Raw genomic sequence first — 144,179 nt, forward strand, 5'->3', positions numbered from 1 at the left:
TGATCACTTTCACTTAAATTCATTTGGAAATCTTGTTCCTGATTTTAAAATATATTTAGAAGAAGAAAATTTCTTCCACTTGCACTTCTGTTGCTACTTTCCTAATCCAAGCAAAACCCATCTGTCTTCTGGATTGCTGTAATAACCTCCTATCCCTTTTCCCTACTCCCACCCTTGATGATTTATTTATTTATTTTCACCAGAGCAGATCAGGTAATCTTGTTAAATGTAAGCCAGGCGGTGTTTAATTCTGCTCAAACCCTCTGATAGCTACTTGTTCCACTCAAACAAAAAGGCAAAGTCTTTACCATAATCACATGATTCCATAAGATCCACCGTGTACACACACGCACAGGTGCAACCGTCTACCTTGCTCACTTCACACCAGCCACACTGGTCTCTTGCAGCTTTTTGGTCAGATTAGGCTTGCTCTTGCCTTCCAGTCTTCGTACTGATTATACTCAATGTCTGAATTGTTATTCCCCCAAACCATATGATTAAATCTCTCACTTCCTGCAAGTCTGTGCTCAAATATCACTTTCTTAAGTTTCCACTACCCTATTTGAAACCCCATCTGATCCCTCAATGTGGACTTCCTAGTCCACATATCCTGCTCTTTCTTTCCTCCATGACACATAGCACTTTCCAACTTGTATATATGGAAAAATGTGAGGCCATGTTCAAACCAGAAAGACACAAGCGTATTTATTATAGCTATTGCTAGCCTTTTGTCTCCCCTCCCCTCCTAGAACATAAACTCTGAGGGGGCACTTTTATATTTTATTTACACATTTGTAGCACATTTTGTGACACATTTGTTTCATGCACCATGTTTGGGATATGTTAATATTATCATAAATATTTGTTGAATGAATGAATGAATTTAAAATTCTCACCATTAATTAAATTTTTCTCAAAAAACAAAACTCCAGAGTACATTGATGTCTGGTTTTGTCATTTAACAAGGTCAGGGCCCTATGTCTCTGAAGTTTCCTTGGTCTTTCCCTCATCTTGATTGTCTCATAGTTGTCATATGGCCGTTGCTATTCCGGGCATCTTATCTGTGGTCAAGGCATGAAGAATGAGACAGTAAAAAAGAGTATTTCTCCTCTAGAGAACAAAAACTTTCTTTCCCTTATCTCCCCTGTGGACTTTTTTTTTTTTTTTTAAGATTTTATCTATTCATTCATGAGAGACACAGAGAGAGAGAGAGAGGCAGAGAGAGAAGCAGACTCCATGCAGGGAGCCTGACATGGGACTCGATCCTGGGTCTCCAAGATCACGCCCTAGGCCAAAGGCGGCACTAAACTGCTGAGCCACCAGGGCTGCCCTCCCCTGTGGACTTCTACTAGCTTATATCTCACTGATCAGAACTAGGTCATAAGCTCAAGTACAGCAGTAGAGAACCTGAGAAAGGAGAACAGGGTTTCCATAATTGTTTTAGACCAATCATGAATCTCCAGCTTCTGATAAGAACCACATGATCCATTCAGTTGTGTCTAAGGGGAAGGGATACTAGAGAGGCAACTAAGAATTTGCCACAGTCAAGCTCACATGAAATCTGCAATCTATTTGCTAAGTCTAGAGTTAGCACAGAGAAGGAATGACACCATAAAAAAGAAGACACAAAATGTTTATTTCATTGATGTTCAGGGGAATCAAACAATTTACCTGAGTTGGTAAATCAATAAAGATATCATAGAGAGGGAATTCTTGGGAGTTTGTCCTTGGATAGGAGAAGCCATGTCAGAAAGACATGAATTTGATAGTGGGAATAAAGTTGGGGCAAGAAAGTCAAAACATCAACTCCATCATAAACAGTGACAAAATTCAAACTATCAGTTATATATATTTACGTGTGTGTGTGTGTGTGTGTGTTAAAGTAAAATTATGGCAAAGTTTTATGCCAGTTTTTATAGAAACGTGTGGCAAAAAAAAAAAAAAAACACAGAGAAAACAAACCATATGGTGCTTAACATCTCCTGAAAGACTTTGGGGCTTTTAGTAATATGGTTGAACACCAATGATCTAATTCAATGATTTCATTATAATCACAAAGAAACTGAGGCCCAGAGATGTTCACTGATTTCTCTAAGGTCACATGGTAGCTTTAATGACCAAGACAGGACTGCAACAAGATCTTCCATTACATCATTACATTTCCCAAATTTCATTTTAGCATGAATATCCTCCCTTGAAAAACATCACCAAATAGCAATTTATCATCAACAAATAACAAGATCCTATTATTCTCATCCTAGTCTGACTGTGGCCAGCTCTGGCTGAGTTGCTAGTAAATAACAAAAATTTGTTCAAGATTTGGATAGGCCATTGTAAAGAAGAGTGCTGAGACATGTATCAACAAACTCAGGGGGAAAATTGGATAAGAAAAGGTCAGTGTTTACACAACTGAGTGTAGCTTTCACTGTTGACTGGACATCTGTTAAATCTAAAGCTTTGTATCCCAGAAAAATATTCAATTATCAAAAGGGCATTCACTCACCAGCTACACATTGTTAAGATTTTCTAATATTCAAAAATCATAAAGGTTACCATACTTAAAAAGATATTTTTGAATGTTACTGTTCCTTCACAGAAATTGATCCTCTTACTATTTATTCAACTACTCGTTCAGTTGAACTCACTGAGGAGAACTGTACTGCAAATATTTAAATGGCTTTTGTTAGAGACAGAGTGTATCAATCCCAATAGGCTGGGGAGATCCACTGGCACAGACTGAAAACAAATATTCAGAATACAGAGCCCAGTTTTACATACAGGACATCAGCCTCAAGCAGTTCCATTATCAACAAGTCTAAGTGCTCATTGTTTGTGAATTCAAAACATGGAAAAGTCTCATTTTAAACTTAACAACTACAAGAAAAAGTGCAAAGAAGCTGGTGGGGGGTGGCGGTGGGCAGGGGAAAACCTTAAATCTGAAGTATTAGGAACAACCCAGTTTTCCTTCCTGACCTCAGACACATGGTTGACTTTGGAAGCGACAATGACCTGCTTCTAGTTATTTAGAGTGTCAAGTGCCACCTGGTTTCGTGTCACTGAACACCTAACAAAGCACAGGAAAAGAAAGGCTAATGTATTGGGGGAAAGGCACATATCCAATTACATTCTGAAATCTCAATCTTTCTCAAACAAATGTAAATATTTAGATGCATTTGAATCATTCATTTTGAAAACTCAACAGAGCCTTTCTTGTACAAGTGGGACGTATTAGGGCAACAATAACTCCTGCTTTGCTCAACTGATCTTTAAGATTGAACTGACCAAACTGCTCTTGCAGAAACCTCCCTTGCTTCCTTTCACCTAAGAGAATTAAAATGTCCCTGTTGGTTTCAGGGCAAGAGAAATCCTAGTAGAGGGGAAGAACCCAGAGAGGCAAGGCCTGACGTAGTACCACATACTGACTGGTCTTATTTAAGTATGATGATAACCAGTAAAGTAGGTCACTGTCCAAACTGCTTCTCTGCTTAGTGGTTTCTCAGTCCAACGTAAAATGGCTCACCCCTACCACACCTCTGACACTGTTGGCCAAGGTCATCAATGACCATCTAATGACTGAACACGTGTAATTTTCAGGTCTCATTTTTCTTATCATCTAGGCCAGTAATTGGGCAGTGAGAATAGAGATCATCTTGGGTATAGGCAATAAGCAGAAATAGTAAAAACTTAAAAGTTTGTCATTTTTGATTATCACAATGCACCAGCAATTCCAAACAATGTTTTGTAGGATACTCCTTCCAAAGCTCTTTTGTTGATCTAAGTTCTATGCAACTGCTGTGGTTGCTGGTTCATTTTAATAATATATATTATTATCATACATGGATATTATAATATAGTACATGTAGACTATAAATGTGTATATGTGCAAAATTAAAATAAGCACACTTTGATTAATTATCCTTTAACAAATATCATATTCAGGAGTCTGCAGCAGTTATACAGTTCACCTCAGACACATATGGACTCGGCTACATATATTTATTTCAAGAGTAAATCCATAATGATCCAGAATCGTCCAGGCTTGCTTCGGGCATGGTTTGTGTCTCTAGCCATACGGTATACATATTCCCATGTTTAATCAGTAGCTTCAAAATAAGCCATGACAACACAGGAATTGTAAAGACAGAGAAAAAGAAATTGAGTTATTTTAATTCTGTCATTTTATGTTACCACATGTTAGGAGTTTATTTGTATTTAAAATTGGAGGGCACTTAAAAAAAAAAAAAAAAAAAATTGGAGGGCACTTGGCTGGCTCAGTTGGTACAATAAGCAACTCTGGATCTCAGTCTTATGACTTTGAGGCCCACATTGGGTATAGAGATTACTTTTAAAAAAATAAAATCTTTAAATAAATAAATAAAATTGAAAACATCAAAATAGTGTGTGAGCTTTGAAGTGTTACTTGCTTGATAAATACAAATTTTAATCCATATATGAAATAGTTACCTGAAGGTTTTTTTTTTAGCTTTTAATTTTATTTATTCATTTATTATTTTAATTTTACTTTTACTTTTGTTTCTCAGTTTGAGTACCTTTAAAGTTAAAATTTATTCTTCTAAAATTGTGCCCATTTTAAACTTAAAGCACAAATCAAGAAAATAAAGATGATTATGATCTTACATAATGATGACTAAAAATAATTTCACCATAGGAAACAGGGACTCTGCTAGTATTAAATACACTGTGTACTGATCAAAGCAACATTCAGCATGTGTGACCGTGGTATGCTTCTTTAAAGAGTTTTTAGGGATCCCTGGGTGGCGCAGCGGTTTGGTGCCTGCCTTTGGCCCAGGGCGCGATCCTGGAGACCCGGGATCGAATCCCACGTCGGGCTCCCGGTGCATGGAGCCTGCTTGTGTCTCTGCCTCTCTCTCTCTCTCTGTGTGACTATCATAAATAAATAATAAAAAAAAAATTAAAGAGTTTTTATTTGGCCTCCATGATACTTTCCCAGTTCTTCTCCTACCTAATAGTTTCTTTTGTAGGATTTCATCTTCTCATCCCTTAAAACATATTTCTCAGGTTCTGCCCCAGGTGTTCATCACTTCTTAACCTACAAGGTTCCTTGGCACTCATTGGCACCAGTAGTTTCAGTTACCTGCTGCATGCTAACAACTCCGAAATCCATACCTTTGGCCAGAATCTCTCTCCTGAAATAATTCGTTTATCCAACTCTCTGCTGAACATCTTTCCTTGAATATAGCCTAGAAATCTCCAAAACATTCGTCTGAAACTGAGCCCATTAACTTCACCTGCTGCTTGATGAAGTCTGGAAAACTGGGAATTGTCCTTGATTTAGCCTTCTCCTGTTTCACCTCATGCCTATTCAATCACCGAGGTTGACAAATATCTCTCTCAAGTATCTCTTGATCATCCACGTATCTGTTTCCTCACCTAGGGCACCATCACTTCTCCCTGAAATAGCTCTGGCAGCCATCTTATCTTGTACATTGTAGACACAGGGCTTTTACTTACGGGTAAATTGGATCACGTCAGTAACCTGGTTAACATACTTTAATAACCTCCACTGTCTTTATTTACAGGGTCCCTGTGGGGTCTCATTGCCCCTTCAGAGCTTCATCTCCCAGCTGCTGTGATCCTATTTAAGTATTTTAAAACATTTCAAGTTATCTCCTATGTCCAAGCCACTGCTCATGGTATTTCCATCCTCTAAGTTCCATGGAAAATACTATTTCCTCTGCAAAGCCTTAGGACCAGTCAAGTAAGAGTTAGATGTGTTCCTTCTGTTCCCTATCAGGGATCCAAGTGGTGACTGCAGTTTGTCTCTCCTGTTAGTTTTTGAAATAATTAGACTTTAAATTCCTTAAGAGCAGACACAAGATCAATCTTATTCCTCATTGTGTTTCTAGAGCTTACACAATGATGTTAGAATGGGCACTAATAAATGTTTTGTTAAATGAATAAATTTATGTATGAACCATTTTTCCCCTAACAAGAATTTCTCTATATCATGGATCATGGCTGCTTTGTCTACGGCTTACAGCACCAATTGTTCCATTTTGACTTATTTCATTCCTAGAAAACTTTTCCTATGCTTTATTATTTATAATCACATTAATGATTTATTTCAGAATATATTGTAGTATAAAAAATGATACATGCTAAATGAATTCTGGCAAGTTTTTTTTTCACCCTCAGGAAGGAAATGTGGATGATAAATACATTTAAAATCCACCATGTGGGGATGGAATACAAGGCTCCTGGCCAATTTTAGAATTGTCCTTTCAATTTTAAATTCACGTACCAACAGAGATGATCATATTAAGCCTCTCTTGGTTGCTAGCTTCAAGGGAGAATGTGTAGAGAGAATCTTTTCTGACTTCAAATGAAGAGATATACAAAAAACTACCAAAGTCAAGGCACTTCATAAAGAAAAAAGATGATGCTTTCATCACCGTGGAGGCTCAACTGAAGTCTAATGCCAAGGAAGAAGAGAGGGGCCTCATCCTATTCCCTAGCCAGCACAACCTTCCCTTCACGTTTATATCAACAGCAGTGGCTGCCTCCTGGTCTGGTGTTTACATAAAGATGAGAGGCCCCTGGATACTCTGGCTCCATGCTGGCCCAAGGCTGAGCTGGCAGCAGCAGGTACCAGGCACCTGGACAGGGCTCCCCACGGGCCATCAGGGGTTCTAATCAGCTTCTCTTAGCCGGCAGATTTTGAACAGTGGGTATGTTCCAAATGTGTCAGGGCATATTTTTCAAACATCACTGCGGATTCATTTGTTATGTCTTGCCTTTTTTTAGACCTTGACAATAAAGGGACATTTTTAACCAAGGAAGGGAAAGAGAAGCTAGTGCACATTGATGTTTTATGACATGCTAGGATCCACAGTGAGATTAACCTATTTCTTTGAGATCTTTGGGGTCCTATTATCTGTGACTCCTTGTTATTTTCCTTTCCACGACTGCAATTATATCTCCAAAGGGGGAGGATTCAAACTACACTTTCATGTTTATGTGCTCTGAATTCTGACATATTTCAAAGTGTGTACCTCAAGGTGGACTTTGAGAAAACACAGGGCTCTGTACTCTGCTCCAGGTGTGTGTGTGTGTGTGTGTGTGTGTGTGTGTGTGATTTAGAATATAAATACCTCAAGCACGAGAATCTTATCTTTGCTTTATTACTCTCCACAGGACAGTAAACACTTGATACTTAACAAATTTTCACACACACACACATAAAAAAGACAAAGATCTCTAATGTAGTTTGTGCATGTTTGCTGGAACCTGGGAAGATATTTGCGGTACATGAAACTGGATTCCTTTGTATTTCATTCATTTCTTATGCAGGGGTGGGTGATATCTAAATTTCCCAGGGCTGCTGTGAAAGATCCCCACAGACGTGGTGACTCCAAACAACTGTAACTTATTCCCTCACTGTTCTGGAGACTGGAAGTTCGAAATCAGCTTCACTCACTGAGCCAAAATTAAAGTGTTAGTGGGGCCACAATCCCTTCAGAGGTTCTAGTGAACAATCTGTTCCTCGCTTCTTCCAGCTCCCGGCGGCTGCTGGCATGCCTTGGTTTGTGGCTACGTCACGCGTTTCTGACTCCATGGTTCATACTGCCTTCTTTTCTTCTGTTTGTGTCAAATGTCTCCTCTGCTTCTCACCCGTAAGAACTCTTATGATTGTATTCCATACCCGTCTGGATAATCTGCAATAATCTTCTCATTTCTAAATCCTTAACTTAATCACAAGGAGTTTCTGTAAGGAAGAAGAGAAACTTCTGGGGATGGACAGGTAAAGGAGTACCCAGTTCCAGGAGCTTTCATAACTAAAGGATTTTCATAAAGTGGGTGCTGGTAAGTCCAAAATTGTCAGCAAATCCTGAAAGCAAACAAAAAAGGTATCTATTTCACTTAGGGATTCAAGAGCAATCACATGAACTTGCAATGACCTAAACCAAAACTTTTTTTGAGTTGAAATTTACTTCCAGATGTGTTTAGGTTCAAAAGAAATATTCCATTTTGGAAAGAGAAAAAAGCTCTCATCATACAAACAAATTGAAAAGTAAAATTAAAAATTTTTAAAAAGGGGCACCTACGTGGCTATTAGAGTTGTGAGTTCACACCTTGCATTGGGCTCCACACTGGGCATGGAGCCTACTTAAAAAAATAAATAAAAAAATCATATAAACTGAAATAATAAGATATATCAATGTATATGAGTAGACAGTTATGTGATACCACAAGTGAACAGCTCTCTATTGCTACACTAAGCCTAGGTGAACAGAACTCATCCTCATTCATGTTGAGTCCCAGCATGTGGGCAGTGCCAACTCTATCAGTCATGCTCAGGCTCCTGCTGCCTTCCTTACAGTTAGCCTATAGAATTTTGTGTTACAAAGTGAGTGCTTTTCTTTGGATTAATAAATATTATTTGAGCCCTTAAGGCTAGTTAATTTTAGCTTCTAGCCTATTGCCTATAGTCTGGAGAGGGAAAGTAAACATTTTTCTTTTTTTTCTTTAAGATTTTATTTACTTATTCATGAGAGAGAGAGAGAGAGAGAGAGTGTGTGTGTGTGTGTGACACAGGCAGAGGGAGAAGCAGGCTCCATGCAGGGAGCCTGATGTGAGACTCAATTCTAGATCCCGGGATCATGTCCTGGGCTGAAAGCAGACGCTCAACTGCTGAGCCACCCAGGCGTCCTGGAAAGTAAATATTAAAATAAAATCGAATTAAATTTAGTGATCAGAAGATTTTTTTTTTTTTGTGATCAGAAGATTATTGTGCTATGCTCACACAAATTAAAAAATAAAAGTTGATATTGTTGAATGCTCATCAATATTTCTGATTCTTCTTCTAGGTTCAGGATGCAACTATATTTCCTACACTGCTAAAGTTAAGCTGACCAAAGCTTTGTTTCATATAACGTGAGGTGTCAGTGCTCAGTTCACCATGTTCTTTACCCTCTGCCATGGCAACCAGTGACCTTTCCAGATAGTGGAGACTCCACCACCTTGGGCCCCAGAGTAAGCATCACCACAAACAAAGCCTTGTGCCAACTCAAGTCAGACATGTATCAAGAATATGAAATAAACTTCTGTGGGTTTTAGTCACTGAGAGTTTAAGTTGTATGATACTACAGCAAGACTCAGCCTGTCCAATTGATACATCCAATGAAACTGATGGGATTGGCATTGATGGTTAAGCACTTTTAGAGCACAGGAATGGTGGGAAATTTGAATTATCAGAAGATGAGCTCTACCTCTGAAAACACATACCAAAAACAAAAGAGAGAACTTACACGCACACAAAACCTATGCATTGATTATAGTAGCTTTATTCATAATTGTTAAGACTTTGGAGGCACTCAAGATGCTCTTCGGTAGGTGACTGGATAAACAACTGGTGATACATACATATAACAGAATATCATTCAGTGATAAAAAGAAATGAGCTATCAAGTTGCAAAAAACATAACAGAAACTTAAATGCATATGGCTAAGTGAAAGAAGCCAATCCAAAAAGGCTATATATTGGATAATTTCAATTTACAACATTCTGGAAAAGGCAAAACTATGAAGACAGAAAGTAATCAGTGGTTTCTAGGGGCTGGGGAGGAGATGGGATAGAAGCAAAGGTGGATGAGAGGGGTGAATAGGTGGAGCATAGTGAATTTTTAAGACAGTGAAACTATTCTGTATGTTACTATTATATTGGGTACATGTCATTATACATTTATCAAAATCCATAGAAGGTGTAATAAAAAGAGTGAACACCAATGCAAACTATAAACTGTAATTAATAATATATCAATATTAGTTCATCAGTTATAAAAATATACCACACTAATGCATACTAATAATAAAGGAAACTGAGTGAGGGAGTGGTAGTATGTTAGTAAGGGGAAAATTTGTACTTTCTGCTCAGTTCTGTAAACCTGCAACTATTAAAAAAAATTAAGTTAAAAAAAAGAAAGAACAATTAAGAATACATTTACTGAGCTAAATTTCAAAGAGCCATTTAAATTATTTTAAGTTGTAATGTAAATGTAAGTGTTGGCAGATTGTTGCATTGAGGTTGGTCTGGTGGACTTGACTGTGGAACATTTGATGGGCAAGAAAAGTTATGAATCTGAATATTGTCCTGTCAAGATAAAAAAATTCTTGGAGAAAAGAGAATAGATTTGGGTAAATTATGGTTAATGAGAATGAAGAAAAGGTTCTTTCCAAACAGCATGTGACAGAAATGTGCCATCTTATGGATAGAAATAATGCTGTAGCAGAATGTTGCTTAAGCAGGTGACTCTGGAGGAATGCAGTTTTGAATAATTTTGTGATTAGAAATAAGATAGGTAGAAATAAGACAATTCCCTTTGAAAATGGAAGCACAAAGAGCTCTACAAACCAACTCCCCAGCAAAATAACATAACTGATGAATTTTGTGTGTTTTTTTTTTAAACACTCCAAAAATTTTCCCAAAGGCAGTGAGCAAATGAAGAAGATATGTATGCAAGAAAATGTCTGTTAAATCTTGGTAAGAACGATGAGAGTCTATGGCATTTGAGCCTTGACCTTCTCCTTTTCCTCTGCCACAGTCTAATGTCTCAGAAACTCCACTCAAGTTTGGTGTGGCTGAGAAGAGGAAGATCCTCTCCCCAGCTCCTAGTTAAAAGTGTATCTCCTTGGAAGGGCCAAGTCACCTACATTTCTCATCTCCTGCAATGCTCTGTGTTTCAGAGGCAAAATTTCAGGCAAGTGCCAAAAGTCAAGGGCTGTCTTCTCCCTCACTGCTTCCACTGTAAGGGCGGACAGTCTACCCTCAGTGTGTCAGATTTGGAATGGTTGGCTTTGGTTGCCCTAACCCCAGCTCACTCATAGAGTAGAGGTTTCCCACCAGAAATGGTGACCTGACAACACCAGGGGCTATCCTCTCCACTTACCACCCTGCTTCTAAAGCAGGGTGTTAACTGAGAGAAGCAGGCCACTATCTCCGCCCCAGCAATGAAGTGGCAAGCCATAAGGACAGAGGCTTCTGAAAGTCTCCTTTCATTTAGAACAGAGTTGAGAAAGTTCAAGCCTAATGAGAATCTTGGTGGTAAGCAATTGATTGGAGGCTGGTAGCTCCATGAGAACAAGAAGCTAAGCCATAGGCCAGCTGTTTACCAGACAGAACCAGGGAAAGAGACTGCTATGAAGCCCGCCTGGGAACAGAACAAATCTCAAAGACTGGCCTCAAAAACCACTCTTGCAAAAGGACCCAAATTTAATTAGATCAGACAATGGAGCTATTAAGGCCCCAGGGCATTGTCAAAAACAATAGAGCAAGGATCAGGCAATTAGAGGAGCCTAACAGCTGGGTGTGACACCAAAAGAAGCAGACAGCTTACCAGATCAGGGAAAGAGACAGTCAAAGAGAGTCCAGCTCAAGCTATCATCCTAGGGTGCCAGTGTTAAAAGATATTAAAGACCACAATACATGAAAACACAGCCCATGTTCAGTGGACTAAATGAATTAATCTTGTTAAGATCACAATATTCCCCAAACTAATCTATAAATTCACTATCATTCAAATCCCACCTATCATTTTTGCAGAAATTGGCAATCTTATCCTAAAATTCAGATATGTAAATTTACAAAACCAACAATAGCCAGAACGATCTTGAAAAAGAAGAACAAATTTGGAGAGCTCACATTTCCTGGTTTGAAAAATGACTACAAAGCTACAGTAATCAAGAAAGTGTGGTACTGCATAACATAATCATATACATCAATAGAAACAGAATTGAGAGTCCAGAAATAAACCCTCACATTGGCAGTTGACTAACTCTGTACTGTCCTAGTGCATACATGGCAATATCCAAACCAAATTTTAGTTGGTTGTCCATTTTCTTTTTGAAATAATAACAAAGATCATAGCACAATTATTCATTATAAATATATTATTTTTTTAAATTTTTATTTATTTATGATAGTCACAGAGAGAGAGAGAGAGAGAAAGAGAGAGAGAGAGAGGCAGAGACACAGGCAGAGGGAGAAGCAGGCTCCATGCACCGGGAGCCCGATGTGGGATTCGATCCCGGGTCTCCAGGATCGCGCCCTGGGCCAAAGGCAGGCGCCAAACCGCTGCGCCATCCAGGGATCCCCAATTATTCATTATAGACAAACACGAAAACAACCCAAATGTCCATTAACTGATAAATGGGTAAGTAAAATGTGGCATACATAAAATGGGAAATGATTAATCAATAAAAAATATTGATGTACTGATACATGCAACAACATGAATAAACCTTGAAAACATTAAGCTAAGTGAAAGAAGCCATCCACAAAAGATCATATATAATTCCATTTATATGAAATGTTCAGGATATATAAACTTACAGAGACAGCAACTGGATTTAGTAGTTATCTAAGACAATAGAAAGAAATGGAGTTTCTTTTGGGAGTGAGGAAAATGTTTCTAGAGATTATAATAACTCTATGAATATACTAAAAACCATTGAATTATATACTTTATTATTTATTTATTTTTTCTTGAATTATATACTTTAAATGGGTGAATTATACTGTATGCGAATTATACCTCTATAAATCTATCATATATTTAGAAAGAAAAGGAGAGAAAGAAAGAGAGAGGGGGGAAAGAGAGAGATTGAGAAAGCAATCTGATAAATATAAATAGGATGCTCTGGCCTATATTACTGCTTGAGTGAGTTCACTTGGTGATCAGAAACAGCCTTTAGGGATTCCTGGGTGGCTCAGTGGTTGAGCATCTGCCTGGCTCAGGTTGTCATTCTGGGGTCCTGGGATCAAGTCCCACATCAAGCTCCCTACAGGGAGCCTACTTCTCCCTCATTCTCTGCCTCTCTCTCTGTGTCTCTAATGAAGAAATAGATAAAATCATGAAGAAGAAGAAGAAGAAGAAGAAGAAGAAGAAGAAGAAGAAGAAGGAGGAGGAGGAGGAGGAGGAGGAGGAGGAGGAGGAGGAGGAGGAGGAGGAGGAGGAGGAGGAGGAGGAGGAGGAGGAGGAGGAGGAGAAAAAGAAGCCTCTAAATCCTATATGATGCCATTCACCTACTGGCATCAATGTCGTCATTATTTTAGAAAGTTGTACTTTGACTATTCTAAGACCCTTGGCTTCTTAGAACCTTCCTCCCATTACAAACAGCTTCAATTTGGAGCAAAAGAAAGTCCTGGAGTATAACTTTCTTGTGATCACTTTATCTTTAATACTATTTTGCTAATCCTTAAGGCCATTTAGGCATATAACGAGCATGATTTCCACAAAGGCCTTATTTCTTCTCTTGGGGCTGGGAACAGGAAATGCAGTTTTTCTGAATAGAATGCAATAATTAAAAATGAACATGTTTATTACTTTAACTTTATATCAGAATAAAAGGAAATGACATCTGTCTGTCCAGTTCCACACATGAGATGTTTCTGCTTTCACATCAATTTAACACACTTTTATTCCACACCTAACAAATCACTGTACCTATTACTTTTCTAATACTCTTAAAACCTGGTGATTTGGTTTTATAGCTATGTTACTGTCATCAAAGTCCTCTGATGAAGGAATATTCATTTTAGGGGACTAGTTCATATGTGGCACTAGTTTCTTGCATATTCTCACCTCAGGGGCCCAGATTCCCTTGAGAATCTGAAATAGCTTATTCTATTCTAATAATTCTAGCTCCTACCCTGGTGAGGGTCTCACCATCAAGGAGTTAGTCGTACCAAACTCATCAAGACAGCATGTCCTGCCTGGATAGTTCGGACAAATGTAACCCTCTGGAACATAAACACATTCATGATTGGTGGCGGGAGAAGCCACGAATGCTTGCCTCGGGCCTATCTCAGCACAGAGGTGGTGTTTGGAAGGGTCGAGAGCTTCTTTGCTAAAAGGCACAACTTCTAAGATGCTCACTGTTATTTGTAGGAAGATGGGGTACAGCAAGCAGGTGATTAGCCTTTTACTGGCAAAACCGCAGTTTCCATTCTGCTTTCAAGAACCAGCTCCTCTAAGTATCAGGAATTTCCTAGTAGACTGCATTTCCATAGACTAGAGAAAGCAGAAGGGAGGATGCGTGGGCTGGACCACAAACACGGTCTAGGGCCAGAGGTGGCTGAGGAGGCTGGCCATTGCTTCAGGGGAATGGATGTGTCCCTACCACATAAATTACTTTGTTCATGTCCCAGACTGGCGAGGGGAGGCAGCCTTTCATTTTTTGTGTAAGAAGAGATTGCCTTTCATTCATTTCCTGACGAGGCATCCGTGTTACTGAGTTAACTGCTATGCATCAGGATTGGGACTTGCATGTAAGATTTAGGACATACACTTCTTGCCTTCAGAAGGAATACAAGGTATGTTGTTAGCTAATGATTGCCTCGAGGGAGTCCACATAAAGCATTATGGGATTACACAGGCCCGAACAGCACACTTTGCCCCAGAGGAATCACAGAGGGAGGGCTTCTTTGAGGAGGTAATACTTGTGAAGTTTTAAAGCGAAGTATAAGTTTACAAATCTGGGAATGGGGACAAGAGGGCAAAGGTGGGAGGTATTTTAGGCAGACAGTGTCATATGACTGCCGGCACTGAGGCCAAGAAGGCAGATGTGCTCAGTAAATAGAGAATTCTTCTTGGGAAGGTATGAACATTGGAATGTTCTGTGATGATGGGCAGAAAGGTGTTAGGATGATGAGAGAATGAGCTAAAAATGTGAAAATGCAGGCCGGGCCAGAAGTCAGAAGGCACACCAGGGGATGTAGCAAGGCTAGCTGGCACACCCAATGGGGTGCTAACAGTCTTACAAGGATTTGCCCGGTGCTTATCAAATGATTACCTGTAATGGCTGCCACAGGCAACCTTTCCAGTCTTTAGGGAAAGCTGTGGGTTTTGGAGAAAATCATCTAACTACTATATCCTTAAATTATCATTTCTTATTCATTAGCTAAGGGAAAAGATAACCTCAGACAATGTATTCGCACTCCGGCTCTCCTCTGTGATCCTGTTGATGGTTTTTGAAAAACACAGGCTACAACATCCAGACGTGGTAGGCCACTTCCTTTTCCAGAAGTGATTTCACAGGTGAATGTTGTATCAGCAAAAATGAGTAAAACAGTCCAAAATGGTCACAGACTTTTGTCAAAGTTTAGAGCATCTACCAATGAAACTTAGTAAAAGCAAAGGCTGGAAAATAGAATTTGTCTAGGTATTTGTGAAAATGAAAAGGCTGTAAAAAGACTGCTTGGAATGGCTCAAAAATCCTCTTGCTGCGCCGGACTGCGGAAGTACACTATTTTAAAATTCGAGTTTACATATTGCTTGTTAGACACTCAGAGAGGACCTCTCAAGTGCGGCAGCACTTCCTCAGGACTGACATTTATAAGACTTGAATTTTATTTCCAATTATTCTGGTAAAAACAAGGAGACATTAATTTTGGTTTTTCAGAGCAGGAGTCTTTAACTTATCGATGAACATCTTTAAGATGTTGTAAATATTACTGTACTGTAATAGATCCCTCCACCAACCCTTACCAGGTCCTCTAAGTTTCATGGAATAAACAAAAAGTGACATGCTTAGTAACAAACATTTAAAACCTACTTTTTTTTTTTTTTTTTTAAATAACCAAATAGGTCACAGTTTACTGATACCAGTGGTAGAAAAAATTCTGATTAGTAAAGACTCTCCATGTTTAAGTCATTGGCCCTATCTTGTAGTGAAGTGAACAACTAAGTTGTTGTTCTCTTCTTAAAAATCCCTTGGGGGGTGCCTGGCCGGCTCAGTTGGAAGAGCATGCAGACTCTCGAACGTGGGGGTGACGAGTTCAAGCCCCATGCTGGATGTAGAGTAATGTAGAGATTACTTAAATAAACAACCAAACTAAAACAATAAAAATAAAAATAAACTAAAATAAAAGAAACCCTTACTAGGCAATTACTCAATGGTCTTGTTATGTATTTTCACAGTATAAATCAATAAATAAAACAAAACATGGTTGTGCATCCATCTTTTGATGCTAACGATGGTATCCATATATTATCACAAAGTGTAACTTCAATATTTTAATAACAGAATAGCTGAATGCATTCTGCTCCTCAGTTATTTTTTTAGACAATACTTATAAACGTTGGGATAGTAGCTGCAGAATTTTCATTACAGACTTATTTTAGTGCCAGAAAATAGACCTTCATTTTGGGAAAATGCCTTCCTCCTAAATTATCATTAATAATATATATGTAAAAATACAAGTTCCCAGGCCATTGGTTACAAGAATTCCTTTTTTCCTAAATAAATTGGTCTCCATTACTTATTACATATTTTGCTTAGCATGGTTAACTACTAATTACTATATACATATATATTTACATATAGATGTGTGGGTACACACACATATATGTTCATTTTGGGGAGATGACTGAAGACCTTTATTTTCTGTTTTTAAAATACTTATGTATTTTTAAAGAGAGAGAAAGAGCGAGTGAGATCAAGCAGGTGGGGGGGAGGAGTGGGGGGAGAGGCAGAGGGCAAGGGAGAGAATCTTGAGCAAAGTCCCTGCTGAGCACAGAGTCCAACCTGGGGCTGGCTAGATCCCATGACCCCGAGATGATGACCTGAGCCGAAATCAAGAGTCAGACACTTAACAGACTGAGCCACCCAGGTGCCCTTTTTTAAAATTTAAAATGAACATAACACTCAGTGAAAACTGGATGAAAACCTAATAAAATTTATCAAATCTTTATTTCTGAACACTCACAAATTCTTCCCACTTTGAAAATCTCCAGTGATCATTCAGTTACACACCAAATAACAGAAGTGAGGCTAGGTAGGCTGGTTGTCTTTTTGAGCTATGCTTCAATTGCCCTGCCTCTAGATACATTAACTCATGGCCACCTTCTTTTTCTTCTCTTTTCATTTTCCTTCTTTTCCTGAGAAGGGTAAAGCAGTCTTGAAGACTTGCTATTTCCATGACCAGAGAGTTTTATATTTATGGAAGACCTAAAAACCAGAGAAAACCCACAAAATAACAGTCATTTGAAACCATAGACAATGCATTTTTTCTCATTTATTCAAATTCACTGCAGGAAGTAAACACTAAAAGATTAAAAAACAAAACAAAAAAAATTCACACCGCAGTATGTACAGTTTCATGATATCACATGAAGAAATTAAATTTCTAATAAAAATGACAAATTATATTACTAAGCCGATAGCATTAAAATTGGTTGTGTAAACCCCAAAATTCATATGAACGGTAATGTCCCTGTATTCCAGCAGACTGGAATACTCCTGGTATAATATTACATTTTCAATGGGATTAAAAAATTCATGAAAGTAGTTGTGTGAACTCTTAATGTTGAAAAGTGGTTGACTTGATTTTAAAAAGTTTTAAGACCCTTGGATTCAAAGCACATTCTTTCACAAAGCTTAAACCACAGAAGTCATATCCAGAAATGGAATACTGTCATGTTGGGATGAACATCTGATCTGACTTGTTAAGACATTTTGCCAAATGCACAGATGCACAGGGTCCCCCATGCACTTTTCATGCAGCAGGTAATCACAACTTAAATAAAAGGTTTATTCTATACATTTGTCCAGACTTGCAACTGTATACATCATGCACAATTTTTAAACCTGTCTGATTATATTTACACTTATACATGGAATATACAGAAACTGAAGAGGTTAAAAGGCTTTTCTGTTGCATTAGAACAATACAAAATATGTATTTTTTCATTAAGGAAATCACTATTTACATCACCTTTAAAAACTGATTTTAACATCTTCATGTAACAAGTCAATATATATATATATACATATTATATATATATATATATATATATAAAATATATACTCTCACCAGTTTACTCTTCTGTAACACGTACCAGAGAATAAACAGGTAATGCTACCTTACTGATGTCAATGAGAGCTGTAGTACCCTTTCACAAACGACTTCATCGGGAAGAAATTGTCTAGATATCTAAAATAGTCCTTGAAAACGTGTGTATGCGCGTCTTGTAACTACATATGCATAAACAAAGTGAAGTTATGGATGTATGCCCTTTCTGACTGTTCTTTAAAATCACCCTAAAGTCAAACTGGGGACATTCTCTAGTAAATCAGAACATCATTCTTCTGGTCATGTTTATCTACGTATTACATATCCTCATTCCTTTAACTGTTAACAATGACAACAACAAAAACAACCAACCAATCAAAGAAACAAACAAAAAGATAGCAATGCTGGCCCTTGATACTCTTTTCCCTGACCTAAATTTCACTCCCTTGTGAAAGCCCATTTTCCCCCGACCAAAGGGGAATACCAACAATTTTTCTAGCATACCTCTAAGGCTGCAGACCTTTCACAATGGCAGGAAAAAAAAAAAAAATGACTTGCTTAAAAACTTATTTATATGGTGGAGACAATAAGATTGTCACAGAGTCAATATGGGATGGAATAGAATATATTCACTGGCCAGTGGGATTTTCACTTCAGAATAAGCATACACCTTCATCTCTCCATGATGTAGCATAATATTCACTCCTGACTATTGTTTTATAATATATCCAGTAACTATTTACAAATCATTTTGAGAAAAAAATAATCATTTAGGGTTTTAGATCATATAGGAAATAACGCCCATTTTTAATATAAAAAATCTTAGAAACAACTTCAAGTAGAACAACTTCAAATAGATTTCCTTCTAATTAATAGTTGATTATATAACAATTTTTTGATAGGTCAGTTGCAAACCTGGTTCACTTTTAAAAACAAAAGTATTATCTGGTGAACAAACTGTGGACTGTGAAAGCTGAACTTAAAACATAGGGACTTGTTTCAAGATCAAAACCCCATGTGGCTCGATAAGAAGTTCTTCCAAGAGAACATCAATGTTTATGTCTTAATTGCAATTTTAAAAGAGTAGGACCAATGGAGGGACTGTGTGCAACTTTGTCATGTATATGTGCCCTCTGTACTTTTCTCTTTAGTCAATCTGAGTTGAGTGCCTTTCTTGGGTTTGAGAGAAATATTTTTGTCTTGGTCAGCAATGTTCTTAGGACAATGATTTTAATAGAAACTAAGGATGTATTCAGGAGAAGTTTCCAAACCATCCTGGAATCACCTGAGTTTGGTAAGTGGCCCTGTTATTCCATCCCTAAGGCTAATTAAGTAGATGTTACTCATTAGAACACACAAATAATCACAGATTTTCCTGAGATGTTGAGCCAGATATGAAAGTTGTCCCCTCCACCCAATTTTTTTTTTTTGTCATAAAAAGTATTCTGAACCCGATTTCCAAAGACATAACGGTTATATATGAACTACAATATTGCAAATTTTGAGTTGATGTATAACTGTATTGGGGAAAATATAGGCATCAAGTAGTTTGGTTTTTTGTTTGTTTGTTTTTTACAGTCCTGTGTTCTGAGAAAAGTCATAAGCAATGGTTCTCAAACTTGAGTGTGCAGAAGAAACATCTAGGAAGTGTGTTAAGATGCAGCTGGGAGATTCCCAGGTCCACTTAGCAGAGATTCTTGATCTGTAGATCTGAGATGCTGCCTAGGAATCTGCATTTTAAAACAAGTGCTCCAGATGATTCTAATGCAGGTGGTCTGAGTCCAGCTTTTAAGAAACCCTGGTCGTAAGACTCACAGGTACCACAGAAATGGTGAGAAGTAACTTTTACAAGAGATGGTGAAAATTGTCCAAAGAAAAGCCATTTTGCTTCTGTTAAAAACAACTTCTTAAATAGTCAACTATTCAGGAAACCACCTGAAGGTAAATGGTTAACTTTCCTAATTCTGTAAAAGGAGGAATATTAATTTAGTAAAGTAGCTAAAATACAAAAATGGAAATCCGCCTTTTTTTAAGGATCTATCAAACTTCCATCAATTGTAATCAATTTTTACTAAGTAGTACAAGGTTTAAAGAAATACATATTGAAAAGGACTGGGGTGGGGCAGACACATTGGGAACCACAAAACCCCTTCCAAGAGTTAAAAATAAATACGTCTTCTTCTTCTTTTTTTTTTTTTAGCAAAAGTGAAAAATGTAAGCATATTTTTTCTAATTTATTTCTGAATCGGATAATGAGAAGTGAATTAGGTTCTTTTTTTTAATTCAACGATTAATATTTAAAGAGTCATTGAACAATTTGGATTTAAAAACAAATGTGTTATGTAGGCCGACGTCTGAAAAGCAAAATAAAGTACCCTAATAAAGGCAGCAAAATGCATTAATCCACTATGGATGGAGATTTACATTTTAATTTACGCCTATTACTGGATTATAAAAGATTTTCATTCATAGGCTACTCACAGTTGTTGTTTGGTGCATACAGAGTGTTAAACAACCAATTTGCTAGTTCAGTAGTTTCCTCATGACATCTAACGTAAAGCAAAAAAGTAGTGTGCATATTTAGACATCACCAGCAACCAATACTTCTCGAAATGAAAAAAGTTTCAGTTATACCATGCTTTTCTCAAATCATGCTCTTATTTATACAGGTCGCAAGTTCATACTAAGCAGTTTGCAAAAAAAAAAAAAAAAAAAAAAAAGAAAAGAAAAGACAAGGAAAGAGAAGATCGGGAGCTGGATGGCGGGTACATTTCACTCGGCTTCTTTCTTTATGGCCAGCACGTTTCCCAGCAGTCGGTACCCCTCCCCGTTCGCGCTGTGCGGGCGAGGGGCGCTCCTCCCCGGGGGGCTGCTGTAGGGGCCTCTCAGGCTGAAGCCGGCCGCCCTGGTTTCCGCCGCGGGGAGGAACTCTTCCTTGACCGTGACCTGCGCGACGCTCTCCGCGGACGAGGGCTCCCCCCACGCGTCCTTGTCCTGCGTGTCCCGGCCGGCGACGGGGCCGCCCCCTTTCTGCAGCATGTAGTAGAGGATGGGGTTGGTTTTGGTCAGCCGCGGGCAGTCCCTCTCGTACCCGTTCCTGTCCGCGTCGGCGATGACCCACTTAATGGGGCCCTTGTCGCCGGCGCCGCCCGCACAGCCGTTCGCTGGCCCCGGCTCCGGCCTGGAGCCCGCGCAGCCCCCGGGCTCGGGGAAGGGGGGGCTGGGCGGGGCGCGCGCCGGGCAGGGGCAGGGGCGGGGGCGGGGGCCGGGGCCGGGGCCGGGGCGGGGGCCGGGGCCCGTCCTGCTGTCCCCGCAGCCGCCGGGCTGCGCGGGGCCGTACAGCAGCCCGTCGAGGGCCGGAATGCTCAGCTCGGGCTTGCCGCCGCCCGCCGCGCCTCGGTGTCCCTTCCTCCTGCCCTCCCCGGCGGAGCCGCTCCTGTGCTGGGACAGATCCCGGACGCAGTTTTCCGACAGGAGCAGCTGCTTGAGGACGTTGAAGCTCTTGCTCTCTCGGGCCCACGCGCGGTGCTCGGCGTCGCCCGCGGGGCCCTGGCTGCCGGGGAATTTGAACTCAAGATCACTTCTGCTGCATTTCAGCTCCTGCTGGCTCAGCGGGGGCCCGTACAGCCCCTCCGGGGCGCCGTGGCTGTCGGCGGCGTCAGCTACGCTGTTCCTCATCCTTTTAAACGGGTTTTCCAAGGGCTCGCTATAAAGCTTCCTCTTCTTGGGGACCACGCAGAGGGTCCTGGCCTCCAGGAGCGCCAGCTCCCCGCTCCTGCGGCTGCCGTCCCCCTCCTCCGCCAGGTAACTCTCCTGGTTCTGTCTCAGCAGCCGACTCAACAGGCCGTTCTTGGAGAAGGAGAAATCCTGCGGTGAAACGGGCTCCGCCTTGAGACCGTCGGGCGCGCTCCTCTGCGCGGGAGGCGCCGCCCCTGGGAACGGGGCGCCCCTGGCGTCGGGGCTCAGGCGCACGCTCGGACTGGGGCTGCGCGGGTCATCGCAGGGCTCGGATTTTATTTTCACCGTCAGTATCTGTTCGCTTAAAGCCCTGTCCGCGTGTTCCTGAGCACTTTCATCTCTCAGAGGAGTCTTGTCTTTCTTGTCGCCCTTCCCTTTGTTGGGGTTCCCCAGGAGCAGCTGGAGGACAGTGCGCCTCTCCAGCAGATTCTCGATCTCGGAGCCAGAAAGTCCCGCCTCGGGGCCTGCCGCTGGACTGCCGAACGCCCTGTTGTCTTCCGCCGCGTTGGTTTTGTTTGAGAGCAGAGGGCTACTCAGCCTCTCCACCATGCCCAGGGGCCGGTCCGCGTTCACGCTCAGCAGCTGCTTGCTAGGCCGCTGCTCCTCTCCCGGGGCGGACGCCTGCACTCCGCACTGAGCCAGGTTCTGCAGCAGCTTGCTGGCACTGAAGGTCGCGGAGTTCTGTGCGCCCTCGCTGTGGGCCGGCTTCTCTCCCAGCGGGTCTTTGCTCTTTGTAAGGTCCATCAGGGGGTTCGACGCGGAGGTCGCTGGCTTTTCAGCCTGGGAGCCGCAGGCGAACGGTGGGGGATTCCACTTGATGACCAGAGAGTGTTGGGAAAGATTGATGGGAGACTCTGCTTTTGTGGAGGAAAGTAAAGGAGGAGTGCTCACGGGGGTAGTCCTGCTCGTACTGGGGCTCTCTATTACGGAAGTCCTCGCGAAGTTCTGGCTACCGAACTTGGTCACATCGCCGTGTACTTCCTGGGGGCTGCTGTTTCTTTCTACACTTTCTTCATTCTTATGGCCAAGTAGCAACTGAAGAAGAGTCACTTTCTGGTGCGAATTGAGCCTAGAATTCTTTGAGGTATCTTGATCTTCTTTGACGTCTACAGTGGGGACTTTGGGATCCCAAGTGTTTAGCAAGGACTGGGTTAAATTATCAAGAGAAACAGGCTGGTCAGGTTCTGGTTTCTCAATTCGATGTTTGCAAGACAAGTCTATGGGAACACAGTTGGAATAGGAACTTTCGTCACCACTGCTATCATCTGTAAAACTAGGGTTGTTATCCGAGTACTCATCGATGGTTGTAGGGGTACTACTATCCTCAAAGATGCTTCCTCTCTCACTGTGATTATGTCCATTCATCGGCTTTGGTATGGTCTGGCTCTTCAGAAGATGTAAAAGCAAACTATTATTAGCAGCTTGTTTTAGATGGTTTCTTTCCAGTGAGTTCTTATAGCCTGCATTTTTGGGGGAAGAAGGAACAACACCCATCGGGTTCTGAAACGCTGTATTTTTGCTCGCCATTAGCTTGCTCGATGATGTTCTCGCCTGACCATTGAGATGGCTTGACATTCCTTTTGAGAGCTGGAAACTGCCAACCTCCTTCTGGCCATTTTCTTGTAATCTGGCCATGGCGGCAAGTCTTTCACTTGCTGCCTGATTCGCATTTTGCGTTTTTAAAGCGTGTTCTCGAGAATACTGCTGCAAATGGGCTTCACTTGAAAGGAGTAACGCTAACTGGCTACAAGCAACACTAGGTTTGGGTGAAGTGGCTGGACTAGCCCTCTTTTCCACCATGCTTGCAACAGCCTGTAACCTGGCAGCACATGACAAGGGTTCGCTCATGACTTTTGTTCCACTTTGTCCAACATGATGTGGTGACTCTACGAACCTGTCTCTGATGAGGTTTTTACTTACGTCAGGAAGATTGGTATCAGGCTTTTGATCTTTAGCTTTACTTTTCTTCAACAAAGTTTTTAAGTGACTTGATGCAACACCATAGCACCTTAAATCTTTCTCCACTTTTAAAGAATCATGACCGAGTGCATATCCTTGCTCCTTGAGGCTCTGCCTAATTTGTTGCGACAGAGCAACGGTCTGCAGCCTGGAGCTGAATGACTGAAGCAAAGAGGCCAGTAATGTGCTATCTTGTTTGCCTTTAGGCACATTGTCAACCATGCCAGCCAGCAAAGCTTCCTTCTTCACGTTTAAATTTACGATGGAATCAGACAGCCTCTTCCGCTTCGCGGCATTCCAGTCCTCAGAAGACTGCAAGAGCCTGGCTTTTTTGAGGTGCAGCATGCCAGATCCCTGATATGAATGTGTATTGAGAACTGGACCATTACTTTGACAGGCGGGAAATGCATTACCAGAAATGTTAAAGTTCTGATCTTCTTCATTATGCCCAGCAGACTTTTTGTCAACGGCAGTACCTGAGCCCTCTGCTGCCTGATGCATTAGTAATCCTTCTAGGTAAGTTAAAACAATAGAATCCTGGTGCACATCAGAGCCAAGCTCTTCTCCATGAGTCATGTTCAATAGAAGTGTTCACAAGGGCTTGGTTTCTATTCACGTTAAAGAATGGTTTTCTGTGGGTGAGTGAGATGTAATTTTAATAAGTGAGTGTCAGTTTATCACCTTCCATAGTCATCAGACAGAGATGCACGGTTACATTCCAACCAGGGTTCCCTGTGACAAGAGGAAAGGCAGGCAGATTCCAAAGTAGTTTGACCAAAGAGCTGATCAACTCCACAAGAAGCAGCAGCAGAATTCCTTAATACACAGGTCTGCGGCAGCGGGCGGATAGAATCCTTAGTGAATACACTGCTTCTCCTTCTTCATCTTTTGTTTCCAATTAAATGCCAACAGCGGTGTTCTGAAAATAAAAATAAAAAAGTTAAGAAGAGGCATAACTAATATTATGTTACGATACCAAGAAGCAAAAGAATCTAGTATTTGTAAGTCTATATATGTGTGTGCGTATATGTATGTAAAACATAACGTACATACGTATATATGCATTATAGCCACTTCTTTAGTAACATAGTTTGCCATTCCTATTAAATTGGAAATCGCTACCGGAAGTCCTATAAATTAACCCATATTGTTAAAGTGATCAAATCAATTAAAGAAAATACTTTGGTGTTATATAACTGTCTTCCAAAGCACACCGAGTTTCTGAATTTTCTTTCTCTTTCTTTCCTTCCTTTCTTTTCTTTTCTTTTCTTTCTTCTTTCTTTCTTTCTTTCTTTTCTTTCTTTCTTTCTTTCTTTCTTTCTTTCTTTCTTTCTTTCTTCTTTCTTTCTTTCTTTCTTTCCTTTCTTTCCTTTCCCTCCCTCCCTTCTCTCTCTCTCTCTTTTTCTTTCTTTCTTCTTCTTTCTTTCTTTCTTTCTTTCTTTCTTTCTTTCTTTCTTTCTTCTTTCTTTCTTTCTTTCTTTCTTTCTTTCTTTCTTTCTTTCTTTCTTTCTTTCTTTTTCTTTCCTTCCTTCCTTCCTTCCTTCCTTCCTTCCTTCCTTCCCTCCCTCCCTTTCTTTTCTTTTCTTTTCTTTCTTTCTCTTTCTTTCTTTCTTTCTTTCTTTCTTTCTTTCTTTCTTTCTTTCTTTCTTCTCTTTCTTCTCTTTCTTCTCTTTCTTTTCTCTTTTTTTTTTTTGAGTTTCTGAATTTTCATGAGCACTTTCCACATAGTAACAATAAGGATGCTAAGTCTCTTTTATAGGGACATAGCTCTATATGGGAGCTAGAATTAGCTTTCTTACATTACTGGGAGCTTATGAAGGAAAAAGTAAAAGTGCAGAACAAAAAAGAGAGATGCACAGACATGGACTCATGTGATGAGCTAGATGCAGGGTTGAATACTACAGATTAGGTTCACTTCTGACATCGTTCTTGAAACATTACATATTCCATAAGTAATCCGTGGGATTTCTGTTTTTAAAGAAATGGAAGCACTGACAAGTATCTTGTAGGCCTATGCAAAGTGTGACAGTCTTAGTCATATTCATAAATACTGAAGTATAATCACAGGCTTCATTTTTATCATGACCTATTGGAAACAGAAGAGAGTGATTCTCTAGATGCTCATCAAGTCTATCAGAGGCTTAATGTATCCATTTTTAAATCTTCACTCATTTGCTGTATGTAGAACTTTTAATGTGTGGTCCATTCCTAACAGAAGCAGAAGACAGGTTACAGGTGAACCCGTAACTCTGTTTCTAAGGTGTTCCTCACAGAAAATACTCCTTTTCCCCACCCATGCTATTTCTTTTTGTGTGACTTCGCTATTATAAGTATAAATAAATTCAAATATTATACATGATTTGAAAAAGTTTTGTAAGGTTTTAAAATAAAAATCATTAATTTAGAAAAATGTGTCAAGGTACTTGTACCAATTTCTTAGTTCAGAAAATGTGGTTTCTGGGACACTTGGGTGGCTCAGTAGGTTAAGTGCCTGTCTTTGGCTCAGGTCAGGATCCCAGCGTCCTGGGATCGAGCCCTGCATTGGGCTCCCTGCTCAGCGGGGAGCGTGCTTCTCCATCTCCCTTGCTTGTGCTCTCTTGCTTTCTGTCAAATAAATAAATAAAATCTTAAAAAAAAAATGTAGTTACTATAATATGTGTAAATGTAACTGTGTACACAATAGGTAATCACATCATCCTGTAGAAAAGTGGGCAGGAAATAAATTTAGGATAGATTTGAAGGGAAGATGAATAATTGCTTTCAGAAAATTCTAAGTCAATGTGGTTATTTTTCATTAATTTTTTTAAAATTGTATAAACATCACCATTATGAAACAGGGAGGAAGACCTTCTAATAGAAACCTATTTTTTAATAAGATGAATCTGTAAATCAAAGAGTATTTCCTGAGATGCTGCTTCCAGAAGCACTCAGTTGTAATACCTTCCATCGTTCTAGCAAAAAATGAAATGCTGAAGAAAGAAGGAATTCTGAGACTATCTAAAGCCTGAATTTACTCAGATCCTACTATTAAAACTCTTCAGGGAACTAAGTGAGCCGAATTTCTTCAGATAACTTCCTTTTCTTTCCTTTAAATAACTGAAGCAGGAGAAATCATTAACAATCCTTCCTACCTTTCCCAAATCATGCCTTTTCATATTTCTATAATAAAGAACAGAATTTAATTGAGAAATTTCTTAGAAAAGAAACAAAAGGAGGCAAGGTGCTTGGATACAGTACAGCTCACTAAGACTATAGATATTAGGGTATAATATAAAATATTACTGCCACCTAATAAATAGACTTCTTAAAGTTAAAATCATTTAAAGTTAGTATTAGCCTGATTCATTTTCTTTTAGCAAAAAGACAACCACATTATTTTTGAATCACCAACTTATAGTTTGTTTGCTTTTTAAATTTTATATATGTATTACTTAGGAATGTTGCCAGATGTTTAACACTACTTGAGTATATTTGGTTAAAAATATCTAAATGTCAACACACTATTAAGAATCAGACTTCTTGAGAGATTGGCAAGCAATATATTTTAAAACTGGAGTATTTTACAAAATACTGTGATGCAATGGCTTATTAGTGTACCTACTTGCATGTCCATAACTTCAAGAATGATTTTATTAGAGCCCGTGTCTATTTAAAGATACTCAATGGTCTCTTCATAAATATAATAAGGAAGAGACTTTGCTTATATGACATATACTGCTAAGTGATTTCATTGCAAAGGTAACAGAATCATCCACAACATTTGGTTTATGGGCCCGGGGGTGTGTGTGTAAAAGACAACAAAAGAGAGTAAAAGTAAGGAGGAGGCAGGAAAAAAAATTATAAATGAACAAATGTAGGCCTCATAAGTTTTGTAACTCTCATGAGATTTTACAAGAAAAAATTTATTTAAGAAACTAAAATAGGTTATATTAATATCCTATCTTTAAACTTTACGTTGGCAGATATGACAGGCAAACCCAAGAAAGATTTTTTTAATGAACACTAAAAATACATGTATATGAAGGAGAAAAAATAAAACCTACCCAGTGATAAAAGCTGATTGAACAATGTTTGTTTCAACTTACTTGTCATTTTTATAAGGTGGTTCCATAAAATTTTTAGAAAAACTGACTTTGACAAAAAGCTTAGTGTAACCTTTAATCATATATGGAGGGGTGACTTAATCTCAATTTTAGATTTACCATCCTAAATCAAAATCAGCTCTTTGTAATTTTAATGGATTCGTTTAACCCTCAATATACCAAGAAAAATACCATCACCATTACCGTCTGGGTCCAACAAACATTTTATTAATATTTAAGTCAATTTATGAATAATTAACAGAGTAAGAAGGAAGAGATACTATGAAACAACATCAGAATTTTAAATAAAAATGTACACACACTAAATCCATTAACCTCCTGGTTTTGAAAGACAACATATCCATAATGGGCAACTGACAGCTCATCAACTGTCATGCATGAACCTGGAAACATTTTCTAAGTACCAATTCCAGATTGGTAAATCTAAGAGGTAAGCTTTATCACCACTTCTGGGTCTTCTCTTTGTACTTGTATAATTCAAAATGTGTTACTTTGGAAATCTTCAACAGCTCATAATTATGCTGAAGAGAGGATAGAAATCTTCCTTGTTCCATAATTGCCAAATATATTTATCTTTTAGTTTTAGTTTTACTAAAACCAATTACAATGATCAACACAATGGATTATCTCATTTTCAAGTCATCTATTTTCTTCCAGTCTCTTTTATTACACCCCAGTTTTCAATATTTGCCCACTTATGAAGCATTTCAAATAAATCTGGATGTGTCAACGTCATAAAAGAAAGAATACTGTTATTATTCCTTTGAGCTAAACAGGACCATTGAGGTTCTTGTCACAAAATAGTGATGAAACAAACCCTTCTTACTGATCAATTGACTATATAAAATACTGTATTTCCTTTTTATCTTTAGAAATATATTGTTAATGAGAACAATATGAGGTGATGGATGCATTAACTAACTTTATTATGATAATCATTTTGCTATGTATATGCATATCAAATAATCACACCGGACACCTTAAACTTTCACAATGTTATTACACGTCAATTATACCTCAATAAGCCTGGGAAAAAAACGAACTATATTGTTGAACTATATTGTTCACTCATTGATGCCTGAGTTTGAAAAATCCATTTAGGATGTTGTCATCTGAAGACAACAGTCAACGATGTTGCTTATACAGTCAATGTCACCATCATCATTCATGCCTAGAGTACTACCATCATTCTCTTTGCAGTCATCCTCTGATTCATCTAATTGAAGCATCTTCCTATGCCAACTTTCTTTTCTTTGATGCTATAGATGGAAAATGAAAAATACTGAGTTCTCCATTGTGTTTACTAAAAACTTAGAATAGGAAGACTACAAAGACGATTGTCTCTAGACTTTTTAAACATTCATGAAAATGTTATAGAATAATGGGCTATGCAATAAGAAAACTGAAGGTGATATAATGATGACTTATTTCACTATTGCATCATCCTTCTAGGCACTTCCATTTTTCTCTTGACTTATTATTTTAGTCCTTACTTGGCATATTTGGAAAAAAAAATGAATTAATTCTCAAGTTCAGAAAATAGCAAAATACTTAAAGACATAGGAAAATTAAGATCACTAAGGTTCCATAATGTATCATTGATTTACAAAAGGTTCCAACAGACACATATAGTAATGGCAAAATAACTGTTTTTTTCTATTAAAAACACATTTATTAAAACTTTAAAAAATAAAAGTCATGTAATATAATCATTCCTAATAGTTAGAAAAAAAAAGTTTCAAAAACTAACACCAGGGCCAAAGAACCCTACTTGACAGCATATCCAGGGTTAATGCATTTCATGACAATTTAATAAAGTTCATGTACAACTACTAATGTTAAAATTATAAATTGAATCTTTTATTAATTTAAAATTGTTTATAAGCATGAAAATCTTTTGAATTTTATAAAATTGACATTTTATTGCTCTAGCTAGCAGACTGTAAAAAATTATTATTGTTAAATTTAAAAAAATAGTAAAATCAAACTAAATCATTAAAGAATTCTTGACCATATGCATAGATTTGGAGAAAGATCCAAGTTTCAACACAGGCTAGTTTAAATATCTAGTAAAATGTATGAATTCAGAGTGTATTTTTTTTTTTAAGTTGCATGTTCTTTTTTTAAGTATCTGAAAAATATGTAATTATTTTGAACTTTTTTTCGAATGTTAATCAATAAGATAGTTGTAAATAATTTGCACGTTAACAGTTCCCAAATGAGTGTTAATATTGATTCTTTGAAGTAGTTAAACTATTTTCATTGCAATGCACTTTGCACTTTCTATTTGGAAATGGCTTATTAAGCAAAGGGAAAATCTGAATTTTTAAACACTTTTAAAAATGGTAAAATAAAATTTTACTTGGATAAATGAAGGATAAATCTAATAGAATTCTTATATATGGGACTACTTTTGTTTGACAATAAATAAATAATGAATTGGTTTTCCTCCAGCTTTTTTTTTTTTTTAAGATTTTTATTTATTTGACAGAGAGAGAGCAAAAGAGAGAGAGCATCAGCATGGGGAGGGGCAGAGGGAGAAGCAGACTCTCTGCTGAGCTCCATCCCAGGATCCTGGGATCATAACTGAGCCAAAGGCAGCTGCTTAACCAACTGAGCCACCTAGGTGCCCCAGCATCCAGCTGTTTTTAAGGAAAAGATTCAGTATCTTACTTCCAAACAAATTCTCCACTGAAACACATTTAAGTGATTAAACATCTACAAAGTCACTTGTATGGTATTTAAATTATATCTAGTGAATACCTCATGACTTCCAATTGTTTCCATGAAATCTCTTCCACTTGCTTATCCATTATTAAGTAATACCTGTTTGAGTACTGAATTTAAAGGTATTTCTCCAATGCCACTTTAATGAGCATTTTAATTTTTGGCTCTGGTTCTTCAAAATGCAAAAGTAACTAAATTGTAACATTCAAGAATAACTCCCATTGGACAATATTACTTAATTTCCACCTTCGATTATTTTAGGGATGCTTTTTACAAAAAAAAAAAAAAAAAAGACTAAGAAAAATATAAAGATGTTCCCTTAAGGATTAAAAGAAAAATATCTAAGTACTAGGAAGATTCCAAAGTCCTAAATATTGAACCTTTTATTAAAGCAATACAAATTGAGGTAAATAATTTAGAATACTCTTGGTGTTCTCTAGGGTGAGACTGTGAAAGAAAGTTTTAAAAGGTGAAAAGGAAACAAAAATCCATGAAAAATTTATCAAGAGGACATGACACCAAACATTCTATACAAATGTGTGAGATTAAGCTTTTCAAACCAAGGGCCAACGACTCAACACTAAATTTCACAAAACAAGAAATAAAATGTAACATTTCAGATCAAGGGTTTTGGGACTTCATTAAAAAGTAAAGACAATAGCAAACCCTCTATTATAAATTAAAATTTATTTTTTACCCAAGTCAACAAAAACTATAAATAAAAAGGGAGACATTACCATCACTGATGCCCCAGAAATGAAAAGGATTGTACAGGTTACCACAAACAATTATACTCCAACAAACAGACAATCTATAAGAAATGGAAAAATTTCTAGAAACATACCACTAACCAAGGCTGAATCAGGGAAGAAAAAAAAAGGAAATCGAAAATCTGAATAGACCAATTACTAGTAAAAAGATTGAATTAGTACTCAAAGATCTCCCAACAAAAAAAAAGCCCAGGCCCAGATGGCCTCACTGGTGAATTTCATTTAATTCTGAAGAATCAACACCAATCCTTTTCAAGCTCTTCAAAAAATCAAACAGGAGTGAGCACTCCCAAACTCATTTTATGAGGCCAGCATTATCTGGACACCAAAACCAGAAAAAGGACACTACTAGAAAACAAAATAAAGCAAAAGCAACCCCCCCCCCCAAAACTATAGGTCACTATCCTTCATGAATATAGATGCAAAAATTCTCAATAAAATACTAGTAAACCAAATTTAGCAGCATATTAAAAGAAACATTTACCATGATCAAGTGGGACTAATCCCTGAGATGCACAAATGATTCAACACCAGCAAATCAATCAATGTGATACATCACATTAATGGAATAAAAAAAAAAAAAGAATGATGGTATCTCACTAGATGCAGAAAAAGCATTTGACAAAATTCAGTATCTTTTTGTGATAAAAACTCTTAACAAATTAGGCATAAAAGAAATATCTCAACATAATAAAGGCCTTACATGACAAACCCACAGCTAATGTCCCATTCAGTGACGAAAAGTTGAAAGTTTTTGCTCTTAAATCAGAAACAAGACAATGGTGTCCAATCTCGCCACTCCTATTTTTTTTTTTTCGCCACTATTAGACATGGTACTAGAAGTCCTAACAATCAGGCAAGAAAAAGAAATAAAGGTATCAGAATTAGAAAGGAAGTAAAAATTGTCCCTATTTGCAGTTGAAATGGTTTTATATAGAGAAAATCCTAAAGACTCAACCAACCAAAAAACTGTTAGATGTAATCAATAAATTAAGTAAGGTCACAAGATGCAAAATGAACATACAAATATCAGTAGCATTTCTATATACTTAGCGACAGATTTTCTGAAAAAGAAATTGATCCTATTTACAATAGGATCAAAACCAAAATACTTAGAAATAAATGTAAGCAAGTGACTCATCTCCACTCTGAAAACTACAAGACACTGATGAAAGAAAAGGAAGAAGACAAATAAATGAAAAAGTATCCTGTATTCATGCACTGGAACAATTAATACTGTTAAACTGTCAATTCTACCAAAAGCCATCTATAGATTGAATGCAATCCCTGTCAAGATTCCAATAGCATTTTTTTCTTTTACAGAAGTATAAAAACCACTCTTAAAATGTATATGGGACCACAAAAGACACCGAATAGCGCCCCCTTCCCAAATCCTAGGAAAAAAAAGATTAAAGCAGGAGGTATCACTTTCTGATTTCAAGCTATACTATAAAGCTATAGTCATCAAAATAGCACATATTTGCATAAAAAGAAATAGACCAATGGAACAGAATCAAGAGCCCAGAAATAAACCCAAGCACACACAGTCCACTAATATTTGACAAAAGATTCAAGAATACTGAATGGAGAAAAGCCAGCCTTTTCAATTACTGGTGTTGATACAATCGGATATTCATATGTGAAAGAATAAAACTGGACCCACGTCTTCTACCATTCACAAAAATTAACTCAAAATGGATTAAAGACTTAAAAAATGTATGACCTGAAATCATGAAATTCCTAGAAGAAAACAGGAATAAAGCTCCTTGACATGGGTCTTGGTAACAATTTTTGGGATATGACACCTAGCAACAGAAGCACAAGCAATGAAATAAAAAATAAACAAGTTGACTAATAAAACTAAAAAGCTTCCACACAGCAAAAGAAATCATCATCAGAGTGGAAAGACAACCTATGGAATGGGAAAAGATATTTGCAAGCCACATATATGATAAGTATTAATATCCTAAAAATATAAAGAACTCATATAACTTAATAGCAAAAAACCCCAAGTAACCCATTTTAAAAAAGGGCAAAGAACCTGAAGAGACATTTCTCCAAAGAAGATACATGAAAAGCTAACAGGTACATGAAAATATGTTCACCATCACTAGGCATTAGGGAGATGCAAATTAAAAAAACAATGAGATATCACCTTATGCTTGTCAGAATGACCACCATCAAAAGATAAGAGATAACAAATGCTGATATGAATGTGAAGAAAAAAAGCCCTTGTACACTCTTGGTGTGACTGTAAACTGGTACAGCCACTATGGAAAACAGTATGGAAGATCCTCAAAAAATGAAAAATAAACTTACCATATGATCTGGTGATTCTACTTCTGGGAATATGTCCAAAGCAAACAAAGATACTAACTTGAAAATATATCTGCGCTCCCCATGTTCACAGCAGCATTATTAACAACAGCCAAGACATGGAAATAACCTAAGTGTCTATGGATGGATGGATGGATAAAGAAGCTATACACACACAGGAATATTATTCAGCCATAAAAAGAGGTAGAAATCCTACCATTTGTGACAACATGGATGGCCACTGAAACATTATGCTAAGTGAAATAGTAAGTCAGACAGAGAAAGGCAAATATGTTATGATCTCGCTTATACATTGAAACTAAGGAAAAACAAAAACTCAAAGAGATCAGACTTATGGTTACTAGAGGCAGAGAGCTGTGGAAGGGCAAACTGGAAGGAGGTAATTAAAAGGTACAAACTTCCAGTTATAAGATACATAAGTCCCAGGGATGTAACATGCAGCTAACACTGCTGTGTGATACATAGGAAAGTCGTTAAGAGAATAAATCCTAAGAGTTTTTATCATGAGAATAATTGAATAATTTTTTTTTCTTCTTTTTAAAAAATTGCATTTATATGAGAAGATGGAAGTTAGCTAAATCTATTGTGGTAATCATTTCGCAATATATGTTTTGTCAAGCCACTATGCTGTACACCATCAACCTGTAGTGATGTATGTCAATTGTTCCTCAAACTGGAAAAACAAAAGAATCCTAAGTATTTGTAAACTTTTGAAAAACTGAGTTATTTTGTCTGAAAAACTGTAAGTATCAATTGTTATTCTCTTAATTATTGCAACTACTGTTTTATTCCACTTTAAAATGGTCTTATCTATAAATGGATGTGGCTTTATTAAAATAAAATCTAACAGACCACCACGACATAATAGAAGCGTAATAAATCAGTGACAGAAATGGGAAAAACAAAAGTTTTTGAAAAAAAATTAAGGAAAAAATAGAAGGAACATGCAATTGCTGCCATTTCAAGCAGGGAATAACGAGGGCATGGTAAAAGAGGAAGCCTGAAATTTCATTTATTGGAACATATTTCTAATTTATTTTAAAAAAGGAATAAATACTCATTGATGTCCTTTGATATAATTTGAATTTCAAGACAGTCACTTTCTTTGTAGTATTATCTCTATCAAAAGATGGATGTGTGATTGTACAATTTGACAGGTGCCAAGAAAATAAATTTATCTAAAAACATTTTGCTCAAATAGTTGAGGGCCTCAACATTAAATTGGAACAAAAGAGCTATTTGCCCTCTCCCAGGGGTTTTCATTTTAGATGAAAATAGTCTTCAAAGACTGGTAAGAGAAGCCACTGACACTGTAGTGAGTAAAACAGCTGCCCAGATTGCCCTCCATTGCCACTTGAGGGACTTACATATTTTTGCCCAAGGCCAAATTTGCTCCTAACTTCCAGGTCCATCAGCTTTAACTTGCTGTCAGCTGCTTCCATAGGAGTAAAAGAGTGTCACTCACATTCCCTATTAAGAGAGAGTCACTAGGACACACTAGTGCTTGACTGACTCAAATGTTCAATAGAAGGACATACGTATCTGAGGACCTCTTCAACTCTAAAATGCTTTGATTCTAAAATGCTATGATTCCAAGTAATTTATCAAATTGTAGTTGATAAAAATGACAAGCATTTTATTTATTTATTTATTTATTTATTTATTTATTTATTTATTTATTTATTTATTTATTTATTTTAATGGCAAGCATTTTAATCAGAAAGATGACAATGCTATCAGAAAGTTGTGTCCTGATCAATATGTGTTGTAGTCTTTCTAGAGAAGTCTGAGGGAAGGAAATGATTTTGAAACAGCCATATCCCCTACCCATCCAATCTCCCCAGATTATTTATCTTCACTGCTTTCTTTTTTCTTTTCTTTTCTTTTCTTTTCTTTTATTTATTTATGATAGTCACACACACACACACACAGAGAGAGAGAGAGAGAGAGAGGCAGAGACACAGGCAGAGGGAGAAGCAGGCTCCATGCACCGGGAGCCCGACGTGGGACTCGATCCCGGGACTCCAGGATCGCACCCTGGGCCAAAAGCAGGCGCCAAACTGCTGCGCCACCCAGGGATCCCTCTTCACTGCTTTCTTTAAGGGGATAGGGTATCACAGAATTTCAAATAAATGTTTACCTAAAAGTTAAATACGAGTTTATATTCAAACTAGAGCTTTTGCTTATCTCACAATAACTACATACTAAATAAAATGCAATAGTAAAGATTTAGGATCCTTGATAACATAGAGAAATGCATATGAGAAAGAGGACAATTATTTGTCCTGACAACAGAAACAAATATTCCCTATACTTGATATAGCAAAATAAGGAACAGCTTCTTTGTTCTGAAGGCTTATGTATGCTCAGAAGGCTTATGTGAATCAGATTCAATGAAATCCATTCTCCATTTTACTTTGCCTCTACAGTTTATTAAAAAAAATAATTTTAAATAGAAATAAGATGAAAAAATTGGAGATTTTAAGTTAAAAAAAAGGCTCAACGGAGTCAAAGGAACTAGAGAAAGTGCTTAATTGCCAAATAATTTCTATTCCAAAAATGTAATGCTTTCCTGGATGCTGTGGTGCATTATCTTGAAAACACAGAAAACTGTTAGCTAAAATGAATTCTAACTACAACTTTTAAAAATCTAGAAGAGAATCATTATATGATAAAGAATATATATGATGTTTATTTAATATTAATATTAATGTCTGTTCACTGCCTCCTACTGTTCTTGAAGAAACAACAGTTTCTCTGAAGAAACACAAAACACTCATTAAATAAATTTTTTGGTAGCACATATGTGTGGGAAAAAGGGTTTAAATATAAAATAAACAGAAGGTACAGGTTCTCTTAACCCTTTTCAATAACTCTTTGAAGTACCTGGTGCTTTCTATCGGTTTTCAAAAGCAGAATATTTTCCAATCTCTATCAAGATATAAAGTATAGGGGATCCCTGGGTGGCGCAGCGGTTTGGCGCCTGCCTTTGGCCCAGGGCGCGATCCTGGAGACCCGGGATCGAATCCCACTTCGGGCTCCCGGTGCATGGAGCCTGCTTCTCCCTCTGCCTGTGTCTCTGTCTCTCTCTCTCTCTCTCTCTGTATGTGACTATCATAAATAAATAAAAATTAAAAAAAAAAAAAGATATAAAGTATAATGGAAAATGGTGCTTTCTTCTCCTGGGATTGTTTACAGTGTGTGTGTGTGTGTGTGTGTGTGTGTGTGTGTACACAACAGGGCATCCTTTGAGATTGGAGCATAAATCCTATTAAACTCAACTATGGTCTCCCCATCCCTAAAATAGATTTGACATACAGATACAAGCACAAGGTCAAGGTCACAGATCAGTAAGAAAGATTACCAACAGAACTGATGTAACAGCTGGCATTTGATCAAAGCTCCTGGGGTTTTTAGTACACTTACCAGATACTCTGCATTTACTCACAGGGTACACTCTGTTTTAAAAATGTTCCCCATCTTTGAAGATAAGATCTTCATGCACTTTTTGTTATGAAGCATATTCTTCTAAAAATGTTGCATTGATCACAGAACGTGAGAAACTTGTGTATGTGTATTTCAGAATTACAAGTTTTTATGTGTGTATATGTATGTGTATGCTTGCATGTTAATTTTTTGCTATTACTGATCTTTGCCATGACAACCTGAAATTAATTTAAATTGCAGGTCCCTGAATCATTCTATGCTCCCCCACACCTCTGTATCAGCTGAAGTGGAAATTAACTGTATATTCCTTGATATCTTGGGACACTTCTTCCCAAATATACAGATTTAACTGCTAGAAATTGGTTCAACCAGGAAAATTTTAGAATGTATCCACTCTTCCATGATAACTTCCAAATTATAAGAAGAAAGTTTTGTTACTGACAACAGCAATAAAAGTGATTCTTAATGGAATATATTATTGAACAGTGCAATTATCTAACAAAACCATGCCTTTTGTTTTAGCTGTTCAAACAAGATATTGAATTGATCTTAAATTACATTTATGAACCAAAAGTTATGGGATGAATGTTCTTACTAAAAGTGTTCTGATTTAAAAAATTACCATTTTTAAGGATACATAATGCTGTTGGGGTAAATTACAATATATTATAGCTTTCCTTGTTAAATCAAGTATCACCTACTATAGCTTTATATAATTCGCAAATTAGGATATATGCACATGTAAATGTGCTCAATGATCAAATTTTCATTTTGCAAAATTATTTTTGGTAATTAAATAGGTTTAAATAAAAATACCAGAATTGTACTATACTAGAAACACTGGGGTTTCTCCAAAAAGAAAAAAAAAAAATATGTATCAAATTAAATACCACAAAAAAATGGAACTTCCTTTACCAGGCAGAAAAAGACCAGGTATTGTAAAATTACTAGTAATGGATACTAATTTGTATATAAAAATTTGATCACAGAAATCCATCAACATTTATTTTCTTTTAAAACAAATAGAGTTCCTTACATACTATTAAAGTCTATTTAGAGGAATCATTTATCAATTAATCAGTTAATCATTCAATCAACTAACATTCTTCATTACGCGCTGCCTGGGTGAAAGTGCTGCTTTGTTCTGAGTGATCCAGGAACTCTGACTCGATTTTCCTGAAATGGTAAACATCACAGTATCCTTCTTGCCTGTATTGGCCCAGAATACAAAGCTTTCCAGATTGAAGGTTGTAGTAAGCTCGAGGCAGAGAAACGTCACCTGGGCAGACAGACATAATGACGATATCTGTAAAGAGGAGACATCAATAACCTGACAGGGTCCCACCCCAGGGGATTAATAAACAAAAAACAAGAGTATGTACAATGTACCTGGAGAATTTTGGTCTTTAAATATTAAAGGGTAATATTAAAATGTGTTCTTCAATTGGGAAGATGAAGCTACTGGCATACCATCCATCAGTAGGCTATTTATTTAAATGGTTTCATTTTTATTGAAGAAATTGCCACCCATACTTTTCCCTGACCTGCCTTTTGCACGGCTGTGCACATAAGAAAATGTTTGCAGTAATAATCTCAGGGACTCCAGGCAGTAGCTGCCAACCTGAACCACAGCTTTGCTGCTACCCAGGTCTCTGGTCTGTTGGGTCTGTGCAGCAGGGACAGCTGCATCTGGCCCCTGCCTCGGCACCTGACACTCAGACACCGATATGGACCAAGTTGGGGGGCAGGGTAGTGAAGAGACTTTATAAGAGGCTCTTCAGAGCTGGAGAAGGAATGAGAAGGGCTCAGTAAGTAATAGAAGTCACAGCTTTTCTGACTTTACTTACTGGACCAGGGACGCCTGGGTGGCTCAGCAGTTAAGCGTCTCCCTTTAGCCCAGGGTATGATCCTGGAGTCCCGGGATTGGGTCCCACATCAGGCTCCCTGCATGGAGCCTGCTTCTCTCTCTGCCTATGCCTCTACCTCTCTGTGTGTGTGTCTCTCATGAATGAATGAATGAACGAATGAATGAATAAATAAATAAAATCTTAAAAAAAATACTCACTGGACCAAAAACATTTCAGAACAACTTTTGCTTTAGCATTGAAGATCCTTAAAAACAACCACTCCTATCTACCATCAACATTACTTCATAAAATTGAGACATTTTTACATTAAAAAATTATATACTCTAGCTTTAAAATCTCAATCTATCATGTATATCATTTTTTGATAGAATGATGATATGTGGAAAGGCACATACATGTCCACTAGTTTGATTACTTCTATGCTTAGTAGTTTAACTCTAACATCAATCAATGACTGAAATCCTTACATCAATTTTTCCTGTTTATATTTTGCTTTATTGTTTTTGTCCTTATCGTGCTTTCAAATGTAGTGTTTATATAAAATGAATAATTTGTTTTATATTTAAATTGTCATTACACATGAAGAGGACATAACAGTGGGAGCAAAGAACCTTCTGCTCCGTGCCCTTCCCTTCCCCCATTTACCCACACAGTCCCTACATCATCATCATTTGATGAAATATACCAGATATAAAAATGCATCATATAATGCATTTTTAAATAATACAATAAGCCCCATTTGCCTACAATCAGGCTAAAGGAATAAGACATCTCTTTTATTCTGTAAACCTCAGCTGAGGACCCACCCACCCCCCTTCCCTGGACAGCTTTCCCTGAACTCCACAGGGTGAGGATAGTTTTTCATTTCTAGGACTTCACAGCACTCAGTAGATCTTTCAATCATCTCCTTACAAAATTGTATTTTGGTTTATGTCTGGTCCTCAACTAGAGGTAAACAACTTTTAGGCAAGGATTACATCTTTGTCATCCCTATGTCCCAGCCCCTGGCAGAGGGAACATTCCCAGTAGAACATGCAACAAGTCAACCTCCTAGAGCCTGAGTCTGTAAAATGAGGGGTAGACTGTCATAATTCTAAGGTACTTTAAGATTTAAGATGATATGATAATGATATCTATAATGGTTGGTTTTGAGTTCAAGATATCATTTCCCCCTCCACTGTGAATATAATCACAAGATTAAAGAGTAATAAAGTATTTTATTCTATGCAGAAAGTTCTATGTTTGGAAGACCGTGTGACTAGTACCTGTTAGAAAAATACAATGTTTAAACATTTTAGAAATATATATCTATTTTTGGAAGATTTTAGTTTTCATAAGATCTGTATTTTCAACATGTTTTTCTTTAAAAAACAAAACAAAACGATCATTGTCATTGAATTTCCTTTAATTAGTGTCTCCCCAGTCAAGTTATAATATGCCAACAGACTATATCTAGAATGGGCAAATGTTTCAGAATACTGGTATCATAAAGCTTTCTTTTTTAATCATTTTTCCCCTCTCAAACTATACACTCTCTAGAAAACTGAATAAAACCTAGTTAACATTAAAGTATTACTCTGTTAAATTTTCATATGATAGAGATGTGTTAAGAAATGAAGTTAATACATTGAAAGATTTATTTCCAAAAACCGAACGAATCAAACTCATCCTAAAAAAACAGTTGTGATAACATGGGGAAAGAAAGGCTTTATGAATTAACCTTATATCAAGCACAACTGAGAAACTGTTTCTCTATGTCCACTATAAAAATCAATCACTGAAGTAGAAAATCATCAGGTAGTAAAGAACTTGAACACTTTAAATTATGTGATAAAGATTAAATCTAATTGGTCAAAGCTATTCTTAGGATAATCTTTTTCATTTGAAACTGAAGAGCTTTATGTGTGAGCTTTCATTATTGTATCTGGCTAAATAAAAACAATATTCTACCAAAGTGATTCAATTAGAGTATGTAAAAGTAATCAAATTATTTCTTGAAGACTTAAACCTGAAAAACCAAAAACCAATTCAATAAAAACAATTATACAAGCAGGTCTTGAATACTGATGCAAGAAGAGTCAACATGTCACTGCTGTCTTTTCTACTTTTCACCCTATCTGCACGGCGCTGTTAGTAGTGATATAAAATCAGGACATTCACTCCTCTGAACCATGCTGAAAGGGTAAACTTTAGGTCTCTTTTTGCTTCGTGGCATGCTATTACACCTAAATGTTTCTCAGGTGTGAGGAGGCTAAGAAGTCATGTAGGTCTAAAAGTATCTAAGTTTGATGCAGAATGGATAAGATTTTTGAAAAGCCAAATTTTCTAAAATGTACAATAAACCACTGTTTAATATATATTAAAAACAAAACATATCTGATTGTATCCCAAAAGCTTTTTACTATTTGTCTTAAAGATACTCAACTTTCTAATCAAATTTCCTTGTCATTCATTCTATAAATACATTTTTTTTTTTCCTGGCACTTTACTCACTTGGATTAATGGCTTCCTTTTAAAGCTAAAATGACAAACACCATAGTCTGCATAATACTGGGAAAAGAAATTCATAGAACTTGTATAAAATTGGTAGAGGAGCTAATTTTTAGAAAGATAAACTGTTTTTCCCATAACAACTCTACCACCAACTATCGTTTTCCTAACAGTATGTCTTGCAAATTGATTCTACAAACACAACAGGATTAGAATTTAAAGGTTAAGGGAGAAGTGAAAGGTGACTGCCTAACCAATCACTCCATAGAATGCTTAAACTCCTTTATAACCTCTTTGCTAACTCTGGTTGTCTAGTTTTTTTCTGAAAACCTCTAGTGACCATGGACTGTGTCTTCCAAGGTGGTATCTTTTGGAATCAGCTCTGGGTTTAATTTCTAGCTCTTCCACTTACCAAATGGTTCTTACCAATTAGTTGGTAAACTGATCTTGAGCAAGTTAACTACTCTTCAAAGTTTTATTTATAAATGTGCAAAAACCAATGTCACAGAGCCTCTGTGAGGGGGTAAATGTGCCAATGTCCATATAGTGCTCAGCACAGTGCCCGGGCACAATGCAGGCACTCAGTCTAGGTTATCTATTATTTAGGAACTTGTTCCACATTTGAACAAGTGCAATGGTATAAACATTCTTTCCCTGCACTGGGCCTTAATCTGTCTCCTCTTAGTCTTATGGCTGGTCTTTTAGAGGCCTCAGACAACAAGGCTAATCCTTGAATTATCCTTCAAACATGAGAAAAGAGCTGCCATATTCCACTGACTAAATCTATCACCTTGTTAAGGTCTAGATAAGATAGTTAAATTCCACTGTTGACAGGAGTCTAACAAAGGACAAACAAAAGAAGATAAATGTTCTGGGGCTCTAGTCTGTGGTGGTTGCTACAAAGATGCAATTCTTTTTCTTTTTTTTTAAGATTTTATTTATTTATTTGCAAGAGAGAGACAGAGTGAGAGAGAAAGCATGAGTGGTAGGGCGGGGCAGAGGGAGAGGGAGAAGCACACTCCCTGATGAGCAGGGAGCCCAATGTGGGACTCGATCCCAGGACCTCCAGGATCATGACCTAAGCTCTAAACAGACACTTAACTGACTGAGCCATGCAGGCACCCCAAAGATGCAATTCTTTACAAATTCCTGGCTGGCCAAAGCAATGTATAAAAGGCTCCTGGGGGATGCCTTAAACAGGCCTTTAAGTAGCTCATCCAAACCTAAGTAGGGTTTTCTGTTCTAGCCCTTTCTATTAGTACGTAAAACTGCCACAGAGTACAGCAAAAGTGAATTTGGAAACATTTGGTAAGGCAAATACTTTGTTATAGAACTCTGAAAACTTTGGGTTACTTTTTCTACTCCAAAATCTAGTCTCTACTGTCCTAAGTCTCCTGTTTTTATTAGAAAGTCCACAAAGCACAGTGGTTCAGAGAACAGTCTGTGGATTCCTGACTCTTTAATTCATTAGTAGGTGACTCTGGTCATCACCTATCCTTCCTGGGGCTCAGTTTCTTTAGCTGGAAGACAGGAAACATATTACCTACCTCATAAAGCTGCTGTCGGGTTCCCAACGTTCATAAAGCTGTTGTCTTAAATGAAATATGTACGTAAAACACTTAATATAACATCTGCTATCTTCTAAGCACCTGATAAATGTTAACTATTCTATCAGTCATGGCCATAGCACCAGACTTTTGCAAAAAAATTAAAATAAATAAAAAATAATATATTTTTTTCTCTTCATTTGCCAGTCACCACACATAAAGCTCCATGAGAATTTGAATTTCTTTTGTAATCCTGTGCCTGATAGATTAGAGCCACTCAAAATGATCTGTTGAATGCTTTAACATAATCCCTGGATATCCTGGAAAACTAAAAAACAAAACAAAAAAACCCCAAAACTTTTGATCTGTAAAATAATTTAATAACCTAGCTAATTAATTCTTTAATTTTGTAATATTTTGTAAGACATGTTTCCATAAACCAGAGTAATTTTAGGTACAAAGGATACCTATTATTTCTTTCTTCCCTAGACCTTTTTCTTAAAGAATCTGTTCCCAGTCCTTTAAGCCACAAGGAAATGTGGGAATGTTGGGAACCTAACTAAACTGGATCAATACATTTCTTCTTGTGGGATCAGAAATTCAATGAAATGGAAAAACCTTCATTTTAGGTTGCCTTAATGAGGCTACATCACACAGATGACAATGCTGAGGAGTCAGTATGCTGAAAGAAAGGAATGAAGTATGCATATACAGAAAAGCAAAGATGAGGAAAGCAAAAGGAAGAAAGAAAAGACAGTCAGGAGTGGCTGAATGGTTTTCCAGTTTCAAGGAGGTACAATGCACTCTTATCACTGAGTTCCTAACCTACTTCATGTCTCGAAAAAATCCACCATACATGAGCTTTGTGGAGTGAGCCTCTGTCCTGTGCAATCACAGCATCCTTATAATAATACTATACAAGACAAACTGTACTTTTTTATTGATAGTCTTATTTTTTTTTTAATTTTTTATTTTATTTTATTTTTTTTTTATGTTTTTATGATAGTCACAGAGAGAGAGAGAGAGAGAGAGAGGCAGAGACAACAGGCAGAGGGAGAAGCAGGCTCCATGCACCGGGAGCCTGATGTGGGATTCGATCCCGGGTCTCCAGGATCGCGCCCTGGGCCAAAGGCAGGCGCTAAACCGCTGCGCCACCCAGGGATCCCTATTGATAGTCTTAAAGGCTTCTGCAAATATCAACACTCTCCCTTACTTTTCCTACAGTGTCTCCACCTCATACATGGTCTAAAAGCAACACGTACCTCCGGTTTTCAAATGGGGAAATCTAATGACACGAAGAGGTAAATAAGTTGTCCAAGGTCATACTTAGAGTTTGTAGGGGCAGAGCTGATAACAGAATTTCAAATTTCTTATTCCCAGGAGCTTGAACTAACCAATAAACCAGCTGCCTCCCTTGACGGAACTAAAGTATGCCAATTATCCAAACTGTGTAGGAAACATTGACCAAAACAGGGGTTAATTGGACATTGGTTGTTTTAATTCCATAATCAGCTCTTTCCCTGAGCTACCCTGGGAGTGAATAACATATCTTTTGCAGGAATGGGAAAGAGGCCAGCACAGGCCATCTGGCTGAACATGTCCTTTCGTCAACTTATCCTGCAGCTGTGTGAAACTTACTGATGTTGAAGAACTTTACAGTTTAATTTGTTTTATCATTTTCCCTCTATTAAATTTGAAAGTAGATAAATCTTTATTTTCATATTAGCCAAACAGTTTAACTGACTCTGAGGTTATTGAATCTACATGAACTTATATATGCTGTGGGTATGCATGCACATGTGTGGGCAAAGGGGACTGAAACTGCCTGACGTTAAGAATGACTTCTCATATTCAGAATGAGAGCAATTCATTTAAAAAATGGCCACTAGAAAAGAAATAAGGACTCACTGTTCTTTTTACAGGAAAAGTAAGACAGAATATTGATCTTTCTCTCAATCAGGAAAAAAGGGAACCATGAAAGAGCACAGGTAGCCTATTTCCCTGTCCATGTTCCTGAGTTCTATTTTGTAATTTTGTTAGGATGACAACAAATCTGGACTACTAAACTCAAGAGCAGTTCCTAAGACCTCAGAGTCAGATTCATATCTATCCAGTGGGTTCAAATCAGGATATTAGCACCGCTAGCCTAAGGCAATAGTCAAGAGTTGCTTAAGCCTGTTATTTTTTTTCTCTCGTTTCTTCCTTCTTGTGTCCTCCACCTCTTTCCACCTCGCTCTTCTTTTTTCTACCTGTTAATTCTCAAGCCTTAAATTATTCTACGTGTTTTACTCATCAGTGCTGCTGATACTCAGAAGTACAGAGGTTCCTGGTATTGATGGAAAAGTCCCATTCTCTATGCTGGCAATGGTATACAGGAGTGGGAACAGGATGGGTTATTAATAGTTACTAATGCAGGCAGGAATACCGAATTGTGGCTCAGACTATGGTTGACCAAGCCCTAGATGATGAGCCTTAAACAAGGTTTAAGGTCTTGAGAATGAATGTTTGAAAAATAAGGCAAGCTTAGAGGGAATGTCTTTACCCAGTCAGTATACAATCTGGGTATTTTCTCTTAATTTGAAGGGTAAGGGTCCATGCCAGGGAACTACAGTAGGAATCAGACAAGAAGTGATAAAATCTTAAGGGAGACACTTATATTCAAGCTATATGTGTGAGTGGATGTGGAAAACGAATTCCTAAAGTAGAACCAAGCACTAAGGGTGGGTAGATGGGTTATGGTGAAATTCACAAGCAAATAAAGACCAGATGGTTCTTACTCAGAGGGCTAGATAGCAAAATATTAGATAAGGGGATCTGGATTCAGCTAACCTCTACCATTTCTAGAAAAATATACCCCTATTTCTAATAGGAAATGGGTATGGCATCTAATGGTGAGCAGCATCATACAGGTATCGTGTCTGCAGTCAAACTTCATTAGTGAAGTTGGGTGGGAAGCAGGGTGACCCGGGGTCAAGCAAGTCCAGGATGTACCTAAGAGCTCCAGATGCTTCTCTTGTTTCATTTCCTGCTGTCAACTATTGTATTTCCACCTGTCTCCACTTCTAATAAACTTTGGTGGTTCCAGATCCGAGATTATAGCCTTGGGCAAAATGTTTTGATAATAACTGCCCAAAGATGGAGTCAGAAATAACAGTTATTCCATGGTAGGATAAATAAGACAAGAGGCAGAAGGTTCTACTGTGACAGTTCTCCAAATACTTCTGACTAAATTCCTTCCTGCACATCATGTAAATGCTTCTTCCTATTAATAGGACCAGGGCAGGATCAAAAGAGGAAGACAATGAATTTGGCCATCTGGACCAATTCCTGGAACTCTGGGACTACAAGAGATACTGAAGGAAAAAGAAAAAGTGACCTTGTGTTATTATCTCTTTGTGCCTCACTTTACTCATTTAAAAGCAGAAGGCTCAACAAGATCCTCTTTAAGATTCTATCGCATCTCCCCAGGCTCTAGTTATTTTAGCTTCCTATTTTAAAGTCCTCCTTGAGAATGTTCTTAGTACAGCTAAGACTAATCATTCTGCCTTTCTTTCTCTTCTCCATCTCTTAGAACTGATGCTCCTTTCAGGGAGTAAGTATGTATTTCCACTCTAAATGGAATAAAATGCCTTCTTTCATCTTCCTCCTTACTCACAAAAGAGAGACTTTTTATAAGTGTCACTCCAATTTTTTTGCAGTTGTGCTTTAGAGATAATTATCATGGCTATCAAAAGGAAATAAAAATACCTGCATAAATGATATCACATTTTCAAAAAGTGACTAGAATGCAAAATTAATATACTCTTCTATGCGTACCATAATCAGAGGAAACATGCTACCCACTGCTCCTTTTACTTTCCCCACAACATACTCTAGAGTCCAGGCATGTGCAAAGATTCGCCAAAAATATTCCCAGAATTAAAGTGCAAGAAACTCTAAATATTGTCTGTTTATATCTGAGATGGTAAGGAACCTCATCCAGGATTCTTTTCCTTTAAGAATTTTTCCTCCTCTCCCCTACCTGCCCCAGTTTCTCGGACAAGTGTTTTCTCCCCTATCCTGAATGTCTTACTAATTCAGCTTCAGGGAGTATAGTGGTTTATGATATACTCACAGAAATGGCTGATAAGATTCTGTATTCATTTACATAAAAGGATACCATTCAAAGTTTTAGAAGAAAAGACTTAGTGTTTTCAAAAAAAAAAGTCTAACTGCAAACATGGGTTTGCTATAAAATAGTTGCCATGGTTGACCTGCTGAGTACCGTGTCCTGTCACCCTCTCAAAAGGTGTGTTCCTGTATGTTCACTACAGGAATACTCTCTAAAAGAGTGACACAAAGTGGGGAGACTCCTTCAATATAGTAAAAACATATATAGGGTACTGAAAAAAGTCCCCACATTTAATAATATTTTTGTTCTAAATATATTACTCAATGGCATAAACATTATGAAGTAAAACTGGTTGGAACACATGTTCAGAATAAAAAGGGCTCCATGGAGTTGTGTATAACTGGCAAAATGAAAGAACAAAATTATACATTAAAACCTGAATACTGGGACAAAACAAATGGCCCGGAATTTCTACTTTTAACTACACAATCAAGAAAAATGGTCATCAGATAGTTGATACTAGTCAAATCTTAGTACAATTATGACTAAAAAGGCTTAAAAATGATTCAACCTCCTTAAAACCTTTAAATTTGGTTTTTAGTTACTAAAAAAGATTGTCAACAGGAAGAACACTTCTACAATTGTAGAAGATAACTTCTGTATTTTGCATTGTTAATTATTTATACCTTTGTGTGATCTGCGATGGGCCAGGGGACAAAAGAGGGTTGGAAGTAACCAACGAAAATGGAGACCAGTAACAACAAAAAGTCAGGACCGAGAGGCTAGACTCCAGAAACTATTTTACTGTAGTGGCTACTCATAGGGTTAGACACCACTCCAATCCTACCAGATTTAATGTCAATAATTTAAAATGAAGAAAGCCTAAGAGTCAGATTTTCCATAGTTCACTTCAGAAAGAGCTTCTTTTACACCTTCAAACAATTTGTATAATAAAAAATTCCTCCCAGCTTTCATTTATAAAACATACTGTGAGCTTCACAAACAGTAGTACTGGGGCTCATCCACTAGCTCTGCAACTCCAGATAAATCTGTCCAAGCTTCAGTTTAATATGTAGGATACCAGCTTACCTAAAGGGACAGTTGTGTAGACTGAATAACATATATATAACATACAACACAGCAAGTCCTTAAGAAATGTTAATTTTCTTCTTTGTGCTACTTATTTCTCTAGAAGATACTACTGATAATTTACTGATTGTTTTAATATAATTTTATATCAATTAGGCAAAACCTATCCTTTCCAAAATCAAATAGTATAATGGAAACTAAAGTAGAAGTGCTATATTGCAAATGTTTTGGATACTCAAGTATTTTCAACACCCTTTTATATAATATCAGTAGCTAACTAATAGAATATCTAACAGAATCTGAAATCTAAAGTTGAACCATATAATAGGTATTTTACTGTGACGTGGTACATTAAGTTACAGCACATTGCTTAGTCATAGTATTGGGACTATTGATTCCACTACCCTATTGTTTATAAGGCCCCCCATTAAAAGCAAACTGCTAATTTTTTATGCTATACAAGGAGAACTTAAGTGTTACCTGATTCCGCCCCCCCCTTATTTTCATTTAATTAAAGGAAATAAAACCATTAGTTTACTGAAAAGTATCAGCTTGTCAGTGATAACACTGGATCAGCTTTAATCCGGTTAAGAAATGTGATTTTTAAAAACTTAATGTTTAAATGACCTTTCTTTTTACAGTGAAAAATACTATTGACAGTGTCAATGTTCCATAGCAGGGATATTGGGAAGTTAATTGGTTCAGTATACCTAAAAAAGTCGATAATATATCGAAGCTAAGAATTTGGACTTTGAATTTTAACTCAGATATTAACTTTTCTGAGATCCTGGGAATAATGTGACCTATCTAAGAAGGCTGTAAAAAGGATTTAATGACATAAAACATGCAAAGTACATAGTATTGTGGCTGGTATCCTCTAAGTACACGTAAGTGGAAGCAGATTCTATAGTAAGCTGTATTTTTCCCTCTAAAGCAAAATAAAAAAACAAACAAAAAAAAACAATTTAAAAAAAACCACCAAAACTATGTTGACATGGCTTACATTTTCTCAGTACTATGGAAAACAATCCAAAACCTGTACCACCACAGAATAGCATGACAGTAAAAAGCTAAAGTTATGAATCATTCCAATGTTATATAAATTAAATAGTGGTACTACAAATACAGCTTTCAAGCCAAATAAAACAAATGACAAATGTAACTCACATTCATGTACACAAATGCACAAGTACACTGCATAAAAGGAACACTCAGATAAGAGGAAATCACAACACGTATCTGAATGATCTGAGTTTTGCCTAGTTTGTCACTTACTATCCTAATAACCTTGGCAGCCTACTTAATTACGCTAAATCTCAAGTTTCTTCATGCACAAGAGAAGGAGAATAAGCTCTACCAAGAGAATAGTTGGGAGGATTAAGGCTGTACAGTATGATGAAGCTTCTTAAATTTAAGAACCAAGGTTCCCAGAAAGGTAGCTGTACAGACCTGCAGGACCCATGATGTCAACAGCTTCCATCAAATCATCAAGTAATTACTTGAACCCCAAAGTATTAAGAAATGTTTTAGGTTTGTCAAAACTCTTAAAAATGTTTAAAGTCATACATGATTACATGATTTGAGGTATTACTATTTTCCATGAATTACAGTGCTCTGGAAAGCTGATAGAGATTTAATTTTATAAGAATTTTAATATTTCATGAACATGGAGGAAAGAAAATTCTTATACATGTAAAACTAAACCAGTGCCTACATCCATACCTTAAGAAATTCCATCAGTAAGACTGAGAAACTCCTTAATGATTACAAGACTTTTTTTTACATAACATTATCTGACAGCTGTTGTGATAACTAGTTTAGCTGTGTGTGTATGTGTACTACTGTACTAGCTTCCTAATTGGCCCCCCTCCAATACATTCTCCACATTGTAGCCAATGATCTTTGTGAAAGGTAAATCCCCTTGGCTAAAAACCCATAATGGTTTCCTATTTCACTTCGAATAAAGTCTTAATTCCTCTGTGGTCCACAAGGCCCTGTATAATCTGGCTCCAGTGAATCTAACCAATTTTATCTCAAGTCATTTAGTCCCTTACTCATTATACTCTACTAAGCTGCTGCCCAACAGAAATACAATGAGAACCGAAAATGTAATTTAAAATTTTCTAGTAGCCATATTTTTAAAAAGTTAAAAAAAAGTAAAACTAATTTGAATATATTTTATTTAACCCAATATATCCAAAATATTGTGATCTCAATATAAAGTTCTTAAGATATTTTACATTCTTTCCATCACACCAAGTTTTCTAAATTAGGGTATATTTCACAGTTAGAGCCCATTTCAATTCAGAGAAAGCTTGTGTGGCTCATAGCTACTAAACTAGACAGCACCATTTAAGCTACAAAGACTTCCTTCAGTGCCACAATGGACAATTTTTTTCTAGCCCTCTAGCCACTGTATGTGAGATTCCCTGTTCCTAGAAGGCTCTTCCTCTGACTAGCTCCTTTGTCTCTTTCCCCGACTTGGCCTAAATGTCACCTCCTTTCCCATAAACCTTTCCCAATGGCTTTATTCGCTAGCAAAGCACTCAGGAGAGCACAACTGTCTTGGGTTTTCTCTCCTTCTGTGTTTTGTTTTTGTTTTTGTTTTTTGCTTGCTTACTTCTCCTTGCTTTTTAAATACTTGTTTAATACCTATCTTCTACCACTATGTTGTAATTATTGCATCATAAAGATGAGGATTAGTTTTATTCTGTTGCCACAAATATGTCTGAGGCAACTGAATTTTGGCTAAATAAGTGGATATCTATATATATTCTTAGTTTCTTTCTGAACACAGAACTTTGATACTGAAAGAAACTTGCAGCATAAGAAATACATATACAATCACTTAAATTTATCACTTAAGCCAAGTAAAGACATTTAAAAGATATAACTTTAAGAAATCCTTTGATTTTGTGCTTTTCCAAAGATCAAAAGAAATAACTTCTTTTAAAATTATAAGTACTACCCAATGAAAAAGTTAAATTTTAAACTCAGATCAATCATGAAGTATTTCTAATATTCCTCTTTTCTGTGCCTTCTGCATAAGTATTGTGTTAACTGCAATTTATTTGGCATTCACATTTGTACACTTAGATCACCTCAGTCCTTGAAAGAAATACAAAAGTCTATAATTGCTAAGTAATTTCTATACTAAAGGGAGAAATGAAGGGTGTGTAAACTACAAGTGTCACTGGAAGAAAACTAAACTTTTTAGCTAAGATTTAAACAAATTAAACTTTATTTCCTTTAGCTTCTCATTTTCCATATTATTTACTATATTTTATTTTTTTAAGATTTTATTTATTTATTCATGAGAGAGACAAAGAGAGAGGCAGAGACAGGCGAGGGAGAAGCAGGTTCCCTGCAGGGAGCCTGATGTGTGACTTGATCCCAGGACTCTGGCATCATGACCTGAGCCAAAGGCAGATACTCAACCACTGAACCATCCAGGCATCCCTATTTACTCTATTTTTAAACTGAGATCCATTATTTACTTACGCTTTTACACTGTTATATGGAAAGGTGGTCGTGAAAATTATGCAGTTTTTATACATATTTTAAGATATTTCATACAAAAAAAATCACATAACTGACGTAGTATGTACTTTTGAGAGGGAATGATATTAAAATTACATGCTCTTTTTTTTAATGTTGAAATCTGAAACTAAATTGACAGTTAAAAAAATTGGAATAAGAGTTTATATGTAGCTTTAATATACCGCATATAAAAGAAAGACAGTATCATTCATTTTGAAATATCCAAAAATTCTATTGCATCATATTATGGTTACCCAGTCAAGTCCTCTATTAACAATAGTAGCATAAAGAATACATTTGCACAGGACATAGCTGTCTTACATTGGGACACACAAACCCCTATACACAAAAAATTCTCAAAAACATATATATAATGGTCCAGGCACTATACATGTGTCCTTTCATTTAATCTTCATAATAACCTCAGAAGGTAGATATATAACAATGCCCATTTTGAAGATGGGCAAACTGAGGTTTAGAGATGTTAAATAGTTTGCCTGTAAACTTTGCTATTGTTGAATCAAAGAGGTAAGAGTGGAGATTTTTTTTTTTCCCCACTAATAGGACAGAAAGGCTTAGAAACAGTTTACTGCAATTCCTATGACTTGCAAGCTTTATATAAACTTGAATTTGGAGCATGAGACAGCCCAAGTCCCCAAACCACACCTCCAACATCCACTAGTTTCCCACTGTTTCCATGTTTGGTCAATTTGGTTTCCTGTCCGTTCTCTAGTTCCTCCTTCATTTCTCTGCTAGAAATAAAATGAGGTTATGAATCTCAGCCCAAGTAGATGAAGGGGAGTCTACTTTTGTCAAGCATGGATTTTTGGATAGACTTTCTCATTCTTTAACTTGGATATTCATCTGACGTGTACTGCTGTGATCTATCTGCAAACCCCAACTCCATCCTCAGGAGTCTAATTTTTCCAAGAACAATTAGAATATTTCTCAAATTTGGCAGTTCAGCACTTAATTATGCTTCAAGGAGGCCATGCCTGGCTAGTATCCCCCACCTTGGAGGTTCGTACTATCCAGCAAGACTCTCTGTTAGCTATTCTCTTTCTCTGCTCAGCCGTTATTACACTATTAAGGGAAACACTGCCATAAAATATTAAATATCAATAGGCTATAATGTGTTTATTTGTAATTGTACCAGTCACAGATTTATTATAATATAGACTTTACATTTTTACATGAAGATTTTTCCTTAGTTTTTATCTATTTTTATTTTATTTTAAAGATTTTATTTATTCATGAAAGACAGTGAGGCAGAGACATAGGCAGAGGGAGAAGCAGTCTTCTTGAGGGGAGCTCGATGTGGGACTCGATCCTGGAACTCTAGGACCACACCCTGAGCCAAAGGCAGACTCTCAACTGCTGAGCTATCCATGCGTCCCTTCTTAGTTTTTAGTGTCTTTTTTAATGATACTCAATATTTTCTCACTCTTTCTGGTATATTCTGGGTCCACATTCATGGAGAACAAGCCACAATTGTTGTGTGTGTATAAAATGATGTATCAGTTCACTTTAATTTACAACCTACTTGGATGTGAATTAAATTTTGTTGTGGCTATAAGATTTTTCACTTGTTAACTGATTTCTAAGGTTCCTATCACTCAAAAACCCTGGTCCAAACCTCGCTAATAGACACCAAATAATAAAAACATCTGCTCATTAACTGAGCTTAGAGAATTGTCACCCACATATTTAAAGTTGTCTTCATTAATGACTTTCATTTCATGGCCTAAATTAATGGTCATGATAACACGCTAAACATTTGTCTTCTCCATATGTTTCATGTACCTAGGTATCAAGGTATCAAGATTAGACTTAAGTTAACATGCAGTTTTCTTGGATGTTCAAAGTAATTTGTTGATATTGATTAATAAGCATAATGTACCTAGATTCACAACATGAATCTAAATAAGAAATGGATTTCATAGCTTTAAAAAATTTGGCATCATAGATCAGTACATGAGGGAAAAAGATGGAGTCAATCTGAAGTGAAGAACTCTAAGTGTGTTTGTATATCCTTGTCCAGTGTTCAGAGGAATAACAATGTAAAAGCAGTCACTTGAATGACTCTGCCCGTAAGACAATTCTATAAACATGGCCCCTAGGTTGGTTCTAAAACAATGAATCTCTATTTTTTTGACACACAGAATACTTTCAGAAAAGAAGCTGAGGCTAAGGACTTACTATAGTCAGCAGAGCAAAAACTGAAACTGTAAATAGACAAGAGAGAAAACACAAAGTGTGTGTGTTGGTGGGTGAGGTGATTGGTTGAACATTTTTTATTCATTTGACCAAGAAATAGTTACTGAGTAGTTATTATGGGCCAGGTACAATAGGAATTGTGGGTACTTTGGTAAACAAAAAACAACCTTCCAGTCCACCAAAAGAAGAAGAAGAATGACAATAATAGGAAAAGAAAACATAAATATCAATTTATTTTATTTGGTATTCCCTTCTCTATCTTCCCATTCTGAGTTGGCTGAACATTATATATATCCATGCCATGCATTTCTTTTGATACGGTGAAAGATAACAAAATTTTCAAAGTTTGTAAAGTACTTACAAAACTAAAAAACTAAAATTAAAGCTGGAAAAAGTTTAAAACATGTTTTATTCTGGAAAATATTCTGGTTCTTAGTTCTATGGCTTATTTTTCCTCTACATTAACTCAATTTACATTCTTTCAATAAGAAAAAAACTACAAAACTAGGTATATAAGAATGTAGTAGTAATCATTTTGATGGCTTATGTTCAACTGAAAACCTATCTAATAGCCTTAATTTTGCCATCAAGTTTAAAAGTTCTTTGAAAACATCCCATCCCTTTATGGATACTATGACCTTAAATTTTAATCACATCAAGATTTGGTATATTTGTTATTTAACAAGTGCTTAAAAATGTTTCTCCATTCACCCATCTTCTATGAAAGTATCTGAGAGCAAGTCTAGACCGATGTCTATGACCTTTGATTTCACTGATCTTCTGTATCAGGATGTTTTTGTGATATTAAAATTAGTATATGCAAAACAATTACACATTTACTAATTTTTTTAACAATTACACATTTAAATGGAAGTAAAATGTCATCTGAAAACTGTAAAGCTATATACTAATTTCAGGAATGGAAAAGTAAACAATGGAAAACAACTTTAATTCCATCAGTGAGCTATTCTGCTTCTTCTCTTTCCTAAATCAAGGTTCTGATTATAATCGGAGGATCAGGATGGAGACATAGGAGGCAAAGGGCACTTGCAGTTCACATGTGGCAAGAGGCTGGGACAAGAAGAATTTCTCCTATCCCTTTCACAGTGCAGATTTATATGTAACCTGAAAAGTACAGCCACAACATCTCAGGAATGCCTGAAAATGGCAAGGGGTAAAATCCTAATCACAGATACTTCAACCATTTTATGAAATATTTAATTTGTTACAAGCAATCCCAAATTTTACACTACAAGTATCTGACATTCACAAACTGGAAAAAAAAAAAACCTACAAAAAATGTTTCAATTCCCCATGACAGAATCAAACAGTACAATGTTTGTACAAATGAATGAAATTAGTAAAAGAATAAAGTAAATAACATATTTCTTAATTTACTTAATATAGTTGAAGGTGGCACAGTGGCTACCGTGTTTTTTTTTTAAAGGAAAACCTCTTTTCTTATTCTCTGCACCACATTATGTAGGACCTTTAACAGTGTAATATACTGAAAAATAATTAAAAAATCATTTCCTAAACCAACTAGGTCCTCCATGACTTCTCCCATTCATTTTGTGGTTAAAATCTTATAATATTAGCTTGAATTTCATCTCTGCCTGACACGTTTCAAGCAGTGAAGCAGATTAGTGCCTCAGAACACTTTATAGGGTTTCGTTATCAATCAGGTTATGTTCCTAGTGACGCTTTCAACACAATTATCTTATTCGAATGAACTCTCATGGATTGAAGTAAACAATGCTGTAGCCCACTGCTCTTGTATACTTTACATTCATTTATTTCCTTTTTCTTTACTTAGACTTAAAGCACGTGCCATAGAAAGAGCGCATGTTAAATATTCCTGGAGTGTCACAATATGTAATACAATAAAACAGATTACAACCCTACCTTTCTTTCACAGCAGTGGTGCCAAGCACAGGTACACCGGAGCAATCAATTTGTTCTGCAGACAGTAAGGCTTTCATAGAATACTAATGTAAGATCTCTTTTCTTTCTCCTTTGCCTTGACTCCCCAATGCCCGGGTCCCGACCAATACTAGGAGGAGGGCGGTATGTCTTCTGCTGAGATAACCACAACTACTAATCAAGTCTACGTGTACAAGGGCACAGGATTAAACCTCCACCAAGCTTGAGTCAGGGTTTGAGAGCAGCTAACACATGCACAGCACGGTCAAAATTAAATACACACACACACACACACACACACACACACAGACACCCATGCACATGCCATGAAAATACAGATGTGTCTACTTCGGTGAACTAATTCATCACACTTTACCACTGATAGATTTTTTTATTTCAGGAGCATAAAATTACCTCCTGTTGGACTGGGGGCTTAGATCCACAGTAACCAACAATAATTATTTTTTTCCATAAATGAGAATCATGATCAGTATTCTCTGCATTACACTGTTCAGATTTTTAAACATGGCATTTTTCTAAATTGGACTATCCAATACAATTTACATGGACTTCTACTTTCAAGTACTAACATAGGGTTAATGGACTCAGCAAAGATTCTTAAGATTTTGCACTTAAAAAAGTAATATAATAGTTCACGTCCACTTCTTCAAGAAAAGCATGTGCATTACCAATAGTGAAAAGATATCCAAAAGATTTTCATTTATTTTAAAGTTTTTATACTAAGTGTAGCCCCACGCTACTTAAAAAAAAATTTCAGGTCTCAAAATTATTTAAAAAACATTTTTAACACTTTATAATTATGGTAGCATACTGATAACTTTGATGTCATAAATCCAAAATCCAGAGGTTCCTCTCTACAAAGCATTTTTACTTGGCTTATTTCTTCTTTTATCCCAAACGTGAAAAGGTATGCCAATCATTGAGTAGGGTGATGACAGAAGTTGTTAAATATTTTTTAACAACACATATTAACCTCATTTTGATTTGCCTGCCTTAATTTTCAAATAACTCCTAAAAAGTCCTAATGGTCAAGGGGCTGCAAACTAAGCAACAGTTAAGGACAAAACACTCTAGATAATCAAAGAAACTTAACAGGAGGCTTCCTAAACCAGTTCTATTTTCATGTACACAAATGCTTTAACACTGCTATAAAAACATGGGTCTTACTCTGCACTCTTCTCTTAAAAAAAATGCAGCAGGAACAATTAAGAAATACTAGGGCCTTCAATGAAGTATTGCAATAATGTTTAATCGATACTGATGCATTTGTCCTTGACACACTGACCATGTCATCAGGCTACTGTCATGTGATATCATGTCATTTCCCCACCTGGCTCATGACCTTGCCCTCTAAATGACCTAAAGCTTCCCTCAAGTAGCAGGAGGCCCCTCCCCGCTGTCTCAGCAAGGTCGAATGGGTCAGCGTGTCCTCATCTATAATCCACCACCATTTGTCAGCAGGGAGGCTGGAGGAGGCAGGCTTGCTACAAGGGGAGAATGCCCAATTAGGCAGCTGTCACACAAAGCATAGGCTGCAAAATTATCCCCTGTCAAAAGAAAGAGCAGCTGCGGGTGCCAATTACAGCAACCTTTCAACCCTTTAGGTACTGGAAACTACACAGAAGTAAATGAAGAACAATTAGTGATAACAAATCGATGAATTAGGACAGTGAATTAGAAATTACTAGCAGGTGAGCCTGGGTCATATATGACATAAGGGCATACCAGACTCCAGGCAAGGGCAGGGATGCACACAATCACACTAACCATTTTCTTGCATATAGATTTTCCCTCTGGCATTTTCTTCTTACAAACCCAAAACCCTTTAAAATACCCATAACCTAGAAGTATACATACCTTTTCACTTTTCATGGAAGATACCCAAATAAATTGTTTCTGGACTAGAAGGAAATCTTTCAGAACAGTAGGTCTATAGTTAATTCTAAATCATTCTCCTTACACAATCTATCATGCTATGTCCTCAAACTTAAATTTAAGCGTGGCCCACAAAATCTAAAATATCAATTTAAATAATCACACTTAAAATATTATCCATCTTCATCAAGTACTTGCCCTGATGCTACTTTAATCACACTCACGGGGAACTGTCTCCAAGAAAGCAACTGGGTATGAATTCTAAGACAACTGTGATGTTAATATCATCACGCTGACGTTACATTTCTCTACATGGTGTGATTCTGTGGATAAAGAAATAACTGCAATGTGTGCTTCTGTGTATGATACATATTTTAAAAATCAACTATAAGTTACTCAGGTTACTCTGCTCCTACTGAGGTGATATGCATCAAGTCTCAAGCATAGAAAGCCAATTCACCTGGACTCTTTCCAACGAATGTCTTTGGTAGTTAGCACTGGGAGGCAACAACAGAGGAACAAAATAGGCAAAGGAGCCCCATAAAGGAGAGGGAATCTAATATGGCTTAGTGTTTGTGGACATGGTTTCACTGTGCCTTTAAAAAGTTATGTATGATCAGAAACAACTTTCTTAAAGACCACTTTAAACCAACATGACTTTTTTTTTTCCTTAGGAAAAAGCATGTACCATCCTATACTGATTCTTTGAGAGTTGAGAAACCCGGATGATCTGCGCTACAATTTCTAAAGAAGCAGGGATAAACTGTTCAATGAGAATTCTAAATCACAAATGGGCAAAAAAGAGGGAGACAAGGTGAGGCAATAAAAAGCCCTTCGCTCATCCCCTCCAACATATTATAAATAAATCACAGTTGCCAGAAGGAAAAGTTCATAATTCCTAGCTCCTAAATCAAGTCATTTGATAACATTTCCATGAGAGAACTGTCGGCAGAAAACTTCTCCATTAAAAGTTTATCCAAGAATTTGATTCATAAATTATGTTTCACCCTGTTAAAAAAAAAGGGGGGGGGGGCACTTACACATTTCCTTTAGTTTAGAATGCCACCTTCTAAAGTCAAACCGAAGGATTCAGAGAAAGAAATGGCAAGGAGACCGGAATGAAGGAGTTAATGCCTTTAAAATTCAGCTTCCATCATACATGGGTGACTATCTCTTTAAATAATTTAAATCCTCTCCATCAACTACAAAGCTGTTTTGAAGCCATTTAGCTTTGTTCTTTACATGTGTTCTAATTAAGAAATGACCTTGTCATCACACACACCATAAATCCGGGATTATTTCCTACAGCAAAAAATTCACAGAGTCCCCCCAAAAAAGAAAAAGCAGGGGGGAAAAAAGACTTCTTCCTCAGTTCCTTACTAAAGGAAGTTGTTGGTTGGCTAAACGCTGAAGCAGTTTCACCGCATAATTTTTTTTGTTGTTGTTGAATGTCACAGGGCGGGTTAGTGTGACCTTGAGCTGCATCCGCAGCACAGCAAGGGTCGAGATGCCTGCAGGCGCCCTTGTACTGGATTTGCAAGACAAAAACCTTCAAACTGGCTGAAGGACATCTTAAATCTCTTCAAAGGTTTTCCGAACTAATCTGGGCTGCTCTTAGCAGGATCTGTGCCAGTGTGAGAGGCAAAATTAAAAACAAGGTCTTTGACAGGATGTTGTCTCCTCTTAACCCTTCCCAAGCAGCACAGAACAAATCACCAGCTTTCTGGAGAGAGAGTTTACCTAGAAGCATTCGTTCATAACAAATTATGTAAGCAAGCGATCACAAAGGATGGGGCAGCCACCAATCCTCACAATTAAACCTCCCATTGCACTTATTAAAGAATTGGGGGGAATCTTCTTCTTGCCCATATTTTAGTGCAGTGATAGGAAAACTTAAAGCTCTATTTGTTAGCTGTTAGGTTTGCGGAACAGTCATAAATTAAAAATAAGGAAATCTTTCCATCAACATTAATCTCTAGAATTTCTTTTTCTTTTAAGAATAAGCCTCTAGCTGGCTAAGTCACAAACTTCATGCATATTACATATAGCTTACTAAAATTGTAACAGGTAAAGAAAATTACATCATATGTTTATAAATTTCTTCTACCTAACATCATGGATACATGGCTACAAGAGGAAAAAATCAGCATAGTGAAAATGAACATATGTAAAATAAAGCAATGTCAGCCTTGTTACAAAAAGTCAGTGTAATATACTGTTATTGTGTGCAGTATTTCCAATGCATGTATCCAGAGAACAGTATCAATGCCAGCAGAGGGTGTGAGTCTTCCCTGGCAATGCTCTCAAAGTTTAATTTAGTAGCTATGCTCCCAATAGTCTAAGGGAACAAACTTTGTAACAGTGATTTTAGGATTTTGCATTTTAAGTATTCCTCCTTCTATAACATGTTCGTTTGTCATCATCAGATGTAAGGTATGTCATAATTAGTTGTAAAGAGTATTCAGTGAAAGGTAAGAATTTATTCAGGTCCCACAGGTTCCAAATTCTGCCCTTTACAAAAAAAAAGACTAAGTAAATTCAAGACTACTCTGAGTAACTCAACATACTTCCACTTATTTGAATTCTGCTATGCTTTCCTGAATGGGACAAGAAAAGGGTAAAGTAATACCTGGTAAGTAGATAACGCATGAGAGTGAACCATACATGTGAATTTCTTGTCTCTGAGCAAAAGGAGTCAAGAGCATATACTGTGCTAAATGCTATGGCTGAAATCTATAAAAAAGAGTACTCTAGGAATGCAGAGTGAGTGTAACTAGGCTTTCAGTTCACAGGTATATGTGTCCTAAGTGGTGGTCAGTTATGGTTAAAAAACAAGGAAAGGCTGGCCAGGGAGAAGAGAATGGCGCCACTCTAGGTTACATAAATAATAGTCAAAGGCAGAGAAGAGCGGAGTGTGATACAGGAAGGGGATGGTCCAATGTGACTAGAGATTAGGCTGAAAACGCAATTGGGACCAAGGACTTTGAATCAAGGCCATGCCAAGGAGCTGGCCTTTATCTTGGTGGGCAGTGGAAGGTTTACAGGCAATGCTATGATTAAATGCATGTCAAAAACAAAAACAGAAGTTGTAGAGTTGTTCATGGCTTGGAGGGGAGAAATTTGAGATGAATTAGTGCAGAGAAGAAAACATGGTCAAAATAAGGCAGGGGGCAGGAACCCTGAAGAAAAAGATAAACTAAAAAAACAATAAAGGTTGGTCTGAATCGTTGGAAAGCAATTTATAGAATATAGTGCTATTAAAAAGGGCATTTTTAATAGTAAATACATTAAGTAAAAAAAAAAAAAAGATTATTGTTTCTCAAGTCCAGGTTTGTAAATCACAAATCCTGACATGATTTATACGGTTTCAAGAAAACTAAGAACTCCGATAGAGGTATGTAAGAGTCAAAATCAGATTCTGTTGGAGATGTGGATTTTGTACATTTCAAAGAACAATCTTCATTAGGTATCAGGTAAGAATTTTTGCTTAGTAAGGCAGCAATATGTACCTTTTCAGGATAGTATGGAGACATATTTCCCTTGGCTATAAGAGAGAGATGTCTGGCTTAAACCATAATGTGGTTGATGGAGCTATCACATCAAGGGTTTCATCAACACTAATAAGAATAAAATTACTCCAGCAAACATTTATTGAGTATGTACTATGTTTAGAACTCAGAATTAAAAAATAAAAAGTCCCAACATTCTATCAGCTTTGAGCTTCTCATGTATCACTTATAATGATAAGTCCCTAAATTACAGTTTCACACCATGACACCATTACACAACAAAAAGACTATTAGTAAAAAAGAATATTGAGCTGTCAGTGATTTAAGTCTCAACTAGCAACCATCTTAGTATTCCCACGCGGCTGACAAGGTACACAATGAAATCCCAGAACTCTCTGGGAAGACCCAGTACCCATGCAATTTGAAGAGAGTCGTCAAATACTCTAGAGACTGACTGTCCTGCTAAGACCTCAGAAGGAATTTAACAGAGTATCAGCCAAGGTAAGAGGGTAGGGAGTAAAAAAGAAGAGGAGACACTAAGGCCAAGAAACTATCTGCCAGAGAGCAGACTGTACTCTCAGAAAAGGAAAGCCAGCATCAGGGATCATATTGAAGCAAGTGGAGGGGAAGGTCAAAACAAAAGAGAGAAGAAAGATTTTGAAGGGAGTATTTCTCACTTCCCTGAAGAAGCAAACTCTACTCTTCGAGATCATTAAGGAGGGACTAAATCTCCAAACCCTCTGGAGTAAGAAGAGGCACCACAGGAGAAGTATTTGGAGGTTCACAAGTCATAAAAAGGTCTAGTAATTGAAAGCCAGTGTAGTGACAGGGCACAACTAGAAATGACCTTCCCAAGTATTTACAAATAAAATGACTTCTCCCTGAATAAGCACCTCCATCCCACTGGTAATAGTTTCCAGCACATTCTATGTCTAGACATTAATATAAGGGTGGGTAATATAAGTCTTGCAAATATTTTTTAAAAACTCCAATAATTTACTAACCTACAAACACAAAGGCTAGGATACATTATTGAAATAAAAATACAGAATATTCTGTTGGCAATTAGTTAAGTAAATTCCTATAAAGCAGAAGTTCGGAAAGCATGGTCCAGGGACCCCAAGAGTCTCCATGATCCATTTAGGAGGCACATGAGGTAAAATACTTTTAGAATACTAACCTGTTATCTGCTTTTTTGCTTCTTTCTCTCAGAGTGTACAATGATGTCCAGAGGCTACATGACGTGTCATGGCTAATGTGTTAATGGCTAATGGAATATAGCCTTGTATATTCTTGCGTTTTAACATTTTTCTCAGTTTTGATTTCTAATGTGGTAAAATATTGGTTGATATGACCCTCACAAAGAAAAGCTCCCCTGGGTCCTCAATAAGTTAAGAGTCCGGAGGGGTCCTGAGACTGAAAAGTTTGAGAACTGCTGCTAGTCTAACTGTAACAGAATCAAGAACTTCAATCTTGTTTTTTTTTAATCTTCAAACAAAATCTCCACTTTCTAATTTTCAAGAATTTACACTATTAACTATGCCAGACAAATACTATTCTCTGTGCAGAAAAGTCTTAAAGACTTGAGTAGGGGAAAGAAAAGAATGACCTTTTAAAAAAGAAAATTAGGAAACTAAAAATGATACAAAATATCATTCTTTGCATGGTCTCTACTCTTCGGCAATTACCATACCAGAAGTAACAAATCCACAATTATTGATAAAGAAGCTATATGTTGAGAGCTGAAGACAGAAGGATAGCTAAGTGATAAACTGGCCCTTAGTAGGCTTACCCCACCCCATCAGGAAAAATATAATCCACAACATAGTGAGATACTACTATAGGAAAACTCATGCACAAAGTGAAAAAAGCACGAAGGGGAAATTCTTGGAAAGTAGACAGGCAGCGAACACGTTTGTCAGTGAAGGCACCTGACCCCAGAGGTGGCATGTAATTCACATTACATGACTGGCAAAAATCAAGGTTTTGCCAAACGAACAGAAGTTAAAAAGCACTCTTCAAGCTGGAGGAAGCGCATCAGTCCCAGCAGGGAAAAGCAACAGCACAAAGTAGGTTTTAGAAACTTTAGTTTTCTAATCACAGATATTTGAATTCTGTTCAAATAACAGAAACTGTAATTAGAAAGTTTTATAGAATTTGATAATGTAATTTACTATCAGTTAAATTCAATGATGAGAAATTTGGACTTGTAATTTGTGTGCCTTTTTCTTAATTTCCAATCTGTTGTAGATAACAGCTTTTTAAAAATACAAAATAAGTAATTTTTAAAAAAATATATGAAGTGAAAACAAAAACTGGTCCTTCACACAGATATCTGGAGAACCTTAGAGAACAAGATGCAAGATGGCAGGAAGGAGGAGGGTCAACTGGAGACAAAAGCTTCAAGCTAGAGCTTGCATAGCTTGTACTACCAATAATCTATCTTCTTTTTTTTTTAGAGAGAGAGAGAGAGGGTGCATTAGTGCACATGCCTGCATGGTGGTGGGGAGAGGCAGGGAGGTAGGCAGAAGGAGAAAGAGAGAATCTTAAACAGGCTCCATGCCCAGTGTGGGAGCTTGTCCTAGAACTTGATCCCAGGACCCTGAGATCATGACCTGAGCTATAATCAAGAGTCAGATGCTCAACTGACTGAGCCACCCAGGTCCCATCAATAATTTCTATAAGTCAATACAAAAAAGAAAATAAATGGTGTTTGAAAATGACTAGTATACTTCTAATCCAGAGTGAGTAAGGAAATTCTGGTTATCTAAATAAAATGTGTAAACTCTACTGTTAGAATCACACTCATTTCGGATGTGCAAACCACAGGCCATGTGGTTGAAGGGCAAACATGGCAGAGAATCAAGGAGAATATCAGGTTTATTACAGTTATTTTAAGTGAAAATGACCAGGGTCTGGGTAAGAAGCGAAAGTGAATTAACACTCTTATCAACACATTTTAAAATTATTTTAGTTATTTCATTTGAAATCTTTCATGGGAGGGCAGCCCGGGTGGCTCAGCAGTTTAGCACCGCCTCCAGACCAGGGCGTGATCCTGGAGACCCAGGATCATGTCCCACGTCGGGCTCCCTGCTTGGAGCCTACTTCTCCCTCTGCCTGTGTCTCTGCCTTTCTCTCTCTCTCTCTCTTGAATAAATAAATAAAATTAAAAAAAAAAAGAATTATGAAATCTTTCATGGGAGAGAAAAAACCTGAGTTGACATGGTGGCTTGGTATAGTGGTAAATTTTCCTCTCAAAATGTTAGGTAGTTACATCAATTAAGGTACTAAGTAGGGGCACCAGGGTAGTTCAGCGGTTGAGCATCTGCCCTTGGTTCTGGGCTGATCCTGAGGTCCTGGGATTGAGTTCCCCATCAGGCTCCCTGCAGGAAGCCTGCTTCTCCCTCTACCTGTGTCTCTGCCTCTCTCTGTGTATCTCTCATTAATAAATAAATGAAATCTTTAAAAAAAAAATTAAAGTGCCAAGTAAAAGACTTTTAAAAAGTCAATCCTTTAATGACACCAAGTTCAGCAAAATGTTAATTATATTAATGTTTCCCACTGTAATCGTGAGTTAGAATTAAGGAAGGCCTGTTACTTTCCTATGGTCATTATGTTATTGGGATCACTGAATTATTCTATGAGAAAACTAACACAAGCAAACTGGAAGTTTTAGGAAAATGTGATGGCTGTGGAGACAAAGGCGTAAGTAAGGAGGCTTCCAGCACAAGCATTCAAGATGAGAAATGCGTTCTGAGATAAGATGCTGGCTGTGGGAAAGGAAATTAAGGAGTGGGTTAAAGCAATCTTGGAAATTAATGCTTCATTTGAGTGCATCATCCACATTTTCTTGCAAAGGCTGTCCACAAAGCCAGGGAAACATCAGTTGAGAAAGCTAAGTTAGTTTAGGGAATTAATTCCATCTAAAATAACTCACCTAGATTCTGGACTGATCTCAGTTTCACCAGTACCATGTTCTCAACTGAATATCTTGTGTAGGAGTTTAAACACTTTTTTAAAGTGCTATTCCTTTTATTTCGGGGCTTGAACTCATGACCCTGAGATCAAGACTTGAGCTATTATCAGGAGCCAATCCTTAACTGACTGAGCCACCCAGGTGCCCCTCACAGTGTGATTTCTTAAAAACATTACTTTGAGAAATATTTTATAAAGTTTGGGGAAGGCATTCCATGTAGATGACTAGACTCATTTTACCAACCTAGTGACCCAATCTGTTAGAACCAGCAAAATCATTGGCCATTGTCTCTTTATACAGATACTTCTGTAAGCTGATGGAAAAGTTTTAGCACTTAAAACATGTGTTGAAATACTTATCAACAATTTAATTAAACTAGAAAAAAAAACATACATTAGAGAACTCTTCCCAGTGAGAATGCATGAGTTATAATAAAAACTCCACTTAGTGAGAAAATGAGTATATTCAAAGTGTTTAAGCTAAATTGATTTATGGTCAATTATATCTAATTGTACCCAAGATAGTCATTATTTTTATGTTATCAATATTTACCAAAGTTCACTAATAAATAAATGTTGCACTCTGAAATAAACAGAGCGTAGAAAGTATATGGAGTCCCCAAAAACCACTTTTTTGTGTTTTTATTTTGTTAGTTATATGGGATGACTAACTTTTTTTTTTCCAAAAGGAGCTGACAACTGAGCAAAGGAAATCTGGCCCAAGGCACTGAGAAGTTTTATAAACACTTCATACTTTATATGGCTTGCAATATTCATTTAATCAAATTCTTCTCCTTTTTTCCTAATCACCTTCTTTGGCCTCTCATTCAGAAGGACATTACCTAAAAATGTGATGTACAGAGTGTCTGAGAGGCTCAGTGGATTAAGCATTCAACTCCTGATTTTGGCTCAGGTCATGATCTCAGGATCCTGAGGTTGAACCCCAAGTAGGGCTCCACGCTGGATATGGAGTCGGCTTGAGATTCTCCCTCTCTCTCTCTCTGTCCCTCCCCCATTCTCTCTCTCTCTTAAAAAAAAGTGACATACCTGTTTTTTGGAGTGCAGCTGTATGAAAGACAAACTATAGTAGACCTCATGGAATATATTAATTCAGAGTCTTCAAGTGTTTTCTATCAAATACTAATCTATATAAGGCCCTCCTTTTGGAAACTGAGAATCCAATGGCTGGCTAATGGAATGCCTACTTAAAAGATATTTTATATGATGACAATTTCTCCAAATTTATTTGATCAAGAACTCTCATTCAAAACATAATTTAGAAAACATACAATTAACATATTCATTTCTAAATCTTGAAAAAAAATTAAATATATATAGATGATAATCATGAATAGCTCATTTTTATATGCTTTCAAAACTATTCATTGTACATTCTAAAGAATCTATCTTTTCTATCTGAGAGAAAGATCTAAATTTGATCATTTTTCAAAGACAACTTACTGGCTATGTAAATTTGCCAGCTGGCTATCTATAATTTATTTATCCAACTGTCATAAGTGGTGGTTGCTTACTTGGTAAAACAAGGGCGTTGACAAATTAAGAACAACAAACTAATTATATCTTGTAGGTCACAAGAATTTGCATGATTACAATTTTCACTTAACAAAATTAAAAGTTGGGAATTGGGGTGCAGTAACAACTATAAAAGCAAATTTCAGACTATCAGTCATTAACACAAATAAAAGAACTCAGCATTTAAGAAATACAAGTCTGGTTGATTTAAAATCTCAATTTAGAGGAAAAAATAATAGGTGAATATGTGAAGAATGACTAGCAACCAAATAATTATTAGTAATTGTGATTTTTATTTAACAAATAGAATGTTTTAAAGATTTTCATACTTAAATTACAAGAAAGAATAAACAGAATGATCAAAATAAGAAAGAAGTAGAATGATTAAATAAGTTATTCACTAGCTTTTCTGAACATAACCAGAATAGTGAAGAGAAAGGAATCTGTATCATCACCGTGCCAACCATATTATACCTAAGATAAGGAACAAATTTGGCTCAAAGTTGCCATCCCCCTTTAGAAACATCAGAGGCCATTAAAACACCATGAATTTTAGGATATCTTATCTGCTTTCTTCTAACAAGAGTTTTCAGCTAGCTAATTGAAAGTGAACTCTTCACAACTAATTATGAGCACAATAATTAATCACTATGTCCTTTCCTGGTTTACTTGGAGTGCTTCTCTGCCCAGGCAAAAGCAGCACAAAGTCCAAGAGCTTAAGACAGGACAAATTCATTTAGGTTGTAGCTCTACTAGATAACAGGAGTGTTAATCCAAGGAGAATTAACCACTCACCCATCTCTTTCTGTTGTTCTGCCCACCTACTTGTGTTAATTTAGTCAGATTATTTTATTACTTCTTAGAAATGCTAATATACTATTTGCCTTATAAGAGGTAACCATTTTATATAATTCAAAAATCACTGACTTAGACTATAATAAACCCACAATAACCAAATATTGCTCCTATTTTTCCTCACAACAATAATTAACTTTTTATCTGAAATCAGATTGCTATTTCAGGTTTTATATTAACTGTCCATTTTCTCTGGTTTTTGGTAAAACAAATTAAGTATCATCAACACAAACACTATTTCTGATTTCAAGCTTCCCAATCCCCCTCTCCAGAAGTAATCTACATCCTTTAAATTCAGAAGGAAATTTTTTCTGTCTTTCTTATGGCACTTAGCCTCTTTCTACTGGTTGGTTAAATTTATTTATCTATACTTATACTTTCCCTGTAAGTTCTTTAAAATTGTATCTTATTCACTTTTTTTTTAAACCACGCTGTGCCTAATGAAATAATTTGACAGATAAAACACAAAAAAAGTAAGTCTGGTAATTACAAGCTAATTTATAACTAAGAGAGGATTCTTTAAAATATATTAAAATCACCATTATTGAGCCTTAAGAAGTCAAGAAAAATATTCTCACCATCTGTCTCTGAGTTTGTCTCTACTTTCTGAGAAAGGAAATCGGGAAGGCTGTTGTAAAGTAGCTCTGATGTCATCTGAAATCTTCAGATTCTCCGCTCCTCCTTCGGCCTAGCGTGCATCTGAGGAAAAGGAAAACCAGATTCTGGAATATCTTTTGTGAAGTTCTGTAAGCTATTCCCAGTATCTTTTCTTATTCAAGTTCAATGTAGAAGCAGTCATTTAACAGAGAAATACGGTTTTATGACTTAGGAAAACCTCATTAAAGGAAAGCATGTAACATTTGCTTTTTAGACCATGCATTTGATAAAAGTAGATGCTTCAAGCAAACAAACTGTGAATAAGATTTATAGTTGCTAGGATGTGCTTTATTAACCTGTTAATTTCAAATTTCTGTCAATTTAATCCAATTAAGCCACATCTAAAAATTCTAAACCCTCCCTCCCAAAGATACATATCCAAAAAGAAAAAAGAAAACTAACAAGGAAAAAAGGGAAGAAAAACATAGCTATAGTTTTTTAACTAAACCTTTTCTGTTACAAAATACTACCTATGTAACCTTCTAGCACAAAAATGTAATAAATATTATATGCCTTATGTCCATAGACAGACTTGTACACCAATCTCCAAAGCGGCTTTATTTTAAATAGCCAAAAACTGGAAACAACTCAAATGCCTATCAGTAGGTAAATGAATTATGGTATACCCACAGAACGGAATATTTACTACTCAGCAACAAAAAAGGATGCACAATTGATATAAGCAACAGCATGGATGAGTTTCAAAATAATTATGCTGAGTGCAAGAAGCCAGTCAAAAAGTAATATTTAGTATATAATTCCATTTGCAAAGAACTGTAGAAAATGCAAAGTGTTCCACAGGGAGAGAACACATTTCAGTGGCTACCTGGGGATAAAGGGGTAGGAATGTACAGGAAGGAAGGATTATAAAAGGATACTAACTGTGGCGATAGGTTCATGGGTGTATACATATGTCAAAATTGATCAAACTGTAAACCTTAAATATGCAGTTTATTAGATGTCAATTATAACTCAATAAAACAAAAAAAAAATTAAATTTCTTAAAATGTTCCATGCACCTTAATGTAGCAATTCCAAGTCTAAGGTTTATCCTAATGAGAAAAAAAAAATGGATATATACAAGTATTTAGCCATAAGTATGTCATTATATACATTGTTTTTAATAGTTCAAAAAATAACAAACAAACTGAAAACAGCCATTAGATGTCAAAATAAAAAGTTTGAGACTAGTTTAATAGATTCTGGTATATTACATGGGATACTAGGTAGCTATTAAAATATAAAAATTATAGGATAGCATTCCATATAACTCATATAATAAGTGATAAAAATAGGAAGCAGAACATTATGTTCAATTTAACCAAATTTATTTTAAAAATATATGAAAATAAATGTAGCAATTATTTCTTCATTTAGAGGTAATTTTTATTTTTCCTTTTTGCTGATTTATATTTCCCAGTTTCTATATAATAAACATGTATTACTTTGGTAATAAATAAAACAAGGGATGAAAATACCAATAGTCTACAACTGTCCATTCCTTAGCACAAGTAAAACACTCCTCATAGGTGGTGCATATTACAGAGTTCTGAGCTATCATGTCACCTCTACCAGTGACCTACTAAACAGTAGTGAGAAAAGGGCAGGTCTGACAGGATAAACTGGAGTAATAATTAGTAAGCTACGTGCTTTACAAAGTGCTTTCATGGACATGACCTCGTTTGATCTTCATAACTCAGTGAAATGAGCAGAGAAGGCATTATCCCATTTTATAGAGGGGAAAGAGACAATGAGCAAGGCCAGCTAAGTGTCATGTCCCAAAATTACAAATCTTGGATTTAAATTGAGCCTTGACTATAAATTCTGACAGGCATTCTAAGAGGAATAGGGAACAATCACTTCTGATTATTTATAACTAGAAGGCAGTGATTTATATGTGAATTTAAAAATAACCGTATTTGCAATTGTATTAGTATTCCTATTAGAATATGCTGGGGGCCTCAGGGATTTCCTAAATCCCTAGGGCCCAACCGTGGAAGCTATATCTTGGCAACCCCAGCTTGCCCCTAGTCAACATTACCTACTAAAGCACTGACATTCAAAAAGAATCTAATTGCTTAGTTTTCAGATGCATTTCTTTCCTTCTTGAAAAACAGAAAGTATCACCTTTTAGTTTAAAGCTAGTAAAAGAAAGTAACCATAACTATATTTATGAATCCTGCAAATAGTGACTTACAAGTTGATGTCAAAAGATCTAACTTAATGGTACTTTAAAATACCACCTTTTGGGCCAAACTTTTGTGTATACCTGTAGACAAGAAACAGTCTCCAACTTCAAGTATATTCAGTGAAGAAAATGATCCAACTCCTCACAAAAATATCAGTAAACATCTTTGGAGGCGTATTATTAACAAGCTGGTCAGCATCTACTAGTGAAGCTTTGAAGCATAAGGAATCCGTATAGCTAACCACTCCTACTAATACTCCCATGACTACCAGAAACTTAAAAGGTAATTAATTAATGGTAGCTCTTGTTTGCTGGGCACTTCCTGTGTTATCACCCAACTAACCTCTTTATATACATAATCTTTAAAACAACCTTATGAGATGACTATTATCAACTCCATTTTATAGATGAGGAACCTGAGTTTAAGTTACCCCAAATCATAAAACCAGTAAAAGCTTAAAGTGGAATTCAAACTCTAGTATATTTTATTTCAAAGATGGGGCCTTTGTAGTTCTCTGGAATACAAATATAACTTTTCTCTAGTGTAAGCCACCTACAATGGTCTCAACACTTGGCAATGAATGGTATGTGAAGTTCATGAGTCCATATTTTCCAAATAAAGAAAAAATATCCAGAGCCCACAATTTATGTCTGATACTTTGCCACATTCTAGAATAGTTTGCTTTAATAGCTGGTTTCTATTAAAGCATTGTTTTAACCCTTTTGAGCTGACATGATCACATGAAAGATAAATTAAAAGAGTATTTAAATAAAAGTTAGCAAAAGAGGGATCCCTGGGTGGCGCAGCGGTTTAGCGCCTGCCTTTGGCCCAGGGCGCGATCCTGGAGACCCGGGATCGAATCTCACATCAGGCTCCCGGTGCATGGAGCCTGCTTCTCCCTCTGCCTGTGTCTCTGCCTCTCTCGCTCTCTCTGTGTGACTATCATAAATAAATAAAAATTAAAAAAAAAAAAAAGTTAGCAAAAGATAATATTAAAGAAACTACTCTCATAGATTAATATTTTAACACTGTCTTATATTAATAAATGAGTAAATTAGTCTTAAATCCAAGTCAGTGGAACTGAATTTGCCAGATGTTTTGGATCATGAAGACAGGAAGCATTTCTATGAATAAGAAAGTGTTTAAATGACTATTATAATTATAGTAATGCAATATTTCTATGGAATATTATGCAATCATCAAAATATATAATTTCAAATAATATTTAATGACAGATACAATAAAATGAATGTGATTCTAAGGAAGCAAGACACTCAACTATTTATGTGTTAAGCTGAACAAAGCTTAGAGGTTAGGCACTGTGCTAGGTGTTGGAATTACAAAGTGAACAAGAAAAGCACAATCCCAAATGCTGGACTACTTCTCACTGTATTCTTTGCCTGATTAGGACTTTCAGGTTGTTTAAATATCAGTTTTAGTGTCATTTCCTCAGAGAAGCTTCTCATCACTTTTTGTAAAGTAGCTTCCCCTCTACCTCTTCCTTTGTTTAAACTCTTTATTTTGTTTTCTGTTTCCTTGATTTTCTTTTATCTGCATCTACTGAGATATTTATGAGGTTCTAGTCCTTCATTCTATTAATAAGGTATATTACATTAATCAATTGTTTCAGGGTGAAGACAACCATTCCTTTCTGAGACAAGCATATACAACTAGCATCATACTTAATGGTAAAAGACTGAATGCTCTGCCCTATAATGCTGGTAAAAAGGCAAGATGTCTCCTTTAGACATCACTATTCAACACTGTACCAGAGAGTTCACTCAGTGCAGTCAGGCCAGAAATATAAAGACACATAGATTGGAAAAGAGAAAGTTAAAACTCTATTCGCAGGCAACATCATCTTGTATGTAGGTAATTCTAAGAAGGCTACAAAAAAGCTACTAAGAAAGTTTAGAAAGGTTGCAGGATATAAGCTCAAATGTAAAAATTAATTGCATTTCTATATACTAGAAATAACCCCAAAATGAAATTTTAAAAATTCCACTTACAATAGCAACTAAAAGAGTAAGAGACTTAAGCATAAATTTAATAGGGGTGCCTGGGTGGCTCAGCCGTTAAATGTTTGACTCTAGTTTGATTTTAGTTCAGGTCATGATCTCAGGGTCATGATATCAAGCTCCACATAGGGCTCCTGTGCTGGGTGTGAAAACTGCTTAAGATTCTCTCTCTCCCTCTCTCTCTGGTCCTATGCACTATCCCCACCCTGCTTGCTCTCTCTAAAAAAAAAAAAAAAAAAAAGTCAATTTAACAAAAGAAGTCCAAATCCTATGCACTGAAAAACTACAAAACACTGTTTAGAGAAATTACAGAAAATCTAAATAAATATGCATTCCATGTTCACATATCTAAAAGAACCAATGTTGTTAAAATGGCAATTATACAAATGAACATTCAGAAACCAAATAATCCAGTTAAAAAATGAACAGAAGAAATGAACAGACATTTCCCCAAAGAAGACCTCCTGATGGCCAACACATACATGAAAAGATGCTCAACATCACTTATCATCAGGAAAATGCAAATCCAAACTACAATGAGATATCACCTCACGTTTATCAGAATGGCTAAAATCAACAACACAAAAAACAATTGGTGTTCATGAGGATGTGGAGAAAAAGAACACTCCTGCTCTGTTGGTGGGAATGCAAACTGGTACAGCCACTGTGGAAAATGGTTTCTCAAAAAGTTAAAAATAAAACTACCCTACTATCCAGTAATTGCACTGGTGGGTATTTACCCCCAAAATACAAGGCACTAAATCAAAGGGATACATGCACCCCTATGTTTATGGCAGCATTATTTATAATAGCCAAATTATGGAAGCAGCCTGAGTGTCCACTGACTGGCAGATGGATAAAAAAGATATGGGAGAGATATAGATAATGGAATATTATTCAGGCATAAAAAAGAATGATATCTTGTCATTTGCAATGGCATGGGTGGAGCCAGAGAGTTCAATGGTAAGTGAAATAAGTTAGAGAAAGACAAATACCATATGCTCTCACTCATATGTGGAATTTAAGAAACAAAACAATCAAGTGAGTGACAAAAAAGAGAGAGGGCGGGAAAAGACAAAAAACAGACTTTTTATTGAGAGCAAACTGATGGTTACCAGAAGGCAGGTGGGTTGGGGGATGGGTGACATAGGTGATAGGATTAAAGAGTACACTTGTGATGTGTACTAGGTGATATATGGAATTGCCGAATCACTACATTGTACACTTGAAACTAATATAACACTGTATGTTAACTATTCTGGAATTAAAATTAAAAAAAAATAAAACATTCTTAGAAAAAAAAAAAAAACGATGGCAAATCTTCCCAAACTGATCTATCAGTCCCAGTATGCTTTTTTTTTTTTTTTTGGTAGGAATTAATTTTAAGATATATATGAAATCTAAATAAGGATTTAGAATATCCAAAACAATTCTGAAAAAGAAGATTAAAGCTTTAGGACTTAACTACCTAACTTCTATCCTTACTGTAAAGCTACAATAATCAACACAGTGTGATATTGGCAAAAAGACAGACACACAGATAATGAAATAGGATGAACCCAGAACAACTCTCACATTCATGGTCATCTGAATTTCAACAATTGTGCCACTGCAATTCAATGGGGAAGGAATGGTCTTTTTAACATATGATGCTGGAACATGTCAATAATCACATGCAAAAATAAATAAGTATAAATGTTTCAGAATTTACAAAAAAAAACTTAAAATCAATCATAGCTGGAATTATAAAACTAAAACTTCAAAACTTCTACGAGGCATAGGAAAAAATCTTGTGACCCTAGATTAGGTAAAGAATTCTTAAATAGGACAATAAAGGAGCAATCCATTAAAAAACCAAAAAACGGAAAAATTGGACTTCATCAAATTCTTCAAGTCATAACTTAGATAAAAGACAAGCCCCAGAATAGAAGAAAATATTTACAAATCATATACATGATAAAGAAATAGTATCTAACATATTAAAACCCTGAGACCTATAGAATAAGAAGATAAAATAATTTTTTTAACAGGCTAAAGATCTGAAGACATTTCACCAAAGATACATGATTATTTAGTAAACATACAAAAAGATGCTCACCATCTATCCCTAATAGAGAAATCCAAATAAAACCACAATGAGATTCCACTATACAACTCACTAGACTACCTATAACTTTAAAAAAACTAAAAAATCCAAAGTTTGGCAGGATAGAGAGAAATTGAAACCCTTATACATTGTTGATAGGACTATAAAATGCCACAGCCACTTTGGAAAACAGCTTGGCAGTTTCTTAACAGCATACTCATATATTTAATCACATGACCCAACAATTTCATTCCTGGTATCTAACCAAGAGGAATGAAAACATGGGTCATTTGTGTGCAAATGTTTATAGCAGCATCAATCATAATAGCCAAAAACTGTAAACAATCCAAATATCTATCAACTGGTAAAGGGATAAGCTTAAAGTAGTAACCAAAATAAAATAAATAAAAATTAATAATTCATGCAATAAGGATAAACTTAAGAAACATAATGCTAGTGAAGGAAGCTAGATATAAAAGACATATTTTTATGATTTTGTTTATATGTAAAATGTCTAGAAAAGTCAAAATTATATAGACAGAAAGCAGGTCGTCTCCTGGGACAGCAGAAGGGAACAGAAATTGACTGCAACAAATGTTCTACAGCTGGACTGTGGTGATGGTTGCACATCTAAACAAACTGACTCAAAATCATCATACTGAATGCTTAGAATGGGTGAATTGTGTAGTATGTAAACTATACCTCAATAAGGCCATAAAAAATAAAAAGGATACATTCTACATAGAACCACAAATTGTCTTAAAATGAAACTGAGGTTAAAATAAATTGCCATTTCTCCCATTATTTAAAATAATCATCATAAAGATAAACCTAATGTGTAACAATTACTCTTTGGAGAATGCAAAAGTAGTTTTAAGAGGACTATTCACCTGTCTCATATACTGCTGGTGGAAGGGTAAAATGGTACAAACGCTAAAGAGAACAGTTTGGGAGTTCCTTAAAAGTTAAATAGATAATTACCATATAACCCAGAAATTCTAACCCCTAAGGTATAAATAGAAAAGAAATGAAAACATGTCCATGAAAAAAATCTGTATATGCATGCTCATAACTGCATTATTCATGATAGCTAAAACCTGGAAACAATCTAAGTGTCTATCAGATGAATGGGCAAACAAAATATGATATACTCAATACAAAAGATAACATCCAGCCAATGAAAAGGGATGAAGTACTGATAAACACTACAACACAGATGAACCTTGAAAATTACTATACTGAGTGAAAGAAGCCAGTCACAAAAAAAAGACATGTACTGTATGATTCCATTTATGTGAAATGTCCAGAACAGGCAAATTCAAAAACAGAAAATAGATTCACAGCTGTCTAAGGACTGGGAGTGGGGAAGGAAAGGCATGGGTAGTGACTGCTAATGGGTGTGGGATTCTTTGTAGGATCATAAAAATGTTCAAAAATTAGATGGTGGTATTGGTTGCATACCTGCATGACTATAAAGAACAGTTGAAACTGATGAATTTTATTGTATGTGAACTGTATCTCAATAAATTTATTTAAAAAGATGATTATTGTGCTCACTTCAACTACTAAAATCAGAACAATACAGAGAAGATTAGAATGGCTCCTGCAGAAGGATGACACGCAAATTCGTGAAACGCTCCATATTAAAAAAAAAGAGATGGATTATTAACCTAGGATTTATTAAAATATCAAAAATAATTTCAGAGTAAAATTCTGGATTTCTAATCTTGTTTATTTGTTTTTCAGCATTTCTAACATTTACTTACACAAGTATATTCATGTTTAGTTCATTGTGGCTAAATATAAATCACTTCTAAAAAATCAACTGCATTTTTACACACTAGTAACAAACAGAAAATAACATTTTAAAAACATCCAACAAAAGGGGCACCTGGGTGGCTCAGTCCTTAAGCATCTGCCTTTGGTTTAGGTCATGATCTCATGGTCCTGGGATTGAGCCCCACAGGGGCTCCCTGCTCAGAGTGGAGCCTGTTTCTCCCTCTCCCTGTGCCCTTCCACCCTGCTTGTGTTCTCTCTTAGTATCTCTCTCTCTCAAATAAATAAATAAAATCTTAAAAAACAAAAACAAAAAACAATCCAACAACAAAACGTACCTGAAGAATAAAAGTTAACTTGAAAATATATCAGAAGACATTAAGTACAACCAAAATAAATGGGAGGACATACCATATTCATGATTGAAAGACTCAGTATCACAAAATCACAATTCTGTGATACATTTAATGCAATGCCAATCAAAGTCCAAAAGGTTTTATAAGTGGAGTAGCAAAAGCCCAAACAGACAAGCCATCCAACCAGAAACAGAATAGAGTAGGGAACTTGCTGTATCTACACTAAGATTTATTATAAAGCTGTACTAATGAAATTAGTGTGCTTCCAGAAAAGAGACATACTGACTGCTAGAGAAGAAACACACCTTCATATAGAATAAAAACAATATTTCACAAAGGTCATAACATTGCAGATCACTGAAGGAAAGAGGAATCATTCAACAGTGCTGAACAAACTGGTTATTTTTTGGGGGGAAGAAATTGGATCCCTCCTATGTAAAAATTCCATAGGGATTAAAATTTTAAATAGAGAAGACAAGTCTTTAATTTTTTTTTTTTTAAGCTTTTATGTATTTATTCATTAGAGGCTCAGAGAGAGAGAGAGAGAGAGGCAGAGACACAGGCAGAGGGAGAAGCAGGCTCCCTGTGGGGAGCCTGATGCAGAACTGAATTCCAGAAACCTTGGATCATGACTTGAGCTGAAGGCAGAGACACTCAACCACTGAGCCACCCAAGTACTCCAAGTCTTTAATATTTTTAAATAAAACTTAAAGGACTATCATTATGAACGGAGTATGGAAGGTTTAAAACTTAAAACACAGAAAGGGCTAACTATAAATATATGAATAATAAATTCAACTACCTTATCATTAAAAACTTCCATTCATCAACAAATACAACAAGAAAAAATAAAGAAGATTAAATACAATACCACCAAGCACATTGCCAAAAACAAAAACAAAAACAAAAACAAAAAACGAAAAAACCACTACAGTATCCATAATGTACGTGTGTGTGTATATCCTTTAACATTTTATTTAAAAATAGGAAAAGCGTACGGGTGCCTGGGTAGTCATTTGGTTAAGCATCCAACTCTTAACTTCAGCTCAGGTCATAATCTCAGGGTCAGGAGATCGAGCCCTGTGTAGGACTCCATGCTCAGTGGGGAGTTTGCTTCAGATATTCTTCCTCTCAGGCTGCTCCCTCTGCTCACACATACACACTCTCACTCTCTAAAATAAATAAATAAAATCTTTAAATAAAAATAAAAATAGGCAAAATACAAAAAAGTATCCCTCATGAAGGGTATCAGGGTCTGAGCAGGATGAGGCAGGCACTCAAGCTGGAAAGGAGGGAACAGTGTGACATGGGAGTCAGAGCCCAAACTTTCGCAGAGTGGTATGGGTTAAGCAGGACCTGCACAACAGATGTCAATGACTGATCAGGGGGAGGAGAGTGCCCACAAAAAGATGCACTGGACTGTACCTGTAGGAACTGACATAGGGTTGAAGGGGGCTTCCGCATGAAGGGTCTTCAAAACTTAAGAATTTGGGGAGGCGAGTGCAATGAATATGGCAGGTAGATTACATACAGTGAGACTGGTCCAATAAGTAAATTTAGGTTAATAATAGGCAAGTTTCTCACTTTTAGAGAAGGGGATATATAAAAAAGGAAGAAAATGTGATTAAACTCTATAGTGTAGGAATGAAACTGGAAGTAGCAGTCAAAAAGACACAGAAGCCAACCTTAAAGGAATCCCATTGGCTGAATCTGGGCAAGATAAGCATCAAAATAAATAACAACAGTAACTGATTATAGCTCACTGAATACAAGAAAGAATCATGAATTTGTACTGATATAAATTAATTAATAAGTTTGATGAGGAAGGAGATCGTCACATAGTCTTAGAGCACTTCCACACAAAACAATTACTAAAACAGAGGGAAAATGAGTGATTTCACAAGAGAGAAACGTGACAGACACCATCTTCATCATGTAATCAAGTTAACATAAACACTAATGCGTCAAAATGAAAATCATGTGTCACCTGATAAGATACTAAGAGAAGACACAGCATAACGTCTGAGGTATTCCTGCCAAATATTCATAACTTGCATGTAATCATTAGGAAGCAGCAGACAAATCTAAAGGAAGAGAGTTCTACAAAATAAGTGGCCTATGCAGTATAGTCTTGGAAAGTGCCAAGGTCTTGAAAGTCAAACAAAGACTGAAGAACTGTTCCAGATTGAAGGAGACTGAAAGGATGTGACAAGTAAAATGAAGGCGTGCTTCTAAACTAGATCCTTTTGCTATAAAGGACATTATTGGGACTACTTGTGAAAATTGAATGAGATCTGAGGATTAGATGGTAGTAATGCATCAATGTTAATTTCCTGATTTTGATGGCTTTATTGTAGCTCATAGGACAATGTCCTTGTTTGTAGGAAATATACGCTCATTTATTCAAGGGTGATGAGGCATCACATCAAATCTTCACAGGAAAAATTTTTCTTTCTTATGTTGTTACTTAAAATTGAAAAAAATTAGAAATAAATATATTTAATGCATAGTTTTAAGTACATACTGGACAAAAGACATAAATGAGCAATTCATGAAAGTAAAACACCAATGGTGAGTAATCACATGAAAAGATGTTCAACCTCATTAGCAATCAGAGAAAAGCAAATGAAGACATAGTAAAGATGCCGTTTTGTAGCTACAATATTGGAAAAAGTTAAGTGGCCTGAGATTTCCAAGTTTTGGCAATGATTTGGTTCACTGGGAGCTTCTGTGGTGTATTAGTGGTATATAAACCACTAATTTGTGATCCAATGACTTCGGAAAACAATTGGCATAAATTTGTATAACTGATTAATAAACTCATATAAGTAATCATAATTCTCTATACCTCTACTCTTAGGTATATATTCTAGAGTCTTACACATGTGCACTAGAACATACATAAAAGAATTCAGACATAAGCAATAATTGTAATAGCAAAAACATACCTGTATCAGTGTACAGAAGTACACCAATCTCAATATAGATATATCAAAAACAAAACAGGCATACAAAAACATCCAACAGCAACAACAATCCAGATGTCTACCAATGGTACAGTAAATAAATTCAGACAATGGAGTATTACTCAGCAGTAAAATAAATGAATTGCAAACTACATACAATAAATAAATTTCAAAGAACCATAATGAACAAAAAAGGCAAGTTTCAGGCAACTATGCACCCTTTTTATAAATCTTTACAAAAAGTAAAATTAAACAGCATATTACTTAAAGATCCATGTGATAAAACCAGTATTATTAAAAAGTAAGTGATAAACACAAAATTGAAGACTGATTAGGGAATCAGGGAAGGCATTAAGGGCAGGGCCATGGGCAAGAAGGGATATATGCTAATAGATGCACACTTTCTCAGTCAAGTTCTGGTTGGTGGATTCTTGCTGGATCATTTTAATATTATGCTTTATAATATAAATATATTTCTATTTGCATAATAAAAAATAAGCTGCCATGTTGTGGCAAAATAGAGTTTTACTTTGACAAGAATATAGTTTTAGGTGAACATCGTAATTTGCAGACATGAACAAATGCTAATTGCTGGGTAACAGATTTTCCTAAATCTCTTTTTCAAAACAAAATAAAGGAGGGTATAAGAAATACACTCCAAAGAACTGGAAAGTAGACTTGTAGATAAAAACTTAGAGCTCAGTCAACCAAAAAATGAGACCAATTCATATCTACCATCAATTTGGTCTTAAAACTAGCATAAATGCTTGCTTAATCACTCCAAATTTGCAGAACTCTCTCATGGGAGTTGATCATTTTGCAAAAATTACTTAACATGAGAAATAGGCAAACTGAAGTAATTCAATATACTCCAGGTTCTGACCAAACAGTATTTCCCCTCTAATTATAAACATTTCCCCTCATTGATCGCATAGGCTAGTGGTCATATACTCACCCTGATTGGCAAAAAGTGTGATAAGAAAAGCCTAACCCATCCTTAAGAGCAAAACTGTCTTGCCCAATAAACAATTCCTTATAATTATTTTATGATACTTTTATCTGAAAAAACCCATGATAATTCAATATTCTCAACAACCTTGCATTGTAGGTAGGGCACATTATTACCAAGCAACACCTATGTCATGCAGCATAATATTATTAAAAGTTTCAAAATAAGTTAGAAATGTGAATGTTCTAAATCAAATTTTCTTTCTATTTATTGAGTACCTATAATGTAAAAGGTACTTTATAAGGTGTTTCTCAGCATTTTACGTGATACACACAGATTGAAAATCTTAGCTATGGGCAGCCCGGGTGGCTCAGCAGTTTAGTGCCGCCTTCAGCTCAGGGCCTGATCCTGGAGACCCTGGATCGAGTCCCATGTCAGGCTCCCTGCATGGAGCATGCTTCTCCTTCTGCCTGTGTCTCTGCCTCTCTCTCTCTCTCTCTGTGTGTCTCTCATGAATAATTAAATAAAATCTTTAAAAAAGAAAAAAAAAAAGAAAATCTTAGCTATGTGCTGCATCCTCACTAAATGCAAACAAATATATAATCTGGTTTAAAAACCATCTTGGACTAATTCCTCTTCAAAAGAAAAGCCATTTATCCTGATATATATATATATATAAAATAGCAATTCTTTTCCTGGCTTGGATCACTACTGAATATTATGCCTGAGTCTTAACTAGGTTGCATAATACTGAGGAAATTGGGATGGAGACCATACTTGGTTAACAATACAACATCCTTTAGAGGAATTGTTGCATCATGCTATAAAGGGAATGAACAGAAACTAAATCCACACTATTGATCCTTGCGGTGTATTTCACTTTTTATGTATATTTTTGACACAAGTTGGGGCTTCAGGAATGAGGTATTGATTGAAAGAATAAATATACTTCTCACACAATTTCTGAAACTAGACTATAGTGGCCACTAAATAAATGCTCAGTATATAAATGCTTCTTTCATTAGTCTATTTTAAAATTACCTCCAATACTTCCCTGTATTTGTTCAATGGAACATAAAATATCCCTCTCCGTATACACTTTATTTCTCCATTTCCTATTCTCTCCCTATTTTTTTAATTTATACTCTTTTAAAAGGCATGCCCTGTTATTAATGACCAATGTCATCCTTTTAAAATATATATATTGATCCATCTTCAAGAAATACGTATATTCAGTTGTTTATTTTACATCTCCATCTGACATCCATCAATTGTTTATTTGACATCTGAGATTTAACATGTCAATAACTGAGTCCCTCTTCTTCCTAATCTCAGATTATATCAATTCCATCTTCTAACTGTTCAGGCCAAAAACCTGGCTGCCATCCTAGATGCCTCTCCTCTTCCCACAGGCTACATCCAATTTGTCAGCAAAGTCTGTAGGGTTTGCCTTGGAAATATCTACATCCAACTACTACTTACTGCCCCCATTTAAATCACCATCATATCTCCTGGATTATTACAACAGCTTCCTGACTGGTTTCCTTGTTTCTGTTTTTAATGTCTTTTGGTTTACTTAACACAACTGCCAAAGTGATTCTGTGAACACGTTTTATTGTGTCACTCCTTTGCTCCCCACTCTGACCTCACTTAATGTGACTCTCCCTCATTCACCCACAGGGGCTTTGACTAGAATATTCTTCTCCTAGAGAGCTGTAAGTATCACATCAACTCATCCTTTCCTTAAGTTATCTCCTAGGCAAGATGTTCCCTGAACATAATCTAAAATTTCATACACCCCTGCCCCAGACCTTCCACACTCCTTTCTCTGCTTCAGTCTCTACTTAGCACTGTTTGTAAGATATCATGAAGTTGAATTGTTGCATACTGTTTGTCTATCTCATGAATAAAATGTAAGCATCAAGGGGGCAGTAATTATTCCCTTTTCTGGTCACTGCTCTATTTTTAAGACAGAGAATAAATGGAATACAGTAGATACTCAATAAACATATGTCAAATGAATCAAGGCATGACTGTCTATATTCTGTGATTCCATAAGGAAGGAAGCTTGCAAAAATTTAAAAAACTGTGACCTTCCCTAGCTGTGTCATCCACTGCAGCAGCCCTCTAAGAGACATACCCACCCCCCCTTCTTACTTGCTGGTAAAACACTCTTTCTCTTAGGAGGTAAATCCTGATTAGGTCAAGCCACTAAGGCAAGTATTGTTTACTTTGCCAATCAGGGGTTTAGGCACGGGCATATGATGCAATTGCAGCCAATAAAGTTTACTAGGAAATGTTTTTCTTACCTAAAAAAAAAAAAAAAGTAGCATGGAAAAATGGCCACCTTGCAACCAATTGCAAAGAAGCAGCAGAGTAGAAAAATGGAAAATACCCTGTGCGTTCTTGTTAACACCATTAGGACAATTAATTACCTCTATTCTAAACTTCATGTTGCATAGGGTATTTATCCCTCGTTTAAGTTAGTTTAGTAAGGTCTTCAATTACTTATATTTTAATTCACATAGAAAAAAGTTAAAAATAGTTACACAGTTTCCTGCAATGTGTTAATCCAACTAAAATGAAGATAGATGTCAGGTGTTTTTCCCCTTTTCTATGCTGCAGGCCTACAGAACATGTCATATGACAATAAGACAAGACCTCTTAATATGAGTCATACTTTCTCACAGGAATTAATTTATAAACAGTGTGTTCCTAATTAAGAGTTGAAAATAAACATATGACCAAGGCAAAGGCAATCCAAATATAGAGCTTTGAAATAAATGGCAAAATGTACTCAAAATCATGATCTGCCTAACTGGATTCTACAGAACTATCAGTATTCACTCAAAGGAAGGAAGAAAGGGAAGGGAAGAGAGAGGAAGTTAGGTGGTAAGGAGGTACATGGGAGGTCCCGTGACCAAACAAAATTAGGACGTGATGAATTAAACATAAATAATTACACTTCCTTTGTGTGTGTACACACATTGGAAGGCAGGTGGGGGACACCATCTCAAATGTTCCCCTTCATCTTTGAAGTAATCCTAGGTTTGAAGGGAAGCCGGGTTTCATGACTCAGTAATGGGTTGAGTCCAAGACTAAAAGTCATCAGGTTTTGGTTTTTAACTCAAAGCCAAACCATTAGTCAGTAACAAAGCCAAAGCTTTATCTATCCAAGACTCTAACTTAACTCTTCACGTTCTCACTGTATGAACCTATCAAACTACAGTGCTTTCTCATAAAAGTCTTATAAGGTTGGAAAATTTCTACAAATTAAAATTCCTATACCATTAAATAGCTTCTTTTAGACATACTGATCACCAAATAGAAGATACAGAAAATTAACTTTATAAAGGAGAAACTCAACTCTATACTTAATATGATACCTATAATATGTGGTAACTATTTACTTACCAATCACTTATTAGCTGTCACTTTGAAAAATTACTGGATGAATTATGTTATGGCTCTGAAAAAAATTATTGAAGGATGGTGGGAAAAGTAGAGATTTCCTTTAAAATCTTCTCAGTAGGGCAGCCCTGGTGGCGCAGTGGTTTATAGCTGCCGGGTGTGATCCTGGAGACCCTGGATCAAGTCCCACATCGAGCTCCTTGCATGGAGCCTTCTTCTCCCTCTGCCTGTGTCTCTACCTCTCTCTCTCTCTCTCTCTGTGTCTCTCATGAATAAATAAATAAAATCTTAAAAAAAAAAAATCTCAGTATATGTAACAATAGTAAAAAAAAAAAAAAAAAAGCATTAAAAATCATTCTGTGGTAATACTTGAGAAAGCATTCATGAGTCAATTTAATTGAGGACTTTAGTCCTGAGAGTATATCTGATCATGGTAAGGTTGACCATCTATTGACAATCCTGCCTACTCCTGCTTTCCCTGCTTCTCCTTTGGGTCACTCTCAGGCAATGAAGCAGAAAGGAAAGCAGAAACATGAAATAAAGACTGGATTAAAAGTACAGAGCCATAAAATTGGATGCTTAGTTCATTCAGGCTGTTATAACAATACTATGGACTGAGTGGCCTATAAACAACAAAAATTTATTTCTCAGAGTTTTGGCAGCTGGTAAGTCGAGGACCCTGGTACATGCAAGCATGGTATTCAGGGAGAATCTAGCTTTCTTGTTTATATATGGCTATCTTTCCACGATATCAAAGATGGCAGAAAGGGAAAGGGATCTCTCTCAGGCCTTTTTTATAAGGGAACTCATCCCACGGTGAAGGCTCCTCCTTCATAATCTGATCACCTCCCAAAGTTTCCACCTCCCGATACCATCTCCTTGGGGGTTAAAATTTCAACATATGAATTTTGAGGGGAAAATAAACATTCAGACCATAGCAGATGATATGTAAAAATGTGTTTTTTCAAATATAAATTAAGTGCTATTTGGACTATAGGAGATTCAAAATATTTTATCTTAAGTCAACTAGATAAACATTATACAAACGGGGAAAAGGGTATTGATTCCAAAATTCCTACATTAAATATTACATAAAAAAAAATTCAGGCTATATTTCTTATAAGTACTCATGGCCATGTCCAAAAGGGTATCTGACTAATAAGAATAACTAAACCTGGGGATCCCTGGGTGGCGCAGCGGTTTGGCGCCTGCCTTTGGCCCAGGGCGCGATCCTGGAGACCCGGGATCGAATCCCACGTCGGGCTCCCGGTGCATGGAGCCTGCTTCTCCCTCTGCCTATGTCTCTGCCCCTCTCTCTCTTTTTTAATAAATTTAAAAAAAGAATAACTAAACCTTACTGTGCCAAGAATGACATTCTTTCAATTCTCAAAACAACCCTATAAAGTTACCCCATTTTACAGATGAGAACACTGAGCCTTAGGAGGTAAGATGATTGGTCCAAAGTCAATAAAGTAGGTGGCAGAGTTAGAATTCACACTTGTTCAAAACACCACACCACAGTGTCTCAATTCTTGTCAAATTCAGTCTATTAGCTATAAACACTGCTTTGACTCTAATGTGGTTTCCTAAAGATTTTAAAGAAATCTCAAATATACTTCTATACTTAAATGACTCTCAACATGGAATGCAAGTTTTTTTAAACATTTTTTCATGATTTCTTTTTTTTTTTTTAAGATTTTATTTATCCATTCATGATAGACAGAGAGAGAGAGAGAAAGGCAGAGACACAAGCAGAAGGAAAAGCAGGCTACATGCCGGGAGCCCGATGCGGGACTCAATCCTGGGACTCCAGGATCGCGCCCTGGGCCCAAGGCAGGCGCTAAACCACTGTGCCACCCAGGGATCCCCTGAATGCAAGTTTTTTAAACTAAGTTTTAGAATTCCAGTACAGTTAACATAGTGTTATATTGGTTTCAGGTATACGATACAGTAATTCAACAATTCAAGTGTGTGTGTGTGTGTTTTTAAAGACTTTATTTGAGACAGAGAGAGAGAGAACACACATGCACTGGGGGGCGGGGGCAGGGAGAGGCAGAGAGTCTCAGGCAGAGACTCCACACTAAGCTGGAGCCCAATGAGGGGCTTGATCTCAAGATACCAAGCTCATGACCTGAGCCAAGAGTTGGGCACTTAACTGAGCCACTGAGGTGCCCTATTAAGTGCACTCTTTAGGAATGCAAGTTTTAAAACCTACTCTTTGGAGGGTTAATTCCCAGCCATTATAATTAACTAGATGGCAAATAAATGCTACTATTTTACAATCGTCCTAAGTCATATATTATCTCACTTAATCACTATTTATAAAGCAGATACTATTCATCCTTACAGATGAAGAAACTAAGGCTCAGAGCAATGGAGTGACTTGCCCAAAGTTATACAACAGGTAAGGGGTAGACTGAGGATTCAAATTCAAGTCGCTGTAATGTACTTCACAAACCACTACTGAATAAAGTCTCCACAGTGTCCAACCAATTGCCCTAGTCAACCCAGCCCCTGATCATTTCAGAAAAGACTAACAGTCTGTTTTTAAATTATTGGCCAAATTTTCTGTACCTGGAGCTGAACAAATATAATTACTAGTCTTTGCCTCTTTAAATAAAGATAGATCTCTAGGGTAGTCTGGTTTCTGGCAATTTCTATAAACAAATTCACCAAATATATCGCTTTTGTTCCTACCATGGCGTAAGCACCCTGAATTTTCCTTACTGGAATAAAGCCTATTAAGTTTTCTTGCAGGAAAATTTCTAGGACTTTTGTAAGTATCAAAATGCTGAGGAAATGTTGATACTTTAAAATAAATCTTGACCCAGTAAGAACTGGCACTAGGCCTTTTATTTTCTTGCAGTCAGCAAAACTACAAACCTATAAAAATTCAAATAGTAGTTAAGGGCATGCATTTTGAAGTACTTGCATATGTGGTGAGTCACTTGACAACTCATACTTTATACTGAAAACTTTTTTAACCTGGATATGTAGGCAGAAATCACTTTAAACCTGTAAGTACTATGCAATGGAAAAAAAAAAAAAAAGGCAAGTCCATTTGGGGTGTTACCAATTGTTTTCTCTGATAACTGTCTTCCTTAGGGGAAAAAAAGGAGTATTATTACTGGTTCTTCTGTACCTTGTTTTATTTATAGTTCAAACACATGCAGAAGCTGCTGTTTCTAACCCTGTATTAATCTAGATCATTGGAAAAATCAAATGAAGGCCAATTTAATCACCCAACGAAAATAAGCATGTGTGTATGGGGAGAGCTCAGTTGAAGGAAGTAGAGAGAACTGGGTCAGTAGGTGGCAGATGGTAACTGGTTCAAACTTGAAAGGAGTTCAAAAGCGTGGAGCAGGGTTTGTGAAAACTCTTCAAGTGGAATAGAACCAAAAAAAGAAAAATGCAAAATGTGTGGAAGAGTGGTCCTAATTTAGAAGGGTATGCTATTGAGTAAAACAGTAGTCATCCAAAAACCTATTTTATTTCTTTTGGAACACAGAGAATTAACAATATTGTCAATAAAACATTGTCTTTCTAGAAGATTACACCGGTGACAACAAACGTTATTTCCTCATTCATTCTGCATAATATTCCTTTGATGTAGATTATGTCCTCATTTTACAGATTAGGAAACTGAGGCTCAGGTTAAACAGTCTGTTTGATGAGCTATAGTTCAAATATAAATCTTATGCCTCTAAGACCAGCATTTTTCCCTAGCACTGTATTAAACTGTGGCCACGGTAGGACTACTCTTTGTATCTACACAAGGGGTAAAAGAAATACAGTTAACCCTTGAAAAACACTTTGAACTGTGTATCTTTCAATAAATATATTGGAAAATTTTTTGGAGATCTGCAATAATTTGAAAAAACAGATGAACCATGTAACCTAGAAATATGAAAAAAATAAGAAAAAGATATTATAAGACTACAGTATATAATACATATAACATATAAAATATGTGTTAATAGACTGTTTATGTTATCAGTAAGGCTTCCAGTAAACAGTAGCTTATGAGTAGTTAAGTTTTGGAGGAGTCAAAATTAGAGAATTTTGATTCTGTCAGGGATCAGTACCTGTAACCCCCGTGTTGTTCAAGGGTCAACTGCATATCGTTTATACATATATAAAACAGAGAAACAACTATTTCTGCCTTCTCTCAGGCTACATTACTGCAAAAGACTTAAAAGCTAAGAAAACAGCATTCTGTAGTCACCAGACTAGGTTGAAATTGTATGTAACTTTCCAACAAATGCTGCTCACCCTTAACAGAAACTCATGGGAGTACTTAAATAAAATTAAAGTGTTACTTATTCATTTCTTATTTACTAAAATTACTGTGTAAATAGCAAATTAGCATGAACTCAGTATTGATACAAATTCTGTGCACATATTTTTAATATACTGGTCAAAGTAACATTAATAACACTCACTATCAGGTTTTATCTATTTCTACTAGGATAAATAGCTGACTTTCAGAATTTTTGTCTGTAACATAATATAAAATCAAAGGATCCAATTTTTAGTCACCATTAAAAAAGGCTAAATATTTTCTACTGTGGCCTAGGTAATGAAATAACGGCTTCATACACTCTCGATCTAAAATATATCTGGGTGGCCTGTAAGGGTAACTTCTCAAATCTAGTTAGTTGCCAAAGGAATAGTATCCAAATTGCACATCATATTTTGTCATGAGTAAGGAACACACTTAGAAACCATAATCACTGCCTCATACTTAATAAACTCAGTCTCTGGTACCAATTTGTGTTATCAACATCTGAGCATTTAAATACACAAGACCATATGATACCATATTTTCAGAATCTACAGATAATGATTGTATTCATGGTTCAAGATGCTGGTCCTATAATACTATTTCCTCCCTGAAACTCAACCCTATCTCTCTTTCAACTAATTCACAGCTATATCCCAGATATACATGATACCTAGATTTTGTTTTGGAGAGAAAAAAAAATCTCTGAAAATCAGAAACTTATTCCATTTCTAGATGCTGTTCTTAGCACCAGAACTATACCCTACCCAATTAAAAAAAAAAAAAAATTCATCATCCCGATTTCAGTCTCATATAGAATGTCCACTAGCCAGGTAAGCTATTTAATTTTAAATACTCCTAGGAAATAGAATTGACAGGGATGGGGTCACCTCTGAGAAATTTATGGAAATCTGTGAGATGATGCCCTTCAAAAAATGTATTTTACTCCATGTAATTCAACATGATGAATTAAGGAACAATTTTGGAAAGTTGTTAACAAAACTTTCAAATTCATTCATCTCTGAAATTGTTGGATTCCACGCAGGTAATTTATTACTTTCATCAAAGGCATCTCTATTTTCCTTCTTGTTTCAGATGAATTGTAATGAGACTTATTACAGTAAACATTCAGCTAACATATTAAATCAATCTTGCCATTAGTCAGGTAAGGAACATTAAAACAACATTCTATACATTTTACATGAAGACAAAGAAACTTATATAGTCCACAAAATGCAGTTTGAGAACTATTAGAAATGCTTAGATTACATTTTGGAACCTACAAATTGCTAACACACATACTGTCATTTCATCTTCACACAAACCACATGTAGAAATTGTTGCAGCCTAAGCTTAAGGAACTTGTGTAATACAGGTGAATTTGTATCCTTTTCTTAATTGTTTCCTTTTTTCTTTTTTTGGATTTTATTTATTTACTCATGAGAGACACACAGAGAGAAAGAGGCAGAGACACAGGCAGAGAGAGAAGCAGGCTCCATGCAGGGAGCCCGACATGGGGCTTGATCTGGGGACTCATCCGGGTACTCCAGGATCACACCCTGGGCCAAAGGCGGCGCTAAACCACTGAGCCACCCGGGCTGCCCCTCTTAATTGTTTCTAAAGCTCCAGGATATACCCTGGAGTTACTGTCTCCTCAGTGTTTTGATTTATCACCTTCTATGTGTAAGGCTTAGAGCTGGGTGTTTTACAAATCACAGATTTATACAAGATATGATCCCTTCCCTTTAGAAGTTTACAATCTTGCAGGAGAGACGAATTAAATAAATGCAGTGTGAATGGTACTCATCAACTACTAAGGGACAGTGGAAGAGGGCACTTCAGGGTGATTATTCAAATCACAGACCAGGGAGTGTTTTGGTAAAAGAAAATGAGCAGGGATCACAGGACACCTGTGAGAAAGATGACAAAACCCGGGTGGCAGCATAAGAAATGTGCAGTTAACATTTTTGAGGGTGAGGCAAATGGAATATGATGCTGGGATAAGTAGGAGACAGATAAAAATAGGACTTGGCCTTTATCTTGTTAGGCAAAGGCCTTTGTTCAGTTATAATACTTTCTTCAGAAAGGCTTATTGTCCTACGGTGTGTAGAATGGGTTGAATAATAAAAATGAAAAGACAAAAAGAGCAGTTAGAAAGAGACTGTCTAACAAGCATGAAATACTAACATGTGAATTTGGAAGAGAGCAGTAGAAAGAGAAGGAATAAACCAAAACACATAGCTCCTCCTGTTCTCATGAAAATGATTATTGAAATAGTCATATCTATTATGTGTTGATATATAAAGGCACAAAATAAAACCAAACACTTGTAAACAGACTTGCAGGGAAAACTTTGCTTAAATCATCACATAAAAGTTACCTATTCTGCTTTGGAAAAAACATTTATAACAACTCCTTTCAATGTGAATACAGGTAGCATATACCATTTCTTAATATAAGTCTTTGATTATATTTTTGTACTATTTTAAAAACATTTATTGTAGGTGGCCTAAAAATAAAACTTCAAAAACTACAATTAGAAAATGTCTATATAAAATGAAATCTATACTTTATTACAACATTGTTTATATGAACAATTTATACTTTATTACATACAAACTACTTTTTAAAAACTATCAAGGTCTGTTTGATTCATACTAATTTTAAGATACCAAAATACCATGTGTGTCTCTCTAGTTCCTAAGAATGAAAGAAGTATCTTATAAATACACTTCTCTGAACCAACATTATTTTTATGACCCAAATGGAAAAATGTATATACAAATATCCAAAAGATAAATTACCTGACCATAATAATAAACCCTATTTTTTTGAAACCTCATATTTACATGTTACCTTTCATAGGCATATACACTTCAATTTGATAAATAAACTACTTTCAACTAATTCAAAATATCAAAATGTATTATTATAATATATACAACTGAAGATCTTTGTTTTCTCTTGATTTAAATGTTCTCCGCCCCCAGAAAATTCTCAAAGGCAAATTTCTGGGAGGGGAAAAAAAGTGTAGCTTCTCTATACATTCAAGAAATATTTAATCAATACTTAGGAGTTCCTTCTAGATGCCTATCACTGAACAACAACAATTTTTAAAGGTATAATTGATTTACAAAATGCTGTTACAACTTGATGAGTTTGGAAATAAGTATACACTCATGAAACTACTGCCATCGTCAATGCCATACACATATCCAACACCTTCAAAAGTTTTTTCCCCACTCTCTTTATTTTTTGTGTGATTAGAACACTTAACATAAGACCTACCTCTTGGAGTGGCTCAGTGGTTAAGTGTCTGGTTGAGGCTCAGGTCATGATCCTGGGATCAAGCCCCACATCAGGCTCCCTGCTCCTCTCCTTCTGCCCTTCCCCCAACCATTCTCTCTCTCTCTCTCTCTCTCTCTCTCTCTCCTCTCCCCCCCCCAAAATAAATAAAATCTTAAAAAAAAAGACCTACCTCTTAGCAAATTTTTAAATATAAAATACAGTCTTGCTAACCATAGGTACTGTGCTGTACAGTAAATCTCCAGGATTTACTCCTCTTACATCATTTAAAGTTTATACCTTTTGACCAAAACCTCAGTTTCCTCCTTACAGAATTCCTGATAACCACCATTCTATTCTCTGCTTCTATGAAGTCTTTCTGGATATAAGTGCAAACGTGTAATATTTGTGCTCCTGCCTAGTTTACTTTACTTACAATGATGTCCTCTAGGTTCATCCATGTTGTCACAAATGACAGGGTTTCCTTATTTTTTAAGGTATGGAAATAAATACTGCATTCTCTTTATTCATTCATATGTGGATGGACATGTGGGTTGCTTTCATGTCTTGGCTACTGCGAATAGTGCTGCAATGAATATAGGAGTGAAGGTATCTCCTCAAGATCCTGATTTTAATTTATTTGGATATATATCCAGAAGTAGGATTACTCGATCAGATGACAGTTCTTAATTTTTTGAGGAACACTCTACACTGTTCCACAGTAGTTGTACCAATGGATGCCCAGGATTATTCTTGGTTCTTTCAGATGTACTAGTGATGAGCACAACATAAAAAGACTCCTGCCCTCAGGGAGCTTTCATTTTAGAAGAGGAAAATAATCAATGAGCAATCATTTTATAAGATTAATTTCATGGCAGTCTTAAAGGTGATAAATGCTGTAGAAAAAGAAAGGAGAAGAGGCTTCCACTTTGAGTGGCCACCAGACTAGGCCTCATTAATAAGATGCAGATGGCCCTGTCAGCAAATACAAGAACTTTAATTTTACTACAACCAAGACGAGGGCTTTTCAGCAGAAGGATGATTTTCATTTTTAAAAAGTAGCCATAATATGCACTATTAGAACGGGGTGTCAAAAAAGTAAAGTTGAGTTCTTTTAAAAAAGAAGAGGTAAGTATTATTAAAGAAGTTAGTGGACAGGACTATGAAACAACTACCTCCAATCCAGAACCCAAAATAACAGCTAACATATATAATTATGTCAAGTATTGCTAAAGGTGCCCTGTCCCTCATGACAACTCCATGTGTGACCACATTCGAAGGTCAATAGTACTTTATCCAAATTCTGAACTCTAAAAAAGCTTAAAGCAAGCCAATTTAGTAGTAAAATCTGACCTGAGTTCGTATGAGATAGCATATGGTTCTTGATTTATCCTACTTGGCAAATATATACATGAAGAAACATTAACCCTCAAAATGTAGGTAACTTTAAATATCCTAATTAATGAAAAATCATTATAGGTACATCTATATGTATACATATAACCTTTTTTAACTGTCCTATTTTATGCAGGAGATAGTGGAGTTACATCATTCCGTTTACCACATTCAAATTAAACCAGCCATGCTTTAAAAATAAATTTTTTTAAAAAAAGGAAAAAAGCAACAAAGATTAAAAACCTATCCAGCATATAACCTAGAGTAAGATGGAAGATGTGAACCTGCCGTTACAGATTTTGATTTTACAGTTAAAGACATGTATTTTCCATACAACATGTCCCCTAAACATTGGATAACTGCTTTATCTGATGTTCAACCAAAGAAAATGTCATTTATTCCAACACGGAAGGAAAAACAGGTAGTTTGAGACATATACTGAAAGATGGTATATTAGCTTTTGACACAGCAGCTTTCTATTGGATTTTAAAGGATAATTTTTTCAAGATTTATTTATTTTTGGGAGAACAAGAGCAGAAAGGGGAGAGGCAGAGAGAATCTAAAGCAGACTGTGTGCTGAGCATTGAGCCTGGTGAGGGGGGCTGGGAGCCTCGATCTCAGAAGCCTGAGATAACAACCTGAGTTGAAACCCAGAGTCGGAGGCTTAACCCACTGCACCACCCAGGCAGGTGCCCAGAAAGGATAATTTTAGCTAGATATGGATTTGACTAAAGCCTTGTCTTTTAAAACCAAGATGTAATTCTGTAACTGTGCTGTCAGATATGGTAACCTATAGACACATGTGGCTATGGAGCATGTGAAAAGGGACTAGTCTGTCTTTTTAAAATTTTTATTTTTTAAATGTTTATGTATTTGTGTTTATATTTATTTACACACACACCTGCAGCAAGAATTACTATCAAACTCATTCACTGGGCCAGAGACCCTTGTGGTGTTAGCCAGACTTGCCCCTCATGTAACACAACACTACCCTACACTTGAGTTCACTGGCCAGGCTGTGGCCTCAATTCCAAGCTCTAACAATGAATAGGAAAGGTGACCAGTTTAAATTGAGATGTGCTCTAAGTGAAAATATGCATTGAATTTTAAAAACTTATTAGGAGAAAAATGTAAAATATCTCACAATTTTATATTAATTATGCAATGAAATAATATTTTGCTGATAATGGGTTAAAGAAAATATTTTATTAATTGCTCAGTTTCTTTTTCCTTTTTTATGTGCTTACTGGACAATTTAAAATTACACTGTACTTTTATTTATTTTTTTTTACATTGTACTTTTATTGAATAAACAGCACTGTTCTATAGTAAAGACTAAGAAGAAGATCTGACATAAAATTTCTCAAGTACTTATGCTCTAAAATGCATAATTTCACTTTACCAAAAAGATTAACACAACACAGATAAAGGCAGAAAGAAAGATTCATCAGAAATGCTAAAGTAAGTTTTTTGTAACTCAAGAGTATATAGTTTTAGATATTCCAAAGGTATCCCAATATTCAAGAATAAAATAAAAGTTTCATGTACAAAATGTCCAATTTATTTTAAAATCATTTTTTCAATATTTCCACAGTAGTAGGTATATATATAAGGAAGGTTTTATGTCCTCCTTTCCTTCCGTAGGGTTAGGACAGATCTAAGTTTCACAGATCAAATACATACCATGCTGACATCAGAAAACAGGCAACTTATTTTAAATAGATGGTAAAATTTCATACCTCCTAAAAAACAATTTTAGAGTTTACATGAAGTTAGAGAAAAATTAGTCTGTATCACAGTATAAGCTATCATTAAGAAGAGATACACTAATTGACATTTCACAAATATCCTTAAAAGCACTCCAAGTATGTATCATACTAAAGTTAGACATATACATACTCCATGATTCAGCAGTTCCATTCCTGTGCATATACTCATCAAAAATGAATGCTTATGATATGAAAGATATAAAAAAAAAATTCATGGCAGTCTTATTTGTAGCCCCAAATTGTTAAGATATTCAATATCCATTTATAGTAGAAAGGATAAATGGTGGTATAATCATACAAACAAATACGGACAATTGGGGTGGGGTACAAATAAAAAAAAAAAACAATACATGGGTGACTCTCAGAGATGTAATGTTGATCAAAAAACTCAGACACAGAAGTTCATATTATATGATTCAGACACAAGAGTTCATATTATATGATTCTAATTGTATAAAGTTCAAGAACAGGCAAAACTAACACATAGTAAAAAATGCCATAGGCTGGTTTCTGTTGAACAGAAGTAGTACTGCCTAAGACAGACAGTCTCCTGGGATAGTGTTAGTTATGCTGGGTATGCTGTGTGGAAAAAAAAAAAAAAAGAAGAAGAAGAAGAAAGAAGGAAAAAGAAAAATCACTGAACTAGCAAGTAAGAGTGCCTGTTTGACTACATGAAATTATGGCTTGGTAAAAAGTTTGTTTTCTTTAGGAAACTTTTTTTTAAAGGGCCTTAAGTATTTTGAGTCAGTTTCAAAAGAATTACTTAAAACCAATTCCTATTTTGAATTTACATAAGAGTCTGTCTACTTAATCCTACAACTAAACTTAATTTATTTGCAGTTTTTAATCAAAAATAGTAACGAGTTCAACCTTATTCAAACATACTCTTAATTTTGAGATTACATGATAAACTTTCATAAATGGAGAATTCATAATGACCTTAAAAGTTTAAGAATCCTTTGTATAACTAATAAACTATTTGAATGTATCGTCAATATTTCCTTGTCATAGTAAATTCTTCGATTTAAAAAGATACCTTTCCATGCTCATGGATTAGAAGAATATTGTTAAAATGTCTATATTACCTCAAACAATATATACATTTAATGCAATCCCTATCAAAATACCAATGGCATTTTTCATAGAACTAGAACAAAAAAATTCTAAAATTTATACAAAAGATCCCAAAATGCCAAAGCAATTTTGCAAAAGAAAAGTACAGCTGGAGGTATAATTCCAGACTTCAAGTTACATTACAAAGCTATAGTAATCAAAAGAGTATGGTACTAGCACAAAAATAGACACATAGATCAATGGAACATAACAGAGAGCCCAGAAATAAACCCACAATTATAGGGTCAATTAATCCTTGACAAAGGGGCAAGATTATGCAGTGGGAAAAAGACAGTCTCTTTAACAAATAGTGTTGAGAAAACTGGACAGCTACATACAAAACAACGGACTAGACCACTTTCTTCCACCACATACAAAATGCACTCAAAATAGATTAAACCTAAATGTGATACTTGAAACTATAAAAATCCTAGAAGACAGCACAGGCAATGAGGTCTCTGACATTGGCCACAGCAATATTTTACTAGACACATCTCCTGAGGCAAGAGAAATAAAAGCAAAAATAAACTATTGGGACTACATCAAAACAAAAAGCTTTAGCAAAGTGAAGGAAACAATCAACAAAACTAGAAGGCAACCTAGTGAATCATGTGAAAAGATATTTGCAGATGACATATGAGATAAAGGGTTAGTATCCAAAATATACAAAGAACGATATAACTCAACACCCAAAAAACAATAATCCAATAAAAGATGGGCAGAACACATAAGCAGACATTTCCCCAAAGAAGACATCCTGATGGCCAAAGACACATGAAAAGATGCTTGTCTTCACTCATCATCAGGGAAATGCAAACCCAAGTTACAATGGGATATTGCCTTACACTTGTCAGAATGGCTAAAATCAAAAACACAACAAGCAACAAGTGTTGGAGAGGATATGGAGAAAAATGAACCTCTTAGGTTCTGTGGAAAACAGTGCAGAGGTTCTTCAAAAAGTTAAAAATAGAACTACCTACCTTAGGATCCAGTAATCCCATTACTGGGATGCAAGACTTGATCTCATAACCCTGAGATCATGACCTGAGTGAAAATCAAGAGCTAGACGCTTAACCAACTGAGGTACCCAGCCACCCCCCAAAACCAGATTTCTTTTATTGACTTACAAAAAATTCTGAATTACCCATATTGAAATATATCCCTCTCCTCCATTTTAAACATCAACTAGTTAATCAATATCTGAAGCTTAAAGAAAAATAAATAACAAAATGCAACATAATTTTCTTTCTATAATTGAAAAGGCTTAACTACATTTTAAAAAATAGAGCAACAGACAAAATACAATACCTTCTGGATGTGTTTCTCCTGACTGTTAAAATAATGGGTCCTGAGAACAGAGTTCTGAAATAGCTCACAGTCCAAAAACTCCCTGAAAATTAAGAAAAATAAATATTACTTCAAGTGCATCTTATCTCAAAGAATTTCAGTGGCATGTTTTACAATGAAATCTTAACTACTAAAATAAATTATCTTAAAAAATAACACAAAAGATGTAAAATAAAAAATAGTTTTCATTATACATGCTTTCCTTGGGCATAGCTGTTGACCGCAACTGATGACCCATTATAAAATTATTTACCAAAATATACTGTCTTTATATACATAAACACTATCACCTATTCTCAAGGTGAGAAGTTAATGGTGATGAAGAGAAATTCTGATCAAGGATTCTGAGAGAAAAGGTATTAGGATTATTTGGTAGTCAATACAGAGTTTGAACCACCTCTTTTTTTCCCTCTCTCTAGATCACCAGGAACAAAAAAATGTTAAACTGAGAATTAGAAGCCTTCAGATACAGAATGACATCAACCATATAGGAAAGTTCATAACTCCAGAAATAAAAAAGTAGGTGAAAAGTTTTGACCAGCAAGAGACACAGCCTCTACTTTAATACTGTGGTGGCAGAGGAGGCTTTATATTGATCAATAGGCTAATGGACAGTGAAGCTGGTTGGTGATAAGGAAGGCGTGATGCAGATACCCTGATTCCATTATAGCAACTTCGACTTCCCAAAATAAAGGAGCTACTTTTCATTGTTATTTCATTTTACCAGTACCTGTCAGTTTCCCTAAAACCATACAGGGGAACCAAACTTCTTTTAGTAATGCTTTCTCAACACCCTACCAAAGCAGGCTCTTTGACCATTGTGCTTCCAGACCATTTTCTCTGCCTCATGCTTACTATTATTCTCATTGTAATTGTGAACCAACCCTTTATTCATCTGTGAATCCTCCAACACTTAACATGGTGCAAGGCCAAGAGCTGATGTGCAGTAAGTACCTACTCAACAAAGTGAATCTTAAAGACTTTATCAATTAATATGCCATGCTGAAGTAAGAATAATCCATAAAAGGAAAGAGGGTAATTATACAGGTCAACTACAATGAAGAGTAGCTGCCCTTCTTCTAATTACTTCTCTCTCTCACACACACACACACACACACACACACACACACACACACACATATATATATACACACAGTTCTTCATCAGCAAAATTCTTCTAGTATCTATGTCAATGCTCTCCCAACCCTTACAATCAGCCTGGTAGGATAGCAGATCTCCTTTCTGAACCAGGACTCTAATCATGCTGTCTGAGGTCCTGCACCAACTGGCATGATAACTGGACATTAACACAAATCCTCTAAGCACATACATCAGCTGCTCCTAAGCAACCCTCCATCAGCAGCAGGAAATGTCTCCTACATGTATGAGTCAAAGATACCTAGAATCATAACTAAGGGTAGAATGTTCCCAAAATTTTACAAGTAGACAGAAGGTATCATCTTAAAATAGAACTATAACTATTAGAAATAACAAACAAACAAAAACCCTGAAAAGACCTCCCAGTGGTTTAAAGAAAAAAAAAAAAAAAGCATTATCATTTCCTATTAGGACATTACTTTTTCAGCAGCTAAATAAAAACATTACCAAATCATTTTATGTAATAAAATTTAACCTTATTTTGACCTTCCTCATAAAGCAAACAAATCTCTCTATCCAATAAGGTTCCATCTGAACTATGTAAGATGATAAGCAATACCTTAATTGCATTCATTTACATGACTTTGAAACTATTCTGGGCTGAAGTCACTGACTGCAAGGTCACAGCATACAAAAAAGTAAAGTGTACGCAATTTGCTGAGGAGGAATGATCCACTTAGAATGATAGCACCTTCTCCCTCCCTCATTAGAAGATACCAAATGCTTAATGCAATCAACAGGTGCAGAGTTCTCTTTTTGAAACATATTACATATATACACACTGATTTTATAACTATAAATATATAGATATACTCAGAATATATTTTAGAATAAGTTCATCATATAATCAGTCTGCTTAAATAGAGGTAAAAGACAATCCACTAGCATTTAAAATCAAAAGATGAAACAGAGCTATTATTTTTTCCATTATCTCATAAAATTTCTAACAACTAAAACTCAGATAACAAAGTTATAACAATTTTTAGGACAATAACTACAAACACAGGATCTAAGGTATATTAAGAGTTACTGCTTTCACGTTTTATAACCTAAACAAGCGTATGTTCAACTATTTTGCTTAGAGAAGCAGACTTTACGTGTCTCAAAGTCAGTAATACAACATTAGTAAAAGGAAGGAAATACAACAGACAGAAATAGACTATCACAGATTATAAAAGGCTATGTATATTCTTTGAAAACCTCAGAATATATCAAAACACACAAAAACAAGTTAACCCACCGGAATATTTCCCTGTAGTCTTATCAAATTCTAACACAAACTGGAAAATATTGGTACTTGAGTTTACTGGAGAAAAGAAAAGGAAACTAAAATAGGATCTAGGGGTGCTTTAAAAAGGTTTATATTATTAGTACAAACGGAGAGCAGCAAATATTTATTTCAGGTTTTATATATCATCACCAGAATATTCATTTAAGAAGTTTCTGTCCAGAGGTGCCTGGACACCTAAGTCAGTTAAGCACCTGACTCTTGGTTTGGGCTCGGGCCAGGATATCAGGGTTCTAAGGTTGAGTACCACGTCAGGCTTGCACTAGATGAGGAGCCCGCTTGGGACTCTTCTTTCTCCCTCTGCTTCTCCCTACCTCCTCTCTCTAGCTCTCAAAAAAAAAAAAAGTTTCTGTCCATTAAATTAGATAAATCTCCCACGATTAATTTACTAACCAAGTACTTTTATACGACTCAAGCCAATTTTTGTAATTTAAATGAGTCAGTAAAAGAGAAGCAACACTATTATAAAATGTATGCTTCTTTACCTTCTCTACCCTCACAGAAGGACAAGACTTTTTTTCATGCAAATCTCTATTAGATCCAAAGAGTTTCAAGTGATGCTCCTCCACAAAGAACACAAGGATAAATATATATTTATTCAAGTACCATATTCCTAAATAAACCCCAATACCAAAATGTGACTTTGTCCTTTTTAAATGAGAAATAAAATATCTCAATTTTTCTCTAGAAGGTAAGCCAATTCACTTTGGATTAGCTTAGCAGTTAAATAAATGCATACATATGTCATTAAAAGTATTAGTTACTATTACGATCCACGTGATATGTATAATTTGTATAACTATATAACAGGCAATCGATGGTTCATATCCTATGACAAAGATAAAAGCACGGGGGCCTATCAGAATCTTCTAATATTGTTTCCAATATTCTTGGTCACATTCTTACTTAAATCTCAGATGGACAATAATTTTCTGATAAAGATGATAACTTTTTGTTATCTCTAGAACACTTCCCCTTTATCCACCCAAATGACCACCGAATGTCATGTGTTCCTACAGCTCATTGATTACAATCACAATAATCTAAAATTCTATCTCATCCACATATTTAGGATCTTCCTCTTCTTGGATATCAGAACATGTTAAAGCCAATTTTTATAGCCACAATCTAGCCTTTGTGTAACTTTAAATGGGCTACAACCTTGAACTGAAAATGAACTATATTAATGGCATCACTCTTACATCTCTCAAAGAAAGAAAGAAGTCTGAGCCTAGGTTCAGATACACTTCATTTTAACAACATGCATCAATCTCAGGTGAGCCTAGTGAATCCTGCCTACAAAGCAAGTATGCATGCATGCATGTGCACGTGTATATGAGCCTCTTCCATTTTCTCTTTTCTTTTCCGTTTCCTCATCCCCAGGAGGTTAATGAACAAAATATGACACTTTTTAAGTATTAAATCCTGGACTGACAGGGTTGCTCAGATAACACTCAGAAAAGCACAACGTGACTCAATCCGTAAGGAACATGCCAAAAACACTCCATAAAACCAAGTGTATCTAGAATATGCCATATCTCTATTTGAAACACCTGCTAAGACTATGTGACTTCACAATTCCATCTAGGAAACAGTTTTCTTCTTCTCTCACCTGTTCCCCCACCCATCTTGCATTCAACTCCATAAACAGCAGTAATCCACCATTATAAAACAGTTGACGGTTAAAACAATGAGCCAACGAAGAAAGTACAATATTCTATAACTGACATTTACTGCATTGGCCTTGGACTTCTAATCTTTACCAGACGGGCACACAAATCAATCCATCAGCTCATAAAGGTGTGCTTTTTTAACCTCTAAAACAGATGGGATTGGCCAGAAGTGTCTGGCATGTCAAACTGCTAATCACTGCTGCCCTTTGCACAAAATAACCCACTTAAGTTGAGGCATGGTTGCACTGTAACCGACATTAGTCTGTGGGAAACCCATTTAACTGTCACACACTCCTGCCACTCCTGCTCTCCCTTAATTAAGCCTAATGCCTTATGCTTTGACCTTTTGTTCTAGCCTATTAACCCTATCTAGTACAAGTTCAATTATGTTAAACTAAAAACTTTGCTGTAAAATATTAAATGCCAACCTCAAAAAATCATAAGGGACATCCTCCCAGCCCTTAGTTCTATGCACCCTGTTACTCCATGCATGCAACAGTAAAACCTCATTTTTGAAGTGATACTGATTCTTACAGAGTTGAGAAGAACCGAATTATGATCCTAGTCCACCCTTATTTTAGAAACTGAGGCCAGAAAACATTTAACGACTTGCCCATTTCATAGCTTTAGCTGAGCCACAATGAAATCTATCTCATCACTAGCTCTAATCCTTTATTCTCCAAGGTATTTCTGATTAATAGTTAAACCAACCAATGGTTGTTAAGGATACTAATATTTTCACCACAAATTTCTATCTTTCACCACCCTCTAGCATGCAATACACAAACTGGCCTAAAGCAAAATAAATGAGCATGTGAATAGACCTCAGAACTAATTTCCCAAAACACACAAAACTTTCTATCCCCTCGCTATTTTTTTCTTTTTAAAAGTAACAATGATCATCAAAAACTGCTAAATTCTGCAACACTCAAATCTAAGGCAGTATGTATGAATACAATTTTTTTTTCTTTTCTAATGCTTCATCTAAGTATTTAACAGAGAAAATGACTTAAGCTACAGAAAGCAATTACAACTCACAATTTCTCCCCAGTGGACAAATTCACAGCTGGATATCTTTAAAAATAGCTCTATTTTACACCTATATGTATAAGGATTGCTGTTCACATCTACCAGAATTCCAAAATATAAAAATAAAAAACTTTGAAATTCACTGTAAAATGAAATCAAATGTAGTCCAAACTAACATGCTGTCATCACTGAGGTATTTTAGTTTTAGCATATAGCAATGTGTGTTATTATTCCTCTATTTTCTTCACACAGCTAGAAAAATTTTCTTTTACTATTCTCACTGTAACACATGAAAATAATTTAAAGATCAATAACATCTAACAAATTTTAGATTTCCACCTGTGATTCTTGTGAGAAAACATATATTAATTTCAGATTTTCAAAAGATTAAAAGTCAGATTTTAATTTTATCCTTATTGTTGACTGCCCAAAGCCCATTTACCTATTTTCATTATTAAGCAATACTCTCATTTTACTGGAACCTTACAGGTTAAGGTAACATACCATTTATTGGAATGTACAGTAATTTTTTTTCTAAAGATTTTGTTTATTTATTCATGAGAGACACACAGAAAGGAGAATGTATAATAATTTTTAAAAGAAAGATCATTCAGAGTTGTACTAAAATGATGAATAAATCCAGTGAGGGAATTTATTATGTTTTAAGAGGTAAGAAAACATGGTATCGAGTTTAAAACCCAAAGTAAATGTGTTCATGCTATTAGAATGACACCTTCAAAGGAAAGTGTCACTTGACATTATCAGAAGGAATATATATGAGGATGTATAAAATGTCAAATACGTGGATGGATGAGTAGCCAGAATTAAAACAAACACTTGTAGCAGGGACAATTACCAGTAAAATAATGATTCAGCATTGTATTCACCTTTTTTACTGCAAAGGAAAATGCTGTTAATTTATATGAGACACCATGTCTTAGTTATAAGAGTCAATTCATGAACATAGAAATTAAGTCTGATTCTCTGTTGAGGAATCCTACTTTGGAAAATTTATACTACTGTATAGAACTCATGCATTCTTTAACAATGAAAGGCAAAGATAATTCAGTTAATCAGGATAAATCATGATGAAAGCACAAAGTAGAATATATCACATAATTAGTAAATGTGCTTATTTTTCTACCCTTTTACCTTGGACAATAGTCTACTAGCCTACATATCTTTTTTTGCTATGATTTATAAGAATGTGACATATAAAAAAATATATGAGCCATGAGAGGAGAAGTTTTTTCTGTTTACAAAAGATACCGACTTCTAAACATGCATGAAGTTTAGTAAAACACTTTGTCTTCACAAAGCAAGAAACTGGGTTAAAGTTATTTTAAGAAGATTTATGAAATCTCAGTGTTGCAAATATATATCCCAGATTACCTATACATTTCCTTTAGCATTTGAAAATCACTAGTTTAGAAATTTCTTAGCTCCATTTTAAAATAAACTTCTTTACTACCTTAGCATTATTAATCTAGTTGAACATAATCATGTTCTAACAGAAAATTCACCTCCAGAGAAGAGCAATTGCTAGTTAAAAAAATAATAATAACAGAGAGGCTTCATATATTACTTAAGTCCCATAACTTAGTAAGGTTTGAATCAAGTCATTCTTAATGGCAGCTAACTTTTAGATTACTGAACACCAAAATTAACTCTAGACATAAAATTCTGAAATACTTTCATCTTTCCAACCAGTCAAATCCAATGTGAGTAAATGTGTCAAGCTAGTATATCTTTACCACTACTATTAGCTAGTAAGTTTTCTTAGCTTTGGAAATGAAGCTAAGGAGACTACCTATAAGGCTCTATAAAAAATGTTGTTTCCTTAAAAAATACTTAAATGTTGCCCCCAACGGTTTTGCTAAACATGTTTTCAAATAGATTGTACGTTGTGTATTTTTGAAGAAACTTAGCATTACAAAACAACTTTAAGTGCCACGTATTTATAACGTCACCATTAATTTCACCTTTTCCTTCATAATTAATATGCCTGGAAAGACGATGATAAATTTTAAGGAAGAATTGTTATTCCTTTTAGAAGTCTTTATTTAAATAGTCTGAAGAAAAAAAATGTAGAATAGCAATTACTATGAATTAGCTATACATAATAATTAGTAGTTGTTACATATAAATACATAAAGGCTCCATTCCTAACCCCCCAAAAGCCAGATTTTACCAATAAATTGGGATTGGCATGGTTCAATTCAACTAATGTTTGTAACAGCCTTCTATGTGCCAGGCACCTACAGTACCAACAGTACACTGATGAATTAGCTCCTATTCATGGAGCTTACAATCTACTAAGAAACACAAATGTTAAAGAAGTCTGGCTATTGCAATCAGGGGTACAGAGAACTGGGACAGACAAATCTGATCTTGTTGGAGGCTTGGGGACTATAGTGAGCATCTATTCTCTCTTGCCCACTGGCCCAGGAGTGAGAATATTCCTTTCCAATTTTCTGGCTAAAACGCAGTTTGTGGACCATATAAGTGACTACCTTAGGTTTCTTTTCTCTTGCTCTCATTTTAGAGGGGTGGATCTAGATGCACCTGGTTCAGGGCACATTACACTAGTCCACACAGTGCCATCTCATCTTGTTACCCTTTCACAGGAGAACACTGAAACACTGTCCATGACATTTGTATTATATTCCCAATTGAGCTGATAGACCCAACTACCTGCACTAACGATTTTATAACATTACTCTTTAGTGATAACTAGAGCTGACCTGTAGTTTGATCCCACTGGTCAACTAAAGGTAACTGACTCTGTTAATCTACAAACAGAAGTTTCCCTACTGATTTTTAAATAGAACTCAAAATGTATATAACATGTAGAAACAAAGCTGCTGCACGAATAGATGCGCACCTGTACTGTAAAACTTGTTTTTAAATTCTCAGCCTAGAAAGTACATTCTAAGTACTAGAATACATGAATCACAAGACTGTTCTGAAGACCATATTTCAGTAGCAAGGAAGAAAATAGACTACAAAAACTAGGGGGATGTGGTTGGCCTTGTCTCACCCCACTTCTCAAGACTGTCTTTCTGGAATCATAAGGTCAGTTTGGACTTTACTGCTGGATCCATTACCAAAGGTTATTAACTATTTCTTAACATGTGGTACACAAGCCCTCTTGCTAAGACTGCCTTAAACAAATGCAAAGTGTGAAATAAATTAAGACTTGAAAAAAAAAAAAAAAAGACTTGATTTCTTATCTTGGGTTTACCCAACCACTAGCTGTCAAGTTTTAGAATTTACCTAAATTCTCAGGGACTCAATTTCCTCCTCTACATAAATTCTCAGGGACTCAATTTCCTCCTCTGTAAAATGCAAACAATACATGTTTTGGAAATTTTATTTTTATTTTTTCAAGTTTTTATTTAAATTCCAGTTAGTTAACATGCAGTGTAATATTAGTTTCAGGTACAATATAGTGATTCAACATTTCCATACAACACACAGTGCTCATCACAGCATTAACAATGACAATAATGTTGGAAGATAAGAAAGTATTTACCCCGTTGTATCACAAGTATACCCTGGCAATAAAAAAATTAAAAAAAAAAAAAAGGACAAGTGAGAAATTGAGAAAACAGGGAAAAGAGGAAACAAAAATAAGAGAAAGGCGGATCAAAAGAAAAAAGTGTATAAGTGCCAAAAAGTAGCACTTATCACTATTTGAGTTATAGTTCATATCAACTACCTATCCTGTGTGATCTTCCATTAAGCAAGATGCCTCTATAATCCAACTTGCTTGAAAATAGGGAACACAAAATACCTCTATGACCAATATACTTAAACCTGGAGCAGCCATAGCTTTTATCAAATTTCCTTCCAATCTGAAAATCTAAAAATTCTTTGTAATTACTTCAACTTGTGAAAGCTAAAGCAAAAAAAGAAAGAAAGAGAGAAAGAAAAAAAGAAAGAGAAGAAAGAGAAGAGAAGAAAGAAAAGAAAGAAAAAGAAAAGAAAGAAAAGAAAGAAAAGAAAGAAAAAAAGAAAGAAAGAAAGAAAGAAAGAAAGAAAGAAAGAAAGAAAGAAAGAAAGAAAGAAAGAAAGAAAGAAAATATGATGCTGATTCAGGTCCGTCAAGGATTACTAGGATGATAGGTAAGAGCAATGTTCTACTAACAAAGCAAACAATGCATTGGTTTGTTTTGTGTCAACAACACCAAACATATGGATATTGGGAAAGAACTAAATGGTGAATACAGAATTTCCATCTTCAATCCTTGGCTTCAAGGAGATTCAGTCTATCAATTAAATTTTTTAAAAGGTATGAATGGGTTAGGGAAATAATATAACCACATATCTGAACTCTAGAAAGTGGGGGGTGGGGGAGTGTTTTTTGTTTTTTTCCCCCAGATGGCTCACTTACAGTTTCTCTCTTATTTGGCCAGATACAATATATTCTCTTAATAAAACATCATAGTAAAACATTTCTTTGCAGCTTTTATAGAAGCCCTTTTGTTTATCCAACATTTACTTGGCAATTCCAAATCCAAAGCACACTAGAAAATATGTACATGAGCCTTATTACTCATCCTTGTGTCTCCAATATAGTTTTAATTTGACTGTATCTTTTAGCGTAAAGGGAACCACTTGGCTTCTTTTGAGTTCCAAATTCCATAAATTTTAAATGAGTTAAGTAAAAAGAGGTGGAGAGATTTATAAACAATGAACAATAGAAGAGCATTTCTGATGTATACTTAAAACTATGCTATATGCCACAAACCTCCCTAACTTAAAAATCTCTTTCCATAGTCTACTCCCAAAATGAAGTCAAATGCTCATCTTTCTATTTCCACTTCCTTCTGATAAATTCACAATCCCATTACTAAATTCCTCTTCCTATCAAAGAGACTAGTTTATTAGCATAACGTAGTCTTTAAAATAAAATTATTGTGGGTGAAGATAGGGCAATAAAACAAATTCATGTCAGGAACTGTTACAGTCAAGAATTGTAACTTTTCAATCAGGAAGAGCTAGGGGTCTGAATTTGTGGCAACTGCTCTTTGAAGTAGACAAACATAATTAGCCTTGGGAATACCTGGATTAAGACCATGACAAGGTATTTTAATGAATTATATCAAGACACATAGTTGCTTTCTCTGCCTCACAGAACTCCACAGTAATTCTGTGATATACTTCACGAGGGTTAGCATCTGAGGAAGGAAATGAGTTTGCATGGTTACCCTTGTTGTCTACATTTCTCTTGAGAATTAACAGCAAATCCTGCAGAATTATCGACTGGAAACAGAGTGCCTTTCTCCTGAGACTGGTCTGAGAATCCAGGCTGGGCAGATTTGGAGGTGCTGCATGAGTTCTGTGCCTATCAAGTTTGGGAGCAGGATTTTTGGTGACTTTTTAAAAATCAAATAGAGACTGGTTCTCTCTTAAAAAGATGGCATATTCCAATGAAAAAGCAAATTATTATCAATGAAATTAACTGTGCAATCTCAAGAATTTCTGGGATTCCTGGGTGGCTCAGCAGTTGAGCATCTGCCTTTGGCTCAGGGTATGATCCCGATCTGAGGATCAAATCCCACATCAGGCTCCCTATGAGGAGCCTGCTTCTCTCTCTGTCGGTGTCTCTGCTTCTCTCTCTGTATCTCTCATGAATAAATACATAAAAATTATTTAAAAAAAAGAATTTCTCAGACTAGTTTTATTTGTAAATAGAGAAAATGACACCTAAATGTCACATGGAAACTGTAAAGCAGCCAGCTCAATGCCTGGACAAAGCAGTTGCCCCCAATTCCTTTTTTCCTGTTATTTTCTCAATAAAAAAGAAAAACACAAAAAAGGGCAGCTTTTCTATATTCTAAGTTTTTACCCTATCATGTCTACTCTTCTTCAAACCACAGGCTTGGGTACCTGGGTGGCTCAGTGGTTGAGCATCTGCCTTTGGCTCAGGTCGTGATCCCAGGGTCCTGGAACAGAGTCCCACATCGGGCTCCCCGAAGAGAGCCTGCTTCTCCCTCTGCCTATGTCCCTGCCTCTCTCTGCGTGTCTCTCATGAATAATAAAATAAAATAAAATAAAAAGAATTTAAAAAAAACCCACAGGCTCGAAATCTTTACTGTTTACTGACAACAGCATACATTGATACACAGAATGAGAATTCAAGAACTTAGAAGTCCAACTAATCTCCTTGTTCTATACTCTACGGATGTTGCCCAGAGAGATAAAAGGACTTTCCCATTATCTATATCATACATTGTCATAGCAGCAGATCCTAAGCTGGAAAAGTACATGTAGGATAACAAAACAAATATGTAAAAATTTGTTTTTCAAAAATCAAACTTGAGCCTAATGACCCATTGTGCAAATACTCCTTTTACAAGAAAAAACTGCAACTGTGATTAATTCATTTTGAGGATGCGTCTTATTATAACCTATTTGGGAGGGGTTCACACGTTTTCTAACACCTTTTCCTGGTGCTCTCCACCTTCTTCTGTCCTCCCTCCTTTCCTTATTGTATTTCTTTTCCAGTGTATACATCTACCATTCTGCTGTTGTAGATTACTATAAATTCATAAATTCAAGAATCAAAAAAAAGAAAGTATCTAAGAAAGTATGCTTTTCAAAAGCCAGTTACACGGACGCCTGGGTGGCTCAGCAGCTGAGCATCTGCCTTCAGCTCAGGGCCTGATCCTGGGGTCCCAGGATCGAGTGCCACATGGGGCTCCCTGCAGGTAGCCTGCTTCTCCCTCTACCTATGTCTCTGCCTCTCTCTGTCTCTCATGAATAAATAAATAAAATATTTTAAAAAAAGAAAAAGCCAGTTACAATCCCTTAAAGATTTCATTTCTCTCAAATTCTGGAGAGATCCCTCAAGGGAGAAGACCCTTTTTTGTTTTGAACTTCTAATTCTCAAATTTGGATTATGTTCTGTCAGGTGTCAGCTCTCTTATCTACATTATGTCATTAAATCAACACAATAATCATAAATGCTACTCTTATTTTTAAGAATGCATATAAACATAGTTTCCTAACTGTTACAATGCTAAATTATCATCTAACTTTTTTTTTTAATCGCAGTAACATAATTCAAGATGTTCACAGGTTGCAGACAGTATGGGCAAATTCAACAGTTAAAAGCACACAACTACAAGGAGAAGCTAGCGTAGCCACTATGGGACTTAAGCTTTCCTTTTTATCTACCTAAAGCTCATCACCTGACTTTTACCCCGTATCCTCACGTAGCTAGTAAAGAAGGTAAAAGTAAAATAAGACACCCCAGTAACAACAGGAGCTCCTAACTCCTTACTTCCTAATTTGTCCTCAATTCATGAGCAAATTACAGATTTGAAAATAAGGAGTAGCCCTATCATTTAACACATGACTAAAAAAAGAACTTTCTTAATTAGAAGTCCAAGCGCAAGAGACTCCTTTCCATCAAAGTTCTGAATAGACACCAACATCAGGTCAGTAAGAGTTGTCCTGGTCCTCGTGGTATCTTAAGCTGATGACTCAAGTTCCCAGCAGGCTTCTAGTTTAATATTTCTTGAAACACCAGGCTTAGTCAGAGTGACCTGGAATTTAAGGCAAATGAGGGTCTCTTCCTTTCATCCTTAAAGACATTTTTGCTAAATGACGCAAAGTTAAAGAGGCAAGATGAGTTTTAATTTAGAGCTTTTATTCCCTAAGTTATAAGTCAAAAAATTTCCTGGGGAGAATGAACCATGCTAGCTCTGAATTTCAAACACAACTATCAACCCTGTCAGAGGAGGAATTCTATTTCCAAATTTCTTAACAAAATGCCTCTTCCCCTAGTCCTATTTATTAAAAGAGGAAGGAGAGATGGGAAGAAAGGGAGGGAAAGAGGAGAGGTCAAAGGAAAAGGTGGAGGAGGAGAGGGAGGGTGGAAGGATGGATAAAGGGAGGAATGGATGTCATAAGCACCCTCCTAGCCAAAGGTTCAACACATTCTGGAGTTATTCTGGAAATTAATTCAACCAAAAACAACCCACATGAATTACCCAAATCAGCTTAATTACCCATAACATTATCTTCAAGAACAATCTATCTTAAAATCTGGTAAAGACATTTAAAAAAATCTTAATACTACTAATATAGTGCAGTCCTTTTTTTTTTTCATAACTACATTCTTGAGTTGCCAGTCTCCTAATAAATTCTTTAAGTCTGCTTCTCATTATAGTATTCCTAGAGTTCTAGGCCAAATGTTATCCCTAGCACGGTTTAAGGTATTAATTTTAACAAAATGCTAATACAGTGGTAAAATGTGCCACATTTTTCCCTCTTTCTTGTTCTTCTCAATGTTTGATGAATGAAAAGAAAATCACCTTGTTTCAGGTGTACTGATACCCTAAAATACCACAAGTTTTGGAATGCTTTATTTGTAATATTTGCAAGACAGAACTTCCAGGTTCATAATGCACAGTGTGTACTATTACAGTGACAACAGTTAGTATAACATCCTATTATTTCAACAGCTGTATTTATTATGAAAAATTAAAACTACCCTTCATAACTGTAGTAAGGTGAAAGGAAAGGTCTGTTCTAAATGACCTCTAATTTTGAGAATCCTAAACATTCACTATCCATCAAATTGAATGTTAATTTTCAAGGAATTGGAAAATAACAGATGGGCATTTATGCCATAGTTTGTGAAGAAATCCTGGTAAGACCTCAGATGTCTCTTAGTTACAGTTTTCCCCTGCCCTTGATAATATGCTTAAAGGAAACACTCTTTCTGTAGTTATTTACATCGTTATCTTTATCAGAAATCATATGAAAAGGGTCTCTAGTTCACCACCCAAACCTCAGCACTGTTTCCCATGTTGAGTAAGACCCTTAGAAATCACAAAATCTTAAAAGAATAAAGAAAAGGTGATCTAAGACGAATTCATTTTCTTCCAAACTGTAACTCCTGGTTCTCTTCTGGTACCCAGTTTTGATCTTCCACCTTAGGATACACTTTAGAGACGTTCAAAAGCAAAGTGTGCAAAGGCACAAATGGGGAATTTGCTGTTTTTCCCCCCTTCAAACAACCACTGTTTATATAATATTGCTGCCCTCATAAAAGGGAATCCATTACCATCAGCAATTCATGTCCCTGCTTCAGCATCAGATGCAAACGGGATACGGAAACAAGATCTCTCTCCTCCATTTACTTTTTGTTCATTCCAACCTCTGGACATATTCCTCAGTTCCATTCCATTGGCCTGCTTCATCATCTGACACTCCTGAGTTTTACCTTCTCAAGTCTTAATGACCCTCCTGATGTTGTAGTTCTTTGATTGTTCTGGTATCTAAATACTATAGAAGGAGTTTGCCCATTAACCCTCCCCCACCAAAGCAACCTAAGGAAATGAATCTTCAACAATTCAATTCACAGATTCGAACATATCCTGAAGTCCCTCGCCCTGCCATATTCTGTTGCAGATGTCTGACTTTTCGATGGTAATCAATGTGCTTTTTGGTAATCAATATGCTTTTCATAAAAATATGTCCTCGGTTAGAACTCATGAGTACTGGGGCTTTATTAAAAGAGCAAATGCTTCTTTCCCCAGTCTTCATCCACAAAAATGGTAAATTGGTATTTAAACAAAACAAAATGCATTAGCCACGTGAAGGGGCATATGGAAAAAACACACAGTAAAGAAACTGTACCCGCCGCAGCCAAGAAAGGAAGCTACAAATGAAGGTGATTCTCGTAAAAGAACACACCCCAAAATGCAGAAGCTATTTATTTTAGAAAAGGGGGTGAGAGATGAGAGAGCAATCCAGAGAAAGGTGAAATACTGACAGATAAAGTACAATTCTTCTCTATTCACCTACACTCTAAACACTAACTGTATCCAGCAATCTAAAGTTTGAAAGACAAAACTGAACCTATCACAATTTAAACCGAACAATATTTTCTTGATGAAAATTAGATGTGTTGGAACTTATTTTTGGCCGAATCATCTTTTAACCTGATACACAAAACTAGTATTGCTCTTCCACAACACTTAAAATACGAGCTTTTGAGTTTCTTACAATCTGCAAGGCTTAAAATCAAAAGCTTAATCCCTTTAGCATCATATATCCCAAGCCACTCCGATTTAAAATTACCTTCTCTATCATTGCCTCCTAGTATTGGTTTGCAATGGAATCTGTACAATTAATAATAACCTTCTTCCCTCTCATCTTTCTAGAGAGCCAAGGATGACATATCTTCTTATCTCCCTACTTGTTCCATTAGATTGACATATTTTGCCTCATCTGTCACCTTCCATAAAACTCTGCTTTCAGATATGAGTTAATTCATTTTTAGTTGTCCTCAATGTTCTAAAATAGTGATGTTTGATAGAATTAATACAGTGCTCTAGTTCTCTCTGTTCAACTGGTACTTAATTAAAGATCTTGGAGGCCATCTTTCTCTCAGGTTACACCATTTAAAGAAGGAACGTTACTTCCTCCAGACAATGTGATAAGCCACATGGCACTAAAGCTGCCATCCCCAAGTCTCCCATTTAACAGATTGCTTTACCATGTATAAACTACCAGCAAGACAGATTACCACTTTATTTCACACTGATTTACTTTTCACATCTCTGAACCGTTAAGTCTGCTTTGCCTACATTCTCTCTTACCTTTTGAATTTCCAGAGTTTCTGGAGTTTTAAACACTCCCTTACACTTTTCTTACTGCTTTTGTTTGAGGTGGACCTGGAAAACTCCTAATGACGTTTAATCTGCAAGATTTCTTAAATACCCTGATAACGATGCAGAGAGATCTTGAAGCAATGGGAGAACTACCTTGGAGCACAAACCGAAAATTCCCTGTTTTAAATTCTTTTGAATTAGTATCTTTTGGAGAAAAGCCACTCAACTTGATATGTCATAATTTTCATTTCTAAAGGTAGCATGGATAATTTAAATCGGCACATGCTATTTATTACACAAATAATTGTTCTCTTGGATGGCCTTCGAACACTAGCACTTCTCAATCATGTTTTGGTTATACTGGAGCCACAAGAGACGTGTCAATTTAAGCAAGCTTTAGGAGCAATAAACTAACAAACAGACTCTAGGTGGTGGTATAGGTTATTTTTTATCATGATGTTTTGCTCTTAAAACTGAAAGAGTCAGGAGAGTATTTAGCCTCTTTTACAGACACTTGATTGCAAACTTACAATCTTTCAGGGTGCTTAAATTAGTAAAATCCAAGTTCTACAGAGTTTGGGAGATAAATGCAAGGAATGGATCTAAGTCCAGTTTTCCCACAGACATTAAACATGGTTTTCAATTGCTTCAAAAGCACTGTAGAGATCTCACTTGAGTAAAGCAAACAATGAGCAGTTCTCTCTCTCTCTCTTTTTTTTTTTTTTTTTAATATGTATTGAACTGACAGTCTTAGGGCACTTTCAGAGGTAAGTACGGAAAGAGGTATTTCCCCCACCAGACTGAATGAAGCGGACTAGAGTTAACTATCCCTCAGTCTGCAGAGGAGTAGCTGTTCCATTGACTGATTCTTCTTCTTTGTCTCTAGGAACTAATTCCAGACAGAGAAAAAGTTACTACTGGTGATGAAGCCACTACTTTCTGAACCAACTAAACCCAACTGACATTACCAAACCGCCGGACAAAACCAAAACAACTTATTTCTAAGTTGAAAAACATTTCAACACACTCTGGGCAGCAACCCACACTTGGGCGCCAAGCAATTGAAACATGACTTGTTTAGAAAGTCCACTTATTTCAGTGTCTCTTCCACGAAGGTAGCAACCTGGTTACTAAACACTGAATAATCCGTCGGGAAAATACACCCACTTGCTAAACCTGTGATTCACTAATAAGCAGGTTCCATGGAATTCATAACTTTAAAGAATGAATTACCAAAGCCTTCTGCTTCACAAATCCCCCACCCCCAGAAATGCAAAAGCATTCATCGTATAGATCCCAACAACCATTTTCACTTTGGACATCAACAGACGGTCTTTCTTCCCCTAAAGACAGTTTTTCACCCCCCGCACGATCTCACGATTTAATCATTTACATTACCGGAGACAAACTCCAACTCAGCCCCACCGGCTGAGTGAAAAGTCCCTGTAGCTAGGGACGTCTTCCTTTTCGTCCGAAATAAAATAGCCTATTAAGAAATTTAACGCAAAAGTACTCATCACTCTGTTCTTCTTTCACTATCTTCAGCAGCCAATTAAACCACTAATAGGATGGGAGATGGGACCGCCTGTAAGGCTTCAGAGATCAACATGTGTCAGACTCCCAGCCTGTTGGCCCGTGAGACACAGTTGATTCCTTTGTTCCTTCAGACTGCACAGCAACTCTTGGTGGAAATTTGGAAACTACTTTGGAAAGGACGGGAGGGTTTGTAGAATATTTCCAGGGAAACCGTGCATAAAACAATATTCACTAGTAGCTAAGGAGGACACAGATAAGAGGGGAAGGAAGCCTCCCAGGACCTCCGCAGGGCTCACCCCAAACGCGAGCCCCGCTTGGGGCTCAGGGGGAGTGATGGGTGAGGCCTCGGGTGCAAAGAGCCTCGCCCTCGGGGGAGGGCTGGGGCGGGGGCGGGGGCGCAAGGGCCGAGCGGCCAGGCCCGGGGGCCCGGGGGCCCGGGGGCCCGGGCAGGGCCAGGAGAGCTGTCCCTGCTCCTGATCACTTTTCTTGGCCCGGAATCCAGCGAGCGCGCCGCGCCGGCAGGCACCGGGCGGGAGGCGGGAGGCGGGAGGCGGGGGGCAGCGCCCGGCGCCGCCCAGGTCGCCCCGGGCTGCAGGACCCGGAGCCGCGCGGCCACACGCGCCCGGGCTCCGGGCCGAGGGGGCAGCCGAGCGGGGCGCGACCGCCGCCTCCGGGGAACCCACCGTGAGCCCGGGGCCAACTCCGCAACTTGCCGGGCCGGCCGCCTGGGCCCCCCGAGGTCCCGGGAAGACCCGGCGCCGGCAGGAGCGGCGATGCCCCCGCCCGCCCCGCCGCCCCGCCGCCCCCGCGGCCCTGCCCGCCGCCGCCGCCGCCGCCGCCGCCGCCGCCGCCGCCGCCGCGCTCCCGGGCCGTTTCCGGCGGCGCCCGCGGCAGCTCGCGGAGCTCCCGGCGCCCCCGGCCGCGGCCGCCACTCACCGGAGGCCGCCGCGGCTCCGCGCCCCGAGCTCCGCCAGGCTCCCGCGGCTCCGCGCCCGCCGCCCCGTCCTCCGGCGCCCCGGGAGCTCCGCTCGCACGAGCAGCGCCGCCGAGCGCAGGGGCGGCCGCGGGCCACGGGCGGGCGTGCGCGGGGCCGGTAGTCCCTCCGCCTCCGCCTCCGCCTCCGCCTCCGCCTCCGCCTCCGCCTCGGCCGCCGCCGCCGCCTCCGCCGCCGCCGCCGCCGCCGCCGCCGCCTCCCGAGTTCGGGGCTCTGCTGCAATGTCTGCGAGGCTGACTTTGAGCGCCTCGCTCGCCGCCCGCCCGCCCGCCCGCAGCCGCGCTCCTCCCTCCGCCGCCGAGTCCGCCGCGGCCCGGTCCCTCCCCTCGCCGCTCCACGCCATTCAGCTCTTCAGCCAAGTTTCTTAACCCTTTTCTCCCCCTCCCTCCCATGGCCGCCGGGGCAGGGGCAGCCTCTCGGGGCCCCGCAGCTCGCGCGAGCCGAGCCCCCGCCCTGGGCGCCCCGCGGCCGGCGGGCGGGGGCTGCGGGCGCGGAGGCGGCGGGAGGCCCGCGTCGGGGAGGGAGGGCCGGGGGCTGCCCGCGCCGCCCCCCCGGCCCCCGGCCCCCGGCCCCCGGCCCCCGGCTCCGTGCCGCCGCCCCTGCCCGGACAGCTGCCCCCCGGCCGGGGGCTCCCGCCGCGACCCGGGCCGGGGGCTCGCGCTGGGGGGCCGGGGCAGGCGGCCGGCACCGTCCCCTGGCGCCGCACGACACGCGCTCCGCGGCTCCCGCCCGCCCGCAGCCTCCCCCCCCGCATCCGTGTGTCCTGCTTCACTGGGGGGGGGGGGGCGGGGGCGGGGGCGCCAACTCCGGGCCGCGCGGACCCCACGCCGCAGCCCGCGGGAGGCCCCCAGGGCCCGAGGGGGAGCGGCTGCGAGGGCGAGGCTGGGAGGGAGACCTGAGGAGCGCGCGTCCGGCTCCTCGGCGGGCGTAGGACCCAGGAGCAGGGCTTCTCTCCGGCTGCTTTGTCACCGCGAAGTCCCCGGCGAGCCCGCCAGCCAATCTCCAGCATCCCGGCCAGAATCCGACCCTCTAGCAGCCCAGGCAAAAAGAGCAGGGCTGCCACCTCCTCGGCGGCCCCGCTCTCGGCTCGGTCTCCCCGTACGAGGTGACAATTACATCACGAGGCCGTGGCGGCCGCGCCGGGGAGCCTCCCGGGTTCCTGCGGCCGAATCTCGCCGAACCCGCCTCTGAACTGGGGGGATCTGGGGTGGCGGCGAGGGAAAGTGCAGAGGAGACAGCGTCCTACGAACCGTGATTCCTCCCCCCACCCCTTGCCTTTCCTGCTTCAAAACCTTACCCCCAGTGCGCCCCCGAACACCGTAACTGAACTATTAACACCCCTTCCACACCTCCCCAGACGTCAGGTTTCTTTCTGACTCTAGCATCTAGCAGTTAGTAACTCGCCGTGAAAAAAAAAAAAAAAAAAAAAAATTACCAGGGGAACTGAATGTCATCGCCGAAATTGTTTTTTGCTTCATTAAAACAAACATAACAAACCAAACCAAAACAGAAACGCTGAAGTACAGCTGAACCCCAACCTCGACTCCGAGAGGGCATGCCTACGGTAAAGCACATTATACAAAACTTGAGTGAATGAGGCACTCCATTCTTATATATAGGTTTTCATACCCTTAAGAATTCTATGACATTTGGAAATAGAGTACTTAAACACCAAAAAACCCACTATCCTAGTCATGAAACAGTTTTCTATGCCTGTTATGTAATGGCTGTGCTGTGCATTTAAAATTTCATTTAACCTTTCAAAATATGAATGGAAGTTCTGCCATACCTTCAAATCTTAAGAGTGAAAGCAACGCTAAAGATAAATCCACCACCTAGCCCAGTGCTGGGCACAGGGTACGAAGGGTTTGCTGAATGGTGATGGTGCATTTTAGAACAATTATTTTACATCACCCTAGTGATTCAACTGTGCAATCTGTTGCCATCTTATATAGTTTACACTTCATAGGATGACTTATTGTGTGTATGTACCATAGTTTGAAATCTGCTCAAGGCAACTTAGTCAAGCCGGCTGTTCTACATGCATCATTATCTAGGGTTGATGCAAAGCGAACTGTTCCAATTAAGTGATGATCAGCAGAACTGGCATCTGGCCCTTTAAGGAGTCAAACTTCTTTAAAAACAACAACAACAACAACACTGTTAAGTGCTATACAAAGATTTTCTAAAATGGGTTATTTTTTTTCTTAAGCAGTTTATTGGACTTCATTTGGCTTTTCTTGAAAATTGAGGGTTAATATTATTAAAAGTGTTTACTGTGGTAGGTTGTAGTGGATTCAACGAATACATCAAGTTTCTATTCTACATCAGGCTTCTTCCTAGGTGTTAAAAGATGCTCCCAGGAGGTACATACACCATTAATGCACTGAAGGACTCTAGGATGTTAGGACTTAGTGATTTTTTTTTTTTTTTCTGCCTTTTGTAGTTCCTCTATTCCCCTTCGCTGACAATCTGTTGGCCTTTTTCTCTGTTGCCACAGCGGGCCTGTCTCTAATATTTTTCTCCTCTTCTGATTGGCAGCTTCTGGTCTGGGGCAGACTGGGAATCTAGATAACCTCCCTTGTCCCAATTCAGTAAAGTAAAACTAAATAGGTCCTATAAGAAACTGATGTGCTCACCAAGGAGTAAGACACATGAACCTCAACGCATAGACTTTGGGACAGCTATTCAGACTACCCAAATGTTGCTTTGAAAAGCATTAGTGTTCCTCCTTAACTGGGTTTTGGATCATCGAGGCTGGTAGATAAACAGTCTTCTAATAAGTGAGGTTACACTCTTGACCCAACAAGCAGAGTACTGGTCCTGCCTTCCAATGCAAGTGTTAGAAAATCTACCGCCATTTGTTAGCGGACTTAACAAAGCCTTTCACCTCTTACTAATCTATCTCTTCAACCCCACAAAAATCCAGTCCCTGAAATCCTGAACTCTTTTTGATAGGGCATCAGTGAAAGTAAATTGCGCACCTTTTGTGGGATTCATTTTTACTTAATCATGTTAATTGTGGTGGGGCTCTTTTGTTGTTGTTCTTTGTTTTTGAAAAATCAATACCTAAGTTTCCTGGCTAAGAGAGTCATTGCAGTGATACTGGGCATATGTGTAATATAAGAATGCCTATTCAGTAATGTGTATTTTGAAGACGACTCTCATTTTAACCAATTGTGATGTGAAAAAGATGCCCTTCGGTTTATACACTTAAACACAAAAGTATTTTTATAAACCCTGGGTTCCTATGGCATCAGACGTTTATGGTTCACTCTCAATATGATTATCCATCACGAAGAAGGAATCTGGGAAAAGTACATTTATGATGTGCTGCCTGAATCTCTGCTGTTACAGCATTTCTCACACCATTTTGTGACTGTATCCCACTCTAAATGCAAGCACTGCTGGCAGAGACAGGGTCCATATCCCCCTGGTTCACATTTAGATATCTCCACCACGTATGCCTGTGCTCAGCAAACAACACTCAGTAGATACTGGGCAAGATTCTGTCATAGTCCAGGGGACAATGTTTAGCTCTACCTGGGTTATAGGTGAGGGAGGAGGGGATTTAGGGAAAATTTCACAAAGAAAATAATGCTTCAGCAAACTATTAAAAGTAAGAATTGACCAGGTAGGCAAAGTAAGAAAGGGATTCTCAGAAAAGAAAAAAGGCTGTTCGACAGTAGAGAGGTATAAAGAAAACAAAAATATACATTGAGAAGTATTGAAACTCCATTATACACAATGAACTAGGGACTAGCAAACTATGACAACTGACAAAAATATTTACAGATGGAACTCCAGTGTAGCTACCCTGCTACAGTCCCCTTAGCCTCTAGATTAAGCACTACCCAATAAAAATATAAAGTGAGCCATAAATGCGAGCTACATATGTACTTTTGAGTTTTCTAGTAGCCACATTTAAAAAAATACAAAGAGGGCAGCCTGGGTGGCTCAGCGGTTTAGCGTCGCCTTCAGCCAAGGGTGTGATCCTGGAGACCCGGGGGTCGATTCCCACCTTGGGCTTCCTGCATGGAGCCTGCTTCTCCCTCTGCCTCTGTCTCTGCCTCTCTCTCTGTCTCTGTCTCTCGTGAATAAGTAAATAAAATCTTAAAAAAAAAAAAATACCAAGAAACGGGTAAAGCTAATTTTAACAATATACTTTACTTAACCCCATATATTAAAATATTATGTTAATGGGTGCACAACATAAAAATTATTTATTAGATTTTTAAAAAAGATTTTATTTATTCATGGGAGACAATGAGAGAGAGAGGCAGAGACACAGGCAGAGGGAGAAACGGGCTCCCCGTATGGACGTGGGACTCGACCCCGGGTCTCCAGGATCACACCCTGGGCTGAAGGCGGCGCTAAACCGCTGAGCCACCTGGGCTGCCCACCATGAGATATTTTTAATTCTTTTATTCACACTGCATTTTCACAATCCAATGGACATCTCAACTTGAACTAGTCACGTTCAAGTGTTCAATAGCCACATGTGGCTAACAGCTGCTGCGTTGGACAGCAACAGCTCTAGAGGACAGACGAAATATTTAACAATACAGTGAAAAGAAATCCCTTAAGTTGAAAGTCTAAATCTTGTTAAATCTAAGATTTTATTTGTGTTGATTACTGGTGTTTAGCTCTACTGTGTTATAAAAACCACTTTCTTGTATCTAGGCTTTTATGCCAATTAGAAAATCAGCAAAGTTTACATTTTATGTACTGTGTCTTCATTAACCATACAGTAGTTACAACTACGGCTATCTCTATTAACTCTGGTGGTGGACTGTAAACGTAAACTGGCTTTATGGCAGAAATAAAGCACTATAAATTTGGGGTTGAATGAGCTTTAAAGAAGTCTTCCCTAGAAGATAGAACTACCTCTGTGCTAGTTACTGCCAAGCACCTTCTATAGAAGCCCAGGTTTTGCTTTTCAGTTCTTCCATGCCCAGTTACTCCTGGGCTATACCATCCAGCCTCTGTTTGAGGCAGTCACCTGCCTGAAGCCGCAGTGGTTAAGGATGTGCCGCGGCACCCTGGGTACTGAGAAAGGTCTAAAGAGCTGAGATGAAGATGTATAGATGCCCAGCCTGCAGGTTACTGTGAAGTTTTCCAAAATGAGATTGGAGCGTTTTTACTTTTGATAGGGCTCGAATGCCAAGGACTAGAAAACCAGGGCACTCAAAATCTACACTGAAATGAATCCTGAAAACTGAATCTTAAAAAAAAAAGTCTGAAAATGATTGTGTACCAGTAGCTGAAAATGTGCAAGAAAAAGACAGATACTTCAGGGAAGTGCAAATGTGGATGAAGTCTTCTCATTCCCAAAACAAGAAAATCTCTAGTATAGTTAAGGGATCCAAAAAGCAAAAAGTCCTAATGAAGCTAAAGAAAACATGTCCATCTTGATGATATATCAGTCTAGTATGTCTAAATAGTTGAAAGTAAGTATGAAGTGGAATCCTATCCTTTTATCTAGAAATGGGTTATTTAGGGGCACTGATGGCTCGGTTGGTTAAGCATCTGACTCTTGATCTCAGCTCAGGTGTTGATCTCAAGGTCATGAGTTCAAGCCCTGAGTTGGGCTCCATGCTGGGCATGGAGCCTACTTAAAAAAAAAGAGAGAGAAGTAGGTTATTTAGATCTCATTAAGCAGTCAAATGAATACAAAATTTTGGGATTTCACAAACATACATCCATATAATAAATCAATTGAGGAAATATGATTCTATTAATATTCAGACATCTTTTTCAGATACCCTTCAACTAAAGCAAAGTGCATTTCTGTTTTCCCGAATTATTCAGGGTTCTACAGAGAAGAAAGCTATAAAGTTACAAATGTACGTTTACCATTTGTTTGACCCTTAAAAGAAATAAATACAAACTCTGATGTATCTGTTTTAGATTTGTTTAGTTTAAGGAACATAAAGTTCTTATATAGTTTATCTCTTCACAGAACTAAAATTGCTTCTCACCTTCAAACACTCACACACACACACATATACACACACCTAAGATTTCACAAAATTCAATGCAGAAAGAGTAGTCTTCAATAAATGATGCTGGGACAATTAGATATGTTTGGAAATGAATGAAATTTGACCCCTTCCTTATACCATATACAAAAATTAGCTCAAAATGGATCTTAGACCTAACTGTAAAAAACAAACTATAAAGCTCTTAGGAGGAAATGTGACAATAAATCTTCATGATCTTAGTTAAGCAAAGCCATCTTAGATGTGGTATCAAAAGAACAAGTGACAAAAGAGAAAGTAGATATATTAGACTTAAATAAAATTAAAATCTTTTGTACTTAAATGGACACTATAAAAAACATGAAATGACAACTCACAGAATAGAAGAAAAAATTGCAAATTATCTACTTTTATAACTCTTACAACTCAATAATAAACACTTAGAATGAGCAAAGGCTCTGAATAGACATTTCTCCAAAGATGTAAATTAAGTACATGGAAAGATAGATGCTCCTTGTCATTAGTCACCAGGGAAATGCACATCCAAACTACAATGTTTTACCACTTCACACTTGCCAGGAATGTCTATAAACAAATGAAACAAAACAAAAGAAATAAAAACACATGTTGGGATATAGGATATAGAGTAATTGGAACCCACATACATTGCTGGTGAAAAACTAAAGTGTTGCGGCTACTTTGAAAGAGAGTCTGGCAGTTCCTCAAAAGGTTAAATATGGGGATCCCTGGGTGGCACAGCGGTTTGGCACCTGCCTTTGGCCCAGGGCGCGATCCTGGAGACCCGGGATCGAATCCCACGTCGGGCTCCCAGTGCATGGAGCCTGCTTCTCCCTCTGCCTGTGTCTCTGCCTCTCTCTCTCTCTCTCTCTGTGTGTGTGTGTGTGTGACTATCATGAATAAATAAATAAAAAATCTTTAAAAAAAAAAAGGTTAAATATGGTTACTGTATGACCCTTCAATTCCACTTCTAAGGATATACCCTCGAAAAATGAAGACTTGGGGATCCCTGGGTGGCGCAGCGGTTTGGCGCCTGCCTTTGGCCCAGGGCACGATCCTGGAGACCCGGGATCGAATCCCACATCGGGCTCCCGGTGCATGGAGCCTGCTTCTCCCTCTGCCTGTGTCTCTGCCTCTCTCTCTCTCTGTGTGACTATCATAAATAAATAAAAAATTAAAAAAAAAAAAAGAAAAATGAAGACTTTTTCTCCACAGAAGGATCTGTACATGAGTGTTCATATCAGTACTCTTCACAAGATCAAAAAAAAAAAAAAAAAAAGAGTGAGAGAGAGAGAAACAAACCCAAATATCCATCAAATGATGGATAGATAAGCAAATGTGGTATATCCTTACAATGACATACTACTCAGCAATAAAAAGGGAATAAACTGGGCCACTTGGGTGGCCTAATCAGTTAAGTGTCTATCTTTGGCTCAGGTCATGATCCCTGAGTCCTGGGATTGAGCCCCTCATCAGGACCCCTGCCCCCTTCGGGGAGTCTGCTTCTTCCTCTCCCTTTACCCCTCCCTCTTGCTCATGTACCCACCCTCTCTCAAATAAATAAATAAAATCTTTTTTTAAAAAAGGGAATAAACTGATACATGCTACATAATGAACGAACTTGAAGAGATTATGCTGAGTAAAAAAATTTAGTCACAAAAGACCACATATTGTATAATTACATTTATATAAAACGCTCATAATATGCACATCCGTAGAAATAGAAGTAGAATGGTGACTACCTAGGGCAAAAGCAGGGTAGAAAGGGGGGTTGAAGATTGGGGATTGATCGCTAATGGATATAGGAAGAAATGGGGATTGACTGCTAATGGGTATAGGATTTCTTTGTAGTGACAAAAGTGTTCTAAAATTGATGGTGGTGATGTTTGCACAACTCTGGATATTCCAAAAACCACTGAATTATACACTTTAAATGAGTAATATGGTATGTCAATTATATCTAAATAAAACTATTATATATCTAAAAACACTAAAGAAGCTTTCTGTCTTCTAATTTTGAAAATAAAACTTGACATGTATTAGAAAATAATGTCTGTAAATGTTTAAAAAATTATTTTTTAAACATTTTTATAGTTACAACTCAAAATTGTTTTTGCTTGCTATGATTTGCCAAAATCAGCAAAATAGTATCTATATAAAGAGATAGATACAGATAAATCTTTAAAACCAAAAAAAATACACATTGGAAATTAACTTCAGCTGTTTAATGATACTTAAATAGCATAGTACAGAAGAATGGTTTTATCAGGACAGCCCAAGTTCCAATAATTTAGTGTGCACTATCCTAAGTGTGTGTGTGTGTGTGTGTGTGTGTGGTCTTTCAGCAATGCCAATATGGAATTCTGGGGGTGGCTTAGGAAGAGAATCCTGTATAAATTGCACATACTGCTCATGTCCCACAAAGCTGGCTTACATGTATACGTAACTCAGTAATTTATAGTAATAACTATTTCTACAAAACTAAATGATTACTCCTGTTAGGTAGTTCACTGTATTATATCTCTCTGTCATATCCAAGAAATCTAGTTCCAAATTCCATCATCTAGTAACAACATTTGGTTGATAGTAACAGAGATAAGAACTAACCAAGATAGGAGTTTATTTTTCTCGAAAGTAAAAAAAGTCCACAAATATATTCCTGGAGCTGGCTTGATGAAGCCATCATCTTTAGGCACCCAGATTGCTTCTATTCTGTCACCTGTAGCTCTTGGCTTTCACCCTAAAGTTTGCCTCCTGATGTTAGTTGACCGCTACAGCTCCAGTCATCACATTTGCATTTCTGGCAGAAAGAATGTGGGTGGCCTACCACCTTTTTAACTAGTTTTCCTGAGAGCACCATCAAATAACTCCCCCTAACATACCATTGGATGTATCCAGAGGGAGCGTGGGGTGCATAGTATTTTGGCTAGGAATAATACTCAGATAAAGTCAAGGTTTTGTTTCTAAGAAGATGAGACTCGATATTTAGTGGGTGGATTTGTTACCTCATGCTGCATAAAAAACCACCACAAAAATTAGTAGCTTAAACCAAGAAACACCATTATCTCATAGTTTCTGGGAGGTATAAAATTCAGGAACCGCTTAGCTGGATTATTTTGATACAAGGTCTCTCATGTGGCTGCAATCAGGATATTGGCAGGGTCTGCAATCATCTGAAGGCTTGCCTGGAGCTGGAGTATCCAATTTCAAGAAGGATCCCTCACAAGGCTTTTGGCAGGAAGCCTCAGGTCCTCACATGGCTCTTGGCAGGAGACCTTGGGTTCTTGCTACATGAGCTTGAGTATCCTGACAATGTGGCTGCTAACTCCCCCAGATGAAGCTATCCAAGAGAAAGCAATGATGAAGTCACAACGTCCTCTGTGACCTGGTCGCCTAATTCACATGGAGTATTTCCACCTTATTCTATTAATTAGAGGTAAGTCTTTAAATTAATTCCACTCTTAAAAGGAAAGTCATCTTGAAGGGAAGGGTATCAAATAATGTGTGGGCATCGTTTAAAACCATACAGTAGTCTATTAGTATTTTCTGTCATAATCTACCTCTTTGGTTTCCCAAACCAGCACGTACACCTTTGTTTTTATACGTACAACAGTCTCACTGTCTTTTCCAGGGATACAGACACAAGTCTTTTCCTGTGATTTCATCAAATCTACTGCCCAAAACTTTTGGGTGATATGCAGCCCTCTCCAAGAAGCCCAGACACGACTCCCTGTAGGACGGCAACCTTTAAAACCTTCAGTTTTAAAGACATGTGTTCAACTATCAGCACATTTAAATTTTGTAGAAGGAATGGGTTATTGAAATAAACCTGTCCATTCGGAAAAGGGAGGAGAAACAGTCATTATTCCATCATAATTATAAAGACCTACTAAGCAGGAATAGCCAGGACTCCCTGCCCTAACACCGCAGGGAGTTCCTTGGCTGGCCAACCTGACAGCTACCTGGTTCTTTCTCGTGAATATTTTCCTTCATGTTTTGACCTCTGCTGCTCCTGGATCTGCTCCTGAGAGGCTTCTTCTTGTCAATTTTCCTCAACAAATATATATGAGGTAGGCACAGGGGAGGATGCCCTTCTTGGAGACTACATGGATTTTAAAACACCAGGACATAGAGATTGCTTTCAAGTTTTAACAACCACAGACTATTGTAGACCAAGCTAGCGTTTCTTTGGGAAGATAATTCCTTCAAACATTTAACAGACTTGATTTATTTTCATTCTGTTCTATGTATAAACTACCATGGCCAAAATTCTTGCCTAGACATGGTTTTTCAGCCTGTAGATTCTCCTCTTTTATTTACTAGGCTCTGTACTCTGCCCATCTCTTTGGCCCTTAAATTAATGGTGGTTACCTTGAGAGCATCTGAAATAATAGTCTTAGTTGGAGAAGCAATACAATTCATCACCGACTGCCAGCAATATCACTGCTGCTTTATGACAAAGCAAGAGTCTTACCTCTTGCTAAGACTATAGTTTCATGGCCACAGTTTAAAACTTCTTCAAGTTCAAGTACAGAGGCAGATGACTTTTTCAACACTGCAAGGCCCAAATCATTGGACTCTCCATCAGTGTCGTTAACATGCAAAGGCAGAGAATACCTCCCTTAGTAAATCTTTGCTTCCTTCCATCTCTGTTTCAAGAAGGTTTGGTTCTAGTCTGAGTTTATTTAATGCATTGGATTTTGCTAAAAATAGCAAAAAATGAACTACCACATACCAACGCCATAAATTTGTTTTGCTTCTCTTAACATTATAGACTCAGTCAGCAAATAGCCTGATTTTTTTAAGGTAAGCAAATGACAGGTTAAGCAAATATTTGGCTACCACATTAAAATTAGACCCCCACCACTCACTATTTGTACTTGGTAGCATCTCACTTCTGGTACCAATTACTACATAGGCCACGGTTCTTGGTTTCAGAAAACAAAATTAACTCTTGCCAGCTCAAGCAGCAGAAGGGTTTATTATAATGTGATATAATAGACAATCTACAAACTTTTTGCTGGGACCCAGGAACCAGGCTTGAATCCAGGAACCAGGCTTCAAAGATCCATAGGAGAAGTGTCCAGCTACATTATGGGAATAGCCAAGTAGAAACTCTATCTACCACCTGCCTCTAGAACTAATGAAGATACAGATTAAGTATTAGAACCTCCATCACAGCTCTATAGAAGAACTAAACACTCAGCCACCTTACTTGCTGAAACGGTCCTATGCTTTCTGCCTGCCATGTTTGTATCTATCTACTTCCCATCTCTGATATAAAGCCATCTCTGGTTGGCACAGACCAGGTCACATGTGAAATACTAACTTCACTAGTATGTATGTAACACTCAGTTTTCCAATCTCTAGCAAGCAGGAAAGCATACTAGAAAGAAATTAGAATGGTATTTAGTGTGTCATTCCATGGTATTTAACATAGTGGCCAAAGTGTTCATTCTGCTAGAGAGCAAGACCGAAACTTTCTGAGGCACGTGAAATATTTCACATTGTAAAATAAACAATAGTTCATCCAATGATCATTAAATTGGGGTATGTTTTGCATTAATTCTATTTCATTGTATTCTAGCTCTTGGAAATTTCATCAACCAGTGTTAACTAGTATACTATATATCTTGATCTTGATGGGATACAAAAAAAATGTCCTTGCTCTTGGATAGGGCATCTTGGTTTTAAGGAAAAGAAACACACCAATTAACTTGAAAAGAAAGGAAATTCTAAGGAATAAAGCACAAGGAATCTAAGAAGCTGCTGTCCCATTAGCCCTCAGAAGACCATAGAACTTCATCCTGGTGCTCCACCAGTAACGTGTCTTCATTGTCTACTTGTTCAAACTGTCTATTGGTCCAACTCTCCAAAAAGAAAATTTGATTGACTCTTGACCAGACAGTGGACTACTTTTATGGACAAGTATCCACCCCATTCTAATCAGCTGTAGCCCTGATTGCAGGTGAAGGAAAGTTAACTTACTACATAGGATTGACACTCCCAAGCCTGTGAAGAGGGCTAGTAAGACTAGAAGGGTAAGATGGGTGTGTAGATCAATAAACTAATATTTGTAGTACAGTCATTATCTTTTATACCACATAAATTAAGACTTGTAATATTGTAACAGCATCATTAATCTTATTTACAAACTGTCTGCCTACAAATGAATGCCTGTGAATCTTATATACAAAATACATTAAACATATTCATTCTTTCACCAATTATGTATTGATTTCCTACTAAGTATTCTGCAGTACACTATATCAAGGTTCTCTTGGTATCAAATGAACACGCTATGGTTACTTGCTTTGTGGTACCCATTTGAGGAGACAGCTGATTAGTTTGGTATGTTCTCTAATAACGATGTAATTAAGATGGGTGTTGTTGGGGAAAGAGGCATTGGCTTGTTCAAGTAAGGATTTCTTCCTTTAAAGAGATTATTGAACCATATCATAAATGATGAATTTACCAACATGATTTTTTTCTTATGGTCATCACTGATTAGTGTTTATAAAAGCTGCTTACTATAACGCCCTGTCATCAAAACGGATTTTGCAGATGTTATTACCCTCCCAGCAAGTTTTGTTGATTGTCAACGTGTTAACATATAGGACTAGAATGGTATTGCAAGCAGATTCAGATTCCTTTCTGAGGGTAAAATTTGCTTTTCTAATGCCCAGATGGCTTGCATGCAAATCAGAACTTTACAGGTCTACAGTATTGGTTGTTTTTATTTCCTGATCTCTTCCTCAAACAAAGTTATGCAATGTGCCAGCCTTACTTTTGGTGCCAGTACCTGCCCTTTTTCCAACTCAGTACAACTTCATAGTAACATTGTGTATTTATGTACCTATTTTCTTTTTATTTATTTATTTATTTATTTATTTATTTATTTATTTATTTATTATTTATTTATTTATTTATTTATTTTTACCTATTTTCTTTCTAACACATCGTTTCATGTACTATTAAGTAAGAAAATAAAATAATAACAGAATGCTTTTTCATCACATAGAATTTTAATTTTATACTTATTGGAAGAACCCTCTTAAACTTACTTATACATAGATTTTTAAAATCTTATCACTCTTAGGTATAAGTCAAAGAACGATATAAGTGAAATATATTCAAGATATTCCTAAAATGTTTTCACATTGAGTCTGTCTCCCCAGGATCACTTTTTGACTCAAACATTGATGCTTATGTTTTGTTTTATTTTGTTTTGTTATAATACAACTTAATCTTCTGTGCCATCAAGAAGCATTTGCTAAGTAGCATTTCTTAAAAGAGTGCTCTATGACTCTCTCTGGGATCTTTTTCCAAAGCTGCTGACCTTCCTTTAGCAAGTTTTGATGCAGATGGACTGGCAAATGACGCCACGGACAGTGAGGGTAAGGCACATCACCATTTCAGAGATGTTAATACATCAAATGATGAATCAGTGGTATATGACATAGAATCAAAGACATAGGATATTACTTGATAGCTCCTAAAGTGTTATTGCATACATTGAATCTCTTGAATATTGTCATAATAATGTAAGTCTGGTAGGCATTGATTCTTATTTTACAAGCAAAGTACTGGATGTCCCCCAAAGCTTATAAAAGTGGAGTTGGTACTATGTATGGTAGAACGGGGATATTTTATTCATAACCTAAGTCTCTTTCCACCAATTTATGCTACTTTTCATTATGCCTCTTGGGTATTCATGGCCCTACACTATGTTTCTCAACCTCTTACTTATCATACCTCCACCATTGAAAAATTTAATCCAACAGTTCACAAATCATGCTTTTGAAAAATACTGATGTTTCAAGATTTCCTGTTTTTCAAAATCGAATAATGGTTATCTTTTCTCAATGTTCGGGGGCAGGGGGCATCAGCTGTCAGATAGTTGTCAAAATCTTTTTGCATTTTGTCTTTAAATCCAGTCTCTGCTACCATTTGACCATACTAGAACCTTGTTTCGCGTGGTATTGAATTTATACAAAACATAGAGTCATTTTCATTTTAAGCAATATTTCAGGGTGTTATGAGAAAAATTTTGCCACAAGTGCTTAATTTCTTAATCAAATACTAAAATCTTTTATTTTATTCATTCTCCTAAAAGCCTGCCTTCCTCCAGGGACAAGGATATATCCGTGGCTCCGATATACTAATCCCTCCTAATAAATTGGCTAGTTATTGTATTGGACTCCTTAGAAGAGGTCTTAGAAAATTCACAAGGAGTGAATTGAAGAATGGGAATCTGAAATACTCCATACACCGAAGAAGGAGTCAGTTTTTTTGCTAGTCAGACTTTTTCAAATTTCCTCAATTACATAATGTGAATGAGACATTCTAATTTTAGGATAGCCCTACCTGTGATCAACACTTTTTTCCAGTCCCGTTTGTGGGGGAGTAGCTCGGTCTTGCATCAAAGAACCAAATTTATAGGTTCTTTCCATTCAGGAAAGAGCCGATGCACTTAATTAATCTTTTCAGGAAGCTAGGCTGACTTTCACTACTTCAACACATTGTATGTTTAAAGCATATATAATTTAATCCTGTTTGAATGATGTGTGGAAGGGAATTGACATAAAATAGCAAGAAAACTCTGAAGTGAACTGAGCTATCTAATTTGGGCATAAACATTCTTAATATCACCTTTAAAGGAACTTGAAATGTATTTGATGATGGAAGAAATTTTGGTATAGGCTTGAAAATTATCAAACAGCATCTGCTGGCTTCTCCATTTTGATTAAAACATGCTCAGAGGGAAAATAGTGGTTTGTCTGTTAAGTCAAACGCTAATGAAACATTTGCTAAAATAATCTATTTAATTTGGACAACATTTGGCAATAAAGTGCACTCTTTGGATCATTTGCCTCTATTTTGATCCCTCAGAGTTAACTGAGCACAGCTAAGTCTAACATGGTAATGAGCTCTTTGTTAAAACCTGGGCATATGCATTTCTCATGCTGTATTGTGTCCTACTCTGGTGAAGAGAGATAAGAAACTGTATTGTGATGGCATTAAAGGTTTTTCATTGACATAGCTAAATACCATGAGCCTAAACTGTCTCATTTAGTCATGTCCTGTTTCTATATATCTTATGGATCAAAGGCATCATAACTAGAAGGCTCAGGTGAGTAATGAGGATTAGCAATATTAATCAAGTTATCACAAAAAGATTTGGTAATTAATGTTCAGATACTCTGCATATGCTTCTTGAATTAGCCTATGGTAGTTACAATACTTCTGGGATGTGAAACAAAATAAAATTAGTAGTTAATACTAGCAGAAAATAATAATGCCTCATATTACCATTATTTACTATTATTTTATAGAAATTAGACTAATTGTTTTCAAATTCAAAATGGTTCTTGTTTCTAAATTATTGTTTTATATTTTATGTATGTACGTACGTATGTATGTGCATGTGTGCACACCTACACACATATACACAGGCAGTACTCATTGCCCCCCACACACTCACATCATAATGGACTTTGCATTAACATCTACCATTTGCTGTACATTGTTAGGCAAGAAACTAGTGGACAAAAGCAAAACAAAAAAGCTACCTTTCTGTTTCTTCTGGCACCCTGTAAAACCAGAAGCATCATTCACACATGTATACTTGGAAAAACTGACCTAAATATGCCCTTCCAGAAGATATAAGTGATTAGATCATCGTGTTGAAAGCCTTCATTGGTTTTGGGTTTTTGTACTATTAAAAGAACAGCAAAGTGATGACCTTTTTAGAAGCTTATGCCATTACCGTAGCCAGAGATGGTCTTCCTTTTATTTTTTGTCCATCAAAAGATAGAGTCAGCTCAAATACCAGTCTCTTCATAAAACTTTCCTTTTTTTAAAATAATGTTTCTTAAGGTTCTTTGTTAGTACTTAGTTCATCTAGGCCTGACTATGGCTGAATGTTCAAATACCTTATACCCTGTTAGACTGTGAGCTTCTGGAAGGCAGGGGCCGTGTCAGATCTGGGAGCGACTAGAGGCAGTGCCAGTGGAGACAGCTTGAGATCATTTAATGGAGATGACAGGACACATGGCAAGGGTGGCTGGGCCTGCAGCAAAGGAAAAGTTGCCAGCAGGCATAAGAGTGGCAGGAGTTACAGACGCAGAGGAGAGGTAACAGAAATGAAACCAGAGGAGAAGTCAGTATGACTGACCTCAAGTCCATCCATCAGCAGCAGAATCAGATTCCGGAATCCATTCCCATGTGTCCACCCACATCATTGCTACCACCTAGAATTAAATTTTTGATAATAGCATGTAATTTGAGGACACATTCCCTTTTATTATAGAGGTGTCACTTAACATTGTTTCTCTGGATGAATCCTTTCTCATCTTGAACACTGGATGTCAGAAAATAGTTTCCCAAAGTTCTTCTTAGTTGAGAGTCAGAGAATGGAGCAGTTTGGTATCAGACAATTAAAATGTCAGAGATGATCCCTACACACAAGTTAATTGTTAAGAGACTATTTCTCTTTTTTTGGCCAAGTATTACCAGGGATTAGCACAGGGCCTGGCCCATATTTAGACCTCAATAAATATTTGTTAAGTGAATGACTAATAATAAATAATATTTATTTGAGAATTATATATGTTGGACATGCTGCAAAATACTTAACAAATATTGGCTCAATTAATAGCAGTTACTGTTATTCCTGTTTTATAGAAGAGTAAACTGGAACTTGAAAGATTAAATAACTCGTTCAAAGTTACACAGCTAGTAAATGGAGAAATTGAGACTTGAACCAAAGAAACCTATAGTGTACTACCTCCGTATACTGAAAGCATGCAAGAAGGAATGATTGAACATTCTACAGTTGCATGAGAGACAATCATTCTATAGGTTGATGGTGCTCCAACAGTACAAAATTGCTTAATGCATGTGCAAAGGCTCAGGGCACTGCCCATATTTATAGTTAGTTTATGAAGCAGTAATTATTTTTTGCTTAATTCTTCCTTGAAATTAGATGGAATGTTCTATCAAAACCTCCAACTTTATTTTTAAACTTAGCACATCTACATGATAAAAGGAAACCTAAGATGACAACTACTTCAGCAAAGAATGATAAGCGAAAGACCAGATGCTACATATTTCCAACTGCAAAAATATCACGGGAAGCCAGCTGTATCTTCTAAAATTTCATGATGTCATCATATGGTTTCAGGATCTATTTAGTTGGTTTATAATCTTATTAGCTTATCTCTGCTTCCAGTCATGCACTAGGCTTTAATTGCATAGGTTTGTTTATAACATTGTTAGAATTAGAGCTCTGGTCTCATATTTCATGCAAGAAGCATATTACTGGATAGTGCACAAAAACTTGCCACCCTGCATAATACCTAGTGACCCACTGTAAACTGATGTCACTGTCCCATTATTCCAAAGAGGTCATCACTTCCTGGCATCGAGCTATCACAAAAGTGACTCAGAGTTTTTGATCTTGTTCAACTTTTCCCAAAAGTTCAAGTCTAGGATGATGATTTCAAAGTGTGATGGCAGCAAAGTGTTTCAATTCAGCAAGTTTCAATGTCACAGTGAAATTGACCATGTTTTCCAGGCATCAGTTACGCTGCCAGCTCCAGAGAGATTTCCATTATATTAGGGATGGAAATAATTTTGCATTTCCCACACTTCTACTCTGAATTTCACTGTCCCATTTCTTTGCCCCCCAATTTTATTCATCATTTTATTCAGTCTCAAAGACTTATTCTTTCACAGGTCAATATTTCCTATTAAAATTTTTAGGTAAGCCACTGTCATATATTTTCTCAGTGATTCTGCATTGGGGTCTACCACTTTCTAAATTTTTGAAAGGGAAACCACTAGTATTTATTGCCCAGTGGAAGAGCCTACTCCTTATGGCCCCACTAGACCTGAGTTGGGTCTTTCTAGTAAAAGAATGGCAAATTGTCTCCATATGACAGGATCCCTACCTATAAACTACTGGTTGATCAGACAAAAATGAAACCATCTATCTTTCCCTTAGTAACCTCTGTGAATAAAACCTATTATTTAAGACTCTTTTCTGTGCAAGGAAAACTCAATCCTGTAAGGGCAGTGGGAAATTTGAATTTATTAGTTTATGCAACTGGGAAGTCTGAGATAGGGATGGATTCATGTGGGCTGGTTCAGGCAATAGTTCACACAGTGTCCTGCCAGTCTGGATTTGTCTCATTCCTCTTGGCAGGACAGGGTGCTGAACTTTTGGTGTGTTTGCTTCATTTACAGCTTTGTTCTCAGCTTCAGTGACAGAAAAAAGATGGTGGAAACATTTCCTGATTTTAAATTTCCCAATCCCTAGCTCAACACAAAGGGGCAAATCTGATTCCTCCAGTGGGCAATATACAGTCCCCCAAATCAGCATTACTGGCTCTGATTGGCTTGGGGTGGGCCATGGATCTTTGGGAACCAATTACTGTTGCTGGAAAAATGTGATACTTTGGCCAGCTCCGGACTGTATGCTGTCTCTGGAATCAAGGTTGCATTTTCACATCAGAGATCATGAGAACTGAGATTAGAGGCCAAGAACAGATCCTCAAATAGATAAATTGGAAACAGTTATCAGAATAGAATGAACGGATATTGGGCACCTACTAAACAATTTTTGGCCCCTGGAGTGCCATTTCAGTTATCTGTTCTACTCCTTCCTATCTTTAGATTTTGTTCCATTTCCGTTTCTTCTCCCTGTTTTTTTTAATAAGCATGTTAAACAGTTGGTCTGTGTTTTCTTTGGGACTGTTTCTGAGAAGTCATCTTACATCTGGCCTTTCTATATGCATCCTATGTTGGCCCGTACCATTTTAACTTTGTCCTTTTCATGCATTATTACATTTTGTTGTTGTTTTCTTTGATTATTATCCTTAAACATCTCATTTTAACAACTGTTACTGTATTTTGTGTCTTCATTTTATATTGTCCAATTTGGGGATAAATGTTGGAATGTTGAATGAGTGACCAGAAACACATCTAAGTGGTCTTTTATGCAGATAATATTTTTTGGTAGCAGAAGAGAAAAACCAGTAATTGGTAGTAAGTAGAGTGTATAGATGTGAAAGAATCAAGAATGAAAAAAAAAATAAATTAAAATTATCAAAACACCTCATTTTAATCACCAAACTCAACTTTTTTCCTCATAAAGTCTTTTTATATGAGCAATTAACAATAACAAATAATTTTATTCCAGTTTTGCCTCTCCTTTATGACCATGCGCACTGGAGCCATTAATGAGCAGGAAAATGATTAAGAGGCAGGTGGCAGAGGAGCTAAGGATGTGAATCAAAGAGTCTAGATAATGCACAAGCTCAAAAGTGAGTGCTAAATAATTGATACCTGGTGTAGATAATGCACAGGAGACAATGATATACAGAGCAAAATACTATTGTTACTAAAGGTCTTAGGTTACCAACTACCATACACCAAGAATGACTTTATATTCAATTCTTACAATGATACAACCCGTGTCTTTGAGCTAGCGTATTCTAGAATGAATTCTCCTGGAGGCCTGTGGATGTATCTTGTTCATTTGATAAAATAGCCACAAGGTGACAAAAGAATAGGCACTAAAGTCTGTCACCTATTTACTTCTGCACAGTCATCCTATATACCTATTGACTTGTTAGTAGTATGTCTTAAAACTGATAATATCAGCATAAGGAACTAAATTCTAAGGGAAGACAAATTATACAGGGTAAATAAACCTCTCTCTGTCCCCCAACCATCCAGTTCTCATCTCCAGAAAAACTCACTATTTCCGTTTTTTTGTACTACAGACAATCTAAACCTTTACAAACACAGGTACTTTTACAAATATAAATTCATATTATATACTCATTTATAAACATACTGTTGCATATCTTACTTTTTTGTTTATTAGGTAGAAAGTTTAAAATGGCTAAATTACTGAAAAGATGTTAAAGACCAAGTTTTAGGGACGCCTGGGTGGTTTAGCAGTTAAGCATCTGCCTTCCGCTCAGGGTGTGATCCCGAGTGTGAGGGGATCAAGTCTGCATCAGGCTCCCCATAGGGAGCCTGCTTCTCCCTCTGCCTATGTCTCTGCCTCTCTCTCTCTCTCTGTGTCTCTCATGAATAAATAAATAAATCTTAAAGGAAAAAAAAGACCAAGTTTCTGACACGAATTCTACCATTTGGAAGAGTGCTATGATAGTAAGCATAAAATAATTAAGCCAAACGCCTCCCTCACGAGTGAACACATAAAAAAGAAATGCAAAAGAAAAAGCAAATGAGAAAATAACTTTTATCTATTGAATACTCAAATGATAATAACAACAATAAAATAGTAATAATGAAACCAAAATTGCTTATAGTCATTTGTGAGAAACTTGGGGATATTTTCTGATTTATTTCTCTTCTTCATTTACATTTAATCTTTCGCTAGGACCTGCCCTGTCATCCTTTCAAATATACATACTAAATCTCTTCAGAGGATATAGCTGAATTGCAAGTAGATTCCTGACCCACAGAAACTGTAAGATAATAAATGTTTGTTGTTTCAAACCACTATAGTTTGGGGTAATTTGTTACACATCAATATTTAACCAATACACATCTAACAGAAACTTGTTTTTTATAGGCATGGTGCTTTTGGACTTTATAATTGATCATTGTGACATTTATTTAATATTTATTCCCCCCTCCCTTTAAAACTGCATACCCAGGAGAGCACGGTCCTTGTATTTTTGGTCTCAAACATATCTATAGCATTTATTGGAGTTCACGAAATCCATTTGTTGAATAAAAGGATGAATAAATGAATTGACATTCCAGATATGCGAGTGTTGGGAGAGTGTAAACCAGTATAAGCTTGTCTTCTGCAGGCAAGTTTATCACTTTATTTGAAAGGTCTTAACTATGCATATTCTTTGAATCCAGCAATTTCATTGTTAAGAATTTATCCTGGAATATAAAAATTTAACTAGAATAATGTTTGTTGTAGCTGTGTTTATACTAGCAAAATAATGTAAATAATGTAAATATTGTGTCTCACAATAGAGGATTGAATAATGGTGCATCCTCTGTATCTATTAAAAATCATGTATAAATAGATGCCTGGGTGGCTTAGCGGTTGAGTGACTGCTTTCGGCTCAGGATGTGATCCCAGGTCTGGGAATCAAGTCCCCTATCAGGCTCCCTGAGAGGAGCCTGCTTCTCCCTCTGCCTGTGTCCCTGCCTCTCTCTGTGTCTCTCATGAATAAATAAATAAAATATTAAAAAATTATGTATAGAAAAATAAGTATTAACATGGAACGTACTCATTATATGTTGCTGAGTAATGTAAGCAAGTTAAAAATCAGAAATATAACAATAGCTCATGTTTACTGAGTGTTTTAGTTATATTAGGCACTGTGAAACACACCTTTCATATAGGATCTCATATGTGCATATAGATGCAGGATTATGGTGTGCACGCACACATAAATGTGTGAATGTGTGTGTGTAAGGACATATCATTAAAATACTTATGGTGATTGAAAGGAAATGTGGAATTCTTATTTTGGCTTTTTGTTTCTTTCCCTCATTTTTTTTACAATAGGAAGAAAACTAAGGCCCCAAATGCCAAAGGACAGTTGCCAAATGATAAGGGTCACAGATACTGAGGCTAGAAAATGGAGCCAGATAGACAAAGAGCAGAGCAATAGATCAGGATTTAGGCAGAGATCCAGGACATGCCTAGAATAAGGAGCTATTGTTAATGGTTCTGCTGGGATATGCTGCCACTTTTTTAAGATAATGGGGATCCTGTAAAGTCTGGGAAAGACTCTGGGTAGTGCCTTTATTAGACATTGACATGATCAGGCATTTGTATGCGGTCCAAACTGAATTGTCTTGGTTAGTTACAGTATGGTCTGAAGGTCCCCAGATCAGCGGAGCTCTCAGAGAGTTGACTGTACTACCATACCCTGCTGAACGGTGTGCCCAAGATTTAGACAGTGTACTGGTCGAAGTGTTTAAAGAACATGGCCCATGTCACCTATCTAGTCTGCTTGCCTTGGCTCTTCTAGGCTGCAGTGTTTAAATGCCTTGTCGTCATTTGTCTGGAGACTTGACTCAGACTTGGCATTGATTGCCAGAATTTACTGATTCATACGCAGTATGGATTTCAGGAAGGACCAGGTTTCTAGAGCTGTGGGCACTGAGACTTCACTTGCAAGGATGCTCTTGTAGCATTAGCTGTGCTGATGGTGGAAGATGAGGCAGTGTCCAGGACAAGGGTCAATTTCCAACTGTTGGAATGCTAAAGGCTTTTCCATGAGTCAGATTATTCATTTCAGCTCCAGAGGAGGTCTTTATCGGAATGGTCAGAGTGAAAAGGGAGGGCATGAACCACTGTTTATCTAGAAAATCATAGGAATTACCAGACATCTTTGATTATCCTTTTTTTCCATGATTAGTGATATTTATGTAGTTGTAAAAACTTCACTTTGAAACTTCTCAATATGATATTGGTCTTGGTGCCAAGATGGTATATTCACACTATGTTTAGAATAGTCCCAGCTAGTTAGGAACTGGTGGAATGGAGCTCCATGATATATATGAAAATAACGATATTTGTAATTAGCTTTGGTCTAGAATCCTTAGACTCACCTCTTGGAACACTTAATGGAATCACTATGCATTTGAAAGTTTGAAAACTGTCTTCCATTTGTCATCTGCTCAGATCAAGTGTTCAGTTTGCAGATGCAGGAGCTGGATGGAGTCAGGTAAGCTCAACTCCTATGGAGCTGATTTAAGTATAGGTAAGGATCTCAAAAGGGAATTTCATTAAGACTATGGTAGATGTAGGTGGGGAAAAAACAACTTTTCTGTTATTTTCCAAAAGGGGTGATAATTATCTATGTATCTTTGGAAATGAACAAAGTGCAAGTCCTTGCTGAACAAACACCTGTTGGTGGGCAGAAGCAGCTGCACAAATTAATTTTCCATGCCTAGTTTGTGTTACCAGATTTCCCAACTTTAAGCTCTCCTGGCACAGCCTAATCCCATAGGAATACATATATATATATATATATATATATATATATATATATATATATATATACTTTTTTCTTTCTTTTTAGGAAAATTGGTGGGTCCACAGGATCAGCACATGGATAAAGCAGTTATCTGATCCCTCTGAATCTATCACGATTAGAATTGGATATGGGACCCTTCTAACTCTAATTCCATGGGATGCAGTAAATCGGTCTTCTTCACCTAAAGTGTGATGACAATAAGAAAGGAGTCCTGGCCTGCTTCCTTTTTCAGTGGGCTGGTGACGCTTGCATTGGGCATCTGCATACAGAGCAGTCCATTATCATGGCTTTACCATTTGTAGCTAGGACAGTGAGTGCAGCCTGAAGGCACTCTCTAACCTTTAAATTTTGTTCCTAAGTGCCACAGTCTATAGATACCAGGCATGAAGATTAGCTACAGCTTCAAGTATCTTGCTTAGAGAATGAAAATGAGGGAGAAAGGATAGGTCCACAAGGTTCCCCCATCATGAACAGAGTAGGTAAAGCTCAGACAAGTTTGGCAGAGATTTTTAAACAAATTGTCAATATAAGCATTGTTTATATCAACAGGGGTCACTAGTTAAGCCTTTCAGAAGCCCTTCAACCTATTCGGGAGAAAAGACTATACAGTATAAAATCACACATATGGACTAAAGAACAAGTCAACAGACCACCTGAACTATTTATTTTAATCTGAGCACAAACTGGAAGCAAAGAATGATATATAAATACCAGTATTTATGGGGCACCTGGGTGGCCCAATCCAGCTCTTGATTTTGGCTCAGGTCATGATTTCAGGGTCATGAGATCAAGCCCTATGTCAGGCTTCGTCCTGGGCATGGACCCTGCTTGGGATTCTCTCTTTCCTCCCTCCCACTCTCTCTCTCATAAATAAATAAATAAATAAATAAATAAATAAATAAATAAATAAATAAAATCTGAAAAGAAAATACAAGTATTTCCTTTAGTAAACATGCAGCGTTTTTCCCACAAACACAAATGGTGGCTAAAAACTAACAGTTTATTTGTGAAGCAATTAAAAGTTAAATGACTATTTGACAAAAAATTACTGTGTCAGAATTAGATCTGAAAGTCAATTCCCAAATATCTAATATTGATTCTTCTACCTGGCTAGATTATTGACCATCATATAGCTTAAATTTGTCTTATTGATCTAAGTAGGATAAAAAGAGATGAGATTTCCTGGAAAAAGTATAGCTCTCTCTTTACTATCAATATTTTTATTTGACATCTGTCAACTCAAACCCACATTTGTTTTTAGTTATTCCAAGTTACTAAAAACTATTATTTTTGTGCTATTCTTTTAGAATGCAAAACCATCGATCCTACTAAAAACATAACAATAAAGCATGTATGATCAACCTTTCCCATGACCCAGGTCTATCCATCTTGAGGGAAAAAAACCTCCTATAAAAAAGATCTAGGTCATTATCAAGAAAAATGGTTCTTCAAAGCTCTATTGATTGCCAAAAAAACTATTACTGTGAAAAGAGAAATCTTCAACTACTCCTAAAATAATTGACTGGACATATGTTATGTGTGACCCAATGGCACTAAAAAGAATTTCATTTAATCAACAAAATAGATCTTTCACATAAAAATTGGCCTCCTATAATGACATATAATAATCACCAATTTTATAGTGGACTCCAATATTAAGGAAGCCCTTCTGAAAGCAATTGGCTTATAAGTGGTCTCTCTCTCTCTTTCTCTCTTTTTTTTTTTTTGTTTGACATCATTAGATTCACCTGCTGTCCAAACTAAACTAAACTGTCTTGGTCAGTTGCAGTATGGTCTGCATGGGCAGAAGGTCCCCAGGTCAGAGGAGCTTTCAGTGAGGCGTCTGTTCCACTAAGCCCTGTTGGTTTATGTGATGAAGCATCTGCTTGGTGCTGACTGCCCACGATTAAGACAATGTGCAACTGGAACAAAAAGATGACCACATGCAACTATTTGGAAAAAATTTCAAAAATTTTTTAAAGAATAGATTGAGATTTGAGAACCATTGGCTACAATCTGAACAAGTCATTTTTAAAAAAAAATCTTTGTTTTTCTTATCTACAAAATGAGGAAGGAATTGAATTAGATGATATCTTTTTTTTTTTTTTTTTTTTTTTGAATTAGATGATATCTTATTCCCTTTTCACCTCTAAGACATTTGGCTTTTATTAATGCACGCTAATGTTTGTTAATACGTTAGTGGATGACAATGTGTTTATGCGTGTTCATCTCTTGAGACCTTTTCATTTTCATCGAAGGTGAGATCCGTTTTATTATGACTTCCAACCTAAGTTTCATTTTATGAGTAACTCTTTCTACTCAGTTTTGGCTTGTCTAGTCTTTCACATAAAGTCACCAGAAATTAAAATTTTCTGAGCAAAAATTATTCCAACAACAATAAAAGTAAAGGAATGTAGGATAATAGCTTCTCCTCTATTCACAGAAAATTCTTTGAGAGCAAGACATTCCTGATTCAGCTGAGATTTCTGGTGGTTTGTGTAGTGAAGGAGGAAAAAAGGAGGGCTGCATCCAAAAGCAAAGAAATGTCATTAGAAAAGCTGTCAAAATGAGAACTATAAAAACATATTGCCTGTTATCAAGCATCATAAGCAAATAGTTTAAAAAGAGTAATTGCTGAATCGAAAATCATGATTATCCATTATTGTTCCTAAGCATATATGAATAAGTTTTACAAAACAAGTGTTTACCTTGTTTTCTCATTATCTTGACCCTGACATTGATTCTGTGTCTACATGTGGCTATTGGATCAATTACTTAAGTTGAATCTTTCTCTCTCTTTTTTTTCCAACTTGATAATTCTGTTATGCTTAGTTGATCACATTGGTAACTTATTCAACCTGATTCAATGAAAAAAAAAAAACATTGAAATCACAAAATCAGCTTTTTTACAAATAGGTTTTCCTCCTTATAAACTCAAAATAAAGATCCATTTTGCATCCATTTTTTTAAATGTATTAAAATTTCTCTAGCTTTCATGACTGCAGACAATGGAGTAGCTCTCAGAGAGGCTGGTTTTTTTGAAGATTGCCAAAGGAATGCAAAATTGCCTTCACTATTGAATTAAGTTCAACCTATCTCTAAATTCACTACTTTATTATACACACACACATTATGTAAAGAAATACCTGTGCAACCCTAAAGAAAATTTGAGAAAATTAAAAGAAATACAAAATTTACTTGTAATTCTATCACTCAATCATTAACATCTTAGTTTACTTTTATCCTAGTCATTTTTCCTAAGATGTAAACATAAACATACATACATGCAACTACAAGCAAAATGATTGCTACTTGTCTTATCTCTCTATCCATGACTTGATTTGCAAATATGAATATATATGTACATATATATAGTATTATGGACTATGTATGTGGTTTATAATTTTTCCTTTTTTATTCCTTATTAAAAGTTTCAACATTGTCATGCACATGTCCCTATATTTATTAGTCTTTAAACACAAGATTTTATAGCCTGCATATGTCATCAAAATATTGTGCATATTTGGCTTACATATTTCTTTATTATTGAACATTAAATTCTCCATTCAGAATTTATTTCATTTTTGAAGACTGTTTCAGGTTTGCCTTTCTCTGATAAGGCTTCTACCTCTACCAACTATCTACCCCCTGATTTTCTTATTTTTATGTTTACTGCCTCTTGTTTGTTTTCTTGCTCATAGTCATCTGATGGAGGCCAGAGTGGAGGAGAATCCTCCTGTCATTTCATTCTGATGACACCATTTATATATAGGAAAAGAACTCTTCTCTTCCAAATGAAGTTCTTTTCTCTTTAGGGCCAACTCAGTGTCTTCGAATATGTAAATGAGAAGAAATCTGGTTGACCCAGAAAGGGAAAAAAGAATTGGCAATTTCCTTAGTCTGTTACCTAGTTTATAGAACGATCTACCATCTCAACCCTGTGGTTATCTCTGAGGAAGAGGAAGGAAAGGGACTAGAATGAGGAGTGGTATAACATTCTATTTCTTGGAAAGAAAGCAATCCTGGAAGCACATTTGGCAAAATAATGGTATTTGTTACATTTGGGTGGTGGCTAGAAGAGCATTTGCTCTATTAATCTCAATACTTCTCCGTAAAATGTCATGGAGAGGAGACTAGAGTGTTTGTTTTGGGTTGGAGGGCAGGTAGGGAAGTGGAAACTGTGAAGACTCAGTGGCTGGGCGCGGGGGGGTGGGGGGGTGGCAGGTGTGCCTGAATGATGGCTCAGGAAATTGCCCTTCAAGGGAGTGGGCATCTGCCCAGGAGGATGAGTGGGCGGATATCCACAGGATGCTAGGAGGGCATTTTTTGAGTGTCCAGCCTCTGGCAGTGCAGCCTTCCCTACAGGCGAACTTCCTGCTGCTTGCCCCAGGCCATATGACAAGTGTCCCTCTTCTCCTGCCTAGGGAGGACTTACACTCTGACGCTTCATCTGTCACACACAAGATGTGAATGACACAGACTTTGGTCTCTATATGACTTGCCAGGTAGACATCTCCCACAATGGTCCAGGATGGCCAGAAATAGAAGGCTCTTGTCATCAAATGCAAATGTGGTTGGAAAGTACATATATCCCTCTCGTTCCCACTCCCTTCCTCTGTCACTCCCATAGGGCCCTAGCATACCATTCTTAAACCTGGTACAGTGGAGACACGTGTCCTCTAAAGTTAGTAAAGAATCAAATACAAAAGCCATTTGTTGCAAAAAGAAGTTGTTTATGTTCTGCACAGTGTTGGCAATAAAACCGGCATTTTGTTCATCTCTAGTGGGATTGCAAATTGGGACAATATGCCATTTAAGTGTCAAGTGCCTTAAAAGCACCATACTTTCTGACCTAATGATTTCTTATCCTAAAAAGAAAATCTAAAATGTGGACAAGTTGTTCACGAAAGTGTTATTCATACAAATTATTTGAAACTGCTTAAATGGGGATCCCTGGGTGGCTCAGCAGTTTGGCGCCTCCCTTTGGCCCAGGGCGTGATCCTGGAGACCCGGGATCAAGTCCCACGTCAGGCTCCCTGCATGGAGCCTGCTTCTCCTTCTGCCTGTGTCTCTGCCTCTTTCTCTCTCTCTCTCTGTGTCTCTCATGAATAGATAAAGTATTAAAAAAAAAAAAAAAGAAAGAAACTGCTTAAATGTCCCACGATAGTGAAATGGACAGACTGGTGACTTTAGATCCATAAATGGAATATTCTACAATGATTACAAATAATAGAATACATTGTGATCATCAAAAATCATGGTATGGAAAAAAAAATCATGGTATGGAAGCATATTTATTTGCAAGAGGAAAATATTCACATATACTTTTGTTCAAGGAAAAAGCAGGATACCAGTGTACTATATACACATTAGCTCTAATTTTATAAAATACATATGAATATTTGCATATATATAAGTGACAGGAAATATTTCAAAATGTCATTACCTAGGATTTTTATTTATTCTTCATTTTTATTTTGAAAATATCCTATCATAAACATGTTTTAATTTCTTTAATAAAAAATAAGCTGTAGGAAAAAATTGGACACGAAATCATAAACATTTTGCAGTCTTCTCATCACTTTTATAACAGATATGTCATGTAAAAGAGAATTGGTCCAGGAGTCAAAAGACCAGAAATTATCTTCCTTCTAACATTTGATTTGTGTGTCTCTCTGGCTCACAGGGTTGTCATCTGCAGAACTGGATGGTGATACATACCCTAGCTAGTGAGTTAGTACTCAGCATGTG

General features: G+C 36.9%; 1 protein-coding gene and 2 non-coding genes across 10 annotated transcripts; 1 reads left to right on the plus strand and 2 right to left on the minus strand.

Annotated features, from left to right (window-relative positions):
* Positions 1-17,036: 17,036 nt before the first annotated feature.
* Positions 17,037-116,600, minus strand: NRIP1 (nuclear receptor interacting protein 1). Of its 8 annotated transcripts, none has more exons than XM_072806574.1 (5): positions 115,321-115,469; positions 97,028-97,109; positions 68,046-68,166; positions 38,017-38,193; positions 17,037-24,449 (listed from the first exon to the last, which is right to left on the minus strand). In XM_072806574.1, the coding sequence occupies exon 5, from the start codon at positions 24,104-24,106 to the stop codon at positions 20,606-20,608; it is 3,501 nt and encodes a 1,166-aa protein (XP_072662675.1). In that variant the 5' UTR covers positions 24,107-24,449; positions 38,017-38,193; positions 68,046-68,166; positions 97,028-97,109; positions 115,321-115,469; the 3' UTR covers positions 17,037-20,605. The 8 variants fall into 8 exon arrangements, with proteins under 8 accessions (XP_072662675.1, XP_072662676.1, XP_072662673.1 ...); XM_072806575.1 differs by having other exon boundaries at positions 38,017-38,220; XM_072806572.1 differs by lacking the exons at positions 38,017-38,193; positions 115,321-115,469 and adding an exon at positions 116,495-116,600.
* LOC140621867 (U6 spliceosomal RNA) lies at positions 75,957-76,065 on the plus strand. Its single transcript, XR_012021589.1, has one exon. It is a non-coding gene; the product is annotated as a U6 spliceosomal RNA (small nuclear RNA).
* On the minus strand, positions 93,737-93,889 carry LOC140621877 (small nucleolar RNA SNORA62/SNORA6 family). The gene has a single exon (XR_012021596.1). It is a non-coding gene; the product is annotated as a small nucleolar RNA SNORA62/SNORA6 family (small nucleolar RNA).
* Positions 116,601-144,179: the final 27,579 nt, after the last annotated feature.

The sequence above is a fragment of the Canis lupus genome, chromosome 30 (assembly GCF_048164855.1).
Source record: "Canis lupus baileyi chromosome 30, mCanLup2.hap1, whole genome shotgun sequence".
In the NCBI taxonomy this organism is placed as follows: Eukaryota; Metazoa; Chordata; class Mammalia; order Carnivora; family Canidae; genus Canis; species Canis lupus.

What these genes read in the sequence shown, in the direction of transcription:
- NRIP1 (XM_072806572.1), bottom strand. Translation starts at nt 24,106, where the DNA reads ATGACTCATGGAGAAGAGCTTGGCTCTGATGTGCACCAGGATTCTATT.